Genomic DNA, 142,825 nt, shown 5'->3' with positions numbered 1-142,825 from the left:
AGTGGGTTAAGCATCTGCCTTCAGCTCAGGTCATGATCTCAAAGTCCTGGGATAGAGCCCCCCCAACGGGCTTCCTGCTCAGCAGAGAGCCTGCATCTCCCTCTTTCTCTGCTGCTCCCCCCTGCTTGTGTGCTCTCTTTCTCTCTGTCAAATAAATAAATAAAATCTTAAAATAAATAAATAAATACTATAATAAAACATTCCATGTTTGCAAAAGAAAATGATTATACATATATGGCATAAATAATAATAAAATGAAAACCATGTTCTTACTGCCTAGTTTAAAAATTGTGGTGGAGATAGCAAGAGGGTCCTCCAATATCCATTTTCCTGCTTTTCAGTAGTAAGAGAAATTATTTAGCGGGGCAAATGGTTGGCCAGCTAAAAACTACACGTCCAGCCTTTCTTGCGGCTCTGTATAGTCATGTGACCAGGTTCTGGCCAATAGAATGAGAGCAGAAGTGACGTGTCCACTTTAGGCTACGCCCCAACAAGGAAACGAAGGCAGCCTCGCTTTTTCTTTTTTCCCATTCCAATTGATTGGAACTTGTGGTTAGTCATTTTTGACCACAAGGGCAAGGAGCAACATCTTAAGGGTGGTGGCGGACTAATAAAATGGAAGAAATCTGTGTCCCTGACATTTTGGCGTCATACCAGCCCAGAATTGCCTGACACTAGGTGAGAGAAAAATACACTTGTATCATATTTAGGCCGTTTTGGGTTTTGTATCCTAATATAATTATCAATACTTGGAAGCCATCAATGTGCGCCTCTACAGTCCCATTTCTGGAATTTTATGTATCATTTATTTCCCTTTCTTCATAGTTTTGTCACATATGTACATATTCCTAAATGCAAAGTCATGCATGTTTTCGACCTTTGTATGAATGAAATCATACTGCGTGCATTTTTTCTATAACCTGCTTTTTTTCCTTTCTCAATATTATACTCGTGCAATCCATCTGTGTTAATAAGTGTAGCTATGGTTTATCAATTTTCCACTGCTATATTAAACTTGCTGTGTAATATTAAACTATTTGAAAATACCTCAGTGTATCCATTCAGTGTTATTGGACATTTAGGATATTTATAGTTGTTGATTATTGTACAAAGATGCTATGAATATTCTTACACCTGTCTCCTAGGACACATGTGCAACAATTTCTCTAGGATATACCCCTGGGTCAGAATTGTTGTGTGAGAGTATGTGCATCTTTAACTTTACCAGATAATGCCAGATTGTATTTCAAAATGGTTGTCCCCATCTATTCCTCTTGCTAACACTTGCACTCAGGTAGGCCGCATGATTAAGTTCTGGCCAGTGGGATGTATGTAGAAGTGTCATTTGGAAAATCTAGAAAAGCTTCTTACTTTGCTGCCTCAGCTGAGTGGTATCCAACTTTTTTTTTTTTTCCACCCTCTTTCTCTTTCTGGCTACTTGAGGTGCAAATAGGATGGCCGGAGCTCTAATAGCCATTCAGAACCAAGAGATGACCTACCTTACAGGTACAAGTCAGAGAGAGGATATTGGAGCTGGAGGACAGAAGAGGGTGAGTTCCTGGGGATCATGAAGCCGCTGTAATTCTAGACCTATGCAAGAAAAAAATAAACTTTTATTTTGTTTAAGTCACCAGATTTTGGGGATTTTTGTTACAGGTATCTGAACATAAGCCCAGTTGAGTGTTTTTGTTTCTCATTGATTTTTAGGAATTCTTTATATAATCTGGGTACTAGTCAATGTGGATTTTATTTGAGGGAAATACATTTTCCTGGTTTGTGGCTTGTCTTTTCATTCTCCTTTTGATGTTTTGATGTACACTAAAAATTATTTGTAATATAGTTAAATTTATTAATGTGGAAAAGGATTTCTCCTTGCATTATTCATGGCGTTGATAAATTAAACAGCAGATGTCCCCAAGTTTACTGTACATAAAACCGGCGTAGTTAAAAGTGGATCTGTCATTCGGATTCCTTTCCTGCATCTTTCTCTTTTTTTCACATTAAAGATTAGGAGATGTGTATTCAGTGGATGGTTGGGTATGTAGGAATCCTCATATTGCTCTAAGGCAGGGATTGCCAAACTTTTTTCTGTGAAGGGCCAGACTGTAACTATTCCAGTGTTTGCAGGCCTGTGTCTGTCACAAGCACTGAACTCTGCTTTTGGAGTGATAAAATAGTGTAAACAATATGTAAGGCATAAACATGGCTTTATCCATGGCACTGAAGTTAGAATTTCATATAACTTCGCATCAAAAAAATTCTTTTTTTTTCAGCCCCTTAGCTCGTAGGCTATGTTAAAACAAGTGGCGGGCTGGGTAGTAGTTTGCTGACTCCAAGGTGTCGTAATGAATCCTGTGGGACAAACTCCATCTGCTGATGGACGTTGCTTAACACACTATCTCGAAGGCAGTTTCTGAGCTTGTTCTATTAGAAAATTGCATAAAGATCAGAATCAGGAAGTGAAAAAAAGGCAAGTGGCAGGCTTATCTCAGGCTGTGCAATATGTTTATGACCCCTGCCTAAATGGCTGCATTGTGAGGTAAGGGGCTGCTGAACTACCATTGTGTGGCAAGTGTGCTTTGTCCACTTTGCAGCGGGAGGACATTGCCTGGATCTGTGTCCTCTATCCCCAGAGAAGGCTCCGTGTACAAATATCCACTGTTACTGGTATTGGATGCTCTGGAAAAAAGGGGGGGGCATTTGGGTTTCAACCATTCAGTCCCCTTGTCAGCATGTTTCCAAGTCCTGATTTTTCGTTTCAACACCTCGGTCTCTGAACCCTGAACCTTGAACCCCCAATGAGCGTTCTCTAGAGCTAATTAATGCCAGGGCCCCTGCCCTCAGGGTTGGAAGAAGAATTGTTTCTGCTGTGTGTTTATCAAGCAGGACCTCTTTTTGGGCAGACGGAGGGGGCCATCAGGCCAGCGACTCAGGACGTGCAAAGTCATGTTCTCACAAAACCCCCTCCCCCTCCTGCCCAGGCTCCGCACGCAGCGTCGTCCTGCAGTGGTTAGCCAAAAGCCAGAGCACAGCCACACTAGGAGAACAGACGTTAGAGGAACCAGCCTCTAACTGCCCAGCCTGGGACGAGTCTTTAATCACGGGAGCGCTGCCAGACGTCCCAGGAGAAGAATCGAACCTTAGAGGCAGGTGCATCAGCCCCTTGGGGAAGTCGGGTCCCTGGCACACCAACCAGAAAGTTACTGTCTGCGGGACCCTAGTGGTGACCTGCTGGCTTGCGAGAGCCGGTCCAACCCTCCCTGACACCTCGCCCGACTCCACCCAACCCCTCCCCTAGGTCCCCTCCGCGGAAGCTCCGCCCTCACCCCCACCCTCCCGGCCGCGGTCGCACCCGCGGCCCGGCCGCTCTGGGGGCGGGGGCCCCGGGACCTGGGGCAGCCCGGCCTGACCTCGACCTCGCCCGAGCCGGCCCGACCGGCTAGTCCCACCCGGTCAGCGCAGGCCCGGGCCCTCGAGCCCCTCCCTCCACCTTCTCCCCGCCCTGGCGCCCGGCACGGGCCGCGCTCCCTCGCAGCGGCGCGGCCCGCAGGCGGCCATGGCGGCGGGCGCCGGGGGCAGGCCGGCGCCGCGCTGGCTGAAGGCGCTGGCCGAGCCGCTGAGCGCGGCGCAGCTGCGGCGGCTGGAGGAGCACCGCTACAGCGCGGCAGGCGTCTCGCTGCTCGAGCCGCCGCTGCAGATCTACTGGACCTGGCTGCTCCAGTGGATCCCGCTGTGGATGGCCCCCAACTCCATCACCCTCCTGGGCCTGGCCGTCAACCTGCTCACCACGCTCGTGCTCATCTCCTACTGCCCCACCGCCACCGAGGAGGTAGGGCCCGCCGCCCGCCTGCGGCCCGCGCCTCGGCCGCGGAGTAGGGACCCCCAACTGCTGTCCCGGGAACCCCGCGTCCCCCACCCCAACCCCGCCCCAGTGCGCGGCTGTCTCGCCGCTGGAGGCGCCCGGGGAGCGGGGCTACCCCCGCGCGGCTGACCCTCCCGGGGCGGACACAGCCATGCCCCGCGCCGCGTCCGCCCCGAGACTCCCCCGGGCCACCTGGAGGCTGTCGCGCCGCTACCCCAGCCCCGGGTCCACCCCGAGCCTCCCCGGGCGGGGGAGGGGTCGTCAAGGTCATTGCCTAAGCCCCGGGTCCACTCCAGCCTCCCCCCGGCCACTGAGAGCCGGGGCCTGCCTGCCCGGCCTCCACCCCGTCCCGTGCCAAGCTGTGGGATGGACAAGCCGTCGGTTACTTTGCACACTGGGGACTGAACGCCCGCATCTCTGTCCGGCCCGGCACCAGGACTTGCGGTAGGGTTGGCCAAGCCCGAGCTACCCTTTGGACATTTTTATAATCGTCTGTTTCTCAAGGTTGTGCTAGTGATCCTGAAATTACTGGTAGCACTGATGAAAGATAAGTTACTTCCAAGAGGTAACTTCCTCTTTGCTTCGTTGACATGCAAAACAAAGGTATTAGCAAGGAGATAATCCTTATTATCACGACCCAGGGATCACAAAAGCCGACAGATTTTATTAGCAATGCTAATGTCTGAAATAAGAGTTTGTGTCTGAAATAAGAGTAAATACCGTGGGCTTTGGACAACTGTTAATCAGAAGCACCGCACCCCGTGGGCTCAGTGGGGACAGGATAGGAGACAGAGGGGTTCACTCGCATTTACAGCTTTAATGTGGAGTACATGAGATAAATACCACATTGCACATTCTATGACAGTGCTTTGTTATCTTTGCCCTCCAAATAGTGAAATCCCTTTTATAATCATTTGAGTATAGGTTCTGTGGGGAACTAACTCAAATTAAGATTGGATAGCAGGAATACAATGGAAATAATTTATGCCTTTTATACTATGCGTCCATTAAAAAAATATTTAATGGAGCCTGCGTCTTAAACATATCTTGGCAATCGATGGTTATGTTTATTACCTATGAGTTATTGGCAGATGTTTCCATTGTTACTCATTTACATATTGTTTGCAAAAAAGTAAGTTTCTTTAGTTTTTGGTTTTTGCAGCCGGTTTGCAGAATTTCCTCGAGGCCTAGAGGTGGTGCGCTAGAACGGAAGTAGCACTGAGTTTAGAAGTGGAAGGCTTGGGTTTTCCCTGCGGATCAGTTTTCCCATGTGTGAAATAGAAAATCATACCTGCCAAACCAATTTCACAAGGATGCAGTGAGGAGCAAATACTTACCTGAAGATAAATGTAGAAAATGGCGATTGCCCCACAAATTTAAAATATTACTCAACACACTAAAAACATCACTGTTAATAAAAATGTCCTGACAATGTATAATAAAATTTAGTTTTTATTGGGCCTAAATTTGGCTAACAGCACTTGGGCATTTCTGATAATTGCCAGTGGAACTGTGAACTCGATACCATTAATTTCAGAACCATTTGTTGAGCACTCAGAAAAACCAGGGCAAACAAACAAGTCCAAGAGATTCTGTTTAGTTGCGTCAAGAGGGGCCTGATGGAAGAGGTAAAATTATGATTAATTTATAGGCTCAGCCTCATTAAAAAAAAAAAGGTGGGGGGGCAGGAATCTCAGACACTTAAAAAAAAAAAGTGAAAAAATCAGAATGGCCCCAAAAGGTGGAAAAAGAGTTAAAATAATAAGATGAAACTGAGAAGAATTTCTGAAATGTATGTCATTAGACCCGCCTGCATGTGCTTCTAAGAAGCTGAAGCAGTGCAGGGACCAGCCATTATAGGATTCATAGTGCCTGTTTGATAAAATCCCAGCAACTGCAGGAAAGAAGTGTGGCAGTTGAAGCTACTTTGCTTTCAGGTCACAGAGCTAGTAAATGACAGGACCTGACAGGACTCAGATCTAAGTCGGTCTGACCCCAAAGCCTGTGTGTGTGTGTGTACACAGCACATCACCACCTTCTGGTCCAGAGTTCCCGCCTTTGTCTGTGTTGTATGCAGGAAAAATTCCTTGTGTTTTAAAAGATTTATGGGGTATGTAAAGTGCTTTCACATCCATTGTTGCCTTTGTGTTTTATATCCACGCAAGGAGGTTGGCAGGTTTTTTCCCTTCCTAGAATGGCCTTTCTGCTATTTTAGTATTTCTTCTATCCATCCGTCCTGAAGTAATAGTAGTATATATGTTTTTATTAAAAGGAAATTGGGGCACGGAGGTTAAGTGACTTTAACCTGGATTGGAATGTGTTTTCTGATTCTTAGACTTAAGAATTCTTAGTGCTTTTTCAAACTTGACAGATTGCTTCCAGAAAGGGTTAGGAAAAATACATAAGATTGCATAAGGTTTTTGAATTTAGATGTTGAGGCTTGGGTACCCATATAGGATGTAATCCTACCCATATAAGATTACATATATGCAATGCTGACTATATATCTATATGAATAATAACACGATCTATTTTTTTTGACTACTGTGTTAACTTCTAGGATATAAATGGGGATGATGGGAAGTTAATAGAAAAAAATCAAATGATTTATATTAAGTTCTACAATGGGTGCGTTCCTTTTTTTTTTTTTTTCTTTTTTCTTTTTTTCTGCAATGGTGTTCTGAACTGCATGTCATGCTACCGTTTCCGTTAGGGAAATTTCCACTCCAGCCAAATTGAACTACTTGCTATAGCAAGGATTTCTTTTTGTCCCTCTCTTTTCTCCTTCCCCTTCCTTTGTCCTGTCCTGCTTCCATCTCTCAATGCCCAGTTCTAACACGACTTCCTTATAGAATTTTTCTTCCTTCTCCAGTGTCAGTCCTCTAAACTCCAGTAAAAAATAACAATATCAACCAACATTTACTGGGTATTAACTATGTACCAGGCATTATTTCAAGGTGCTTTAGCCTATTGTCACATTTAATCTTCTCAACAACTTTATGAGGTGGTACTATTATTATCCCCTTTTATAGATTAGGAAGCTGAAGAGAAATTAACCTCTTCCAGGGTCCATAGCTTTAAATGGAGACCAGGATTCCAAGCCAGGACACTATGCTTCAGGCATGGGCTTTGTAGGTCTCCTGTGGAACTCCTCCATTTTATTTTGGTTACGTGTGTCCTTACTGAGCAGGACAACCTACCAACTCTTCAGTTCAGACAGAGATTGCCCATTTGTACATTCTGGTACTGCGCAGTGCCTTGCATAACACAGACTTAGTAAATATACTGAATTATTGCCTGCATGAATGAAATGTCATCTTGGGAGATGATGTTTTTCCACCCTTACTCAGTTTAAGCTGGTCTTGGATTAAATATTTATCGGTTGTTTGGCCTGGGAATTTTAACAAGAATAAGCAAGAGTTAGGGCTACTAGAGAAAAGAGGAACTGAGTTGCCCTCCTCCTCCCCTGGAAGAAGCGGTTCTCTCTGAATGCTACTCCCTATGGCGTCGTAGGCGCCGCATTCCCTGCTGCCTAATGGTGAAGTAGAATCACAGACTTCTACAGTTTGAAGGACTTTAGAGCTTATTTAACGCAATTCCTAAATCTGTGTACGAGAAAACCCAGTGATTCGATTCTAATTCTTTAGGCTCCAGCCTAAAGACATCCTCAATGACACATCAGTGTCATTGATTATAGCAAATAGGCGCCTAGCATAGGGTCAGGTCAGAGGGCATTAACATATTTATTTTAATGATGATAGAAAGTTGAACCAAAAAGGAGGTTTTTCTGAGGAACTCAGAAAGACCTTAAGAAATGGTTTGTTCCCTGTGGAAATAATTCAGATTATAGTTGCCTTTGCACTATGAAGTAAAGGGTTATTTGTTGGGAAATAATAAGAAAAGGCAATAATCTTTAGATTCCTACTCAGATTGTTTTCCTTCGGATGGTTTCTTCAAAATATTGTATTTCCGTTTTTATTACCCATCTCCGTCTTTTTTTTCTTTTAACCAGCTCAGTAATTTATCAAGCATCATTTATTAAGGTAGGACTCTTGTAAGGGAGTAGCCTCTCTTAATGAAACAAAATATAAACTCCCAACTCCATTCCAGAGGTGAAAATTCTAGAAAGCAGGGCAGGGAACGCACTAAAGTGAGGCAAGCAGGCACTCAGCCCTCAGGACTTGAGGCACATGCAGGACGCTGACCCTGAGGGTAAATGCAGCCTCAGCTTCTTTTTTTTTTTTTTAATTATGTTATGTCAGTCACCGTACAGTACATCATTAGTTTTTGATGTAGTGTTTCATGATTCACTGTTTGTGTATGACACCCAGTGCTTCATGGAATACGTGCCCTCCTTAATACCCATCACTGGCCTAGCCCATCCCCCCACCCCCCTCCCCTCTGAAACTGTCAGTTTGTTTCCCAGAGTCCATAGTCTCTCGTGGTTCATTTCCCCTTCTGTTCACTCCCCCTTCATTTTTCCCTTCCTTCTATGGATCTCCCTGCTATTCCTTATGTTCCACAAATGAGTGAAACCATATGATAATTGTCTTTCTTGGCTTGACTTATTTTACTTAGCATAATCTCCAGTTCCATCCATGTTGATGCAAATGTTGGGTAATCGTTCTTTCTGATGGCTGAGTAATATTCCATTGTGTATATATAGACCACATCTTCTTTATCTATTCGTCTGTTGAAGGGTGCCTCTTCCACAGTTTAGCTATTGTGGATAATGCTGTTATGAACATTGGGGTGCATATGGTCCTTCTCTTCACTACGTCTGTATCTTTGGAGTAAATACCCAGTAGTGCAATTGCTGGGTCATAGGGTAGCTCTATTTTTAACTTTTTTTTTTTTTTAAGATTTTATTTTATTTATTTGACAGAGAGACAGCCAGCGAGAGAGGGAACACAAGCAGAGGGAGTGGGAGAGGAAGAAGCAGGCTCCCAGTGGAGAAGCCTGATATGGGGCTGGATCCCAGAACGCCGGGATCACGCCCTGAGCCGAAGGCAGACGCTTAATGACTGAGCTACCCAGGCGCCCCTATTTTTAACTTTTTGAGGGACCTCTGCACTGTTTTCCAAAGTGGCTCTACCAACTTGCACTCCCACCAACAGTGTAAGAGGGATCCTCTTTCTCCACATCCTCTCCAGCATTCGTTGTTGCAGCTTCAGCTTCTGAAGCCGAGGTGGCTCACTGGCCTCACCACAGTCCCAGGCCTGTCTGGAAGGAGCTTCTGCACTAATCACTGTGGGGCTTGTCCCTTTGATTTCTATGGTTTTTCTATACTTGATTGTACAGGCTGTTCCTCCTTAGACTTTTGACCAGGCCTAGGCTCTGACCACTTGGGGTTTGCAACATTAAAGAGCAGAGCAGATGTGAAAGCACCCGGTACAGTTGACGCTGATGATGGAACTGGCCCAGGGATTCTCTTAGTAGCCCTCTCCCTTTTTGTTCCCTTGAGCACAGTGAGAGACTGGCATTTTCAACAAGAAATCTTAGTAAGTACTAAAAAAGGTTTGGGGGGGAAGGACTGTTCCCCAAAATATAAAAAGAAAGAAAATCACCTTTCAAAGTACAGATTTCTAAAGTCAGGAGAGAGCCCGTTGGTCCTGAATTGCTGGTCAAACTGCATTTGTATACACTGCGTGCTCTCCTTCCCCCAGGGCTTCTAACCTGCTTCAGTTCGTGAAAATGGGTTTGCTCTTCTCAAATGCTGGCCGGTAACCAGAGCTGAAGCCTGAAGGTCCTAGTTGAAACCAGTAAGCCCGTAGGCCCCTTCCTGATGGGTGACTGAGAATGACCTTACCCTTCCTGACCACCAGCTGCTCTTGGAGCCTTCCAGGCCTCTGGTGGGAACCCTCCCTCTGCAAACAAGGAAGTGCCCCATCAGCCACAGGCGCACAACCTCTTAATCATACCGTAGGGCTAGACCAGTGTCAGATTTGTTGGATTAAAAACGCCGTGAATTTTCTTTTAAAAATCCACTTTTTAACACCACATAGCATTACAGTTTTTCACATAGGCATGATCCATCTTCTAATTTTCTTTCTTCCTACTTCTTGTAAATGCACTTTCTGTTTTTAGGGAGAGAGAAGTCAATTGCTGTTTCGGTAATTGAAATCTCCCTGTTAGCAGCTGACCCAGTTGTTACTGGTTATATAATACCTTTTGCATATGTGTCAGCTCACACTTAAGGCCATTTAAAGCAGAGGTAATTTTTTTAAGTTTAAAAATTTATATAAATAGGCATTATACAGTTCCAGTATTTCCTAGATTTTAATTTGGGGAGATTTTTTTTTTTTAAAGATTTAATTTATTTATTTAACAGAGACAGCCAGCGAGAGAGGGAACACAAGCAGGGGGACTGGGAAAGGAAGAAGCAGGCTCCCAGTGGAAGAGCTTGATACGGGGCTCGATCCCAGAACGCTGGGATCACGCCCTGAGCGGAAGGCAGACCCTTAACGACTGCGCCACCCAGGCGCCCCTGGGGAGATTTTTACTTTTGTGTATTACCTATATATACACACTATTTTTTATTTACTATTTTTCTTTATATTAGCTTTAAATCTCTTCCTTTTTAAGGATGTGGACTCAGGGACCCCTGGGTGGCGTCTGCCTTGAGCTCAGTTCATGATCTCAGGACCCTGGGATTGAGTCCCATATCTGGCTCCTTGCTCAGCGGGGAGCCTGCTTCTCCCTCTGCCTGCCACTCCCCCTGCTTGTGCTCTTTCTCTCTGACAAATAAATAAATAAAATCTTAAAAAAAAAAAGATGTGGACTCTTTCTCAGCCTTAATATCTATAAAGTCATAGATGTGATAGCTATGCTAGCTTTTTTTATGCTAGCTCTTTTGTAAATATGTTAAAATATTTCCAAAATATATTAAAATAAAGACCTAATTATTAAAATGAAAAGTTGACCCATGAATCATCTAAAATTGTCCTTGTGGTTTCAGTAATAACAATAAGTAAAACTAACTGAGCTCCTTCCACATGCTGGGCACTTTTCTCAACACTTTCTGTGTAATACTTTGATTTTCACAGTGAGACAGGAGCAGTGATTATTTTCATGCTTGGTAAAGGGAGACTGTGGCACTGGGAGGGTAAGTAACTCATCCATACTCAGCTAGTGAAGAAAGCAAGGATCCAAGGATCTGGGAGCAGGTAGAGTCCAGATGGCACATTTTTTTTTTTTTTTAAGATTTTATTTATTTATTCATGAGAGACAGAGAAGCAGAGGGAGCCCAATGCAGGACTCAATCCCAGGACCTTGAGATCACAACCTGAGCTGAAGGCAGACCCTTAACCAGCTGAGTCACCCAGGCGTCCCAGACTGCACAATTCTAACCTCTCTGCAGGAACTACCCAGGGCATGAATTCTTCCCTTTGGAAACCATTTTACCTGATAAGGAACAATTAGATCATCTAGTAATTTAGCTTCTGTGGTATGTACATTTTAAAAACAGACAACATGCCTCATACCCTTGAGAGAATTACATTCTAATATGAAAGATGGGACCTTGGAGACTATCTAGTCTAGTGTTTTCATTTACAGAAGACTTAAGTATGTGTTCCAGAAAATCGAGTATTTTAAGGTCCAAGCTTGTAAATGAAGTTTGTCCAGTGAGCAGAAATGTGCTCACTGATCATTTTCTAAGTCTTTTCTTCCTTTTCCTGATGCATGTGTGCTCATTCAGACCCACGTATAAAGAAGAGGATAAATAATTTGTTTATATGTAAGTGTTCTCTCTGACCCAGAGTTACTTTTAATCAGAACAATTGCTATATGGCCTGGTTCAGAACTCTGGTTACCTATAATTCAAGTAACCGAAAAAGAAAAATTTCCACAAAACTTACTTTTATACGGCTCTTTTTTAATGGTGTAACTGAAAAGCGATTTAAATTTATTCGTGTTTTTTTAAACGACTAGGGGTTATGATTGATTCTTAGTAATAATTTTGTTTTCTAGAATAAACTTACATAATAACTTTTCAAGAAGAAATGCAAGATTCATCATTAGTGAAGTTACTACTTAATTGTGATACAGCCACATAATTGAATACTGTGTCATCATTTAAAAGATTGATGGTTGTCCTGGAAAGCTTCCTATGACATATTGTTAAATTCTGATTCTAAAAGATACAGTAGATACTACGAAGATTATATGAATTAAAACTTTAACTGTTAGGAGTCTGATATTACATGGAGAAGTTCTACTTTTCGGATTAGGTTCCTTCTATAGTAGTATTTTGATAAATTGCTTATGACTTTGTAATGCATAATCCAAGCCTGACTGTTCCATGCTTATGTTTACGATTTTTGAAAATAAGTTCACATGAAAAGATGAAATGGGTTGGGGTGGCTTTTGTAGATCCTCCTTCAACCCGGAGTCTCTTCTGTAATTACCCCTGTTTTGAGAAGACTCCTGGAAGGAAGGCTCCTGTGGTTCCTGGCCAGTGGATCTCCAACCTGGAGCCGGTTTTGCAGATATGTAGGTTAGAAAAAGAAGATGACAGTTTTCAGGCTACTGAATAGCTTTCAGGAGGGGGTAGAGGTGATGACAGCAGGGAAAAGAAAAGATAGGTTTGGCCCCTGTGGCCTTGGGAAGACTGGGAAGGAGTGAACTGGGTGCCGGGGACCAGTGGGCCTTCCTGGGTGTAAAAGGAAGCAAGCATCACGTGGCTCACGGCCATTTCCTCAGGCTCACTACACTTGAAATTGGATTGTGTGAGCAGGAGAGGGCTTCTCAGCAGGTTTGAAGGAAAAGCAGTCTGTGAAGTAAGAATCCAGGTCTCTGCAGCCTGTGGCATGATGGACCCCTTCTCCTAGGGCAGGGCAGAAGACCTGGGTCTGCTTACCTTGCCCGGTCTAGCCACTAGTCTCAGTGGGATGTCATCACCCCTTCTTTACGTTTTACTTTCAACTTTAATAAAAAGAACATGATAACTGCCCTGTCTCTGTGGATTGCCATAACAAATAAAATAATGCTGAAAAATGCCCTTTGTTGTACTGTTTAGGATAATGTTATTACCTTTCCAGTCTGATCTCTGTAATTGCCTGTTAATCTTCAGGTCCTGAAACAGGGATCTGGTCACTGACTCATGAGTAAACCTTGCATTTTCCAGGCCTCAACCTTCATTTTGGCCGAGACCTCCTCTCTGTTTTTCTCGTTCAAATTCCCTGCACTCTTTACCTATTTAAGCTCTAAATCTTAGCTCCTCTAGTATCCTGATGAAGTAGTTTTAAACTAGTGAACCAGTCTTCCTTTCCTTTTTCCAAACCCGCAACGGTGGTGTCCACGAGTGACCTGATTTATTTCAGTATGGATTTCCATTAACACCTTGACCTTTCAACTTGCCTGCAGCCAGTCTCCCAAATCAGAGGTCAGAATTAAGCTTTTAACTTGGCCCTTGGCTCCAGTGTCTCAGTGTAAGAAGGTTCTGTGCATGGAAAGGAGAAACGGAATACCTGTCAGGTAGATGTAGTTTTAGAAGTCTGTCATGTAGAGGGAAGATACTTGATGGAAAGTAGATAAGAAAAGTGACTTTATGACATTCCAGAAATTTTAATAACTTCGATTTCCAATTTTACATAGTTTGAAATACAGCTTTGCTCTTCTTTGGTTATCAAAATTAAAACAATATGGTTTTTTCATAGTAGGAACCAAACGGGTAAGAACTTACTAGTTTGAAAAGAGTCAAGGGGATTGTTCTCTGCAAAACACTTTGGTATTCTTTCAAAAAAGATTTGTTTTGTTTTGCTTTTTTGACTTTTGTACTGTCATAATAATTTTCAATTATGTTTTTAGTCCCCTCTTAATTGTTTCATAGTTTGCAGATAAGCCTTTAAAAACATGCTAATCAGATTTGAATGTGACATTTAAGTTTTTCATTTTTTATTAAGTTGTTTATTTTAATTCCAACATACAGTCTTATATTAGTTTCAGGTGTACAATATAATGATTCAGCCATTCTACACCTTACCCAGTGCTCATCACAAGTGCACTCCTTCATCCCTATCACCTATTTCACCCATCCCCCCAACACCCTCCCCTCTGGTAACCCTCTGTTTGTTCTCCACAGTTAAGAGTCCATTTTTGGGGTTGTCTCTTTCCCCCCCTTGTTCATTTATTTTGATTCTTAAATTCCACATATGAGTGAAATCATATGGTATTTGTCTTTCTCAGATTATTTCACTTAGCATTATACTCTCTAGCTCCATCCATGTTGTTGCAAATGGCAAGATTTCATTCTTTTTATGGCTGAATAATATTCCCTTGTATATGTGCCACATCTTCATTCATTCATTCATCTACCAGTGGACTCTTGAGCTGCTTCCATAATTTGGCTATTGTAAATAATGCTGCAAGAAACATACAGGTGCATATATATTTTAAAATTAGTGTTTTCATATTCTTTGGGTAAATACCCATAGTGTGTTTACTGGATCGTGTAGGGTAGTTCTATTTTTACTTTTCTGAGGAACCTCTGGACTGTTTTTCACAGCGGCTGCACCATTTTGCATTCCTACCCACAGTGCACGAGTCTTCCTTCTTCCCCACATCCTCACCAACACTTATTGTTTCTTTGACTATGTGCATATTCATAACTCAGGTTGCTTCTGTTCTTCAGTCGTTTCTAACTTACACTGCTTGTCTTTTAACTGGAAGAGACTCAATAAGTCCTTTTAAGCAATTAGTAGCCTAATCATTAATACTGGGCATCTAGTAGTAACAAATGATGAAACTTTTATTAAAGTTAGTTCAGAGTAAACGTCTATTTACTTAGAAAAATTGAGGAACAAGATAGCAGGTTGATTGGATATTTGTAGAATTCCCCCATAAACCATACATAGATTGGTATTTTAAAAATATTTGCCTGAAAGTATACAAAACAATTTAGTGAGAATAGCTAGCTTTTACTGAGCACTTACTGTGTGCCAGGCTCTGTATAAAGAACTGTCTAAGAATCTTTTCATCTGATAGAACTGTAAGTATTCATATCTTACAGGTGAGTAACCACAGTTTAGAGAGGTTAAGTGACTTGCCCAAGGTCCCTTGGCTATTAAATGACAGAGCCAAGGACTCGAACACAGATCTAATTTCAAAACCCTACTTCTTAATAATTTTGCTGTACTTCCTCTCTATGACATAGAAATCTGGGTTGACCATTCCTATTATCACATAGGTGAGGAAGAAGAGTATATATACAAAGTGCTTAAAGAAAAGAATGATCATTTTAAATCTTTTTCTCTCTCTTGTTCAAATTGCATCATTTCTATTCACCTGTCTTCAAGTTTACAGACTCTTTCCTCTGTCAGTTTTATCTACACTTCTGTATATAATGTTTCTCTTTTCTTCTGGCTTCTGATTATGATGTGCCTTGGTGGGTTTTTAAAAAATATTTATTCTGTTTGGTGTTTGTTGAGCTTCTTGGATATGTGAGTTTATAAATTTCATCAAATTTGGAAATCTTTCAGCTATTATTTCTAATATTTTTCTCTTCTCTCCCCTGAGACTCCAATAAAAATGTTAGACTGCTTCAGCTGTCCCACCAGTCGCCGATACCCAGATCAATTATCGGTAGTCTTTTTTCTTTCTGTGCAGCATTTTAGTTTCCATCAGTAGTCTGCATGTTTGTTGATCTTTTCTTCTGCATTGTCTAATTTCATCTAGCATATTTTACATTTCAAGTACTGTTTTTTAATATCTGTGGGTTTCACTTTAGTCTTATGTTTTCCTTCACCTTCTTGAACATGTGAAGCATATTTATAATAACTTTGAAGGGCCTCATCTAATTCCATCTAATTCCATTTTTTCCTGTCATTCCTGGGTCTGATTGTATTGATTGATTTTACTTCTAGTTGTAGATCATATTCTGCCTCTTTGCATGACTGGTAATTTTTTATTAGATGCCAAACATTGTGAATTTTATATCTTTGGGTACTAGATTTTTTTTTTTTAATCCCTTTAGGATATCATACTTTGTGTTGGCTATAGTTGAGTTAAATAGGATCAGTTGGGTTCTTTTGAGGCTGGACTTTATGTCTGTTAGGACTCTTTCAGGAGGGCTTTAGTCTCAGGCTATTTTCTCCCCACTGCTAAGGCAATAATTTCTGAGAACTCTACCCAGTGTCCTAGGTATTACAAAGTCTTTCTGCTGTGCCTAGTGGGAACATGAAAAATTCCTAGCTTTGTGTGGCCTTCAAGAATTACGTGGCCTTGTGCTGTTCAGTGTTTCTTTCCCTGGCCTTGGTTAATAGTTTTAGCTCATTCAGGCACAGGTCACTTCTCAGTCAAAGACTCAAAGGTAGCCTTCCATAAATCTTGTGTCCTCTTTTCTCTTGTCCTGTGCTCCACGAATTCTAGGTGCTTTGACCTTCCTGAATTCTGCTACGTTTCTCCTCAACATAGGAAGATGACTGGGCTCTGCTCAGGTTCCCCATTCCTGTACTGTGGTCTGAAAACTGCCTGTAGGTATGAAGCTGTAGTAGTTATAGGGCTCACCTCATTTGTTTCCCTCTGTCAGGGATCACAGTGCTGCACTGCCTGCAATGTCTGAAAACCTGTTTCATTTATTTTATTGCTTTTCTGGTTATATAAGGTGGGAAAATAGAGCCAGTCCCCTGATACTCCATCATGAATGGAAGCAGAGGTCTGTGATTTGTCTTTAAGATCTTTTTTTATTGCAAATTCTTACTGAATAATTTCAAAGCTGGTGCCATATGTAAATAATATATTGAAAGAGCTGTGGATTAGGAATTAAAATCATGATCCTAATCCTTGCTCATTTAATTTTGTGCTTCTCACAATATGGACCTCTTTGTCCCTCTACCCAGATGACTTAGAATGGTTCGTTTGATTTCTCAGTTTCGTTCTCATCTGTACAAGGAGGGTTAGGTGTAACACTCTGAGGGGATACAAGGTGAGAACACAAGAAAATATGTCAATTGGCTTAGGTTGATATTTTTCTTTTTTTTTTAAGATTTATTTATTTATTTATTTATTCGACAGAGATAGAGACAGCCAGCGAGAGAGGGAACACAGGCAGGGGGAGTGGGAGAGGAAGAAGCAGGCTCATAGTGGAGGAGCCTGATGTGGGGCTCGATCCCAGAACGCCGGGATCACGCCCTGAGCCGAAGGCAGACACTTAACCGCTATGCCACCCAGGCGCCCCTTTTTTTTTTTTTTTTTTAAAGATTTATTTATTTATTTATTCGACAGAGATAGAGACAGCCAGCGAGAGAGGGAACACAGGCAGGGGGAGTGGGAGAGGAAGAAGCAGGCTCATAGTGGAGGAGCCTGATGTAGGTTGATATTTTTCAAACAAGCTAGTTGTTGTCATTTAACAGTATTTATTATTCACATTTATTTTTAGGCACCATACTGGACATACCTTTTATGTGCACTGGGACTCTTTATCTACCAGTCACTGGATGCTATTGATGGGAAACAAGCCAGAAGAACAAATTCTTGCTCTCCTTTAGGGGAACTTTTTGACCATGGTTGTGACTCTCTTTCAACAGGTAAGTTAGTGAAAGTTTTTTTTCTTTCTGTCTTTTTTTTTTCTGATGGCTCAAAAACTAAAATGAACCGAGCTGTTTGAATGGTCAATGTTTTGGGTAGGTGTACATTTGGGAGCAAATTTGCATGGTATGTTTTGAAAGTATGTTCAAAAATTAATTTTGTTTAGTGTACTTTGTTGTAATCCCAAGATTATGTACTTTAAAACTATATTTCTAAACAGTACATGGCAATTATTTCATTAATTATTTTTAATTCTTAATGGCTCTTAAACCTGGTTTCTTTCAGTATTTATGGCAGTTGGAGCTTCAGTTGCTGTGCGCTTAGGAACTCATCCTGACTGGTTGTTCTTCTGCTCTTTTATTGGGATGTTCATGTTTTATTGTGCTCATTGGCAGACTTATGTTTCAGGCGTGTTGAGGTTTGGAAAGTAAGTATGTTTTTTAAGTTGTACATTTTAAAATATAATTCAGTTTATTTTCATAATCTTTTGTATTTTATTTCTCCCTAAGGAGGACAAAGCTTCAATCAGGAATTTAAATTATCTTTTAATTTACTGTAGCATCCATAAATGCTACACCTTAAGTCTTACAGGTATTGCGTATGTTATAAATAGCTACATATTTGATAATAATTTTTTCTCCCTTTCTCCACTTTCTAATAGCTTACTAACCCAGGCTTACATTATACGGGAGAAAGAGAAATAAGGGACCTGAATAATATAGAAAAAGAATATGCAGTACTTAAGTAAACAGCATTTGACTTATATAATAAAATAATGAAATACGGAATCTAAAGGTGCTTTTTGGTCAAATCTTCATGTGCCCAAAAAGGGGTACCCATTACATCAGTCACCAAAAATAGGTAATTGTGAGACTCTTCAGTTGTGGTAGGCAATTGGTGAGATAATGTAAAAGCACCTTGAAAATGTTAAAGCTAAACATTAGATGATATATATCTTAAATTCAACGTATGAGTGAAACTGTATGGTATTTGTCTTTCTCTGACTCCCCTCTTTCACTTAGCATTTTACCCTCTAGCTCTATCCATGTTGTTGCAAATGTCAAGATTTTGTTCTTTTTTATGGCTGAGTAATATTCCCGTGTGTGTGTGTCTCTCATATCTTCTTTATTTGTTCATCTGTCGAGAGGCTTAATTTTTATAGTATTTATATTATTGGAATACAGAAGAGAAATAGAAATACTATTCTCTTTTACTTGTGGATATTTTCATTGTTATATGTTTTATCTTTTGAAAATATGTGGATTTCAGTGCAAATATGAATTTATTACCTTGAATTAGATTATTTAAACTATAAAATATTAATAAGTATTTTTAACTACAATTTTCAACTGTTAAAGATTTTTTTTAGTAAATCAGTGACACATTAATTAATATTTTCCTTAGCACGGTATAGGATTACAGTTAAAATCTGTCTCTATATTAATGTTTGCCATGTGAGATAAGGCATATCTTATTTATAGCATGTTTGTTCTCCTGTAGCAAGTACCTTGTGCAGTTCTATAAAGCAGTGCTTAAAGCTTAATTTTAAAACCTAAACCAAGGCCAATGTTTACTTGTATCATATGCTATTTTGTTACTTACGTGTGAACATTTAGACTTGGTGTTAATTTTCTTTTATTTCAAAAGCATGAGAATTTCCATATGGTATTAGGTTCATTTCTCAAAAAACATTATGGTAAAGGACTAGTTTCTGCCCCTACCCTCAATCCATGGTGGACTAATAATTTGCAGTTTAAAAATAAAAAACAAAAACCAACTGACAAAATGCAGTCCTCAGTATTGAATACAACAAATACAAAATTACTCTGTCACGTTACCATAAAAGTTTTGAAATGCTTACTCTCAGTTTCTGTACCTATCTCATTGCAAACTGGTTACGAACCTTGTGCCACATTTTGAACAACACTGTTGTAGATTGTCCTCCGTGATACCAGTTTGGGGATTAAGGATATCCTTTAAAATCTTTTTTGGATCCAAACTTTAAAAACTTGGACCCATTATTGAGTTCTCTAAGTTTGTAAATTGTTATACAGAATATTCTTTTATTTGTCTAATATATTTTTCAAGCTTCAGCTGTTCCTTCGCAGTTCAGATGTTTAAGTATTTGGTGAGTGATTGTATTCTTTTTTTTTTTTATCATATCTGAACTTTCAGCTTTTTTTTTTTCCAGACTCAAGAATTGTCATTTATTTGGTTTATCCTTAAAAGGCAGAGAGGGAGAATGAAGCTTTGAGTTAATTTAAAATCTGTGGTATGAATGACGCATATGTGAAACCAAGGTTCCTAGCTCAGTCCTCATTTGGATCATTCATTGAGAGGGAGCTTGTTCTGTAATCCCTACCAGCTTTCCTAGTTGCTTCTGGTCACTAGTCATAACCTAGGAAAATTATGGATAATTTAATGTCGTTCTACTCCTGTTACTGTAAAAAGAGCACAGAACTTTGATAATGACTCATAAGTGTAGTAGGAAGAGTGCTGGCTCTGAGTCATTTTCCTGTGGCAATATTCAGCTGTTCCACTATAGGCATGGAAAAATCATTTCAGTTTCCCTCTCCAAAAAATAATTTATTGGGATAATGTATAGCTGATAAGACTCATAATAGATGCTCAGTAAATGTTAGTACCTTTCTTCCTTTTTCTGTACAAAGTATTACATGTTATTTTATTGTATTTACCTTTTTCAACTAACTTGCAGCCTGGAGGCCTTGGTTTGCCTGCCACTGATCTTACAAATACTGGATATCATTTTTTGTATTTTCCTTCTATTTGTGGGTTAATATTCAGTTCACCTTCTCCTACTAACTGCCCCCAAAGTAACTTAGTCTGTAAGTCTTTTCTTCCCTGTCTGGTTTTATTTTGTCACATAATTGCTACATATCTTACATTTGCAGAGCAGTAAGTATTCCTCTAGCATCTGAAGACTCCAGGGCATCCAAGCAGAGATGTCAAATAGATGGATGTAAAAATCTGGAGCTCAGCAGAAAAAAAAGATGTGGATTTGGAGATAGGGATTTTGAGGTCCTTAGCCTGTAGATGGTAATCTAAGTACGGATATAGTTGTTCAGAAAATCTAAAAGAAAAAATGGAGTTCTGGAAATAGCATTTAAGATGTGGAAGAAGCAGCAGTCTAGGAAGGAGCCTGAGAAAAGCTTCCAGCAAGGTAGAAGCAGGAGAGAGCATGGAATAAATAAGAACATAGCAAAACATTTTACAAAAGAGGGAATGATCAGCATTTTAAATATTGCAGAGAAGTTACCTGAGGTATTAACTGAAATGTATCCCTTAGATTTGACAAGTTGAAAGTCATAGTTTACCTTAAACAATTTTAGTAGAATGGGGCCAAAGACCAGACTTCAGTGGATTAAGTAGCAAACATGAGAGGAGGAAATTACAAATATAGACGGCTTTTCAGTTAGCCTGTCTATGGAGCAAAGGAGAAGAAGAGTCTATAGCTTCAGGGAATGCAGACTAGAGACTGATGTTGGTTGGTTTAGTGGGTTTTTTTAAAAAGAAACTTAAGCATGTTCATATATTAGGGGAAAAATGTCTGTGGAAACCAAAAAACTGTAGTGACCGTTAGTAACCTGATAAGGAAAGCTGCTTGAATTTTCCCTACTTTTTAAGTGAAATTCACTTGGGAGTATTTAAGAATTTGTCTTAAGTCATCTGGTTGTTTTTATATTATTATAATTTCTCCTCATCACAGGAGTAATACATGATTATTATTTAAAAATTCAAACTTTAAAGAAGTACATAAAGTAGAAAGTAAAATCCTTCTGTAATCTCAATGATAACTGCTCTCAGCAATTTTATACATGCTATACAAGCTTTTCCCCCCTGTGCATATCCGAATGTCTACCTACGTGTGAGCACATGTTGTTCGGTGGGCTTTTCACTTAATGTGTAAATTGATAATTCAGTGATGGAACTAAAGGTCAATATAAGCTAAGCCTATAAAGATTCTTACATCTTTGATATTTAACATATGGTTAACTGACTTTCACATTCAGGAATTTTATTTACAGATACCTTTTCTATTCTTCGCCCTTTCTCTTTAGAGTGGATGTAACTGAAATCCAGTTAGCTTTAGTCACGGTCTTTGTGCTGTCTACATTTGGAGGAGCAGCGATGTGGGACTCTACGGTAAAGCCGCGTATTTAAATTTATATTTACGTACTGTACCAATATTCAGAATTGGCATTGTATTTAGTAGTCATACCACTTCTTAACCTTTTTTCTTCATTTTAAAATTTTACTATCCTATGTACCTTATTTTGGCATTTTCCCCTATGCATGAATGTATTACTACATAGAAGAAAATGACCCCATTACCCTAATACAAAATTTTAACACACTAGTTGAACTACCTTTTCCAGACTAAAATTTATCTCATAAAATAGATATATAAAATAGTAAATTCAGTAAAATATTTTATGTTTAAAACTTGTCCCTCAATATAGGAAAGAAAAGTTAATAATTTGTATTTTTTATAATCTGTGAGGTAAAGTTTCCCATATTAGGGAGTTTTTATTTTCTGCTTGATTGGCCTCAGTATTCTGAAAAAAGTTAACTCTCAGGAGGCCACTGTCACAAATCCATGCTTTGCACAGAAAGAGAATTTATGAAGAAATAAATTATTCTGTCTCTACAACCCAAGTCCATAACACTGGCTGACTCACAACCTTATGCCCATAGAGTTAAGAATAATAAGGATAATATCAACAGCCAACAACTAACATTTATTGAACACCTTATGTTCCCACAATTTACTATCACTGTTTTATCTGACCCTCAGACCCTATGAAATAGATACTATCATTATTCTGTTTTATAAGTAAGTCTTAGAATAATTAAGTAATTTGTCCAAGGACACATAGCTAGTAAGTACTGGAATTAAGAAGACTGATTCCAAACTCTATGTTTTTAATCACTCAGATATATACCTCCAGTAAAAATAGTAAGAGATACAAAACTAAACATACTCTTACCATAGGATCCAGCGACCGTGCTCCTTGATATTTACCCAAATAAGCGGAAAACTTATGTCCACACAAAAACCTGAACTCGGATGTTTACAGCGGCTTTATTCATAATTGCCAAAACTTGGAAGCAACCAAGATGTCCTTCAGTAGGTGAATGGATAAATTATGGTACATGCAGGCAATGGAATATTATTCAGTGTTAAAAAGAAAGCACTATCAAGACATGAAAAGACATGGAGGGACCTTAAATGCATATTACTTAGTGAAAGAAACCAATTTGAAAAGGCGGCTACATATTGTATGATTCCAACTATACGACATTCTAGAAAAGGCAAAATAATGGAGACAGTGAAAAGATCAGCAGTGCCAGAGGTTACGGGGGAAGGGGATAATAGAGAAAGCCCAGGGGATTTTTAGGGCAGTGAATCTATTCTGTATGATCCTACAATGGATATTTGTCATTATGCATTTGTCCAAACTCATAGAATGTATATATCACCAAGAGTAAACTGTAATGTAAACTATGGCTTTCTGGTGATAATGATGTATTAGTGTAGGTTCATGTATTATAACAAATATAACTCTCTGGTGGGAAATGTGGATAGTGGGGGAGACACTGAGGGGAAGAGGCAGGGAGTATATGGGGACTTTATGTATTTTCCATATAATTTTGTCATGAATCTAAAATTGCTCTAAAAATTATATCTATTAAAAATAGTAAAATTTCTCTGTGGCATTAGTTTCAGAATTGCCAATTACAGCCCATATCACTGGCTCAGACTTGGAGTATATTTTTAAGTAGTGGTACATTTCTTGAGCCATTCATATTCCTTCTCATCCTGGAAGAATAACAGAATCAAAGATACGCTACTGCGGGCCTCTAAAATGTACTAGAGAGATGTGATGTGTCTTCTATGTTAGCTGCTCAGCTGGTTCCCATAAAAAGGCGAATGTTGACCTAGAGGCAGTTAGGTTATTAAGTCAGATGTGGTGGTCTTAAATTTAATTGATTTAGTTATAATGGGGAAGAATTTAATTTAATCTTAAAATCATTTCATTCAGTGTTTTGGCAATACCATAGGAAGAAAGCACACCTGCTTATTCTTACCAACAAGAATACTTATTTTAGATGTAGATTTTCTAAATTTGTTAATCTGTAGTTTCCACAAATGTTGGTACAATATTTCAAAGTCTATTTTCAAAACACATTAGCCTATAGCTTTTGGCAATTTATTGTTACTGTTTTTTAACTCCTTTGCTGCCTTTGGAAGTTTTCTTGAACAGCAAATTGACCAACAGGTAAATATACTGCTAGAGATTTAATCCTGGATATTAACTACACAAAATTCTTGCATGCACACACATTGTGATACTTGTCACATTCATGATGCAGATCATGGTGTCTGACTTTTCCTGTGATGCTGCCTTTTAGAGGTACTAAATTCAAGTGAACTATCCTTTTTCATGTTTAAGTCAGATGAAGGCTTGTGAGATTAAATATTTCATCCCAGTTATGTAAGTAGACTTCACTGAATTTGGTGGATTCATTTTTCACTTAATGAATAAAACCATTAAAAGAAAAATTACCACTATAGGCTATATCCAGGAGTTAAGGTTTGATTATAAGAAAAAGGATAGCTTATCATATAGGGCCATATCATAATGTTTCTTTACTATTTAATAGGAAAAGAAATTCTATTTTCTTAATGATTTGTTTCTTTCCTCTACCCCTAAAGATACCCATTCTAGAAATAAAATTGAAGATCTTTCCAGTTCTCGGAGTAGTAGGTGGAGCAATATTTTCCTGTTCAAATTATTTCCATGTTATCCTCCATGGTGGTGTTGGCAAGAATGGATCCACTATAGCAGTAAGATATTAATTTCTTCATCATTTAGTATTAATATTATTATAAGTTTTATTATTATTAGATACAGAGATACTAAAAATATGCCAATGTTCCAAGAATGGGGAAGGGAACCAAATACCTTTCTTTTTAGGCACGTAATACAAGAAGTATTTTAAAAAGTTGTTACTGGGGGTGCCTGGGTGGCTCAGTTGGTTAAGCGGCTGCCTTCAGCTCAGGTCATGATCCCGGGGTCCTGGGATTGAGCCCCATATTAGGCTCTCTGCTCACTAGGGAGTCTCCTTCTCCCTCTTCCTCTGCTGTTCCCCCTGCTTGTGCTCTCTCCCTTGCACACTCTCAAATAAATAAAATCTTAAAAAAAAAAAAAAAAGTTTTGACTGATAAAGCATTTTTCCTCTTTCTATAGCCTTTTTCTTAGTAGACTTTTCTGACATCCTATTTAATAATCCACTGTCTTATTACTGTAAATAATTGAGTTGCCATTTGTTTTCTTGCATATTATGCCTTACACTAATGGGGGAGAGGAGAAGAAGGAAATGAGTTCCTGATTTAATAGCAGGAAAGTTTGCCAAAGGTCATGGTTTCGCATACAGGGCAATTTATTACTCATGAAGTAAATTTTATTGAAATTTCACTGGAATATATTTTTAAAATTATTCTTACAATTTTAAAAGGTAAAATTTTAAACCTTAATTCTTAGTTGAATAGGTACACCTTGTGTTTTTGGGTTTTTTTACTGTGCTCATGCTGTAATTTTTTTTTGTATTTATTCATATTTATTTTTTTAAAACTTCTTCAATACTTCTATGTGGGAAAGGGTCATAATTCCTTCCAACTTTTAAACAAATATCTATGTTTTTAAAAACCGTATTGCCATCTTTAAGATGAACATAAGAAGATAAGTACTTAGTCCAGTGATGTCATTTCTTATCAAAACACTATTGGGGGTGCCTGGGTGGCTCAGCTGGTTGAGCATCTCAGCTCAGGTCTTGATCTCAGGGTGGTGAGATCAAGCCCCGTGTTGGGCTCCATGCCCCGGAGCCCACTTACAAAGAAAAACAAAATTTAAAACATCGTTGGAATGTCTTTTTAAAATTATCTGGGCTATAGCTTACTCTCTTGATTTCTTTGGTGCTGTGGTTCAAAATTTCTGTCCTTTAAGAGTAGATTTGATTTTGAGAAAAAGCCAAAGTCATATGGAGCCAGGTTGAATAAAAGTAATAAACATGAAATATGGCATTTTTAGTTAAAAAAAAAAAAAGCCTCGTTCTTTTAAATGACATAAATTGGCTCTCAAGATAGTTTCAAAGGAATCCACATAATTCATAAATTATCAGTCCTTATGAATACATTTTTTATAATTCTAAAGCAAAGTGTAAAACTTATTTAGATACAGAAGCCCTGATATATTTGGAAAAATTAGTCGTTTTCTGAGGTGTTTTGTCAGTTGACCTCGGTATAGTACTATGCATGAGGTACTTAGGAATACTTCTTGCTTGACCATGGATGATAAACCAGAGTACCGGGAACATAAATTTTACTAAAGAAAATAAGATTTAGTGAGGATCAGTATCCATTTTAGAGAATATTTTATTTTATTTTATTTTTTTTTTTAAAGATTTTATTTATTTATTTGACAGAGATAGAGACAGCCAGCGAGAGAGGGAACACAAGCAGGGGGAGCGGGAGAGGAAGAAGCAGGCTCATAGCGGAGGAGCCTGATGTGGGGCTCGATCCCATAACGCCGGGATCACGCCCTGAGCTGAAGGCAGACGCTTAACTGCTGTGCCACCCAGGCGCCCCAGAGAATATTTTATTAAGAAATAATGGATAAATGTTTGAAGGAAGACAAAAAAATCAAACACTATGGTTAAGAAGTAGTTTATTTCTACTCTTAAACTGGTGATTTTCCAATGATTTTAGCAGCAGATTTTTTAAAAAGATTTTATTTACTTGAGAGAGAGAGCAAGTGAGAGAGAGAGGGCACGAGCAGGGGAGAGGGACAAAGTGAGGGAGAAGCAGATTCCCTGCTGAGCAGGGAGCCCGATGTGGGGCTGGATCCCAGGACCCTAGGACCATGACCTGAGCCAAAGGCAGATGCTTAGCCGACTGAGCAACCCAGGCACCCCAGCTTGAATAAAATCTGCAGAACGATAATACCAATAAAAGCACTATCTTATTAGTCTAAATTTTTATAACTTATTAATAAATATTATACATATTTTATAATATACATAACACGTACATTTATTATGTATATTTATTATGCATACAGTATGTATAATAGTATTTATAATATTGTAATTTTATAGTAAATTCTAACTTAAAACATATAAACAATAAACAGGAATAATGCTGTTTTAATGAATATATTAAAATTGGTAGTTATAGATTTAGTAAACCTTAATACCAAATTTATTTCAATATTTTGTTTAGGATAAGCACTACTGAGAGAATCCTGATTCACATAGATAAAAATGTAATGAATTGGATTTAGTGAGAGCATCTGCAGTCTAAACTCAAAAAAAGGCAGGGGTGGATGGTGTTGGTATATAGAGAGACCAGGGCAGAATTAAACTTTTCCTGATCAGTGGTTAAGCTATTTTATAAAATTGGCAGTTTGGGGTGCCTGGCTGGCTTAGTTGATAGAGCATGCGACTCTTGATTTTGGGGGTTATAAATTCAAGCCCCATGTTGGGTGTAGAGATTAAAAATAAAATTTTAAAAAATAAGTAGAAAATAAAATAAAATTGGCAGGTTAAGCTTTATCTGCACAAAAATATGTTAACTTGGCAATTGAATGTTGATGGCCTTTAGCATAGTAAAATTCAGTGTAGAATAAATCATATTTTTTAGTGGTAGTTTGAAATGTGTTTATTTATAAAATTGAAATCACACATCTGTGGCACTGTATTACCTCTGTGTAGCCCTAGGGATCTGTGGAAATTTGAAGGCATGGTTAAGGTCTACATACTCCTTTAGGCCATATACTACATTATATTCTTCTTTAGGTGTCTAGTTCCTAACACAAAATAGATGTTCAGAAAATGTTTGCACTGTGATAAATGCAATGTTAAAATATGATGCTGATTTTCTGATTTATCCCTTAGGGCACTAGTGTCTTGTCACCTGGACTCCACATAGGAATAATTATTATATTGGCAATAATGATCTATAAAAAGTCAGCAACTAATGTGTTTGAAAAGCATCCTTGTCTTTATACCCTTATGTTTGGATGTGTCTTTGCTAAAGTTTCACAAAAATTGGTGGTAAGAAATTCTTTTACTTATTTTTCATGGTATAAATAATGTACTTGGTCCTCAAATACAAGGCTGGAAATTATTTCATACAATGGGTAGGTTTTTAATGGTGTTATCATGATAATAAATAGTTAGCTATTTGTGCTCCAAGTAAAACTGTGAATGGGTTAATGTTATATTCAGGGAGATAGTTTCCTTTCTATATGCTAAGTTCTTTTAATTACCTGTTTAGCTATAGTTATCAACTTTCTGATATCAAGGATTTTAAATATCAGGAACTTTAATGAGCTACCTGTCATGAATTTGAGAAGTTTTAGAATTAGTATTTCCATATTAAATGTGAGGTAAATGGTCTCTTTGTGTTAGTAGTGAATTAAAGTTGTAATTCTTTCCTGAAAAATAAAAGCTAAAATATTTAAAATTTAATAGTGAAATTATTTTGTTTACTTTTTTATAGATAGCTCACATGACCAAAAGTGAACTGTATCTTCAAGACACTGTCTTTTTTGGCCCAGGTCTTTTATTTTTAGACCAGTACTTTAATAATTTTGTAGACGAATATATTGTTCTCTGGATAGCAATGGTAAGTTCTTTTCTGCTAAGATTTTTATTTATTTTTAATAGATGTCAGATAACCCTATGCTGAAGAGTCATTTCAGTGAGACAGCAGATAGTCTTACTATCTAGTCTACACTGTAAATGTTTCTGAATATTTAAAATTAACTTCTTTTAAGCTGTGAATCGTGTTTTGTGTGTGTTGTGTGTGTGTATAGAAATGGCCCAGATTATCTGCAGATCTGGCTTCCAACAACTTAAATCCTTAAAACCCAGTTGTGCACCTTAAAAATATAGCTTTCTCCCCACCAAAAACAATACAAAGATCTCAAAAATCACTTCACTCTGCCCAGAAAACTGCAAATACTTATTAGAAGTCTTTTACTTAATCAAGCTTGTTAGAATTATTCCGAGCTGATAGCAGGTAACAGGTAAATTAGGTGGAATTAATGTTAGAACATGTGGGCACTTACTGCATCAAGAACCGTCAGCTAATATTGAAGAAATGAAACAAAAGATAGTACAACCAAGTACAGGATTCTGGGACCATTTTGTGCTAGAAGCAAGCAACATATAATGTATCTGTTTGGCTCTTGAGGACAGTGCATAACTTACATCAATAATGATGACTCATCAAGCAAAGATTAAATTCTCATTAACTATGTCCTACTTAAGAAAGTGGTATAGAAAATACATGTATTAGTTTCTATTCAAAATGATAATAAAACAAAATTATGTGCTTAAGAGAGCTCTAGCCATCTGAGGAAAAAAAAATCACTGTTAGTAACAGATGAATCACAAATATGGATAAAGGGAGCATTATTCAGTTTTTATTTTATTGAGACATTATCTTTATGGTCTTCAATTAATGGTGGTTCGGAACAGCTTTGCTCTGTTTTCCCCTACCTTTAGACCTCAGTGGCTTTCACCTATTTGTTAGTGATATATAAACACATACTAAAGTTGCTAAAAGAAATCCTTCAGTGAATCTCTTGATAATTTGAATAATCTACCCTATTTGTTAGACTTAGGCATTAAAATATATCTGTTTGATGTACAGACTACAGGAGTACATCTGATGATTCCTTATTCTAGGTTCTATATTATTGTTCTTTTTCTGGAGTAAATAGCTTACTATCCATTTGTCACCTATTCAAAAGTCTGCCATTCTTCAAATGGTGGTGAGATGTAAATCTTAATCCCTGGAAGTTTTTCAGACAATAGTCTACAAATTAGTGTTTGAAAATGAGAATAATTTCCTTTAATTTGCTATCCAGTATACATATTTTTAGGGTTCCAAAACAGTCTAAGAAATAGGGGGTGATTATTCAAAATACCTAAAAATTCAATGTAGGGTTTCTTTTACTAAGCTTGCATCTATATTACCAAATGGAATTGCTTAACATCATTAAAACACCAGGTGTTAAAAATTCAAGCACCTATTTTGTAGTGCGTGAGTTGGCCTGGTTTATGCCAGCAGTAGAGATTATGGTGAAGGCAAACTGAATTTTTCTCTAAAACACTATATGGACAATTTAAAACAACAGAAAACACTTATGTGGACCACAGTACATATGTGCCCTTTAGCATTCTTAAGAAAAGCTTCTTACTTCAGAGAGAAAAGGGTCAGATAGAGCTTTTCGAGTAAATGATATGGGAGATTTTCCCCTCATGGGTGAGAATTTCCTCTCCACTGGCAGAGCTGTGAGCCTCCCTCTCTGAAAGGACGCATTTGCTCCTGGTCTTTGGTAAACTTTTTAGAGTGTGCCTTCCTCCTCAATTTTGTATTCAACACAATTTTGTATATGCCTCCCCTCAACTAAGGTGTCTTTTCCAGGCCTTCACTTTCTTAAAACCATCTCAAAGGAAAAAGAAATGTATATGATGGAATGATTTTATTAATAGTGACTGTTAGCCCTTCTAATAGAAAATTTATGGCTTTGTTGCATAGCAAAAATTGAAAGAATATGGAGTCAGAAGACAAATTGTTAACTTCCAGCTTTTGTATTTTTGTCTAGGACTTTTACCACTCTGAGCCTCAGTTCTTGTAACTGTGAAATACCTTGCATGTTCCAGAGGATTATAGTGAGGTCCAAATATGAAATGTATGAAAATACTCTAAAATGTAGTATTTTCATTGAAGAATTTTAGGTTAAGGTTTGAGATGTAGGGGGAGGGGGAGGGAAGGAGGAGAGAAAAATATCTGCTGCTTCAGAAAAGGCAGACCGTAATTCATTTTATTTTTTGCTTCCAAAGGTCATTTCTTCATTTGATATGATGATGTACTTTAGTGCTTTGTGCCTGCAAATTTCAAGACACCTTCATCTAAATATCTTCAAGACTTCATATCATGAAGCACCTGAACAGGTTCACAAGCATATTGACTAATAGCCCAAGGAAAAGAGGAGAAGCAGTTAGGGGAACCTATGAGTGAAGGAAATTCCCCTTTGCAGGAGGCTAGTATACAATAAGGTTATATTTGAATATAAAACATTAAGTCCTGTAGATTCCATTGTTTATTTCAGTTGTGAAGCCCTCATTGTGTATCAACATTTTGATCACAGGTATTATCAGAGTATTACAATCTATACATTAGTTAGAAACAAAATGAAAGAAAGAAATTTCAATTTTTTGAGGACAAGAAAGTAAACTACTGTAGTTCCAAAGGTCAGTCTCTTTGTCTTAAGTCTTTATCAGGTACTCGGGGTTTTCCTTTACATAAAAACTCAGGGCTTAAAGGATTTTAGCCATCATAAGGGTGATGCTTACTTCAATTGCAAAAAATTGACAAATGAGTTCATAATACTGCATAAGTGCATGGATTGTAATACTGTAATTACTGAGTTAAATGATGTCGTAAGAAATTATATTTTTTAATTAGCCATTTTTCAAGAGTTATGTTAACTGTCGTATAAAAGGAAATACTTGCTTGCAACTAGAATTTAAAAGGGCTACCAGAATTGTCTATTATTTATGTTTAGTAAAAGGAATTTGTCTTACCAATTCAGAAAAACAAATGAATCTTTATATATCATTCCTTGATATTCTGAGTTAAAATTTCATTGTCACAAAAAAAGTGGACATTAAAGATCCCCTTTTAGAAACATAAAAAAGTAGCTAAAGCAAGGTTGATGTAAGAAAATTAGTAATTTATTGGGCCCCTGGGTGGGTCAGTTGGGCATAGGCCTTCGGCTCAGGTCAGGATCCCAGAGTCCTGGGATCAGCCCCATGTTCCCTGCTCAGCATGGAGCCTGCTTCTCCCTCTCCCTCTTATCCCACCCCACCCCCACCACCTCATGCTCTCTCTCTCGCCCACTCTCTCAAATAAAATCTTTAAAAAAATCTTTTAAAAATCTTTAAAAAAAAAAGGAAATTAGTAATTTATGACAACATGGCGAAAATATCTTCCCTTTAGAATATCAGCCAAAGTTAAATAGACAACTCATAAGGGGGATAAATATAAATATCAGTCATCTCATCACCAAATACATTATGTACGGTTTCTTCACTTAAAAGTATTTATGTTGCTCATTATGCGTATTAGAACTATTATAAGGATCGGACTCCCTGTCTTACCTTATTTTTAATTTTGTCCAACAGTTCTGTAGACCATAAGCCATATGATGAAATAATCAAAAAATAAAGGAGTAATGAACACATACTACAGCTTAAGCAATAAAAAGGCATATTGAAAAAATAGTGAAAGTTGATATTCCTTGAAAGGAAAAAATGTGTGTATTAAGTACACAGAAACCACTCTGGAGTACTTATTTTGCTTCCAACTATTAATAAACTCAATAGGACTTTTTTGGGTGTTTGAATAGTACTTAAGATTTATATTACAACGTAAACTTTGGCTTAAAAGAAGTCCTTTACAAAATTTAGTTACTGGCTCCTTAATGTTAGATAATTGTTAATTTCTTCCTGTATATGTTATCATAGTTAAAAAAAAAATCAGTATGGACTTGCTTTTTAAAACTTGGAAAATATTAAAACTAAGGTAAAGGTGGGTTATAGGGGCAAAAATTAGAATCTAAAACATGAAAAAACAGGAGAAAATCAGTCCTCTCCTCCTAATAGGGATATTTTGGTTTTGAATGATTCCATGAAAGCAATTTCAGCAAAAAATAGTAAGTTTAGCTGACATATTTCAAACAAATGCTGAAACAATTTAATATTTATTAAGTCTACTGTTTCATATGTTATTGTGTATTTAAAAATGCAAATTTTTAGTGACAAGGTATAAAGTTAACTGTTCAAGTTTGGAAATGAATGTAATCAAACTTCCATATGTTTACTGAATATTAAAACTGAAAAAATATTTTCTAGGTAATTTAAAGACAGATGTGAAGTATTTAAACTATAAGTAATTAGGTATGTTAATGATATGCTTTTAATCATCACTAAGGGCATGTGTCATTTAATGTGGACCAAGCCCAATTAAATGGCATTTTGATGTCTTTGTGGAAATGACATATTCACAAATCCATATCTTAAAACTGATATTTATATATCTTGTTTGGTTTTCTTAATAGTTTTTAGCAGTTTAATTTATTTCAGAACACAAACTTGGGTGGCTTTTAATAAATTATAGAAGTCAATAGAATAATTTTCTTTTGAAATCTTATTTTCATTAGAATTGGCTGTGTAACAAGTATATACAGTAGCATATACATATAACATAGAGTTTGTATATTTTTTCTTAAAGAAGAACATGACCTTCTATACTTGTGCTTTCTACCTTTTGGGACTAATACAAATACACAGAAGCCAAAACCTGAAATTAAATAATCTTTATTGCTAAAAGTTAATTGAGAAGTGTTAAAGAGAAAAATTCACTATTACTATGAAAGAACTGGAAGCTTGGTATATATAATTTAGGAATTGCTACTACTCACATAACTGTTCAGCTTTATGTGAAGGTTAACAGAAGGAGGGTTCTTGCACTTAAGCTAACTTAATAACACGATGTATTATTTTAAACTAGAATTTTTAAACCACTCTTAAAGAATTACGTGCCTCTTAGCTAATATTATAATTGTATCATATTACTTAGGTTCAAGTTCTTCCTTCAAAGAGTCATCAGAATAACATGGATTGAAGAGACTTTCGAACACTTGCCATCTCTTGCTGCTGCTGTTACATGAAAGGAAACATTAAACATTTGTTTAATTTTTAGATAAGTGTTTTACATATTTCAGCAAATAAAATATTTCAATGCTTGCATTACTTATTTTTTTCAATTTAAAATAAAATGACTTACAGTTTCCATCATAATTTTTTTTTGCAACATCGCCATTTCTTTTCTAAGTTCATTTTGTGCACCAGTAAGTAGGTTATCATGATTCTTCTCCAAGTCCTCCATACTCTAAAACACAAAAGGCCAGTTGTTACCAACTACCACTTTTCATCTCAGATTCTAAGCTTGTAGAATTAATTTTCAAAAGTAGGAACTTTTTAGTATTCAAATAATGTGCATTATTTATTCCAAATGAAAATATTCTAAGTAACGGTGGAAACCAAAGTACCCACTAAAGGAATAAAAGCTTCAGACATGGATCAAATATTATTATAGGAGGTATATGAGTAGTGTGTTTTGCTCAAAATAATGGGTTAATGAGCTGCTAAGGTCAAAATAGGACAAAAAAAAGAATACCATAATTTTTAAAATTTCTAGCAAGCTTTCTAAATATCATGTAGTTATTATGTTATTATGACTGATAGTCAATGTGATGTGAATTCATAAGAAGGAATAAAATGATCTATAATATGCCTCTTTTTTCAATTTATGAAAAACAAATTACAATATAAACCTTTATTTTTCATCTAAAAAATAGTGATCCTAACTCCTACTATATAAAAAGTATTTTATTAAGTGTTGTGGAGAAATTAAAAAATATTAATACATGATCACTCCCTTATTCCAGTAAGAAGAAACATATAAACAGAAATAATGCAAAATTTTATAGTAGGAATGGAAATGCAACTTGTGGCAACGAAGTAGAAAATAGGGATTAATTCTGATTTAGTTGGCAAAAGAGTAAAATTTCAATAGAGAAAGAAAAAGTAATTAAAAGTATTTTAGAGCAAGAGCATAAATAAAAGCAGGGAAGTACACAATCAGTGAGTTTAGAGAAAGCAATTATCTGGGAGGGGTGGGAGTTACCGGACAAATCTAACAACTGAAGCATAAAGAGAGAAAGAATCACATTATGGGAGGGAACTTGAATACCTAAGAACTGAAAATGAGAAACTACTGACTTTTTCAGAGGGAAGAGATGTTTCGGGAAAATAATAATGACAGACCTATGAAGGGTAGTTTGGAGAACAGAAAAGAATCAGTTGAGGTTTAATAGTATAAGCAAAGAAGGATGCGGTTGTAAACTAGAATAATAGCTCTGGGAATTAAAAAAAGGAACCCACTGCAGGAGTAAAAATTACAGGACCTACTGGATATGAAGAATAAGGGAGATGGACAAGTCAAATATACTAAAGTTCCCAGCCTAAGTGGTAACATTTAGTGATCAGATTTAGAAGAAATCTTTTTTAGTACTTTTATCAATCTTCACACCAATTAAATGGTTTTTAGGGAGCATTAGAGCAAGCTGATTGGAAACACTTTTAAAACTAACTTTGGAATACATATTAAAGTTCTTTAAAAATCTACTAGTTTACTCAGAGCATCCCGATTCCTTTAAAAGGGTGACATTTTAACATTTGAACAAGTTTATCTAAAAGAATCCCCACATCAAAAAAAAAAGTATGTGTAGGATTCCAATGAACTCCTATGAACAGTTACTAAAAGAGGTCAATGCCACAAACCACAATTTGCTAATATGCGTATGTGTCAGATAATTCTCAATCCACAAGTTTTTAATCATCTGGCTTTTTCATTCTATTGTATGTCTGGGCCATCTCTTATGATTATAAGATGGCATAAAAAGCCATTTTTAATCACTAACAATCCTAAAAGGAAATATGCCATAAAATACGTACATAGTACATTAGAAAATACAAAATATTCCTCATTTTCAATTGGGTACTTTCTATTTAGCAAACACTGGAGATACAAAGACAAGTAAAAGACTACTTACAAATGACCTATGGACTATTTTCAGTTAAGATAGAACTATTAAAAGTATGAATTTTATGCACATTATGTACATTTAGGTAAAATTCCCAATTACCATTTCCTGTTTTAAAGAATCCCCACAAAAACATTAGAATCATAAAGTAAAAATATATTTAACAAATTAAAATGGAAGGTAGTTAAGAATTTAAAATATATAAGTAAATGTTTTTTCCCTTAAACTTAGAAGGAAAAAATTATCTTCTACTTCCAAATATAATGTTATATAAGAATCTATTAATAACCAAAAACAACAGACCTTTATGAACTGCTCATATAACTGTCTAATTGTTTTCAGTCTCTGGCTCTGAACAATTCTAGATTGTTGAAAAACCTTTTGTTGCTGTCGAAACATGTTCTACAAATGTAAAAGAAAAGAATTATAACAATTTGGGCAAAATTTAAAATTTAGCAAAAAATAATTCTACATTAAACTTAAAAGGAATGGTTGTTTTTAAATCAACAGTTTTAACTATTATGACCAAGTTCACCACTAATATACAACAATAATAATCCTACCAGTCATTGGAACATTTAGCAATACTCAAAATATGTTCTGTTTTTGTTTTTGAATGTAGGCTTCATGCCCAATGTGGAGCCCAATGCAGGGCTTGAACTCACAACCCTGAAATCAATAACTGAATGCCTAGAGACGCCTCAGTGGCTCAGTTGGTTACACGTCTGCCTTCAGCTCAGGCCATGATCCCAGGGTGCTGGGATCGAGTCCCATATCGGGCTCCTTGCTCAGCGGGGAGCCTGCTTCTCCCTCTGCCTGCCTCTCCCCCTGCTTGTGCGTGCTCTCTCTCAGAAGTAAATAAATAAAATTTAAAAAAAAAAGAGATGCTTACCTGACTGAGCCACCCTGGCACCCCCCAAATACTCAAAATATGTTTTAATTGGTGCTTTCCATATCAACACATATGATCCTTCCAATAATGTTGATCTTTCAGTTCCTTGGGCTACTTTCCACCAATGGTTTTTGTCCCCCACCCTGCTTTAGCCATTCACGTACATGCTCATATCTTAGATTTTGTCATTGCCAATAACTACAACTTCTACATAGTATTAACAATAGAAAATCATACTAAGACAATAGAAAGTCATACTCTGTGTAGATTGCAAACTTTTTAAATAAACATTTTTAAATAAACATGTATGAACTCATTTAATCCTCAAACAACTCTATGAGATAGGTATTATTACTCCCCTTTCATAGATAAGGAAACCAAGGCATAAAGATAATTTTTCCAGTTTCACAGCTAGCATTTGGTCATAACAGGATGTGATTCCAAAGAGTATGTTTCCAGAATCCAGGTCTAACCATTCATTATTCATGCTGTTTCTCCATATAGCCCACTATTCAACTACTACCTGCCTACCATTCTAGCTCACTCTTAGTACTACAACTCAATCTCTACCAATACCTAAAATCCACTCATCCTATACCTAGTTTTCACTGTCCCCTATCCCTATCCCCATATTCTCACTTTCCTCCTTCCCTACTTAAATTCTATGATCAATCATAGTTACTCCTTTCATATATATCCTGCCCAATTTTTACTCTGTCACACTTCTTTAGCTAAACCCCAATCCTGGAAAATTCAACTCTCTAGCTACTCTGCCTACATCCCTGCAGCTGGGCAGACTGGAGAAAACCCCACAATTATGCTGAGAGGTCTCACTTTAAACTATGATCACTGTGATCACAAGCTTAAATTTGATCCTTAATGCTGCTTGGAAATTATATTTCCCTAGTCTATTCACTGATCCACTCATGAAAGATCCACTCATTTGACCTCAAAAGGCAACATGTTTTCTATCATCCAAGGACCTTAATTACTTCACTAAAGAAACACAAGTAATCCAAAAAGAATTTTGAGTCTCCACCACAGTTTCTATCTACACATCTACATCTGTGCTCACATACTCTACCTTCTTCCCTGTTTTTAAGGATCACATACTCTAACTTCTTCCCTGTTTTTAAGGACAACTATCCTTGTTCTCTGCTACCACCAATTTCTTTACATGTTCCAACCATTCTTAAGAATTCAACAACTGTCCTCCTCTTCCCATTACTTTTTATTTTTCCCTCAAGATTATTCTTGTCAGCACAAAAACATGTTGCTCTTTCGCCATTCTTAAACAAAAACCACACACTATTTCTACTCAGACCACCACCCTATTTCTGTCTTTCCTATTCTCTCTTATATTCATTCTAATCAAGTTTTTGCACTCCCTTTTCTACCAAAATCATTCTGTTCAAGAATACCAACAACCTTCAGATTGCCAAATCCACCCTATTTCATCCTTAAGCAGCATATGACAAAGTTAATCCTCTCTCCCTTTTAAAAGGCTTTCTTGACTTCACTTGCAAGTCATTTTTTCCCTACCTATTAGGTCACTCATTCTTAGTCTCTTTTACCGGTTCTCTCTCCTTCTTGAACTCTAAACACTGAAGTATTTATTCCAGAGCTCAGTCCTTAGACCTCCCTTTTACATTTACAATCACTCCATTGGTGATCTCATCCAATCTCATGGCTTAAATGCTGTCTTCATGTTGAAAATTCCCAACTTTGTATGTTCAACTCATATCTCTTTCCAGAACTCCAGACTCCTATACCGATGGCCTACTCAACACATCCCCTTAGATGTTTCATATTAACATTTACAAAACTGACCTGATCAACCAATGCCTAAAATTATTTAATATTAATAGTACCTAAGCTCTTAAATAAGAAATGTGTGATAATTTTATAAATGAAAGAATGAAATAAAAGGATAGTTAATGTAGTTATGTAATATACGGGTGGGGCTCACTTCCACCTCCCATAGAGATGAGCATGTAACCCAAGTCTGGCCATTAAGAGTAAACCATGTTTTGACCATAATGCCTGGTTCAGGAATGGGCAAATGATCCAAACTAGATCAGTGATATTCCTCCAGAGGACTTTCTTTCTGCTAGTTATTGAGAAAAACCCAGTCCACTGGGGTTACTAAACTTGTAGTAAGTTTAAATTGCAAGAAGCTATCTTGCTTACTACATTGAAAGAGCCTATTAAGAATTGGAGACAGAGCCCAAATGACACTATAAGCAATCCTTCCTTACACCCATCCAGCTATGCCTAAAGCTAAACTACCCCCGGACTTCTTTTATATAAACTAATCCTTCTTTTGTACTTTGACAATTTCTGTCACTTGGAACTGCAAGAATCACAACCAATATAGGAAGCAAAGGCCAACAGCTTTTATAAGCATGGTATGTGCCTGTAATTATCTGGTTTACCATTCAGCAGGACCAAAACACATAGCCGGCGTGGGAAATGGAATCCAGCTGAGTGTCATAGATCTACTACACAGCTAGGCTCTCCATTCCTACTTGACACTTGGTTATAATTGATTATAAAATTAAGCGTGATACTAACAGCTAGTTTTTCTTCTTGTTCCTCGGCTTTCTGCACATCTATATCCCACTGCTGAAACAAAGTCAGAAACTGCTGAGAATATTCTTGGTTAAGCTTCTGCCTGTAAAACATAACAATGAATATTTTCATATTTTATACCAAAATATTCAAAACAAAATTTGACATACGTTATAAATACTAAAGAAGGAACTAATGGCATCTTAAATTTTCAAATATGAAACCAAAAAGTAAAATTATGATTTATGCTGATTTTGGAAGTACTTCTTTTCCTAACCAGCTAACAGAAAAGCCTTCTCACATGCTTTAGTTTTTAAAAACTATAGAAGTTTTATTATATATATAAATTTTCCAGAAAAGTCCATTTCATCTCCAAGTAGTTTTTTATTTTCTCCAAACAAATATAGGTTCTGATATGATAGATTCAGCGAAGTTATTATGTTTATCATGTAAGATTTCCAAATAGAAATATTCCACTTAATTTTTCCCCATTTTGGTACAACAGTGATTTTGTAAAAAAGAACAATTAAGTCAATTTAGCTAAAACACACAGATGTAATATTTACAATAAGACTGATCTTTTTCTGCATTGTTAAACAGGTAACTATCAGAAGGCTAATAATTTATGACATTTAATTTTTATTCAGTTGGTATATTTCTAGAATGAATATGAATAACCCTTAGAGTAAAAAACTCAATTGTTATTTAAATGGAGAAAAAGATAATCTGCATTGATTTTTAAGAAATATATCTCAAGTCTATGAAGAAGTAAGGTTACAGGACTAATGGACTTAAAGAAAAATCAAGCCAAATATACACTTTACTAGAGACCCTGATAAACAGAAAATGATAGTATTTTTCATAATTAGCAGCAATGAATACTAAGAAATGATACAGATGTCATAGCTGTGAAAAAACCAACAACCTTACCTTTGCTCTTGCTGGGTTTTCCAAACATGTTCAATTTTCTGGTTACTAGTTTTGAGAGAAGCCTTGGTATATAATTCTAGTCTTTTTCTCTTGGCAAGAAGAGCCTTGTTAATGTCAGCTTTATTGAAAATAAATATTCATTAAAACTTATTGTTGAAAATTATTTTGTTCCCACATATTCAAATTAAATAGGGATATAACTGGTTCAAGAGTTTTGGAAAGACATTTAAAAATAAATCTTGGGGACGCCTGGGTGGCTCTGTCGGTTAAACCTCTGCCTTCGGCTCAGGTCATGATCCTGGGAACAAGTCCAGCATCTGGGCACCTTGCTCAGTGGGGAGCCTGTTTCTCCCTCCGCCTGCTGCTCCCCCAGCTTGTGCTCTCTCTCTCAATCTCTTTCTCTGACAAATAAATAAAATCTTTCAAAAATTAAATTAAATCTTAAAGTAGGTATAATATTAGAAAGGAAGATTATTTGCTTTTTCTTCTAAGAAAGATTTCAGCTATTAGTATCCCTACTTTGATTTTCCTAACTAGAGTTAATTTTTTAATTTAGAGATGATTGAAAAAGCTAAACATGAAAAAAGGGGAGTTTCAAAGACAGACCCTTTAACTCCCTTGTGAGAAAACACTAATAAAGGCTAAGTTTTTCTAAATTTGGAAAATACTCCCCAACAGAAAGAACTCACTTATATGAGTTTTTGCTAGAAAGCATCATATGAAACACACAAAATTATTTTTAAAAAGAACCCAAAGCGGCAGTGGCTCAGTCGCTTAAGTGTCTGCCTTGGGCTTAGGTCATGATCCCAGTCTCCTGGGATGGAGTCCTGCATCAGAGCTCCCTGCTCAGCGGGAAGTCTGCTTCTCCCTCTGCCTGCCACCCTCCCCTCCCCTCCTGCTCTCTCTCTCTCTCACAAAAATAAATAATCTAAAAAGAATCCAAAAGGGAGAAAAATAGTTAAATAAGAAAATTATTTTTAAAAAATACAGTCTGTGATACTTTTAAATATAATTTTTACCAGAAGAGATAAAAAACAAGCATAGAAAAGTCTTAATTTAAGTAAGTATCTTGATATATTCATTCAAGAACCCTTCTAAATATTTTTATGGAACTTTTTTTTCTTGGACTTATTAAAAGAAAAATTTTTTCTTACTGAAGTATAGTTGATACACAATGTTATACATTAGCTTCAGGTGTACAGCAATGATTTCTGGAGCTTTTTATAGGACATGTTTACCCATAAGTACTGTATTTCATAAAACTTTAAATACCTCGAAAATGCTGTGTTAAACACATGCATATGAATCTACCATCAATAATTATTTTTCAGTAATCATGATGGATCTGTATTACTATACAAATATTTTATATTTCCAATATCCACCTACAATAAATTTAGAAGACAGAGTACAAAACAAACATTCTTCCACTACCAAATAAAGCTTTCAAAAAAGACTTGACTGAATAAATAATCCATAGAGAGGAACCAAATACTGACTCTTTTTAAAGAATACTATCCCCTGAGGCACCTGGGTGGCTCAGCTGGTTAAGTGTCCCCCTTTCGCTCAGGTCAAGATCCTCAGGTCGTGGGATCTAGGCCCACATTGTGTTGGGCTCCCTGCTCGGCGGGGAGTCTGCTGCTCGGCGGGGAGTCTGCTTCTCTCTCTCCCTCTCCCTCTGCCCCTCCCCTGGCTCATGCATGCTCTCTCTCTCTCAAATAAATAAATAAAATCTTAAAAAAAAAAAGAATACTATCCCCTAACAATTAATGTAACTAATATTAAATATACCATTTAAGGTTTATAAACTTTTTATCTGATTGTGTATTTCTTACCAGCTAGTAGGGTTTCCTTTCTAAAATACATAGTTTAATAACGTAAAAAATAACAATAGAGAGGTATTTTAAAGGTTTCAATTTATACTGCCCCTAAGAAAAGAACACAGGAATGTCCTAGAAAATAACTAAATTGAGAAAATGAAAAGCTGACATATATACAGATACGTGTTTTTAACACTTGATCTGTGAGTTCGTGAAAAGTTCATACAAACAGGGGTAGAGACTTTCCCCTTCCATTTTTGTTCTAAAATTGCACAATCCATTAAATTCACACATATATAAAATAAAAATACTATTCTTACCTCACCATTGTTAATACCATTCTTACTCTTCACATCGACAACTGAAGAAGATTAAGTAAGGAAATCTATGCAGTTGAATCACACATACTTAGACAAAATCTTATATATGAGGACAAGGCACTGATTAACTGATTAACAGTTCCTATTACACAGGTTATGTGTTACACGGTTTTAAATAATTATCTTAAAAGACAAATATCTCCTAAAACATACCTCCAAATCTTTCCAGCATATTTTGTACTTCACCCCTGTGAAATTACATTAAAAAAATTTTAATTAAGGATTGAAATATCACACATACAATGTATTTTACATACAATACTCATTGGACAAACAAAGTAGATTTTTCTTATAGTACTTTATGTAACAGGCAAAAATTATTTTGAGCACATCACCCCACATCTTCAAATATTGCTGCAGAAGTCCTTTTCTTCCCATGCTTCTCAATTACTGGAGTCTTCCCTACATTGACAATAAAAAAGAAAAATATTTTTGAAACTAAGTATTCCATTTTGGTAATTTTTAATGGTACAATATCTTAATTTTGAGGCCCTGTAGGCTTTTTTGCCAACATTAACTTTTTAAAGCAGACACATAAATACAGTACTTGCTCTGCAGTTAAATGGAATTAAATCAGGATCCGGGACCATTTTATAGGAACAATTTTGCAAGCCTTTGTGTGTTAATGTCATAGTAACCCAGGTTTTTATTTATCTTTATATATTATATATATTTACTCTATATATTTTATTTATTTATTTATTTATTTATTTATTTATTTATTTATTTATTTATGTAATGAAGCAGACATCTGGAGAATAATGACTGTAAAGGTAACATGCTGTGTAAACGTTTTGAATGCCAAATGAGAAACACGAAGTACATGAAAATGCTTTACAAATAAAGTTTTATTAGAGTCTAAAAATATAATGCATCCCAAACGAATGAACTACAGGACATGGTCACCGCCCAAAAATATTAGATCCACCGTACCTTCAGTAACATCCTCCTCTGAACCACTCAGACCTTTTTTATCTTCTTTCTCAAAGTCATAGGCTCTTATAACCTGTTCCTCCATTGATGTCTTCCCAGATTTCCCTGTATGTTTTCTTCCAGAGGGCACCATATTTAGATGTCTTCTGACTTTCAAAAAATAAATCTCTGAAATCTTCTGAATCCAAAGACACCATTTAAGTAAACTGGTAAATTTCAAAATTAGCGATATCAAATAAAGATTATCTTAGTTGAATAACAACTTATTTTGTCGGCCCAAAATTAACAAAGAAGATAATGACAGCATCGACCCTGATTCCAGGTCGGCGATGGAGAGCTGGGATCTGAGAGCTATGAGATCTGAATCTTAGTTCCGCTTGTGTCAGAATCTGGCTAAACTCGGGCTAGATTCTAGTTTGCGCATTTCCGTCACAAAATGAAACTGTAGTTGTTGACAGGTTCGATCCTGTGAGCATGCCCCAAAATAAGCTTACAGCAAAATAAATATAAAACAAAACGTTCCGCAATGTGGGCCTCTAGAAATAACGATTCCGCGTAAGATTTTCACAACACAGGCATCGAGGACAAAGGAAGGGAAGCCCTTAGTTCATCCTGTTTCTGACAGGTTTGGGGCGCGCACGAGGCAGAGACGCGCAGACGGACGAAGGCCCACCCTGCTCCCCGGGATATGAACTTGCCCAGCCAGTCGCGACCCTTCAGACCCCTGTTCAGCCCGCTGCTTTCCACCCGCCCCTCGCCTGGCCCTGCCCTCAGAGAAGTTCACCGACTTCATTTTCCTGTCGGAGGCCCCAAGTAAATCGGAAAGATTTACCTCACAGATCACGAGTAGCCTCTGGCTCGGTCTCCCGCGCTAGAAAAAGTGCTCCCCTCCTCACGCCTGAAAAAAACCCAAAGGTCAAAGACCACAGGTATAGGTCTCCAGACAGGTGCCCGGCCACTTCAGCCTAGACTGCCCCAGACGCTCACCCGAGGCGTCCGCTTGGCTAGCGCGACGATCCTCTGAGAGAACTCAGAATTCACGCGGGAGAAAAGCCAGGATCGCCTCGCCTGAGGGCGTCGCTGATTGGCTGGTGGCTGCGCGCGTGCGTATAGAAGGCCACAGGCTCCGCCCCCACAGGCAACTGACCACGAGACTGCTGACCCAGAATGTCTTACGGGCCGCGGCCTGTCGAGACTAGCGTTGTTGGGGTATGTTCCTGTCTAGTTTTCTTTTTCAACTTAAGTTTAAGTTTTTTATAATATTTGAAAATTGCAGAATATATAAGTTACAAAACATGAACACGTGACCTAATTTGTGAAGTAGAATTTTACCAGAACCCTTGGGGTTTCCTCAGGAAAGACCTTCCATCCCATCCCCGCCCCTAATTCGCCTTTCAGAGGTATTTTTTTAATTACCCTGAATTCTGTGTAAATGTCTTCCCTCCCATTTTCCAGGTTTTGTTACCACACATAAATGCCCTTAACCTTGCTTGGTTTTGTGTTTGAGTGGTACCAAAAAAAAAAAAAAAAAAAAAGTACCATATTCTTTGTAATATTCCACCACTCACTTTCTACTTGACATTACGTCATTAAGAATCTTTATTATTAGGTGTAGCCATGGTTCTTTCATTTTCACTGCTGTATAATATTGTGACTCACTTCCACAATTTATTCATTGATTTTCTTGGCCGTGCACATGTGGACTGCTTTCAGAGCATAACCTATATAAACAATGCCACTATGAAATTCTGATCTCATGCATATATGCTAAAGTTTTTGCAGAGAATCTAGGTGTGAAGTCGCTGGGTCATAAACTGGATGATATTCAGTAATGCTGAAATGGTTTCCAATTTATGACCCCACCAGCAGAGTGAGTTCCCATTGTTCAGTATACTCACCACTTGGTATAGTCAGATTTCTTAATTTTGCCATTCTAGCAGGTATAAAATGATACTACTTTGAGGTCTGCTTTATATTTCTCCAGTGACTCATAAGATTAAACTCTTGTTATGCTTATTGGCTATTTGGATTTCCTTTTCCTCAAAATATCTATTTGGGTTTTTTTGTTGATTTTTAATTAAGCCTTTATATATGCTGGATATTAATCTTTATGACTTTTTCTGAATCTTTTCAAAGAAACATCTTTATCCTGAAGTCATAAAAATATAAATGTTTTAAGGTTTTATTTTTTAGTTGTTAAGTCTTTGGTCGTCTAGAATCGATTTTTGTGCCTGGTGTCAAGGTAGGATCCAATTACTTTTTTTGCCCCACGTGGAACCCAATTTATTGAATACTGCATGCTTTCCCTATAACAGCTATGTTCCTTCGTATGATAAGTTTCTACATGTTTTTGAGTTTGTTGCTTTAACCTGTTCCACTGGCCAGTCTGTCTATCCCTGTGCCAAAACCACAGTTTTCATCATTCTAGCCTTATTATATTTTTGGTATCTTTTTTTTTTTTTTTTTGGTGTGCAGCAAAGCAAGGTTTATTGAGCTATAGCGAAGTGATCATACAAAACTCCCAAAGACGGAGGGGACCCAAAGGGGTTGCCCTATCTTTGGTATCTAATAGGGCAAGTCTTGTACCTTATTTTCTTCAGGAGTATTCTGTGTGTTCTTGAGCTTTTGCTTTTCATGTGAATTTTAGAATCCACTTTCCAAGTTCCATGAAAAAAAAAAAACCTGTTGGATTTTGATTGGAATTGCATTGAATCTAGAGCTCATTTTGAGGAAATGGAGTCTTCCTATTCTTGCATATAGCATATTTTCCATTTATTTAGAATTTCTTTAATATCAATCAATAAAGTTAGTCCTTTTTTTTCTCTGTACAGGGTTTGCACTTATTAGATTTATTTATAAGTTATAATGTTATTTTATTGATTTCTGATATTGATCTTATTCTTATATCCAGCTGGATATAATAATTTGTAGAGGCTGAGATTATATAATCATATCATCTGTGAATAATGACATTTTTGTTTCTAATTCTTCGGCTTCTTTTTTTTCTTTCTTTTCTGACTGTACTCGCTAGAATGTTTAGTATAAAGATGAATAGAAGCATTAATACTGAACATTCTTCCTATTTTAAAGGTCACGTTTCTAAGGTTTCTACTAACAATAATGATGCTGTATGTAGGTAGTTGCTCTTTTTGCAAGTGTAGTTTCTATTTGTGGTTCAGTAAATTTTTTGTTTGCTTGTTTTGTCATTCTGTTTTAAATCATGAATGAGTGCTGCGTTTTATTTATTTTTATATCTATTGAAATGATCTTTTCTCTTTATTTTGTTAATGTGGTGAATAAGATTTATATGTTTTTCTAATGTTAAACCAAGCCTACATTCCTATGATAAACCCAGGTTGATCATGATATATTAACTTTTTAAGCACGTTGCTATGTTTGTTTTATACAGCATTTTGTGTACATTTCCATGACTGAGGTTGGCTTGTAATTTTCTGTTCTTACCTAATTTGGAATGAAGTCTATGTACATGGCTTGCTCCGTTTTAACAAGTCTTTGTTCAAATGCTAGTATTCATATCATTGAGGCCTTTTCTGCCCCTACTTTTAGATATTCTAAATGCAAACTCTGCACTTTATTTCTTCTCTTTCCCTATTCCCTTTCCCCATATACCTTTCTCCTAGCACTTACCATTTTTTATTATAAATATAGTTTATTTACTTTTTTGTCTCCCCCAACCCCCTTTAGAATGTAAACTCTGAAGGGCAGATGGAATTGTATATAGTGTGAGGAACAAATCTGATTTCATCTTTTTCCAAATATCTATCCAATTATCCCAACATCATTTACTAAAACGTCAACCTTTGCCCCCCAGCCCTGATTCGAAATACTACCTTTATTATACACTAGATTTCCATAAGGAAATGGGTCATAAGGAGTTGGGTCAACATCTGGTTTTTTACACTCCACTGACATTCATGTACCAGTACCGCACTGAATTATAGACACTTAGGAGTGTGTGTGCGCGCATGTGTGTATAAAAGATTTACTTATTTTAGAGAGAGAAAGCACGCGTGAGTGAGCAAGTGCACAGAGCAGAAGGGGCACAGAGAGAGAGAGAATCTCATTGTAGGGTTTTGTGGGATTTTTAAAAGATTTTATTTGAGCATGAGCTGGGGTGGGGGCGGCTCGCAGATCTTCCAACCCACGAGCACGGAATGTTTTTCTGTTTCTTTGTGTTGTCTTCAATTTCTTTCATCAGTGTTGTATAGTTTTCAGAGTGTACAGGTCTTTCACCTCGTTGATTAGGTATATTCCTAGGTATCTTACTGTTTTGATGCAATTGTAAATGGGATTCCTTAATTTCTCTTTCTACTGCTTCATTATTGGTGTGTAGAAATGCAATAGATACCTTTTTTGGAGATTTTATTTATTTATTTTGAGAGAGATTCTTTTAATGTATTGTTGGATTAAGTTTGCTAGTATTTTATTGAGAATTCTTGCATCCATGCTCATCAGGGATTTGGCCTGTAGTTCTCTTTTTTCACGGAGTCTTTATCTGGTTTTGGTATGGGGTAATGCTGGCCTCAGAGAATGAATTTGGAAGTTTTTCTCCCTTTTCTATTTTTTGAAATAGTTTGAGAAGAATTTACCCTTCTTTAAATGTATGGTAGAATTCACCTGTGAATGGTCACCAGACATCTGGCGCTGGGCTTTTGTTGGGACTTTTTTGATTGCTGATTCAGTTTCTTTCCTTCTTATTGGTCTGTTCAAGTTTTCTATTCCTGTTTCAGAAAAACCTTGACTTTTTATTGGGATCTCATTAAATTTATAAATTTACTTAGGAAAAAATGACAATGATGTTAAAATGTTCCAACAAAGAACAAGGGGTATCTTTCCACTAGTTCCAGCATATTTTTGTGTCTTTTTTTAAAGATTTTTTTTTTTTTTTAATTAGAGTGAGAGAGCGTGAGTGCGTGCGAGAGCACGACTAGGGGGAGGGGCAGAGGGAGAGGGAGAAACAGACTCCCTGCTGAGCAGGAAGTCCAGCACGAGTCTTGATCCCAGGACCTGGAGATCATGACCTGAGCTGTAGGTAGGTGCTTAACCCACTGAGCCACCCAGGTGCCCCTAAAATGCTTCTTAACGACACAAAAGTGGGGCGCCTGGGTGGTGCGAGCCTGTGGGTGCAGCGATGGCACGAACTCTGTTGGAATTTGTTGTTTCTCTTAGAGGAGTTCATTGTATTCTCTGTCTCCTGGTAATGCTGAAGGTATGGGTTATGTATGATTTTATTTTCGCTTTTGTTATTTTATTGTTCTTAGAATGTGTGGAGAGATTCAGATTCAGGGGGATCACCGTTAACCTCCATATGCCAGATTTCCCCCCAAGTCTTGTTTTTTAAACATCACCAGAGGTGTATCTTTGCTATTAGGCTTCTTTAAAAATAACTTTTATAATTTACTGATCTTTTCTATTAAATCTTAGTTTTCTCTTCCATTAATTTTTGCTATTTATTATTTCCTTCCATTCACTTTTGTTGTTCTTTTTCTAACTTTTTATGTTGGATCATTAACTTGCTTATTTTCAGTCTTTTTTCTTTTCCAGGATATTAATTTGAGATGATAAATTTCTGTGTACCCTTTAACTGAATCCCACAAGTTGTGATATGCAATGTTTTCATTACCATCAAGTTCTAAGTATTTTAAATTTCCATTATGAGTTCTTCTTTGACTCCTGAGTTAATGTTTTTAGACTTTAAAACAAATGTAGTTCTTCAATTTGATCTTTTTAATTAAAATATTCTAATTTGATACCCTGTAATCTGGATCATACCTGTGATATTAAATGTTATTACTTGCTTTATGATTTAGCACAAGGGCCATTTTAAAAAATTATTCTATGTGTGCTTAATAAGAATGTGTAAGCTCTGATTGGGAGGTGTTCAGTTCTAGATATGTCCGTCTAATTAAGTTTTCTAATTGTATCATCAGATCTTTTCAGACTTTGCTGATATCTTTGTCTCCTTGGCCTGGGAATAACTGAGGAGTTATTGGTTATGTGTTAAAGTCTTCTACTCTGATAGTGGATTTTTAAGTGTTCCCCTATAGTGCTATCAGTTTTTTATTTTTGTATTTTGAGACTAGTTAGGTACATGCAAGTTTAGAATTTATTCATCTTTCTGTCAGTTGAGAACTCTAATCATTATGTACTGACCTTAATAATGCTTTTTGTCTTAAATTCTATTTTTTTATGGTAATAACACTATCCTGTGTTTCTTTTGTTTAGTATTAATCTGGGATATCTTTTCTCATGTGTTTACTTTTAAACTTCCTACATCCTTTTATATTTCATGTGTATCCCGTGGTGTATATCCAGTTTTGTTTTATGTTATATTTGGGGGCACGTGGGCTGTTAGCTGGGGTGTTTCAGTTTTCCTCAAAGTGGGTTCTCCAGGAAGCTACTTAAAGCCATCCACATCATGGTTTCTGGGTTCCAGCTGAAGCCAAAAGAGAACAAGCCCCAAAGCACATTTTCAAACCTCTGCATTTGTCCCATGTGCCAAAGTTATTCAAATGGCGAAGCCAGCTTGAGAGAGTGAAGAAAGAAATTCTACCTTTTTTTTTTTTTTTAAGATTTTATTCATTTTTAGAGAGAGAAAGCACGAACAGGAGGAGGGGCAGAGGAAGAAGCAGGGAGCCCGATGTGGGGCTTGATCCCAGGACTCTGGGATCAAGACCTGACCAAAGGCCGATGCTTAACAGACTGAGTCACCCAGGTGCCCCAAATTCTACCTCCCGATGGGCGGAGCAGCATAAGTCTGTACATACAGAGACAGGGGAATTATTGTAGCTCTCTGCAAATAAGTTATCTCAAACCTCTTTTATATTTTGCACCTCCTTGTATCTCTGCTACAGTGTGGGCAATTATATTCAGTTAAGTTACTGTGTGAAATGCAACCAAATACAATTGTGAATGATACAGAAGTGCATAACTGAAATTTTTCTTACCCAGTTTGCCTTAGCTAGGGTAGACTATTACTGCAACAAATAAAACCAAGCATGTATAATGACTCAAAAAAAAAAAAGAGTTTATTTCTCCTATAACAGTACTGAGAAAGTAAATAGGTCCTCAGGGAACTTTTGGTGTGCAGTCATTTAGGGACCCAAGCGAATGGAAACTCTGCCACCTTCACCTTGTGGATTCCAGAGTTGCCAAAGAAGTGGTCTCTGTCCCAGCCAGCTAGATGGGAAAAGAATATGGAGGAGCATTGGGTAGGAGGTTTAATGGGCTAGACCTGGAAGGGACGCACATTATTTCTGCTCACATTTTACCACCTAGCAGCTCAGTCATGTGTTGACACCTAACAGCAAGTACAGTGTTATTCAAGGAGAAGCCCATAAAAATGATTTAAAACATGACCTGAAAATTTAGAACAAAATTAAATTAGGCTCTGCCATCAATTAACTGTGAGACCTTGGGCAAATTATTTGACCTTTCTAAGCCTCTGTTTCTTTCTTCACTAATGCAAGGGGGATAATAGTATTTCTCTCATAGAAATTTGGATTTTAAAAAGTGAAATATGGCATAAAAACTCCTAGTGGGCACTCAGTAGTATATAGCAAGTACTCAGTAAACATAAGTTATCAACATTACTAATATTATAATGGGTATTTGTTGAGTGACTGGTATACCGTTTCCTGAATATCAAACATGAATGCTACCAGTGCCAGACATATTAAATAATATAGAAATTTTAAATTTTATAGTAAAAATTAGAGTTAATATTTTATTAACAAATGCAGATTTAGGGATGGAAAATATGTTTTTTCAAAAATAAGAGTTACTCAGAAGATATAAAATGTCACGAAGCATTTTTGAGTCTTTAAGGAAGTATTTTTCAAAAAGGATATAAGAAGTCCACAGCTATTTAATCAAAAGGAAGACTGCTTGCATAGACTGGTTTAGAAAGGCGCTGTGGTAGTCACTGCTCTCAGTCTTGAGTTTGGTCTCATCCAGTTCTGCCTGTAATAGGCCCATGATATGATTTTATTGAGTTTAGTGAGGTGACACACTTTGCACATCAAACAGAACAACTTCACAGACATCCCTTTAACGGGGAGCTCTTTCCTTCCAAGTCCCCATAAGAGAGCCTCATGGCAGCTGCCGGTTCTCTCCCACTACCTCTCTTGCTTGCTTCCCCAGTACACCTCTTCCCTATTTTTCCTTTTTCCTGTTGCCCTGGATCTTCCCTTTTGGGTCACTTTATTACTTTCTTTTGTAAACAACACAACTTTCTCATGCTTCTGTTGTATCCACCCTGTAATTCCACTCACCAAAACAAAGAAGCTTCCTTAGGAGGTTTGAAAGGGACAGGATTATACATGACTAGTTGATATTTTTGCAATCACAGTTAGGAAAAAAAAAAAAAAGCATAATCTAGAAAGTTAATTTTCTAGGCAGATGTCCTTAACATCTCCTTCTTGGTCTCCCCTGTTCATTTACTGAACACAATGGAATTTGGCACAGTCTTCTCACCCCAACTCTTGCCCTCATCTTTTGACCTCTCAGTTTTTTAAGGTCCTCATCTAAAATGACCTGCTTGTGCACTCCATTTAAAGTCCCCCACCTCTTATGGCCACACCTGAAGCTGCTCCACCCTCACAATTCCCCTGTCAGATATCCTACCCAAATCAATACGTCCCCACCTTTCCATCCCACTTAGTCTCTGTTCACACTATAACCACATGCCAACCTCATTCAGACTTTCAATCCATTACCATTTTACTTTTCCTTGTTCCATGAGCCCCTCGCTTGTCTTTGATGCAAATTCCATCATTTCAGTCAGTCTCATGCTAATAACAACCTGTACTTTCTCTGCATTTGTCTGGCAAAATGTTATTTCTGCAAACACTCAGCTATCTTGGTCTGTGCTATCTACCCTCGCTCTGGTGTATCTGGAGAAAACTACCCAAAGGAACAAATTTGTAGCACTTTTATTTTCGAGGCCCAGCCTCAGTTGGGCCCTCAACTTTGCCCTAAATTCTCTCCATTTTTCCCTGTGGCAACTCATTGTCCCCAGCCTTTTCTACTCTATTCAACCTTGAACACTTAGTAAGGGAAGTAACACTTCCCTTTCACACTTAGTATTTAACAGTCCTATTTTTTTTTCCTGAGGGAGTAGTTCACACTGAAACCCCCCAAACTTCTGCCATCAGAGCTACAGTCTTCCTGAATCTGAGTCCATTCTTTCCTCCTCTTCGACTAGGGAAGATGTTCCTCCTCCTGTGTTCTGAGTTCCACAGCCTCTTGTCTTCTAAGAATCTTATATTATCCCTGGGGCGCCTGGGTGGCACAGCGGTTAAGCGTCTGCCTTCGGCTCAGGGCGTGATCCTGGCGTTATGGGATCGAGCCCCACATCAGGCTCCTCTGCTATGAGCCTGCTTCTTCCTCTCCCACTCCCCCTGCTTGTGTTCCCTCTCTCGCTGGCTATCTCTATCTCTGTCAAATAAATAAAATCTTAAAAAAAAAAAAAGAATCTTATATTATCCATTCTTTCTCTGCTCTATCCCACCCATTAACATTTACAAATATTCTAATATCACATAACTTAAAAAATTCTGGGCCTTAATTCCAAACAAACTATTACTCCCCTATGTCTTCCTCTTAGCCATCAAAATTCTAGAAATAATTATCTAAGCTTGTTGCCTCGAATTCCTTTGCTTCCATATACTCTTGACACCACCCTAAATCACCTTTGGTCCTTTCTACTTTAAAATGGTGCTCACTCTGAAGTGACCAGTGACCTCCAAGTTGCTAAATCAGATAAATGCATGTTCTCTGCTCCTCATCTCATTCGACTCTCATTAAATCAAAACTGTTAAACCATTTTTTCCCCTCCCTCATTCTGTCTTCCCTTAGCTTCTATAGCTACACATTCTCTTGCTATCCTCTTATTCTGGCAGTTTCTCAGTATCTTTGTTAACTCTTCCTTCTTCAGTGGACCCTCAGATGTTGGAGTTCCCCAGGACTTGGTTTTACTTAGTTCTCAATTTGTACTTTCTCTAAATGTTTTCACATATACACAGCTTCAAATACAAGAGTTTCTCAAAGTGTGGTTCATGAGCCAGTCTGAAGATGAGCCGGAGCAGATGATAAAGTGGGGAAATGTGGTGGTTGAGGGTAGGGGAAAGGGGTGTTAAAATGCAGACTCCTAGGCCCCATGTTAGGCCTACCAAATTAATTCTGTGGGTGCGAACTGGGAATCTGCATTTTTTTAAATAACAGTTTTCTTGCTATTTGGTATATGCTTTTCTTTTTTTTTATTTTAATGTTTTTTTTATTATGTTAGTCACCATACAGTACATCCCTGGTTTCTGATGTAAAGTTCGATGATTCATTAGTTGCATATAACACCGTGTGCACCATGCAATACGTGCCCTCCTCCTTACTACCCATCACCAGCCTATCCCATTCCCCTGCCCCCCTCCCCTCTGAAGCCCTCAGTTTGTTTCTCATAGTCCATAGTCTGTCATGCTTTATTCCCCCTTCTGATTACCCCCCCTTTCTTTATCCCTTTCTTCCCCTACCAATCTTCCTAGTTCTTATGTTCCATAGATGAGAGAAATCATATGATAATTGTCTTTCTCTGCTTGACTTATTTCACTTAGCATTATCTCCTCCAGTGCCGTCCATGTTGCAGCAAATGTTGAGAACTCGTTCTTTCTGCATTTTAAATAATTCTCGGCGTCATGCTCATACTGACTGACGTTTGGAACCGCTAACTTGATTTGCTCCATTAACAACAACAGCTCAACATCTCCATCTGGTGACATACTAACATCAATGCCTTATTTTCTCAAATGTTAGGAAACTTAAAAATGTGAAAAGCAGAAAGGAAATAAAAGATATGAATGAATGATCTGCCCCATGAATAGTCAAGATTAGATTATGTCACCTTTTGGCTTTTCTAGCTCCAGATGAGAACTCATCTTTATTCATAAGTTTCAAATTTTAATTCTTACCCAAGTAAATAAAAACACAAGAATTGAAATGACTATTTCATCACATGATGTCTCTTAAAATGGAACCAAAGACATTTAATGGATTTTCAGAGTTAGCTTTCCCTTGGTTAGCTAATAAAAAGCATTCTACTTTCCACTAAAAATTTAATATGGGACATTATAATTTTACCTAAAATTTATTGTTAAATTGTTATCTTAGTTAAAGTAATAAATATTCATTGTAAAACAATTTGTAGAAGATAAATAATTTATGAAGGAAATTACTCATAATCTCACTACCAAGAGATAATACAGTTAAATTTGAGGTATTATTTCATTTTTTTCCATCCATGAATGGATTTTCCACTGGATAATTTGAAAATACTGTTTGACTTTGTACCTGCCTTAATTTGTTACCAGCTCTGGAATTCTTTTCCTTTTCCTTTTTTTTTTTTTTTTTAAAGAGAGAACAGGTGGGGATGTGTGTGCCAGAGGGGACAGAGGGAGAGAGGAGTCTTAAGCAGGCTCCATGCCCAGCATGGACCCCAGTGCAGGGCTCAATCTCATGACCCTGAGATCATTACCTGAGCCAAAATCAAGAGTCAGATGCTTACCCGACTGAGCTACCCAGGTGCCCCAATTTTTTTCGTATTTTTAATCATATGTTTTACTACTTGTATCTAAGGTTTAGCAAACAAAGGCCTCAGGGTTTTATTTACTTTGATCACACTTTGATTGCTTAAAGTCTCAGATAAAATTGGTATATAATGTTAGTTTCAGATGTATGACATAATTTGATATTTACATATACTACAAAGTGGTCGACACAATAAGTCTAGTTACTGTCACCATATAATTGATTCCTTTCACCCTTTTCAAGCACCCAACCCACTTCCTCTCTGATAACCACCAGTCTGTTCTCTGTACCTATGAGGGCTTTTTTCCACATTCAACATATAAATAACATATGGTATTTGTCTTTCTCTGACTTATCTCACTTAGCCTAATACTTGTGAGGTCCGTCCATGCTCTCACGAATGCCAAGATTTCCTTCTTTTTATGGCTGAGTAGTATTCCATTGTATAAATATACCACACCATCAAAACAGTATGGAGATTCCTCAAAAAGTTAAAAATAGAACTACCCTATGACCCAGCAATTGCACTAAGTATTTATACAAAAATACAGATTCAAAGGAATGCATGCACCTTGATGTTTACAGCAGCCTTATCAACAATAGCCAAACTGTGGAAAGAGCCCAAGTGTCCATTGACTAATGAATGGATAAAGATGTGTGTTTGTGTGTGTAATGGAATATTAAGCCATCAAAAAGAATGAATTCTTGCCATATGCAACGACATGGATGGAACTAGAGTGTATTATGTGAAGTGAAATAAATCAGAGAAAGTCAAATACCATATGATTTCTCTGTGGAATTTAAGAAACAAAACAGATGAACATAGGGGAAAAGAAGGAAAAATAAAATAAGATAAAAACAGAGAGGAAGGCAAACCATGAGTTGCTTACCTATAGAGAACAAACTGAGGGTTGCTGAAGGGGAGGTGTTTGGGAGGATGGGCTAAGTGGGTGATGGGCATTAAGGCAGGCACTTGTGATGAGCACTGGGCATTACATTTAAGTGATCAATGACTAAATTCTACTCCTGAAACCAGTGTGACACTATATGTTAACTAACTTGAATTTAAATAAAAAATTGGAAGAAAATTACAAAATATATATATACCACGTCATCTTTATCCATCCATCCATCAATGGACAGTCAGGTTTCCATATCTTGGCTTTTATAAATAATGCTGCAATGAACTCAGTCCTAATTCTTAGAAGGCCACATTAATATTCCTCTGTATTTGCCCATTTATTTTATCTAATTACCTGGATTCCTCTCATTTTCAGTAAGCAGTGGTAGAGAATCTTGTCAAGGTCATTTGAAAGCCTTGTTTCCTTATTCGTTGTTTCAAAGAACTAAGGTGATACAGTCAGTCTTAGAAAACTTACCAGTACATGAATTAATGATGGACTCATACCTTGAGGTATGAGTAGGAGTTTAATGGATAGATAAGCAAGGAAAAGACAGGTCAGCCAAGAAGAATAGCATCTGCAAGGATACAGAGGGTAGAAGTGTGTAACATGTTTGGAAAAATGCAATGTGGCTGGCAGTGTGTGGCCACAGATGAGACTGGCAGGGGAGGAAAAGCAGAAGATCAGAAAGACAAGTTGGGACCAATTGTGAACCAAATAACCATAACTGTGAACCATTTATGGAGCATTTATTCTGTGACAGGTACTGTACTGATGCTTTGCAAACATTTCTTTGAACCTTTTCAATAATGAAAAATTTGTAAGGTTCACTGTATTCTGATCAACAAATTTGATTTTTCTAATTTTTTTCAAGTATGGCAGCTTGCCTTAAGTATTTAACCCAGGAACTTGGTCTTCCACATTAACCCAAACTTTATTCTGTGAAGTTAGTGTTTTTATCAGGCCAGCACCCCTCCCCTCTTTCTTTTGGTAAAAGTCTCTATCTCCCTGCTATAGAACTCCCTGGCTACAGAAGTGGGCTTCTGCTTCCTGCTTCTCTGGGAGATGTGAGCCAGGAGCTGCCACAACCCCACTGTGGGGAGAAAAGCTGACATATGGAGGCAGGGATGGGCTGTGTTGAGCAGCAGTCCTGGCAAGGTATCTGTCTTCTCTACCCTTTTTTTTTTTTTTTGGTCCCTTGCAATCCAAGTGTATCTTGGTGGCTAAGAGTTAATTTTGGAGATACTTGGGTCAAAAGCTGGCATTGACACTTAACAGTTACAGACCTTGGGCAAGCCACTTAAACTAGTTAGGCCCCAGTGGTAAAATGAGAATGTGGTGAAGATGAAATGGGATTATGAGCATAATGCATTTAGCACACACAATGTGTTCACTAAGATGTAGCTGCTATTAGTTAAAATGTCCATGCTACCCAGAGCAATCTACACTTTCAATGCTATCCCGATCAAAATACCGATGACATTTTTCAAAGAACTGGAACAAATAGTCCTTAAATTTGTATGGAACCAGAAAAGGCCCCGAATCGCCAAGGAACTGTTGAAAAGGAAAAACAAAGCTGGGGGCATCACAATGCCAGATTTCAAGCTGTACTACAAAGCTGTGATCACAAAGACAGCATGGTACTGGCACAAAAACAGACACATAGACCAATGGAACAGAATAGAGAACCCAGAAATGGACCCTCGGCTCTTTGGGCAACTAATATTTGATAAAGCAGGAAAAAACATCCGGTGGGAAAAAGACAGTCTCTTCAATAAATGGTGCTGGGAAAATTGGACAGCTACATGCAAAAGAATGAAACTTGACCATTCTCTCACACCATACACAAAGATAAACTCCAAGTGGATGAAAGACCTTGATGTGAGACAGGAATCCATCAAAATCCTAGAGGAGAACATAGGCAGCAACCTCTACGACATCGGCCAAAGCAACCTTTTTCATGACACATCTCCAAAGGCAAGAGAAACAAAAGATAAAATGAACTTGTGGGACTTCATCAAGATAAAAAGCTTTTGCACAGCCAAGGAAACAGTCAAAAAAACTAAGAGGCAGCCCACGGAATGGGAGAATATATTTGCAAATGATGCTACAGATAAAAGACTGGTATCCAAGATCTACAAAGAACTTCTCAAACTCAATACGCGAGAAACAAATTAACAAATCATAAAATGGGCAGAAGATATGAACACTTTTCCAATGATGACATACAAATGGCTAACAGACACATGAAAAAATGTTCAAAATCATTAGCCATCAGGTAAATTCAAATCAAAACCACACTAAGATACCACCTTACGCGTTAGAATGGCAAAAATTGACATGGCAAGAAACAATTGCTGGAGAGGATGTGGAGAAAGGGGATCCCTCCTACATTGTTGGTGGGAATGCAAGTTGGTACAGCCACTCTGGAAAACAGTGTGGAGGTCCCTTAAAAAGTTAAAAATTGAGCTACCCTATGACCCAGCCATTGCACTACTGGGTATTTACCCCAAAGATACAGACGTAGTGAAGAGAAGGGCCATATGCACCCCAATGTTCATAGCAGCATTGTCCACAATAGCTAAATCGTGGAAGGAACCGAGATGCCCTTCAACAGATGACTAGATTAAAAAGTTGTGGTCCATATATACAATGGAATATTACTCAGCTATCAGAAAGAATAAGTTCTCAACATTTGCTGCAACATGGACGGCACTGGAGGAGATAATGCTAAGTGAAATAAGTCAAGCAGAGAAAGACAATTATCATATGATTTCTCTCATCTATGGAACATAAGACCTAGGAAGATCGGTAGGGGAAGAAAGGGATAAAGAAAGGGGGGGTAATCAGAAGGGGGAATGAAGCATGAGAGACTATGGACTCTGAGAAACAAACTGAGGGCTTCAGAGGGGAGGGGGGTGGGGGAATGGGATGGACTGGTGATGGGTAGTAAGGAGGGCATGTATTGCATGGTGCACTGGGTGTTATACGCAACTAATGAATCATCGAACTCATCAGAAACCAGGGATGTACTGTATGGTGACTAACATAATATAATTAAAAAAAAAAAGATATAGCTGCTATTAGGGTAAGTGGAAGAAGGAGCAGTTAGACTGACAAGAAACCTATTCACCTCCCCTCAATAACAATTGAAACTTTGTACTCCTGTCTCCATGAAATTGGGATTTACTTTAAAATACACAACAAAGAGAAATAAAGAATAGAGCAAACAAATGTGCCAAAATCTTGATAACTGTTGAACAGATGGAAGTCGTTGTGTTAGACTCTTAAATTTTTTATAATCTTTTTTGAAGAAAGGTTCACTGAGATTATCATGCAGGTTCTCTTTTCAGTCCGGCTGATGTAAACTGCATTGATTTTCAAATGTCGGGTCAACCTTGCATTCCTGGAGTAGACTCAGTTTGATCAATAAAGAGTTGTTCCTTTGAAAAAGATACCGGAATCTGGCTTGTTAGTTTTCGTATAGGATTCTTGAGATAGTTGGCCTATGGTTTTCCTCTCTTATGGTAACTGTGCCAACCTCTGGTATGGGGCTGTGTTTACCTCAACGGATGAGTTAGATGGTGTTTTCCTGTTTTCTACACTCTGGAGGAATTTTTGTGTGATTGGTGCTGTTTCTTAAGTGATTTGACCTCAGTTATAATTGCACTTTCCTTTTAAATCCTTGAGCTGTTATTCATTAGGCTTTGTATACTTTTTTGTATATGTAGGAATAATTTTAAAAATAAATACTTTCAAAGAGCTAAAGTAGGCAAAAAGCCATTTTTTTAAAAAAAATGAGACTATGTGTAACTTTCTTAGCTAAGGGCAATGTAATCATTTCATCCTAATGACTACACTAAAACCCTCACCCCTGGTCTGGATAGCAATCCTTTACATACAGACTTTCTTTCTTCACTACGTCATCATCACCACTGACATTACCAGGCAGGAATAACTACCCAGGCACTGTGCTAAATGTATTACATATGTCATTTCCTTTAATCACCATAAGCCTATTGCCTCTCACATTTTAGGAGAAAGCCAAATTGTAGCAAACAATGTCCAGGATCCTGGACTCAAACCCCAGAAGTCCGACTGCAGAGAGTATGCTCTTCACCTGCTCGTGCCTGTAAGTCATGGAGAGGCAGCACGGCCTGGTGGGGATGGGAAAAGAGACATAATCAGGGCTCCAACCTACCTCTGCGTCTAACTGGCTGTGAGACCTTGGACAAATCACGTAATTTTCCTGGCCCAGGTGTTCTTGATAAAATGCAGGGCATAGTCTAGGGAGTTATTTTGAAACTCCGCCTGTCAGGCCTGGGAGTTTGGAGGCATCCTCTGGGGTCAAGCAGGACAAGGAGCATTCCTTCTTTTATATTACATACTGGCCTTTGATAGGATTTCATTTGAACTAATGGTTCTGAGGCTTCTGAAACCATCTGACTAACTTCTCAGAGTCTTCCGTTCCAGTGAATTCTACAGAATCACTATAGAATCATTTAGATGAATGATTCTATAAATATTCTATGATTCTATTTTCTATCCTATTACCTATTAAGCTCTACATTAGATATGGACTATATTCATTTAACCAAACAAATGTCCAACACACCCAAATGTTAATTTCTCTATAACTTTTCTGTAATAAATTCTTCACATTTAGAATGATACTCAGATACCTCAATTTCTACCATATGATAAATCCCATTTAGAACTTATTTCCCCCCTATAATATGACATCCTCCAGTATGTTATAGGACTACCCTCTCCTTACATTACTTTCCATTTATGTGCAGTTGTGTTCAGCACAGATGCTGAGACACTGTACAAGCCCTCAAGTGATTGCGGAATATGGATAACAATAAACTCATTCCTCAAAGATTTAAAAATCAAAGCATCAGACAAAATGTAAGTTTTTATGAGACTTCACATTTTGAAATACATAACTCTTATAGCACAAACACAGTATTTACATTACAAGTTCTTTTTACAAAATATGTGTTAAAAGAATACTGTTGAGATCATGATCTTAAAATACCCGTTAGAGTTCAAAAAGGACTTACAGAAACTAATCTAAACAATCCACCATATAATGATATAAATAAAACATAGCTGAACATCAGGGCTTACTCATACATAAAAATACGAATTCTCTATCCCAGTGGTCAGCAAACAGTGGCATGTGGGCCAAATCCAGTTGGTGGCCTGTTTTTGTACAGCTGCAAGCTAAACATGGTTTTTGACATTTTTAAAGGTTAAAAAAAAAAAAAACACTAAAACTAACAATAAGGAATATGCAACAGAGACACATGTAGCCTGCAAATATTTACTATGTGGCTTTTTACAGAAAGTTTGCCTATCCCTGCATTATATGAAACCCGTTGAAAGAGCTAGCTACTAGAATATACTGAGTATTTAAAAAGACACCACTGTAATGTGCCAGTACCATCAGCACTACTCATTTCTAAAATGAGGCACTTCTGTTTGAATATGTACATTTCCAAAACATAATTACATCTGGAAGGTAGCTCTGCTACTTAACTCTAGCCCTTTGTAATTAGGCCTCTACATGAAATCACATTCTTAGGTGCTGAAGTAAATAAGCACAAAGTACTTCCGATGTCAGTCATTGATCTCATCAGTAGTTTGACCACTTATGGTCTTAAATGTTAATAAAATCCATAATTTAGGTATTGCCAATAGGAGGTGATATTGTTGCATTATTTAAATAACATGTATAAAAACATATTTAGATATCCCAATTCATTATTTTCAGAAGTAAGGGTAACTAGTTAACTTAGTAGCTACTTATTTTAAAAATGGGAAATGGAAAAAACAAAAACAAAAAAACCAAAAATGTACAACCGCAGCAAATGGCTTTGGAATGCAAAGACTGGGGTCTCTTAGCAGTGGCTCCCAAGGTGCCTAGGCTTCTCATGTGAAAGTTAGTTGGCAATGGTTGCTATGGGAACTTGGCAGCTCTCTCTTGTCAGATTTTTCATTTAAAGAATGATGGGTCCATAAGCAAATACTTTAAAAGTAAAACCAGGTCAGAGCTGCTCAACACACAAGTTTTCCATGCCTTGGTGAAACAATTCCTGGCCAGTAGGCTATATTCACACCACAAAACAAGTATTGTACTGGATGCTTTTCCTTCTTCAGGCCAGGCTGGCTAAGCATCACATCATGAAGACATCTCTATGATGCCAAGTTTTAAAATGCTCAGTGAATGCTGAGGTAGATGATTTTCAAATGAAGATCTTCTATACCCTGATTCGATCGGGACTAGCTTCTTTCTGTATCCTCCTCCTGGGAAATATCTTCCGTTTAAGTGCAATTAACTAGATAATGAAAAAAAATAAATTTTAATTCTCCATACTGACAAACTTTACACTTTGAGTCCTATGACTTTAATCACTTCCACAGCAATCAAGTCTCCCTCATTCCGCCCCAAAACAAAACCAACCACTACTTTTGTAATAGGGTCAATATGCCTAGATATTTGCCCACAAATATTTAAACCCATAAGGATTAAAATTATTTTCACCCATGCTTCACTTTTTTAAAGACCTTAAAGACCTATAACTACAGATTTTTACGCAGTGATTACCAAGCATATTTATTTTCAAGATACCTATTTGTCAGGTCTTTCTTTTGAATGAAACTGGCTTTGTTTAGCTATTAAAATACTGCCCTCAATTTGAAAATGACTACATATGTAAGACAGAACTTTAAAAAAACACCCTGTATTAACATCCTGTCACCACTTTTCCCCTATATTTAAACATAGCAGTAAATCATTTGAAAATACAGATAATACCTAGTTTATGAAATGGGTTGTCAGGCAAAAAATTCATAATTACTAGCTTAGAACCTGGACAAACACTTCTTTCTCATAGAAAGGGTTTATCCATGACACATCTGAAATAGGAAACATGACTGCCATTATAATAAAGCGTCAGTAAGAAAAACAAATGTGTTCTTTATGGTTTCAATTTGGGATCATACTGTCTATCCATCACAGGGTGAAGGCAGGGCTTTGCCCAAGTACAGGCCACCATGGTTTGAGTGATGAGTTGGGACTCTGGGGCAGAGGAAGAGGCAGTGTTGGCTGGTTTGTTGCAAGAATGGTAGAGGTTAAGGAATTTGATTCAAATATGTTAAGAGCAACGGGACAGAGAGAAGAGAGAATTTATTCTTTCCTTCTTTTCTCCCTCCTTGCCTTTCTGGTTCCCTGTTCTCTACTGGTATAAATGACACAGAGGAAAGACTGGCCCTCCCGTTCCTTCCCACTGCCACCAGATGCTCCTTTCAGCCAGTGTGCCTTTTCTCCCCATTGCAGGCCAGCACACAGCTGACTCCTAGTTCCTCAGTGGAACCTCTGTTCTAGGGCAGGGACAGTTTTAACTGCCAGGAATAAAGGCAACAAGAACAAGACTGATACTCTCTGGGAAGTGGATGAAGATTAAATTGCAGTCCTGCCCACCTGCCCATTCTCCCATTTTCTTTCCTTTCATTTATGGCAGGAACTTTAGTCTAAAGTTCTCAATACTTCAGCCTCTTACTCCTTCTCAGTTTAAGTAAACTCACTGCAAGTTTCCCATACTGACAACTAGAAAGGCTCCACTCAACAGTCACCTCAGATGGAGGCTGAGGTGAAGTTTGCTTGCCCCAGCAGGTCAGATCAGACACGGTTCCCTTTCTTCTTTAATCCTTTCTCTTCAGACCATTTCATGCCTACACCAAATAAGGATTCTCTAACCCTTTTCTTTTTATCTCACAAACCTTCCTTCTACTTCTGGGACTTCACTTGAAGGAGGTTGTGTATATGTGCCTGCATGGAGAGAAATTCCAGCAGTTCAAAGGAAATGTAATGGGGAGAAATGTGAGCACAACAGGCACTGTCCACAGAAGAGTAGGAGGTCTGAAGATAAGCCACTGCAGTCACTTTTAGAAAGGTTACAGGAGAAGAAAAATTGGAAACCCATACAAAATCAGTATCAGATAAGGATTCTAATGGGTTTTCTGTTTAGAAATACGTAGAGGTTTTCAGTTTTAGTTTGATGTCTACAAGTTAATCTACTGAATTCTAGGTAGAAAGGATACTAGTAGTGCATGTAAAAGATTAATGAATAAAAGGCTATTATGTTTGCTGCCTGAATATTATGAAATATGTTTGACATATTGACACCCGAGTTAGAAGCCAAAAGAAGAAATTAAAATTTTCTTGTGAATTTATATCACTTTCTGAAAGAGTGAGATACTCTTATACTAAAAAATAATGTTTGATCCCCACATAAAATATTTAAGGCTTACCTGTTCAGCAAAAAATGAGAATATAGTAAACATAATCAATGTTGCCAGTACACAGTGAGTCCAAAACTTCAATTTGTCTCGATATGCTCTCCTGTTCAGAAAAAGAAGCAAATATGTAGTTCTGTGCATAGTTCCACTATATTAGAATTCTTTATATACTAGTTTAGCAAAAAAGTCACGAAATACAAAACCACTGTCTGGAGGCAATTTGAAAATGTTAATACACTGTACATTTCCAACATGAGATCAGATTTTTCATTATGTCCTAGTAAATATTATATTTGAATTGTAAAAGTTACCCAGGCAGAGGAGAGGACTTCAAAAGAAAATCACTTTTAGCATTTAAACAAAAGTACACTTTCATTCATATCCATTTCTTCACAGTCACTTAATCAACACTTTCTGTGGATACAGACAGATGAACAAGAAGTTCTTGCTCTAAAGTGTTTATAAGCCTGGGGAATCACTGACATGCACATGACTAGCCATCACACAAGATGGACCAAAAAATGTACTATCAAAAGCAAAGTCTTGTGGAAAAACAGAGAAATAAGGAAAGCATCTCAGATTTGGTGACATTTCATTTAAGTGCTGAAGTAGGTGGGGGACCTTAAATGAAAGCATTTAGCTGAGTAAGGCAGTGAGCATCATCGAAGAGTCAGAGGAGCAAGCTGAGTCCTGCAGAACTGAATGAAGTCTGGCCTAGGGGCATCAGGGAGAGAGCTAAAGCCATGGCAAGGCAGGTGGGCATCAACTGCAGGTATTCTGGGAAAATATGCAGTGGGGTTTGAACACAATACTGTAGTGGGAAAGTGTATGAAAGTGGGTATGTGTGTGGCAGCGGGGTAAAAATGGTGGCCATCTGAAGGATGCATGTCAGGTGAACAGAAGTGACCAGGCAGGCAGTCATGTTAGTCTGGGTATGAAAACATAATGAAGGCCAGTGAAAATGAAAGAAAACAAGCAACAGAAGAGATCATCTAAGAGTAGATCAACTGGATTTGAAGTTAGGATATTGGGGTTAGAGGCAGTAGAGCAGTTTCCTCATCTGTAATGTGTAAATAATTTATTATGAAGACTACATGCTTAACATGAGGCTTGGAAGATATTTTAATAACTATCAATTCAGGCCTCTGTGCTGACTTCCAGATTCTCATTTACAGCTTGTCTTGTAGTGGATGTCTCTACTTCAAGTCCCATATTGATGGTACCTCTGTTTTCCCTCCTGAATTTCCTATGTCTCTTAATAGGATCACAACCAGCGCAGTTAATTCTAATTTCTATGGTGTCATTCAGAATCGATATGTAATTTGAAGAGCTAAGAAGCCACAGACTGTAATACAGCTAAGTTGTCCCAGGACCCAGAGAAACTTAAAATAGCTGGAGGTTTCCTCAGTCATTCATTCATCCACTGAGCACCTACTATGTGCTAGAAAGGCACTGCGGACTCAGAGAAAAGTAAGACACCATCTCTGATGTTGAAGAGGGCTTTACAGTCTGTCAGGAGAGACAAGCACACCAGACAGACTGCTGTACAGTGTAGAAAGTGTTACACCTAAGGAAGGGGAACAGGAAGAAAGCCTATTGGGAAATTAGAGAAAGGTGACAGGGGACTTGAGCACAATGTCATGAAAGGAAAGAGAAAAAGTAACGTTTCTAGAAGGTAGGGTGGTGGTGGTGGCTCAGCAGTGAGAGAGGACACAGAAGCTGAGCAGGATGAAGAAAATGAAGCGCCCCAGCTCAGGGAATTACACCTGATTCATCTTATTTGTATAACACAGAGATCAAAGTCCTCTCAAACTACTCTTAAGCCCACTCCTTTCTTATTCAATTGGGCCCTTGAAGATAAATTTAGTCACAAACTGGATGTGGGGAGTTAGTTAACACTTGAAACTATCCAGAGATCTTTTCCTCTGAGCTAAAGGAAAGTGAAAATGATAAGAAACCATTCCTAGAAGACAAGGCCCACAATTTAGTAATAACTTCTGAAAATAAAAATACATAGCTATTAGCAATATACATACTAATTGGCTCACTTACCCAACTCCAAGACACCAAAGAGTTCTAGTTGCCAGGGTTGCTAATTTCCTCTCTACAATCTCTCCCAGTGCTGTCCACTGCTTTCCCTTTATTCCCTGAGCTGTGTCCTTGGTTCACACCCTGTTTCAGAGCTACTGAAATGCTTAGTACTTGTCTCCGTGCCTCCAGTTTCCAGACAACACTGCCTCACCAGTCCAACTCCATACTGTTAGTTATCTTTCCAAATCATGAAGTCTGATCACTACAAACATCTAAAAAAAATTTCTCTTGGGGAGCCCCATTCTCTAAAGAAAAAAGTCTAATTCAGATATAGCCCTTCACAATCTCTCCTTTCTCTTTCCACGCACTCTCTTTTACACCCCTGTGCCTTGTACATGCCATTTCTTCTACCAGGAATGCTCTTTCCCACCTGGAAAAGTCTTTTTCATAATTCAAAACCAAGTCCAAATGTTGCCCTCCAGTAACAGAATTAGCTGTTCCCTCATTCATAGTCCGGTAGCACTGAACCCTCCCTGCCAGAGCGCTTGATATCACAACTGTCTGCCTGCAGCCTGTCTCCCTGAAGGGACTGTGAGCACCTCAGAGCCTGGTACCATACTCCTTTCATCTGTGTATTCCCAGTACCTGGCACGGGGTAAATAGTAGTAAAATAAGACATAAAGGAAATTTTATAAGGCAGCTTTGGATTACAGTGGAACATATGGAAGGCTGGAAATCAGGCTGGATTTACCACTTATCAGCTACTTCACCTTAAGCAAATCATGTAGCTTCTGTTACCATATTCTCCTGCCATAAATATAGCAGGTACTCAAGAATCAAGGTAGCTATTGTGGTGGCAGTGAATGAGATTCAATGGATGTGCTTAGCGAATAAGCTCAACAAAAATTTTTAAGTGTATTTTTACAAAGTAATTATAGATCAGATAACACATTAAAGGAATTTCATCACTTTTAAACACATACACACATGCATGAACATGAGACCTTACCACTCCTGCAGTTCATGCATGTGAAGGAACCGGTTTCGATATTCTCTTGGCAGCTCAAACTGGGATGGTATGGGGAACATGGATTCATAGAAATCCCTGAGAACAGCTTTCACTGTCTGGGCATCTTTATGATTATGGTCTATGTTGTCATTCAGGCAAACAAACTTCCTAGAAATAATAGAGATCCAGGGTTATTCGTTATCGTGAGAATGATCTTGACACAATAAAGCAAGAAATGTAGATTCCAAATACATTTTAAATGGGCTCATGTTCCAAGTTGTTACATGTGCTGAAACGCTTCTCTGGGGGAAGAATGTTCTATAAAATTTTTCTTTGGATATTCTTCACCTATAAAACAAAGAGAACTAGGGAAGATAATCTTAAAAGTGCCTTCTAGCTGTTGGAATAAATTAATGATTTCTGTTTAGCGTGTCCCCAATTAAGTGTTTAGTAAATACAGTTTACTGACTAGAGCATTTTGTTGGCAGCCAGGGGAGAAACTGGTAAACACCAAAACCAAGTTCTACTATAGTTATATTACTGAGAGTAGTGACGTAGATAATTGAGATAAAGATGGTGCCTTACAGCTATAGATTATACGAGTTCGATGACTTTTTCTTAATATGTCTACAACCAAGATGCTAGAGTTCTGGCAAAAAGCAGATGACAGTCATGCTTCCCTATTGTCTCAAGTTCCCTTAAAGGCAAAGTCACTAAACTGAGGGCCCGTTAAAACAGTAGGCAAGGGTAATACCACCTTTGAAGTACATGTGCTAAAATTTAAAACAGACAAAAAAAACCCTCACCAAACTTAAATCTAATAAAGCCCTCAGATCTAACTATCAATTTATCGGAAATAGACATGGGAACATGTTAAACAACTGAGACACAAAGTAATCCAGAGTATAGGGAATATAGAGAATATATATTGAATTTCTTCATATACACATACAATATTATATGGTAAAAAAGGGAGATTGTGGGAAAAACCTATAGACAGACTTAATTTCAGTGAATTTACCTGATACCACTTCAAACCAATAAACTTAAACAACATAAATGCTTAGAAAAGACAACTGGGGAAATGTGTACACTGGCCGGAGGGTTTATCATATAAATAATGATATGGTGGTGATTTTGAAAGAATTGTTATAATTTAGAGAAATATATTTTAAAAATCTAGAGATAAAATAATATAATGTCTGAGGTTTACATAAAAATAATCAGGAAGTGGTAGTAAAGGAGTGGATGTGTTTAGATGAAAGAAGAATAACCATAAATCACTTCTTATTGAAGATGAGTGACAGGTGAAAATTCATTATCCTATCTACTCTAAACTTGGGGACTGCTTTAAATTAAAGGATACTAAAGAGATATATCAACCAAATACAATGCACGAGTCTTGACTGTATCCTGCATTAAAAACAAAACAAAACAAAACAAAACTCTAAAGGGCATTTGGAGGCAACTAGGGAAATTTGAACATAAATTATCTATTAGGTGGTATTAGTTAGTTAAGGTTCTCAGATATGTGTTAATTGTCTTTAGTGTAAAGGAGAATGATTTGTTTTAGAAGATATATATGAGAATAATTAGGGGTAAAATGTATGGATGTCTGAAACTAATTTTCAAATGGTTCAGCAAACAAGAACAAAATAACAAAAACAAAACTGTGTGTGTGTAGATAAAAAGAGATCAAGCAAATATGATAAAATGCTGACATTTTAAAATATGGGTTAAATATTTATAGGATTTATTGTACTATTTTTTCAATTTTTTATCTTCAAAATTTTTCATAATGTTGGGAAAAATTAAAGAAGAAAGTATATGCATGAGACAAAGGGTGTGTGTGGACAATAGCTAAATTAGACCCTGCTGGATACCTAACATCGTCCCCTTTCTTCCAAAGAGAATTTGCATTTTGCTCAGTACTTCTCTCCCCATGAGCTGACTCAATGGAAGGCAAGCCCACTCCACCCCAGAGACAGCTCCTGACTGTGTATGTGAATCCTCTTCACAGTGACTGATGTAAGAATGGGGGGAGTGGGGCACCTGGGTGGCTCAGTTGATTAAGTGTCCGCCTCTTGATTTCTGCTCAGGTCATGATCTCAGGGTCATGGGATGAAGCCCTGCATCGCGTTGTGGGGGGGGTCCGTGCTCAGTGGGGAGTCTACTTGTCCCTCTGCACCCCCCACCCCCGCTCATGCGTGCTCTTTCTGTCTCTCAGATAAATAAAATCTTAAAAAAAAGAAAGAGAATGAAAGAAAGAAAAAGAAAGAAAGAAAGAAAGAAAGAAAAGAAAGAAAGAAAGAAAAGAAAGAAAGAAAGAAAGAAAGAAAGAAAGAAAGAAAGAGAAAAAGAAAGAAAGAGGGACAGCACACCATATATACAAAGGGGAGATCCTTCTGTGTCAGAACATTGCTCCGTCTGCAGGGGCATCTAGAACTGCTGTGGCTGCCCTATCTCTAGCCTGAAGATGAAGCCAACAAAAGCAGGAGGGGAGCAGAGAGGAACAAGCCTGAGGGAAAAGCAAAGCCTGGATTCTGCCTAGCCCAGACTCCTTGTTAATGGGGGCAAACCTGTCCTTAAAGCTTCAGTTATTTAGAACACTGATTTAAAATGAGGACCCATAAATGTAAAACAATTAAGAGTTAAAAATAAGATCTGTTCAAGGAAGTATCTGGGCCTGGCAAGCCTGGCTTTTGGTAGATCCTTGTCCGTTTAAGTACCATGAAGGTCTATGAATTCTCTCACCCCAAAACTTTCAAACTGGCACAAAGACATAAAGGTATAAGGTACAACTGAAAACTACAAATTCTCACATGATATTCCTAAATATAACAAAATGACTGGGAGGGCACATTACCAAAATGGGGGAAGCAAAAAGCAAGTATTGAAATTGGTCTTTAAAGTTATTTTAAAAAATTAGGGCAGGGCATTCCAGTCAGAGGAACAGCAGGTACAGAGAGCTACAAGCTGAGTGATTATTAATCATAATGGCTGGGATGCCTGGGTAGCTCAATCGGTTAAGCATCTGCCTTCAGCTCAGGTCATGATCCCAGGGTCCTGGGATGGAGTCCCAACATTGGGCTCCTTGCCCAGCAGGGAGGCTGCTTCTCCCTCTGTCTGCTCTGCCTGCCACTCCCCCTGCTTGTGCATGTGCTCTCTCTCTCTGACAAATAAATAAATAAAATCTTAAAAAAAAAAAGTTAATCATAATGGCTTATTGTTTACTTGGCTTGTGGGAAATACTTGTTATTTTATATTAAATAAAGTGGTTTTGGTTTTTTTTTTTGGAAATAAAGTGTTTTACCGAATACACTTAATAAGCATTAAAGATGTTTCCATTTATCTTAAATTTCTTATTTCTGTCTCTTCCCCTCCCCAAAACAGGAATGAGATTTTTAGAAAAAAATACCATGGCTTTACCTGTCTAGAAATTTTACATCTCTGATCATTTATAATTAAAATCATAATTTAAATGAGGTGAAACTGAAGACTTACAAAAGCATTTAAAAGACTCAAATGAGGGGCACTTAGGTGGCTCAGTCGGTTAAGCATCAGCCTTCGGCTCAGGTCATGATCCCAGAGTCCCGGGAATAGAGCCCCACATTGCGTTCCCTGCTCAGCAGGGAGTCTGCTTCTCCCTCTGGCCCTCATCCTGCCATGCTCAATCTCTCTCTCTCAAATAAAAAAAAAAGTCTTTAAAAGACTGATGAAAAACATTCAATTTTTAGATGCCAGGGTGTTTTTTTCCAGGAAACTGATATCTATTTCCCACTAAAGTTCAAAACTCAAAAATGAAGATTTTAACTAATTTTATCAAACTATCCAAGGCAACTGTTAGGGGACCAGGCTGGAAATTTTCAAGGCTTATGTAAACCTGAACATTTATTCAGCTCCAAGGAATGGCTATAGTTTGCTGGATTAATTTTCACATTTATGAGAGCATTTCTTTTTCCTCAGAAGCTAATCTGAACTTTATTTTATTTATTTATTTTTTTAAAGATTTTATTTATTTATTTGACAGAGAGGAGACAGCCAGCGAGAGAGGGAACACAAGCAGGGGGAGTGGGAGAGGAAGAAGCAGGCTTCCCAGTGGAGCAGGGAGCCTGATGCGGGGCTCGATCCCAGGACTCTGGGATCACACCTTGAGCCAAAGGCAGACACTTAACGACTGAGCCACTGAACTTTATTTTAAATTGCAAAGACTAACCACCAAAACTTTTCTGGAAGTATCTTCTTAGCAATGCTATGACAGTCCCAGCTGTCTGGCCCCACTCCCCATGATGGAGTCCACCCCTGGGCCTCACTGAACAGCTCATGTCACCAGGTTCTTAGAAGTCTGTGCTAGTCCCTGTTCATAGGGGAACCCTATCTGAACTCACAACTCCTATCTCTAGCTCAAGTACTACCTCACCATTAGGCATTTCACCTGCTCCAAACAAAATAAGCCACTTCCTTGAGTCCTACTGCCTTTTTTCATGTTTATTTGCATGATTAAAGATCATTTTTTGGGGTGCCTGGGTGGCTCAGTCGGTTAAGTGTCAGCCTTTAGCTCAGGTCATGATCCTGGGGCCTTGGGATCAAGTGGCATCTCGGGCTCCCTGCTCAGCAGGGAGTCAGCCTCTCCCCCCTCCCCCACTGGCTTGTGCACTCTCTCTCAAATAAATAAATAAAATCTTAAAAAAAAAAGATCATTTTTTAAACTTATAGGAATTTTCTGTTCAATTTTGCTGTGAACCTAAAAGTACTCAAAAAAGTAAAGTTTATTGGTTAAGAAAAAAGTACCTGGGGTTTTTTCTTATATCATCCAACTGGCCAACCACATGAGAAACATTGGTACGAATCATTTTAAAAGCAATTTCTTCTTCTCCCATGATTTCAAACCTAATTATCAAAACATATTTAAAGAGTGTAAATATTTATGTGGAAATAAAAACAGAATTTCAATAAGAAAAGTATTTTATAAAACTTTAACAGTTAATATCCTGAGAATGGCTTACTCTTTTGGTATTACTAAAGAAAACAATCACACATAAATTTTAAAAGAAGGCTTAAGAGAGAAACTACTGTAAAATTATGACAATGCCAGATTCCCACAATTATTCTTAAACAGAGAAAATGTATGTACTACTTACCTATATTTGTTTTTGTCCTTATATGCTTTGTGGATTTTATCAGTTACTGGTTTACAGTTGGTAACTAGACTCTTAGTGACTGGTGGCTATGAGAAAATACAAACATTGCATCAGGCCAAGACTAAGGTGGCAAAGGTGAAGCACTGACCTCCATGTAAAATTTAAGGGGGGGCCAAAGACTCCGTAATCAAAACAAATACTTTAATGCAGTTATTTGAAAAAAATCAAATTGGCATGGTATAGCCTACAGGCTAATTGCCTGTTTTTGTAAATTTTATTTTAATCACACATTACTATACACTGTTAAAACAGTCTTGTAAGTTACTGGTAGAATTTTTTTCAGAAATAAAATAAATTTCTAACATAAATTGTAATGAACTGGTCTATGTCATACTCCTAAGCTAACTTTTCATTCTTAATTCTTAATCTAATTAGGAAATGCTTTATCCTAGGTGTAATCACAGTTAATTACAGTAACGTAGCCAACACGTTGCTAAGAGTTCACTCAAGTAATGTTAACTAATGTTGTTAGTATAACTAGTACTCATGCTCCAAGTAGTTTATTTGCATGAGCCTTAAGAATAACTTATTACCATTAGCAAAGCAGCCTTTACTTACTTAATTTTTTTTAAAAGATTTTATTTATTTATTTGAGAGAGAGAGACAGCCGGAGAGAGAGGGAACACAAGCAGGGGGAGTGGGAGAGGAAGAAGCAGGCTCCTGCTTCAGGGAGAGGAAGAAGCAGGCTCCTGCTTCAGGAAGAAGCCTGATGTGGGGCTCGATCCCAGAATGCTGGGATCACGCCCTGAGCCAAAGGCAGACGTTTAACGACTGTGCCACCCAGGCGCCCCTACTTACTTAATTCTTAACAAAGGATATTTGCTGATTCTAAATCTCATGCCAGAAAGCTGGCAATACTAAAATACTCTGCTAATGAAGGAAAATGTATGCATTTCAAAAGAAAACTAAAATTTCAATCTTTCATCATGCCTATAACAGGGGAAGAAGAATAACTTTTCTATGTGTAAATCACCTTCCTTAGGAAAGAACACACTTCTGCAAGTTCTATGTAAATGGAGGGGCTTGGTAACTGTAAAGTCTTACTAAGAACCCAAAGTTTGTAAGAGAAAGATAGAAAGGGAGAGGAGAAAAGACAGTGAAGGACAGATATGGAAGTACAGGTGGGAGAAAGAGAAGTCTTGAGTGAGAGTGAACACAGGCTGTGCCACCATCACAACTCTCTGAAGTATTCTCATTGGCTATCCTCTGTGATCCTTAGTGAACAGATGTCTAGTTATAGAATATTAGCAACTAATATCAATATTAGCTTAACAGCTACTAGATAGGAGAAAAGAAATTTTATATCAATCATTTATTGATTCTGGATTATCTGGAATTCTGCTGTCTACCAAAGATAAAATATAGAGCATGTTTCTACTGACTGAAGTGCTATACAAAACTGGTATAAATAACACCTGATAAGGATATACTTCCTTTTTACACAAAGGAACTCATGCCACTTACCAGATTAGGATCATAGTATGCCTCCTGAGTTGGTGGAACACTGTTTAGCTGAGTGATATTAGTAGGGAGCATTTTCGAGCAATTTATTAGCATGTGTTCCAGACCTGTTAAATCCTAACAAAGCAAAATTAAAGGATAGACCTTATATGTACAAGTAATAACTGTGGTTTTAAAAACAGAAGTTATATAAAAGTCTCCAAAATTTCTTTAAATACTGTTTTCAAAGGGAGTTTGAGTATATGATTCTTAAGATAAAAACACCCCAAAAAGAACAGAATGAGATAATACAAACACAAATATTTCATATTCATCTCAAAGTAGAACATACTGGACTATGAGGCACTATTTTACACAAGATGGTCAGGGGGATCCCCAGATGGTAGGTCCTGCAGTTAAATTCACCTTGGCACTCTCCATTAACGAGTCTCCTACTCCTGGGACTAGAGGTTGCTGTGACCGAGGGGACTGTGCAACAATCCAGGCCTGGCTGAGACACAGCTCCAGTGGGCCACGCCTAAGCTCCTGAATGAACTTGTCACGAGAATCTTACAGGCAGGGATTGTCTGGCTCTTCTCCAGAAAATATAATAGCAATGCATGCTTAAAGCCTAAAAATGTAATCTCATAAAATATGAACCTCAAATTCGGTTTTAATTCTGGCACTAAAAATGGACTAGTTGTGAATACCTCCATTAGGTATTAAGAATTACTTTTACTTGTGTTACAGTCAAATATGTGAAAGAAAATAGAAGGTTTAGGAGAAAAAAAATACAACACCTGCAAACTTAAAGGCAGGTCGTGAATTCTGGTAGCCAGTGTTCGGATTTCTCTGTCAGATAAGACACCAGATTGGTCTGTATCAACTTCATCAAAAACTTGAGATATATTCAGTGGCTGAACGGCACTCATGAGATAATAAAAATATGAAAAGGCAAACTGCATATCCTCAGAATGGCGCACTTTGTGAAATGACGTCTTGTCAAATTCTTCAGGGAACCTGTCCAAACATAACATATAGTGAGCTCTGAATATTTAAAAAATATATATAGACATTAATCTACACTGAAATATATTCCAACATTTGTGGAGTTAGAATCTTTTCGTTTCCCACTGATTTAGCTGATACCTTCAACATATCAGTTGTCAAGTGTTAAGAGCCATACATCAAGCACAGCAAAGATGTCGATTTTAAGCAGACTTAGCATGCAGGCAACTCAAACAATAAGCCAGACTTACATATCTTGAAGTTCTTGCATAACAATTCGGTCAATCATGTGAGGCATGTGTGCAGGGACTTTCCGAGATGTGAATCCAAACTTGCTGTTTAGAATTTTATTTACATATCGAAGGGAATCTGCAAATGTATCTTTCAGTTGCCTTCCAGTGTGTTTGCTATCGGTGTAGTATGCCAGCTGTGTCTTCAATGACTCTTCTTCCTGGAAAGAGAATTCCATGTAACACAGCATTATGTTTAGTGCTCAAGTGTATTTTGTTAACAAGAGATAAGCACTATTGTATATGACCAGCCACTAACTGTGGCAAATTCAATGAGCACTAACAGGTCACTTTAAGAATCCTAAGAGCAGGACTAAACTGGATACTGAAAGTATCACCAATATTGGCTTGTGAACAACAATTGTGTGATGGAGGTCTATTTATAGGGTATTCTTCAAGGACTAGTCACCGAGCATGAAATTTCATAGCCAATTCAATGCAATATTTAGAAAATTTATTTAAAAATAAGTTTGATAGAGGGGCGCCTGGGTGGCTCAGTTGGTTGAACATCTGACTCTTGATCTTGGCTCAGGTCTTGATCTCAGGGTTGTTAAGTTCAGGCCCCACACACACAAAAATAATTAATTAATTTGACAGCACTTTCAATATCAAGTTATTTCTACAGGTGACATCAAAGGAGTAAGCACTTGAGTTCTGAACAGAAGGACCAAAAAAAAAAAGGACTGTTTCACCATGTGATAGTGTTAATATTATAAAATGTAAAGAGCCCTGTCAAACGAGTAAGAGGCAAAACTGGATGGGCAAAGAATATTAGCAGAATATATGAACACATTTTACAAAGATGAAATATTTTTGCTTCTCAATCTGGTGAAAAAATGCAGATTGATACTAACTATTGTTGGTTAGTCTGTGGAGAAACAAGCACTCGTGTACACTGTGGAAGTATGAAGTGGTACGGCATTCTAGGACAGAGTTAAGTTTAACTTTAACCTAGCAATTCTACCTACAGAAGTAAAAACTTCCTCAAGAGTAAGCTATATGTACAAGAATATTTATTGCAACACTATCTAATTGCAAAACAAACACAGCTCTTACAAAACACAGCGATACTAGCATGGGCTTGCTCTCATACTGCTAGACCAAGCGGCAACTGCAGAGCAGTATGTATTTCACTGTTGCAAAACACATATTTATGTAATTTGTATGTTCACATATCTATATAAAAATACTGGAAAACACCCACCAAACTATTCATAGTGATTATATCAAGTAGGAATATGAAGGAAGGAGGGAGAGCTTTCCCTTTTTTACCGTATATTTTTTGTATTACTTGCAATTTTTACCACTAGTCTATAATACTGTCATAATTTAAAGTAAGTAATGAAAGGAGGAAGCGAGGAAATCATCACAGGCAAGAGCTTTGCAGTCCCTCACTCAACAATCAGTAAACAACTACTGTATCAAGGATAAGATATTTTCTGAAGACAATGAGGTACGTAAGTTCCCCTCTTCAGCCTCTTTTTTCCCAGCCTGACACCTGTTCATGGCTGTGCTCTGTTCATGATCCAGCCTTGACCACAGGGTTTTTCTTGGTCTGTCAACTCCCACACACCCTTCAAAAGTCAGCTCACAGGATACTTCCTCATGGATGCCTTCCCCAATACCTCTAGGCAAAGTTGAGGAATTTTCCTTTTGGACTCCTTGCCCATACCTCAGGAGACACCTGTCATGTTGCTACAGTTATTTACCCACAAGTCTGTCCTCCCAGCTTGCCCTTTTGAATCTCCATGAGCTGTGTTCTAATAGTCTTGCATTCCCCTGTAGTGAACACAGTGATAGCACTTGGTAGATGTACAGATGACACCACGGCACCATGGAGACTGCGGTACAGGAGGGTGAGCACTTGAACCTTGAGGCTGGCTCACACTGGAAGCTAATTAATTTATTTGCACCTTAGGGTTTTTTTCATCAGTAAAATTGGAAAAATAATCCGATCTGACTTGTACAGCATATGCAGAAGCATTTTTTGAAATCACCATATGCCAAGTAAAGATAAGATACCATCCCTGTTCTACTGCTTACTCGGGGCATGCCTCTGGCTAACTCCCCTACTCATTCACACTAAGGCTGTTTCTTAAACTGTGACATGGGGATCATGACAGTAGATAACCTGATAAGGTATTTTGATTGTTAGGGGTACTGGAACAATAAAACCATGTAAGAAAAAGCATTTAGTTTAATGATTGACACAGGCAGTCCTGAATAAATGGTACCTGATTATAATTATCACTTACAAGGTTATCTATTTTTCCGGCGCACGGGAAGGAATAAAGCTGGATGTAACTTACATCAAGAAGATCCTGGAAATACTTATTTTTCTCCCATGGCAAAAAGCCCAGGTAACTGTCTGTATAATGCTGCAGTTTTCTGGCAGGTAGTACTTCATTAACATTTATGTAGTTGTTCGCATTTTCTTCCATTCTGTTTTTTTCTTGTTCTCTCCCTGTGATTTTCTTTTCTTTTATAATCTGCTTTTCCAGTGGAACAATCCGAGATGAGAGTTTTTCTACGGACACACTTTCATCTCTTACTTTTTGTGTCAGAATTTCAGATTTAAATTTTCCTTCGATTTCTAAGTCCGGGGGTGGATTCTGACTCTGGTAGTGACCATTCACTTTCATTGTCACTGCTGGAAAAGTCGACCTCTGAAATCTTTCAGATGTTCCCAAGCTATTCGGCAAGATGCTTTTCTGAACCTGTTTTTCCAGTGGGGCCTCTACACTGTCATTTCTTTCATCTGGTACTAGAGCTTGATTTATTTTTACTTCAGCATCTGGTAAGTTCCTCAGAAATGATCTCAGCAAGGCTGACTTAGAAAGGTTGTATCCTTTCACAGTGATGTCTCCACGTTCTAGTTGCAAATCCAAGTTACTGAGACTCAACTGGGCCTCCTTGGGAAGGAGTGAAATATTTACCAGGGGAATTTTCACCTCCACTTGGAATCTTCCTGTCGTGTTAACATCATGTCTCTTGACCTTTGGAAAGCGTTTTTCTTCAGGAATATCCTCAAACAGTATTTCCGCCTCTGGAAGAAGTGTTGTGGGGCTAACCAAATTTTGGTAAGACTTCTGGGTCGTAGAATTCACTTTGGGTTCCTCTCTTGTGTCAACTTCTACTGTTATGTGGATTTTGAACTCTTCATCATTTGTATTTTGAAATGTGAGATTAAAATGTATTGTGGTCGCATTCATGCCATTGTGCATTATGAGGTGGATGGTTTTCCACTTATTGGCAATAGAAGCATGTCGAATTATTGGGTTGTCACTATAGGCGCCTTCGATTCCTCTTTTGGCTATTTCTGCAAAGCTGAAATAAGGCAGGCATTCACCTTTTGGAATAATATAGTGAGTCTGGTTTGGAAGAAGAGTTACTTTATACAATTCATGAAAATGATCTAGAGGAAAAAACACAAACATGACTTTAAAAATGAGGCATTTCCCCCCCCCCCTTTCATTTAATTCTTAGGGTTTGAGTTTTCACTTTCTAAGAATGACTTGAAATTGACTTCAGAATAATCAAACATTCTAACACAAGAGCTGCTGGTATGGGGCTGATTTTATTATCTGAAGCAATCACTGTTATCAACATGGAATGCTGAATCTAACTCACTACAGAGATATGGCAGATTCCACTGATCAACTCTCATCTTTGTGTCCGTTTGAAAAAAATACAGCCTTCTGCCAAAATGACCTCCAGGGAGAAGCTATCAACAAGATCCAGCATTCAAACCATTCTTACTTAGTGTATTATTGGTCTCTTTTTGTTGTTTCTAAATTAAACCTTTGCACATATTTTTAGGAAGGTATATCTGCTCAGTACAAAATAAGTCAGACTGGAGCAATAACTGGAGCAGAAAAGATGCAGCCCTAGTGTCTACTGTTTTTTAATGATTTGTGTCCTCTCTTTTCACTTACAGCTAGTCTGGATGCAAGGATGGGCGATGGATTCATAGAGAATAATTACTTTAAGTAACAATACAAACCTCCCTCTACTTATCAAGGATTTTGATCCCCTTATTCTAAACATCTTTTTACATGATAAGTATACCTTGCCCACAGTCACCAGCATCAAATCCACAGGACAAGACATTGCAGGCTTGGTCACAGAACTTATCAGCAAGCCAGGAATTCGCACATCCTTGATTACAGTAAGAGACACTATTTAGTCCTCCGCCAAACTGCCAGGGCTGTCCAATTCCAATACTGCCAGTACCCCCACCAACTGCAGCATAGCGACTCCCACCACTGTTACCTGTAGAGGGAAGAGGAAGACAGAATCTTGCTGTGCTTATCGTCTTAGAAAAAGGACAGTTCCTTCTTTCTCAGTAGTGCTGTCAAGATTGATGCCTGCATTCTAGTCAGAAAAGGTTTACCCCATTCTTTAGCAGAAAATTTCATGTACCTTAAGAAGAAAACAAAACTGAAAAGGGAACATCACTTGACAGGGGACTGGGCATGGGATGACCAGGCCTTAGCACTTATTAGCTGTGCAAGCCTGAAGTACAAACTTGCCCACAGGGGCATGTGGCAGTGTGTGTGGAGGAGCAGGGAAACAGGAAGAGATTATTCTGAAGACGGACTGTTAGAACTGCCAAAACATGTCCTAATGTGGGGTGCCAACCTCATCATCAAATGTTAATGTTCTATTAGAGGCTGAGGTCGCTGGACTGCATGGATCTTCTTGGCATGTGTGTTCTCTCACTGCGGCTTACACTTTTCAAAAGTGCATCAGACAGAACATAACTTAAGCTTTGTTTCTTCTAATACTCTGCACTTTTTCAAATCTGTTTCTGTATATGGAAAATGGGGATGATTATATCTCTGCACATACTGTCTCCTCCTTAGGTGACTAAGAAATTCAAGTGGATAATGCTTTATAAATTTAAATGCTTTATAAACTGAAAGGCAATCAAAAAATGTAAAAACATGCTATTATCAACAAATGCAGCTATAACCATGTATGTAAGAGAGGAGATGCTGAAGAGATAAGATCTTTATTTCTCTTTACTCATTGACAGCAAGCTGCTGCTGAAAGCTACCAGCCGTAAGCTCCTAGAAGAACTGGTTAGAGTGATTCTTGCTCTTGAGTTTGCATAATTAAAGATATTCCTGATTTTCATATTTTAAATAATAAAAGGCATTTTCAAGTGCAGGGCCAGCCTGGGAATATGCCCTCAACAAGGGAGAATATGAAAGAACTGAGCTACATGGGGACGCTAGTCATTACCTCCAGAATCTATGGATTACTCTATGTATTGTCTTCATACATGAAGAATGTTTAAGTCAGTGTACATATTCAGTGATGATTAAGAATGGGAAAAAAAGTCCATAAATATGAATAAATTACTTGTGAGCACATCCTTACCAGTGCAGTCACCGCCATCCCAATCACAGGCTGAATTATTACAAGCCTTGTCACAGTAGCCGTCTTTAATCCAGGAACCTGGGCAGCCCTCAGCACAGTTGGGCACAGGCCATGTCAGATAAACCTATGACAGAGCCAGAAAGAAAATAAAATGGACACTTTTTAATCTCAAATTAGGATTCCTTCTAAAAAAAGAAAGAAACTGAGCCTCCAGTAAAGGTTACAATTCTCCTCGGGCTGGCTGCATTCACGTGGCATATTTTACATGGCTTGCTACAGCAGTTTACAGAGTCCTGATCTGTCAATAATTCTTACTGAGCACATTTACTCTTTTTCTTGACTGAAGGAAAGCAGACAAGGACTCAACCCACAGATTAGTTTATAATCTATTTTGAAAAAGAACAGCAACACATCAGACTTAAAGGTAAGTACAAAAGCGTGCCAAAGCAGGTAGAAAGTATACCACACATTCACTGCTTTTCTGTGACAACTGTCATTAATTCCTGAATGTATTTACCCATAATCTTGTCTCGCAGCTGAGAAAAACAGCAGATGAACTCTCAAAATCCTTATCTCTGTGCATAAGGTCCTGTGATAAATTATTAGCACAGCGTTCTAAGTTGTGAACTCGCCTGCTTTCAAAATGAGTGACATAGTACATGGTAACTTTTTAAATTAAATTCATTAAAAAAAAAATACACTCCATGCCTCTCCATGCTCCATCTATTTGGAATGTCTTTCTTCATCTAGTTAAATCTTACTTGTTCTTCAAGGTTCACTTCGATTCAGATGGGAATTCTTTTCTAGCCCTGTCTAATTTTAACTTCCTGGGCCCCCATGCCTTCCCACCGAGGGCACACCTGCTGGCACAGAAATCACTGTCCCTAGTTACTGATTTGTGTGCCTCCCCTGTCAAGCCAAAGCTCACCCTGGCAGCCCTACAAACACAGAGGAGGCAACTGAACAGGGGAAGGAGAGAATGAACACACTGCGGTGGCATAAACAGCAAGAGGAAAAGTAGCTTTGTGCGATTAGCATTTCCAGTTGCAGGGTTCTGTAACTTAAAAGTTTATGGTGGTAATTCTCCAACTTTTCACTGAATCCTTTTAACAAGGCCACAGGGATATTCATAGTTTCCCCAGTATGCAGACAGGAAACACATATCAAATCACTGCCCAGGACCATCCTCAACCGTTGGCTGCTAGGTCTGTGCTCATAACCACTTCTCCGTCATGCTTCTCAAAGCCACAGTGAGACTGCTGCCTTCCATGAAATTTCATCCATGTCTGTAAGCAGAAAGTTCAGCTCACTTTTTATCTTGGCCATTTTGCCAGTGTTCTAACCATGATTTTGTATCTCCTAGTGATTTTGCTTTCTCTGCTACTGTCGTAGTAGAAAATATAGAAGGTGGGTTCTGGGTGTCTGACAATGTAGGGAAGCAAAAAACTAAGGAGCAGTTTTCGTCCTCCTAAATTGTTAACTCTCCTGCGTTTAGCACTCAAAAATGCTTATTTGACCAAAACTGTATATATAGTAGTATGTATACTGTTTTCCTGATCTAACTTCTAAGTGACTTCTAAGCTAGGCATCCCTTCCTCTTAGGCACTCACCTTCTGACCTTTGGAGTGACTATAAAAATCATCTGGCCAGACATCCTTCCCAAACATGACATCATCGTTCAGGTAAATAAACTTCTGGGACAGCCCTTCAATGCGATGAATGTGACTTTCAATAGCAGGTGAACTAAATGTAGGCAAGTGGCTCAAATTTCGAAAAACGTCCTTTTAAGGGAACAACAAAGGCAAGAGAGAAAGAGGGTGGATGAGAATTATTTCACATTGTTTCTGTAAGGAAGGAAGGAAGGAAGATGAGTAGAAGAATCAAATCAAAGTGGGTGGAGGTGGCGAGGGGTGAGGGAAAGGGGAGTGAAATGAAGGATAGATGAAGGACAGAAAAGGAAACCACAGCCTTGTGATACATGGAAAGTCATGGACCTGGTGTGTGACTATTGTCACTCGAGGATTATCAAGGTTCAGCCAAGATGGAATCTGCCCATTGGTGACAATGAAAATATTCCGAACCCATGGAGCATGCCTCTCAATGGATCGTAGTGAATATCTCAGTTCTTCATTATCTTCAAAACGGCTGGCGGAAACATCTTCGTCCTGCTTAGACTGGGAAGAACATTTCACACATGAAAATGTAAAATACCACTTAAGTCACACCTTTCCTCCTGGCTGTCCCCTCTGTCCGATCTGCTCTCAGGGTGCTCTGGAAGACATCTAAAGACCAAGTCCTACATTTGAACATTACAAAAAATGCAAAACACTCAGCATATTTAAAACAACATAAATACCCAACATTTCTTTTGTACTTTTTTAAAGAGAAGGTTCCTGGTCACTTCAGTTAATATTAACCAGTGGCAATGACTGGAAAATTAGAAAAGTTCTAATCAACTCATCTTTCTGTAAGTCCTCTTCCGTCTAATATGATGACTTATAAATCCTTAAAAATCTAAACCCTTGATCCGGGTTTAGAAAGAATCTCTGCATCTCTTACCTGGCTAATGGCACTCAGGTCCCATAATAAATATGCAGGACTTATAGTCAGTTCTTTTCCATCAATGGTCATGTTCTTCTTAGTCTGCTTATTCAGTTCTTGGAAATCTTTGGGGTTATTCAGTTTTAGAAGTGCTACACTGGCCTCTGAATGTAACTGTAACTGTAAAATAACAAAAGGGTTACATATAGAAAAATTGAGCCTCAAAGAAGAGACATCTCTAAATTCCCAGTCTGATCATTAATCTTTAAATGTGTATAATGTATAATACATACTTAAATATTATGTATGTTTAAAGATTAATTCTCGCTCTCTATGTAGATTATGAACTGGTAAGCCTATGATCACCAAAAGAAGATGTAAACAGTTCAGACACACTTCCCAAACGAATGGAAGAACCCAGGTATATGACAGAGGGAATGGGGAGCTGTGGCAAATGGGACATTTCAGGCCTCATCCAAAAGCCACTACTCAGTATCAACAACTGCAGCCAGATCTCCTAAGAGGCCAGAACCCCAGGTGCTCTGTGAAATCTCCCTCTTTTCAGTGCTGGCTCAAATGTTTTCAGTTGTCCTGCTTTCAAACAAAACACAACTGGTCACCAATTGTGACCTTTGTTCTACAGTATTACCAAGTTGCTTATACTGGGGGAAACCCCGCAATATAACATTGGTGGGACTGGTAAAGAGCAAGCCTGATAGCAGGGCCTCCAAACAGCTTTTGTGCCCCGCATCTAACGGAGTGTCTTTGACAGGGCTGCTTGAACAGCTTCCATAGGAAAAGCACCTTTTGGGGCAAAGTTTTCAAAGAAATCATCAGTCTAAGATGATCACAAACCTCAACATTTTTACAAACCTTCCCACCACTACCAGATCTGTTTCATGTTCTAACGCTGTATCATTCAATTTCTTATGAAAAGAGGCTTTCATAGCTTAAAAGGGTGGGGGAGAGGACTGAAAACTCCTAATCTAGGACAGCGAACCCCTTCTGCCGAACTGACTCTCCTAACAGGGCCAGTTTCTTAACTTATAATGCAGAGCAAACGCAAATTATCATGGGCTCATTCTAAGCTCTCGTATATGCTACCTGACTATATTTAGCGCATCTTTCAAAGTTTCCTGAGTTTGTCTATGCCAAAAATTAGAGGTTCAAGCTAGAGTTTCATATATATTTTTCCCCTTCTTACCACAAACTGCATCTGGGTGTATGGGTGCATACATGCACAGGTGTGTACTGTCTTCCTGACTGATTATTTCACCCTGACAGCGCCTGGCATATACTGAGCATGAGCACTCACCGAAGGTCAGACCTCACTACTGTTGTCATCCTGCCTCAGTATGTGGGGAGACAGGTGGGAGGTAGGGCCGATATTCTTCTATCTGGCTATCTACTGAGTCTCGCTGCACACCCCAGCCTCCCCGACTCCATCCCTCCCTCCCATACTGGGTCCCACAGCATCTCTGAGGGCTCCCTGAAATAAAAAAATCACTAAATTTTTATCAATATAGTACTTTAATACTCTAATTTAAATTTTACTGGGCAAGGGTTCCTGGGTGGCTCATTCGTTAAGCGTCTGCCTCAGCTCAGGTCATGATCCCAGGGTCCTAGGATTGAGTCCCACAACGGGCTCCCTGCTCAGTGGGAAGCGTGATTCTCTCTCTCCCACTCCCCCTGCTTGTGTTCGCTCTCTTGCTGTCTCTCTCTCTGTCAAATAAATAAAATCTTAAATAAGATAAATTCTATTGGGCAAATACCCTTATCTTAATCTCTTCTATCAAACTGCTTTTCGTCAGGAAAACTATTTTGAAATTTCACAGACATTTTCCTGACTAGAGAGATGAAAAGTAAAGAGCTTAAGGGAATCTTTATACATTGAAAACGCTTTTCTGCCACCATAATCAACCAAGTTTTGAGCGGTGAATGGGTGGGGAGAAGTATCTTCTGCTAGCCACTAGGTGGCACCCTAATCCTGGACACCTGCAGGATGAGAGCCAGGAGGTGGTAAGGAAAAGTGGGCGTAGTAAGCGCGGAAGGCTGGATTAGCTTGGGCAGCTGCTTCCATACATAGCTTCTTACATGAAATTCTAAGTTTAACTAAATTTTAAGTTTCTCAAAGACAGAACAACTTCTACACCCACCCACTGCAGGCCCACAACAGACAGGTAACATGACTGAGAAATACAGGTATGCTACTTTAAAGCCAGAGATTTTGGGGTATTTGTTACGAAAGCATTATCTAGAATAATGGATTGATACACCTATACGTGGTAGCATACGGTTAGGGAAAAAACCTGCCCACTAATACAACTGAAAAACTCATTAGTAATCTGACAACTCAAGAAAACTTCAGTTTTCTAAAACTTCAATCAGTTCCAGAATTGCTTTAATCTACAGAAGTGTCTATTTTAGGAATAAAACCAAAACAAAGGGTACATACTTTAAAAGAGCAGGTGCATAAGATAGTTTCAGGGAAGTCACTAAAAGGGGCATCAATACAGTTATTACTACAATTTACTGTTACCTTGAATGTGCTCTAAACAGAGGTTTGAGGTGACAAAGTTCAGGTAGGACACTATGCTGTTCCCATCCCACTCGCACTGTCCCTGCTGGAGCAAACACCCTGCTCAGCCTTCCAAGATCTGTGCAGTCTCTTTCTCTTTGGAAAGTTCCCCCATATCTCTGATCCACACAGACCTTTCCTGCCTCTAAATGCCAACTTGGAGGTCTGTACTCTCCTTGATAACTCATACTATCTTATTTTGCTACTTGAATACTTTACATGACACATAATGCCTCCAAAACGTGATTCTAAGAAGCTTGAGGACAAGCCCATGTCCTCTCTTTCTTTTGCACAGCCACTGAGCAACCAGTCGTATTGAATTAAACCAAATGTGAGAATGTACTTGAGGGCTTTGGGAAGATTTTTCCACGTGCTCTAACATATGTTAAAGAAGTAAACAAAAACAAACAAACAAAAAAATGAAAACCCCATTATGAATGAAAATGTCTGAAAATACAGAATGATTTAGATTGAGCTAAAAATAAAGACCAATGGATAATGTGATTTCCCAAAAGGTGAATTCTGTGTCCATCACGCACAGCAATTCTGTAAATTAAAGGGTTATTAATCAGATCAAACTAGAAAGCTTTCAACAGAAGACTGTTTGATTTGTAAGACTATAGTCCACAGAAAAGTTTTTATGAATTCAAATCTATTATTTTACAAATGAAACTATTTTCAATCCCCCACTTCCCCTTCTGGAGGGTGAGGGGATTCTAGTTTTGCCCTAAACAGAATGATAAATGTACAGTTGTAGTATATATGTGACCATGGTACCAAAAACCAAAATGACTTCTTAGAATAATCACTCAAACACTGCTTTTATATTCCAGGACACGGTACATAGCAGGTATGTTCAGTCACAGCCTTTCTTCTTGCTCATGCCTTCCATAAGCATTTGTTGAGTGGCCCCCTAAGTGCCAGGCCCTGCAGTAATCACTAGGGGTACACAGGTGACAGGCAGTATCTGTCCTGGGTTGCTCGTATCCAGGCAGGGTCTCCAGAGCAGAATTGAGCAGTGGGTGGCTCGGAGGCCACAGGCCTAGGCCAAGGCCTCCTGGAGGACCCTGAGAGGGCAAAACAGTCTAGCCTGTTCAGTCCCTGAAGCCCAGTGTCTAATAACCCTTTTCTCCTAGATGCCACAAAGCACCTCTAACAACACACCCCAAACTGACCTCTGAGTTTCCTTCCCAAAAAACTTGCTTCTCCTACTGAGGCTCCAAATGTAGTTAAAACCATCGCTTCCATCTTCGCTAGTAACATCCACTTCCCCTTTCATTTTTCCTTCCTTCTCCCCAAGAGCTAATAAGTCACAGGGTCATGCTGACTATTTCTTGCAGATGTTTCTGGAACCATTCTCATTACTGGCACCATTGCCAAGACAGTTGTTGAACCTGAACATCTTGCTGGACTATGGCTGCAGTGGCTGAACTGGTTTTACGCCCAGCCTCCTCTTGCTTCATCTCTACCACCATACCTTCACCTACTATGTTCCCTAGAAACAGATCAAGTGCTCCTCCTAAGGACGCCTCTTGCCTCCAGGATAAAGTCCAGGCTTCTTACCAGATCTTTCTCAATCTGGCCTCAGTCTCTCTTCCCAATCAGCACCAGCAAAATCCCTGCCTGGTTGCTGTCTTCCAGGAAGAGCTGCCTGGGTTTTCTGGAAACCATTGACTTGCAACCCTCCAGCCCTTTCCTCAGGCTGTTCCCTCTTGTTGGAATGGTCTTTCCCACTCCCTTCTCTGCTGGGGGGATGGCTGCTCTGTTCCGGGCCCAGCTCAAATGCCTTCTATTCTCCAAAACCTTTCTTGAGCCAGTACACCTAAAGCCCAGGTGTTCTTACAACACTTTGTATAAACACTTACTTGGAAGAGATCATGCCCAAAACTTATTAGATGCTTCATTCACTCAGTGATCTTTAGCACAGTCCCTGGCACACAGCAGACATTTACTAAAAGCTCACACTCTAAATTGACTGGGAATCCAGTAACAGGAAACTTCATTCTCAAGGTATTCATAATAAAACCAGGAAGAGGAACCTACAGAAAGACAGTCACTTGAAGAATTAGCTTCAAATGCTGATCCCCCCCTTCCCTTCTTCCCTTTTCTCATTTTCTCTATAACCTCCAAAAACCAGAAGTTCTAATCCCTGAAGTTGACTGCACATGTTGGCATCATGGAAATGACCTGTAATGAATGTTATGGATAATTAGTTTGACCCTCTGAGGAGGTGCTAGCCTCCACGAAGACAAGTCTGGGAATCCAAGTCAATCTCCAGCCAGCTGAATGAACAGTAGAAGGGAGTATCATTCTGCACAGAGCCTGTTGGTGCTCCTTGTCCAAATCAAGTTATCGCCCCACCCTACGTCTACCTGCATATACCACACTCCATACCACCCAAAAATAGTTTGCTGAAGGGTCAACCACTACATGGATTGGCATTCTTTGGCAGCACACACCCACCCACCAACAGATGCACCAAAAGCAATCAGCATTGGCGAGCAGCTGCAGCAGGCAAAGAACAAACCTGACTGGAGAACAGAGATGTGTCATGAACCTTCTTTCCTTTAAAAACATTATAGCTGGAATCATATAAGTAGATTCAAGAATGTCATTCTTGGGGCACCTGGGGAGCTCAGAGAAGCGGCTGCCTTTGGCTCGGGTTATGATCCCAGAGTCCTGGGATCAAATCCCGCATCGGGCTCCCTGCTCAGTGGGGGGGCCTGCTTCTCCCTCTGCCTGCTGCTCCCCCTGCTTGTGTGCTCTGACAAATAAATAAAAATCTTAAAAAAAAAAAAAGAATGTTATTCTTCCTGCATAAGAATTTCAGCTAACAAAGTTCAGACACACATGTCTAATTCTAGAACCAACAGCTTGGAAGCCAAGAAGCTAAATAAACATTGGCTGTAGAAAAAAATGGAACCCTTGTACAATACTGGTGGGGATGTAAATTGGTCCAACCACTATGGAAAACAATAAGAGGTTCCTCAAAAAATTACAAATAAATCTACCATACATTCCAGCAATTCTACTTCTGGGTATATACCCAAAGGAAATGAAAACAGGATTTTGACGTGATATCTGCACTCCCATGTTTACTACAGCATTATTCCTGATAGCCAAGATATGGTAACAACCTAAATGCCCATCAACAGATAAACAGATAAAAAAGATGTCGTATATATATATACACAATGGAATATTATTCAGCCATGAGAAAGGAGGATATCCTATCATTTGCTACAACATAGATCGATCTTTTGCTTAGCACATCACACTAAGTAAGATAAGTCAGACACAGAAAGACAAATACTGTATATCACTCACATGTGGAATCCAAAAAAGTCAAACTTATAAGAAACAAAGTAAAATGGTATTTACCAGGGGATGGGAGTTGGGGAATAAGACTGAGGTTTTAAAAACACGAACTTTGCAATGAGTACTAAGTAAGCCAGAGAGATCTAATGCACAGTATAATGAATATAAATAATACTGTACTATATTATGTAATATGATAAATACTGCTATAATGACAATCATATTACAATACATAAATGTATTTAAAGTAACACACTGTAAACCTTAAATTTACAGTGTTGTATGTCAAATTTTTTCAATTCCTCTTCCTTAGAGAAAGGAGGAATATCTATTTTTAAATAACCAAAGATAAGAAATAATTCAACCCTAATCTAGCTGCGCACTACTATATTTCCAAGTACCATAAAAAAACTTAGGAAAATATGAAAAAAAAAAGAAATGTCATTCATATTACCATCATACTTAATGAAGGTCATGCAGTGTATCTTAAAACAGTGAAACATTTATGGAAAGAAACGAGTGAAAAGGAATGATGGGGGTGGGGCAGGGTATTAAAAAACATGGTCAAGACAGGAACTAAATAAGAACTCCCCAAACACTGCTCTCCCCCACCACTGCCTCCCCATCTCCATTCCTTCACCTCCAAATTGTTAAATGACACCAACAGAAGGAAGGAAGAGTCAGGAACCTAAACACTGTGGCAGAACTTAAAGAACATTACCTTATAAAATCAAGAAAACCAGACCCTAAAAAATTCTGAGCCCAGAACTTTATGCCTTCTGTTCTGAGAGAAAAGTATTCATGTTTTATAACCTGGAATGTTTCTGACAGAACCACAGGTATCTTGACATAATGTCAAAAGGAGAGAACACTCATAATAAGGTAAGTGGGTCTGAAAACAATAAATGTTAAGGAAAAGGCATGTCTCAGGGCAGCTTCCAAAGTCAACTCTAACAAATGGCATCAAAGCGTGAAGAGTTAATAGGTATAAATCCCCAAATCCATCACTGGCTCAATTAGCTATTTATGAATAAAAGTTCACATCATCAACCATTCCAAATATCTGAAGCATACTCCCTTTATGAGTGAAGGCTCTTAATAAATATGCAGGCTGCAGTCTGTGTTTACTTACTATATGTATGACTTCCCCACTCCCTCCTTCTGTGCTTCCATTTCCTCTCACTGTAAGTACCATTCAGGGCTTTTGTCTGTTTTGTCCACTGCTATATTCTCAGCAGGTAGAACAGCACCCGACACACAGTAGGAGCTCATTTGTTAAAGAAATGAACCATGTTTCTGTCTGGGAAACCAGCAAACCAAATAAGACTCTTAAATTTTTGCCCAAATAAAAAGTAAAGAGCAAGGATCTTCTGTAAAGAAAGAGCCACCTTCATGACAACACTATGGCAGAACAGAGACCCTCTTTGCTTATGACTGTCAGCTCTACTATAATGAAATGGACCACAAGAGAAGAGTCATGCATTAAACGAAATGTGCTATACTCATTGCCGTTTCCTATGCTCTTACCAGTTTTATTTTAGAAGAAAGATTTTCTGGCAGTTTTGTTTTTAGTTGATTTGTTTCCTTGAATGTCAGTGGAAATCCACTCAGGAAAGCCAAATCTTGCATTAGCACTAACCCAGGGACTTCTTTATCTGTGGTCTAAGATAAGAGCGGGAAAAACATAACTCACTTTCCACATCATAAGGCTGGTGAAAACTTACAGCTTCAAAATCAGAATGTTAAGATTACTTAAGTCAGCATTCATTAATACTTGTAAGCTAGGCTTAGAGAAAAAGTATACATTAAAAAGCCTCTCAAGGTAAAACAGCTTTATTACCTATATTTTTATACTAGTCTACTGAATAAATACAATTAATTTAAAATAACATACCAAATAGCCCCTCCAAATTGTCTGTTTGCTGTTTCCTTTAAACATTCCACTCTGAGCATCTTCAACTACAATAAAGAATACAATAAACAAGCATGTTTTTAATGAATACTTAACTATGATATCTGCCAAAACACTACAAAGCATTTTGAGAGCTGTTATAGCAGTATAATACATGGTCTCAAAAACAAGTAGTTGGGGGAAACAAATTTAACCCATCCAACAAAAGGGGGATGATGTAATGCCAGTGTACGATTAAATGTAATTTGCAGTACTGAAGGACAGATTCATACAGGCTGCAGAAACATGAAAATGACAGACTGACAGAATCACAGATGTCAGAGCAAACGTCAACATATTTAATACAAAAAAAACTGTTTGGCTAGAGTAAAACATTTGGGAGCGGTGGGTACAAGAAGGGTACCAGAAGGGGGCCCTTGACAGCTAGGCCAATGGCATCTAGATTAACAGCAGGGAGCCGCTGTGGATCCTAGGGTTCCCCAAGGGTCACAGTGAATTCCTAAAATTCATCAGGTAAATCTGAATAGAGCCGATTAAGTTAGGGGTGGAGAGGGGCGATGACACAGCCCAACTGGGAGAGAGTTCTAAAGTGAGGGGGACAAATGAAATCAGCAACTTGATCTCGACACCTGGGGATCCCAGGACCATGGAAAACAGGAGACAGGTCAGAAGGCTGAAATCTGCAAAATGGTCACAGAAAGCAGGGTCCAGCCTGGCAAGATGGCTGTCAGTTCTAGGCAAGAGTCTCAGATGTACCATAAAAACAGCATTGGTGAGCAATGAAAAAATGAAAGCCTTTGTGGTATACTGTTAATCTTTAAAGGAAGCACTGAGCACTAAGAGTAAAAGTTCATTATGAATAAATTTATCAGATATGCACCTCTGTCTGTCTGTCTGTCTTCTTCCCTTTGACACAGGAGGTTCTACACTGGGAGATCAAAAACTCTAATAGATGTGGTGTAGCTATTTGTACATAATCTCAACAACGGTAACGAAAGACATCTCATGTCATCTTTATGGATATAACAGAGACTGAGCCTAGATCTCAAGTTTGGTGGAGTATAACCAATTCTGACTAAAGAATGAAATTATAAAGCTACTGTCAATCTAAAGAGAGGTTTAAGAGGTCTTCCATAGGTTCTGTCTTGTTCAACAATCCATTAAGGTTTTGCTTGCAGAATGTGTGGATTTACACAAAGCAGACAGAAAAGTGATTATCCTGAATAACATACTAGGGGTTCCCCAAAGTTCTTACTATTTGGAGCAATGAGTCAAACCTAGCAAAATGAAATCTCCTACAAACAAAGGTTAAGATCTTTAACTTGGCACCAAAAACCAACTATGCAAGCATAAATTAAGAAGTATTTGAGCATTAGCATGTATTCCTTTTTTTTTTTTTTTTTTTTTAAGTAGGTCTCCTTGCCCATCGTGGGGCTTGAACTCACCACTTCAGGACTGAGAGTTGCATGGTCTACCAACTGAGCCAACCAGGCACCTCTATACTGAGTTTCTTTAAAAAGACTTAGGAGTTTTAGTCCAGGGCGAGTTCAGTATGTCAACTATGTGCTGTGGCCATACTGAATTTCCACCGTAATTCTGTGCTTTTAAACAGGTGTACTTAGGATAAGAAAATAGATATTCCCCAACACCAACCCATCAGTAAATCCTGTTGGGTTGACCTTCAACATGTCCAGAATCGAACCTCTCCTCACCACTGCTCTGATCCAAGCCACCTTCCCCCTTGCCTGAATTGTTACAACCTTCGCTCCTCCTCAGTTTATTCCCACCACAGTAGCCAGACGGATCCTTTTGGAACATTAGTCAAATCACATCACTCCTGTACTCAAAACCCTCCAATAAGGGCGCCTGGGTGGCTCAGTCGTTGAGCGTCTGCCTTCGGCTCAGGGCGTGATCCTGGCTTTCTGGGATCGAGCCCCACATCAGGCTCCTCCGCTGGGAGCCTGCTTCTTCCTCTCCCACTCCCCCTGCTTGTGTTCCCTCTCTCACTGGCTGTCTCTCTCTTTATCAAATAAATAAATAAAATCTTAAAAAAAAAAAAACCCTTCAATAACTGCTTACTGCATTTTAAAAAAAGATTGTATTTATTTATTTGACAGAGAGAGAAGAGAGAGAGAGAGCACAGAAGCAGGGGGAGCAGCAGAGGGAAAGAGAGAAGCAGACTCTCTGCTGAACAGGGAGCCCTATGTGGGGCTTGATTCCAGATCATGACCTGAGCTGAAGGCAGACGCTTAACTGACTGAGCCACCCAGGGGCCCCTGCTCATTGCATTCTGAGTTAAAGCCAAAGTCCTTGTCATGGCTGCCAGGGCCGACCCCATCCGTTCCCCCATTACTTCTCTAGGCTCATCTCTTGCCCCCTCCCTTGTTCACTCTATTCCAACCACACCGGCCTCCCTGCTCTTCTTCAAATATGCCAGACACACTCCTGCCTCAGGGTCTTTGCACTTAGGGTCCACTTAACTGAATCACTCCCTTCCCATATATTCATGTTGTTGGCCCTCTTACCTTCTTGAAATATTCAGTCAGAAGTCACCTTATTGGTGAGTCTGCCTTTGTCATCCAATTTCCCCTGCTCAATTTTTCTCTACACCACTTGTCTTCTACAAACTATATCATTTACCTGTATGCTGTATTTATTGTCTGTCTCCCTCTGCCAAGATGTAAACTCAATGAGGGCAAAGATTTTTGTCCATCTCTTCACTACCGCACCTTCAGCACTGAGAACAGTACCTGGCACATAGTATACACTCAATAAATACTTATAGTCCTGCTCTCTTTGCAAATGAACCACCTGAAAAAAATGTTCTGTTCTAGCTGACACACTTTCAAAGTAACAGAAACCACGGGGCGCCTGGGTGGTGCAGCTGGTTGAGCGTCTGACTCTTGGTTTCGGCTTAGGTTGTGATCTCAGGGTCCTGACATGGAGCCCCGCATCAGGTTCCTTGCTCGGTGTGGAGTCTGCTTGAGACTCTCTCTCTCCCTGTGCCCCTCCCCTGTGCTCACTCTCTCTCCTTCTCTAAAACAAATCTTTTAAAATAAAAAATAAAAGCAACAGAAACCAAAGCTCATTCTGAGAAGAACAAACTAGGACACAGACAAGCCCCTAAGAGACAGCTTAAAGAACAGGAATGAAAAGAAACATCACATAGGAAAGAGATTATATTATATTAGTTCTGGAAGATCCCAACGGGTACAAATTTAACCAGCGCGAGAAAGCTGTAAGGAAGCACTTCATAATTCCTTATAAAGGTCAATGTAGACCAGAGGTAAAATGAATTATCACAGGAGAAAATTCATTTCCTATAGAGCAAAGGGGATAAGCTTGACTGGAAAAACCACTCTGCTGAACAATCCAGGCCCAGGCCACAGGGCCGGACTGAGCGACTGCTGAAGTACTGTCCACTCACAGAGCCTAGACTACAAGTGCAGCAGCAGAGCGTTAGGGGCAGAAATGACACATTTCAGAAGGAGAAACAAGTCAACAGCTCTTGATGATGAACTTGAAAGAGGTTAAATGAGATAAATGGAACAGCAAATGTGGATACAAATTTTTTATCTAGATCAGGGGTTGGCATTCTATGGCCAAAATTTAGACACTGCCTGTTTTAGTATGGCCCCAAGTTAAGAACAGTTTTGACATTTTAAAATGGCTAAATGTTACATACTTATATAAAATACCTACATAATATCCTCCATGTTGCCTCTTGGCCCACAAAGCCTAAAATATTTGTTACCCGGTCCTTTAAAGAATTGGGCAACCCCTGATCTAGACAACTGAGGAGGATAAAGAGCGAGTCTGTGGCCCACTAGAAAGGTAAGCCCCATGAAGGCAGGGATGTGTCTTTTTGTTCTCTGCTGTTTCCCGTTACCTGGAACAACAACCAGCACAGAGCAGTGGTTCAACAAACCTTTACTGAACACATGAATAAGGAGGGCAGTCAATAGAACCCCAAATAGGAATTCAAAAACAGTGTTTAGAACACTATAGTTTAATATAAATTTTATTTATGTCAAAACTTACGACCTCTTAAGTTTTTACTGTGTTATAAAATTAGCAGAGGAAAAATCCAAGATTCTCTCCATAGATGTTATCACTGACTTACAATTCCTAACATAATGTCATTCCTTTTTCTCTTCAGGTAAAACAACATCACAGTACCTTAACTAAATTAAAAAACAAAGCTAAATTTAGCAAAACAAGAAATCAAGATAATTTGTTGTAATTTGTCAAAGGTTATCCCTTTACTTTTCCTATGTATTTAAACTATAACAAATACAAAAATGTTATTTACACAAAATAATTCAGAAACAAATCTATAGTGTAAAGGTGGCGATATCTATACTTAGGAAAGTTACAATTTTCTTTCAAATTACAAATAACTTAAGTGCCAGGAAGATAGCACGATGTTAGGCACTGTTCAGGACACAAACTGGTGAGTGATAAGGGCTCTGCTCTATTAAGAAATTAGATGAGGACACCATAAACCCCCGCAAAATCAAAAACTAAGTTGTGGGGCGCGTGTCTGGCATAGTCAGTTAAGCATCCGACTCTTGGTTTTGCCTCAGGTCATGATCTCAGGCTCATGAGGTCAAGAGCCCCACATCGGGCTCCGCACTTAGCATGGAGTCTGCTTGGACTCTCTCTCTGTCCGTCCCCCTCTAAAAAAATAAATTAAAAAAAAAAAAAACCCGAAAAAAACTAAGTTGTGAGTCAGATTACAAATACTACACGGATACAGAAAAGTAAAAATAATTAGAATCACTGTGAATGTACTGTCCTGGATCTTCACGGAGACAGAGGTAGGGCTGGAAAGAACAGGAGGCAGGCTGGGAGAGGAAGAGGGCCAGGAGAGCAGCACCGCACGTGTGAAGACACTAGCAGCCTCGAGGAGATGCAGGAGGGCAGGGATGTGAGGAACAGAGGGCAGAATCAAGGCTGAGTCCTGAACACCGGGAAGAGGAATTTTTACCCATGTGGAAAACAAATCCATACTATTGTATTATTGTCTTCAAAAAGGAAGCAAACCAATAAAATCAGAGACTGTGTGTCAGACAGACTGGAGAGGAACTTCACAGGCAGACAGAGTAGCTAGGCAGCTCTCACCAGAACCTGTGTGAAGGAATTCAGTCTGGTGCAGAGGAAGTGAGCTGAGTAAGAAAGGGGAGAATCATTTGCAAAAAACCAAAACAAGTAATAGGGTGAGGCTGATCTATTAGTGACGGAGGTAAAAAGTAAGAACACATCAAAGATGTTTCCAAAGATTTAAGCTGGGAGGTATGACACTGAAAGAATGGGAACTTGAGAAAAGGACTCAATGTTGTAAAGGGAACATGACAGTTTTCATTTTACACAAGTGAAACACAGGCAGCCTCCAAGGAGAGAGGCTCGGTGCAGAGGAAGCATGAGAGACAAGAGGCCAGAGGAGACTCAGGCATGGGGCTTGGCAGCTCAGCTGGCCAAGTGGGAGGATGTGATCTCTAGATGCGGTATTATTCTATTTTAGAAATTACAATTTCAGTTCTATTATCTGGCCAAATCAACTGTATTATCAGATAATTCAGAATGTAAAGTAAGAATGTTCCAGCTATGTTCTGTTCAAACTGTAGAAAACAACCTTGCTGAAGAGTTGTATGACAAAAAAAAATAATAGTAGTACTAAGCCTCCAAAATAACTCAGAGCAAAGAGAGTAAAGGTACATGAAGTATCAAACTTAAGGTCCCGCCCACAGCACAGAAAGGCAGGTGTATTACAAGGAGTAAGATCTCTGCAATCCCTTTCTGAAGTTAGGGCTGAAATACAGTGGCAGGTCTTTTGCTTTTCTTTTTATGTTTCTAGTTTATCAGGTACTTCTTTAAAACTGAATCATGTCTGTCCATTCAAAATTTTGTTATTCAAACACCAATGATAACATGATTTTAAAATACCCATAAGGAGATCTTACCATTCTTAGCATTGTCGAAAACAACAACTGAGACATTAGTGGAAGGGTTTTTTGGTTTTGCAACGTTGAATATGTCACTGGCAGAATGAAACGACGGGTAAAGCGATGGCAGGTCCTTCAGTGTGATGCTGGCCGGCAGGGCTGGGTCCAGGATGAGCATCGGCACCTTGATGCAATGTGTCAGCAAACACTCCAGCTGCTTCTCACTGGAAACAGACACCAACATGCTCAAAAACATTCTTGAAAAATTAATCAACACTGAAAACCTTATTGGTACTACTAAATTTTCTACATATTTTTCTGTATCTTATAAAAATCATATTTAATAAACAAGGAATCTTATCTCAAGAATATAAAAAGATAGCAAGTATGATATAAAATTATTTTAAACAAGTACAGCTCTAAAGAAAGCACTTTCAAAATCCTATTAATACGACTGCCATCAAAATCTACTCACTCAAAGGTGTACAAGAATTTAAGCATTTCATTACTACCATTTTAAAGATTTTTTTCATAATTCCAATGAAGTCTATCATTAGGCAGATTAGGAAGTAGATAAATTCTGTTTACAGAGCATCAGCCTACCAGATTCAATTTACCAATTCACATTTAAATACACTGGAAAGACACACACCGACGTAAATAAAAGCAAATGTGACAAGGTTCTAAGATGAACGTATGAGATATTTCTTTTTAAACATAAGGAATACCTAGAATAAACATATTACCTAAATAAACAATGGACAAAACACGGCTGGAGAACTCACAAAGTGGGAGCTACGACTAGTTAATATATAAAATTGTCCAACCTTACTAATATTTACAGAAATGCAAAAGAAAACAATGAGGTATCACATTTTGTTTACTAAATTAGCATCCCTCAAAAAAGGGGCTCAATGTTAGTGCAAGCACGGTACACCCACTCCTCCCGAACACTGCTCATGTCACTGCAGGTGCGTTTTCCCCACTTCCTCTCTGGAGAAGCAGTTTTATAGCATATGCATGTGTCCTTATTCAGACCCATAAAAACTTATACATATGCTTCTTCCTCAGTAGTTTACTTCCAGGAATCTAGTCCAAGCAGGAGAAGAGAAACAAAACAGGAAAAACAAACCCACACACAGAAAATGTGACAGACCCAAGTATAAGATCACAAAATATTGGGGCGCCGGGGTGGCACAGTTGTTAAGCGTCTGCCTTCGGCTCAGGGCGTGATCCCGGCGTTCTGGGATCGAGCCCCACATCAGGCTCCTCTGCTATGAGCCTGCTTCTTCCTCTCCCACTCCCCCTGCTTGTGTTCCCTCTCTCTCTGGCTGTCTCTATCTCTGTCAAATAAATAAAATAAAATCTTAAAAAAAAAAAATCACAAAATATTTACAACACTGAAAATACAGAAGTGCCCAACATTTAGTAAATTATAGTACAGTTACTTTATGGGTATTACACCACTATTAAACCTGAGAAGTAGGAAGCATGAAGATAATTTATCAACACAGATGTGTAGATTATATAAAATTTTAAAAGGATACAAAAGTGTACATAGACTATAAATTACAAAAAAATTATAAACTACAACTATAAATACATGCATGAAAAGGGAATAATAAAATGATCACAGTTGTTGAATGAGGCCCATAGAATTATGTGAGCCTGTTCTTTCCATTGTCCTCTCAACATTTCTCTTTCTATAACATGGCATCATTACTTTAAATAATTTAAACATGTATTTATGTTACTTAAAAATAATAGTATTAAAAAAATATTAACACTGGTATTAACAATAGTATATTTATATTAGTATTGAGAAGTATTAACAGTAGTATTAACAGTAGTATATTTATAAATAAATATACATAACATAAAGTGATTCAGAGGGCACTTCTAGATCTCAAAATTCCTCAGGATCATTTCTATAAAATAACTCTTTTAAGTCTAATGGTGAAGTAGAGGAGTGCAATTAACAGAGACTTCCGATGGTCAGTGACGTAGTCTTGTTTTAAGGGCCTATCAGTCAGTTATGATTTAAATCACGACAGGCACATCTGATTCTTGGAATTGGGTTAAATTCCTTCCCAAGTCCTTAAATATAAGACATAGAACTATGACAGCTTTTTAAAGGAAATATATTATGAACACACAATTGAATGATGGATATAAATTCTAAAAATGAAAACGCTGGGTATAAGTCATACTTTAAGTGGAGAACAGAACACCAAAACAGATTAATGAAAACGACAGAGAAGAAAAAAACCTTACCATCCAGAAACCTAAAGCTTTGGTTAGGTACGACCTGAGTAAGAGTTCTCAACTATGCCTTTGGCACAGCAAGATTTTCCATTTCATGGAGGCACTTAATTTGGGGGTCAAAAACTAGCAGATGAGGGATTGAAGAGGAACAATAAATACAAAATACTGTGTATCCAACAAAAACAAGTGAGAACCTGGAAGTTTCACTTCAATACTTCAACTTGTATTCCTGAGAGGAGAATCAAAACACTTACCTCTTCTTAGTTGGTTCTGTTGTGTTCTTCCCAAGGATTTCTCTAAAGAAAGCAAATATATTTCATTACATATGCATGGGCTACTACTAGCCCTAAATGTGAACAAGAGGTAACTGACAACACTGATTTTCTTGGTTACTCCCCTGGAACTAACCAGTAGGTTAAGAAATATAATGCCTCCAACATTTAAGATGCATAATAAATTTTAAGTTTCAATGAAATATGCTCAAGTTATTATCATCACATACCTCCCACAGTAACCAAAAAAGTTGACTTAAAATCTAAGCTTTTACATTTTACTAGTAAAACATGGTACCAGGCTGCCAAGTCATTTTCATGTACTGGGAAGATAAAATCTCTAACACAAAGAGAAAGAGACAATTTGTTGCAGTATAACTTGGCCAGAGACCTGCAACTGGGGAGCACCCATTAACATTTACAAAGAAATGAATGGAGAAATTCTCAACAAATACTGCTAAGGAATCAGACAGGAAGTTAGCCAGATCCCTAGCTCTAAAGGCTCTCCATTCAAGGGCATTGTACCTTTCTCAGATAAAAGAAATAAAATGATCAAAATTCCATATATAAAAAAATTAGCAAAGTTTCTAATTCCATATTGTATGATTTGATATTAAAAAGGATAAAAGGAATATACTTTGACTGTCTTTATCAAATGGAAAAAAGTTAAGCCTGTAGGCCTGCTTTGTTTTTCAAGGGAATAACGGGTCTTACCATGAAGCTATGTTGAATAACAAACACCTTATTTCACGAAGACATCACACCTGGAACTCAGCATGAGTAAGCAGGCAGTCTAGGGCTTTCTTGGGAGGCTCCTGTCCCTTTAGGGCCATTGGAGAGCAAGGCATCACTAGAGTGGCACAGTCATAAAATGGCTGTCTTACAAAGTGAGGCCAGGATGTCACTAAAGTGTCTGAGTTCTCCTTGGGCACCAAGAAACAAGGGTTGGACACATGACGGACAGCATCTTCTAATGGTACCAATTTGAGATGCAGATTGTTTGGACAGCATTGTGAACATCACCCTCCCCTTCTGAAATGCATTGTTACTTGTACTCATTGAACTGTGTGTATTTTGTTTTTAAAGAATTAGTTTTACCTCATTGCTTTCTGCTCCTCCTCCATCTGTTCTCGGACTTGCTGCAGTTCCTTCAGTAGTTCAAGATCTGTGCCATTCACCCAGGTATAAACCACGTCGATCGGCATGGGCAGGCAGAGCCTAGGGCAAACCCACAGGTCTTCCGGCTTACATGCATTTTTCCAATACATTTGGGAATAAGAGTATAACAGGATTCAAACTCAAAGGTTATGAAAAAAACCAATGAAAAGGAATCCAACCAGCCAACCACATCACAGAATTGCATGTTTTCGAACTGGTGCTGGGAGACTATTTGTTGAGAACTTTCTCTGCAAGATGCATGCAGATCTTTATGCAGTTCTGCACCACTTACTCCTCACAACCACCCTGTAAAGAGGCTGCCATCACTCCACTTTTGAGATTGTCAGGAGGTCTTGGAAGCTCAGTTTACACTCCTACATGCTCAGTTTAGCAAACAGGGGTGCTGTGACGCAAATGTAGCCAAACATAGAAAAGAAATTAGAAGCTAAACAAAATTACCAAAAAGGAGTTATCCAACAGTCCCTCATGAAGACTCAGGCCTATTTAATGTTGCAGCCTTCCTTATTCCCTGCAGCCCCAAGTCCAGCCCCTCCCAACCCTCCTTCCCCTGCCCTGCTTTTTCCTGTCTCCATCGCACTTACCACCTCTCTAACATATTAAATAATTAATTAGTTATCTACATTGGTAACTGTATATGTCCCTCCCCCAGAATGTAAGCTCCAAGAAGGCAGGAAGCTTTCCTGTTTTGTTCCCTAAAGTACCCAACCAATTAGAAATGTGCCCAGTGCACAGGAGCTCAGTATTTGTTAAATGAGTCGATGAAAATGCTCGATTTTTTCCTTATTATCTTTTCCTCAAAATAAGGAATCAGGCAGGCATCTAATTCTTGAGTTTCTTGCCTAAGTCTCATGTTAGTGTTTCAGGTTTTATCCCTGCTGAAAGCTCTCTTCCCCTTTCTTTTACCAACTTAACCAAAATCCACCCCACCCCCCACCCCTGCCAATCTTTCAGGTCTACTTTGGACCTATGATGTACGAGTTCATCATGACTCACAGGCAAGTGGCATTTCAGCGAAGACGTGAAGAAGTGAGGAAGCAAGCCATGTGGGTAACTGGGGGAAGAATGGTTCAGAGAATGGGAACACCACATGCAAATGCTCTGAAGCAGACACCTAACTGGCATGGTCAGGAGCTAGAGGCCAGTGTGGCAGAGACAAGGGAAGAAAAGGGAAGAGCATGAGAAGAAGAAGGTCAAAGAGGAACCAGGGACCCAGACCTTCATGGGGAAAATGAGGAATCACCTAATACTCAGACATATGTGAAAGCTGAACATCTACCAACCCTCTTGACAATGTTCACCACTGTCTGCAGAATAACATCTAAACCGTGTCATAATCTGCACCTTCTAGACACACTGGTCGCTTACCCCAACAGAGTAAGACTTGCAAGCTTTTGTGCTTTTGAACATGCCTCTCCCTCTGCCTAAAATATCCTTTTTTCCATGCTTGTTGAACCACTTCCTCCTTCCCCCATTGCCCTCCTCCCTCACCTCCCACGAAGAGAATGTACTGCTTACCATGCAGCTTCCATTGTACTCTGTACTCGAAGGAATCCTTAGCACACTATGTTGCACTAGTTTTATGCATGTCTGTCTTCCACTAGCTGGACTATCTCTAGGGCAGATGTGGGACCATACATTCTGTGCCCTGCTGCATTAATGACTTCCTCTCTTTCCCGTATCTTCAGGTTCTCTCTCCTCACCATAACAGTATGTGAAAGCTTCCCCAGCTAGGTCTTTTATGCATTTATTATACCAATGGCTCTCAAACATTAGCAGGCATCAGAATCACCTTATGACTTGTAAAATAGATTGTTGGGCTCCATCCGCAGCGTTTCTGACTCATTAGGTCTGGAGTGGGGCCCCAGAACTTATATTTCTAAGAAGTTCCCAGGTATGGCAATGCTGCCGGTCCAGAAATCCACACTGAGAACTAATGATGTATATACAGGTTGTAGTTCACATGCTTAAGTTAAAAAAAAAAAAAAAAAAAAAGCTTCCCCCACTAAAATGTCAATTCTGTATGAGGTCAATGAGTTATTCTTGGTCATCACAAGGTGCCTAGGAATAGGGCCTGGTACCTGAGTAGGTTTTAACATATACTTGGCTAAATTAACTCTAAGTTCATTCCCACAACATATATATCAGTCTTTTCCATTAAAAAGAAATGTCTTGCATTGCCCACACCTAAATTATCCAAGATCATCTCACTCCTAATAGCTCAGACCAAAAAATAATTTAAAAAAACTGCTGAGGTGACATATTTAAAAATTTTTTTTAAGATTTAAAAAAAGAAGAACTGCACATTCCAAAGCTATCCTGTACAAGTAATTACCTGCTATTAGAAATGTTTTACTAGAATGAGGAGTTATCTATACACGTTTAATTGGGGAAAATATTAAATATATAATGGATTTATGTACTGGCTCTTCTAATAAGGTTGTGTTATGTGATCAATTTAATTCTCTGGTGTTAAACTAACAAATTAAGGAGATCATGTGATCTGCCCCAGGTCAGTGAGTCAGTTGTTTTTCTATTAGACATGGCCACAGTGTGTTTGAGTCTTTCTTTCTAACCACGAGACCACTATATCTTAGTTTCCAGATGAGAAGAAAGCCTTTCTCTTAGCGCTGAAGACTAAATAAGTCACCTATGACTCAGAACCAAAGCCACAGTGGCAGTAACACAGCTTTTATTTTAATCAGTTTAGTTTAAGTGAATATACAGGCACTATGACATATAAAGGACACTATGAATGTAGTCCCTTGTTTCTACATTCTATCAAATAAGTAAGAAAACTTAAATGGTATCTTAGATTCAAAGAGTTGGAAGAGATTTTACACTTAATTAATTTAATACCTACATTTTAGAGATAAGACTAGTCCCCAGAGTGACTTAATGCCTCACAATTAGTAGCAGTAGATAATTTACATATTCACTTAATGACATACAGAACTTTGTTTTAAACATTTCAAATAACATTAAAAAGACTTGCAGAGAAACAAGCAAAATAATGAAAACTTCCTATAAATATTATGGTATTATAAAACATATCAGAACATGTGATATTAAATATGATCCATTTACTGGTCATCTTCAAAATCAGGCAATTTTGAAATATCTCTATATAAACATCGAACTATATTTTAATGCAATCTAAAATTAGGAGAAGAAATATTTCACACACATACACAAAATTTTTCAGAAAGAGAACAGGAATGTTTGATTAAAACTGCTGACCTCCATATCTGGATTTCTAAAGCTACTTTTCCTCCTAAAGTTTTGAAGCTCCTTCGGGCAGGGATTTCTGCCAGCGTGCACCGTCAGCACGACACCGCAGAAGGCACAGCAGGCTGAGTAGGTGCTTGATAAATACTTGATTAAAAAAAGACACTCCATTTTGAGCTTTCCTTAGGAACACTGGCTATAGTGAAAATGAAGTAGGAAAACTATTATTTCATTAAGAATCCGTGAATGAATTATTCTCAAAGTATAGTCACTGGACCGGCAGCTTCAGTGTCACCCAGTGAACTTGTTAGAAATGAAAATTCTGTGAGCCCCTCTGAGACATCAAGACTCAGAAACTCTGGGGGAGGGGATGCATTTTCTCAAGGCTTCCATGGGATTCTGCAGCACAATAAGGTTTTGAGAACTGCTGTGTTAAAGAAATGGTTCTCACCAACTTTATACTCCAGACCCTTCACACTTAATAATTATTAAGGACCCCAAAAAGCTTTTATTTATAGGTTATAACCATTCACATTTGCCATATTTGAAAATAAAACACGTTAAAAATATTATAATTTTCATTTTAAACAAAAACTTCTTCACATGTTAACATGAATAACTTTTTAAAAATAACAATATTTTCCAAAACGACAAAATAATTTAGTGAGAAGAGAGGCATTGTTTGACATTTCTGCCAATCTTTTTAATGACTTAGTAGAAGAGAGCAACCACCTTAGATCTTCGTGTTCAATCTATTCCCACGTGTTGTTTTGGTTGAACTATATATAAAGAAAACCCAGGTTCCTCAATATTCAGTTGGAAAGGAGAGTTGCATTTTAATAGCCTTTTCAGGGGGCCCCTTGGGTGGCTCAGTTGGTTAAGCGTCTGCCTTTGGCTCAGGTCATGATCTCGGGGTCCTGGGATTAAGCCCCACGTGGGGCTCCCTGCTAAGTGGGGAGCCTGCTTCTCCCTCTCCCTCTGCCCCTTCCCCCCCCACTCGTGGTCTCTTTTCTCTCAAATAAATAAAATCTTTAAAAAAATGATGGTAGCCTTTTCAGGTAATAGGGGGTTTTCCTCTCTGATCCCACACCAAAGTAACTGGTAGTTGCTTAAAGATTAGTTGGAGTGTGGAATATAAAGCCCCATTAATGAACTTTTCGTGCTTTTCCACTGAAATCCATTGGTCCTTCTTGCATTTTGGCTTTTTTACCCCCACAAGATTCTGTAACATCTGTAACAATGATCCTGTAACAATGCATTGGTTATCTGGAAAATAATAGCTTACTGAGTTAACGCAGCTCTGCCAAATGGTGCCACATGTCTTTCATTTTCTTATATAATATTAACGAATGTTGATTTTTTGGACAATGCCACAGATCTAAACAGAGAAGTCTTTAGGTACTGTGGACCTGTTAAGCCCACAGTTGATAGAAACAAGGTTTCCCAAACTCTTATTTTCACCTGAAAGCTCAAATTTTATCACTGGCAATGAATACTATTATCTTTTTTCCCTTCAAGAAATAGAATTGCTTTGTTTGCTGTCAAGAGACATCTGCCAAATGACCAAGTCTGAGTAATAATACTGTCATCTGTCCTTTCAAGTTATGACAATGGTGTTCCATGAAACGGAAGGGCTAATCTAGGTTGCAACTCAAACAATTACCCAGGGCTTTTCCTCAAGACAATCACCATATAGGCAGGTGCATTTCATCGCACAGAACATTAAAAAGATGTGTGGTCAAAGGGTCAAGATATAATCAAATTAATAACTTTTACTGCTTCATCATGAACATTTTTAAGTGAAAACTACCTTTTATCTTACCCCTGCAAATATGGGGTAGTGAAGAATACAATGACTCATGCTAAGGTGTGGCAGTTTTACCCATGTTTTTACACCATCAATGCAAATGTCAACACAGTAAAAAAGGCAAATAACACCTTAGTATTGTTATAAAAAATAGTTTTGATTTCATAGATCCCTAAAGTCTTTGAAAACTGTTTTTAAGAGATCCTAAGAGGGTTTCCTGGGTGGCTCCAATGGTTAAGCATCTGCCTTCGGCTCAGGTCATGATCTCCAGGTCCTGGGGTCAAGCCCTGCGTCAGACTCCCTACTCAGTGGGGAGTCTGCTTCTCCCTCTCCCTCTGCCTCTCCCCCCTCCCCCGCCATGCTTTCTCTCTCAAGTGAATACATAAAATCTTTTAAAAAAAAAAAGAGAGATAGAGAGAGAGATCCTAAGAGGAAAGCCTAGAGTTTTCCTACTTCACGAATTATTTGCTTACATGTTATTCTCCCTACTAGACTACACAATTCTTTACCACAGAGTTATATCTCAGTGTCTAAAACAGATAAAGACTCAAAGATTCATTCTCTGTTGAAGAAGCAAAGTCAGGGATGTCATTCACACATAAGGCACGAAGCAAAGAGTAAAGCTTTACGTCAAAGAATCCCTTAGCCCTTCCTCCTTAAGACGTTCCTGACTGTTACAGTGCATACATCCAATTAGCAGAGCAATTTAAGAAACTGCTTATTTGATAGAAACCACATAGGCACTCATAAAAAGTGAACAGAGGGACAAGGAAGTGCCTCTAAGCAGGGAGCAAGGGCTCCAGAGCACTTAGTGATGTAGTCAAGAGGTTCTCAGGAAACTGTCAAGTGTGCCAACTGACACCAACTATAGTTACTTGTAGTTTCATTATGTTTTTTGGTTCAGTGAGAGCAGAGGGAAAGATTTATGAGAACTATCCTCAGGGGGAAACAGGATCAAGGGAGGGTTTTGGTTATGGCCTCTAACATTCAGACTTTTGTGGGGTTAACTACCCTTGTTAGCTGCCCCACATTTGTTCTCGTCACCTACTGCTCCGTGCCCTGTAATGATTCACTGTGCACTGTTAGAATGGAAAAGTGTCAAAAAATACTGCATAAAATGAATAAATAAAAAGGTGCGAACTCCATTTATTTTTTGAAGTTAGAATGATGATTACCAGAAGAATCTAAAACAAAAACTCATTAATAATGCTTCCTCTAGATGAGGGGAAATTCAAAATGGTACAGATAGAGGCATAATTTTTTATTTTTTCTGAATAATTTGACCTGTTTTCAACCACAGACATAAACTGCTTTTATGATATAAAACAATATAATAATTTTATAGACAAAAATAGAGACTGCAGTTCATTTTAGCTGCAGGAAGAAAAGGAGGATGTGGGAAAAGATTGATTCCACTCTGAGGTCCATCTTATGAGGGGGGAAAAAATCTCCAAGGAAAAGAAAGGTTGAAGGTAGTATCCCAGAGTGGCTGCACCAAGAAGTTCGGCCTTAAAGAGAAAAAGACCCAACCTGTGAGGTTGTTTGCTCCTCCTCACAGTGAGGCAGAAAGATGTGGTGACCACGGGGGGGGGGGGGGGTCAGTCTGGTGGCTTCTATGGGACTGGCCCTGGTTAACAGAGTGATGTCAACAGAAGAATATGGGCCAGGGCTTAGAAAACAATACTGGCCAGTGTAGCCACCCAGGTTCGTCATCCTACAGGGGGATGGAATTACCTTTACCTCACACAACTGGGACACTGAGAAAATGAGATCATGTGACTCTGCAAGGCAGGATTACTCTTTGGGAATCAGATTTTTCAATCATACAATGTGAGGAGGGACTACAGATTCCTTCAGATAGGAGTGGTCTTGAATAGGTAAACCTTATCTACACTTGGAAAAATCCCTTCAACTTCAAATGTTACATCGAGGGTGATCTCATGACTCATCATTTAAGTCCAAATAAGCTACTCTCGGAAACTGATCTCTTCTTACCGATTCTGAAAGGACTTTCCAGCAATATTATCTCTGTAGGAATCAAACAAAACGTGGTATTGATCCCGGCTCCATTCCAGAACCACCTAGGAAAAAAAGAAAAAAAAAAAAAGGCAAAAAAATGTTTACCCTGTGTCAAATACTAAGGGTATAGAACTTTCATTTAATTTTTTAAAATTTCATTAAGAATCACTAAAGGAACAGGAAAAGAAATCAAAATTCATCCATTCACCCAGTGCCTACCATATATATACCCAACACTGTGCTCAGTCCAGATTAAAAAAAAACTACAACAGGATATACAAATAAAATCTATAGTTACTGGCCTGTGGATGGAGGGGAAGCAAAGAGATTTAAAAGGAAGCAATGAGAATTAGGTCTTAGAGAATGAGCTCACAAGGTAGGGAACCACAAGGGCATGTTCAAAGGCTGAGAAGCAGCAAGGGTGAGTGGTTTCAGGGCAACAGTAGAGTTGACTTTGGTGGGAGCACAGCTAGAAAGTGGAGAGAATGGGGCTGGGAAGGGAAGCTGGGTCTTGACTGTTGTGCCGTGTACCACGGGAAGCAGAGGCACTAAGGGACTTTCAGGCAGCTACATGAACCATCCATGAGGAGAGTTGGGAGACTCTCCTCACAGCACAGAACAAAGCTTTAACAGAAGAGACTGATAAGATACGGGGGTGATGGCCTTACTATCTATGAAGTTTCAGGTGATGACCTTGCTAAATATTTCAGGAGAGAATGGAAAACTTCAGATAGGAGCTCCCTCATGTCTGCACCCCAAATCTATAAACCCACCCACACATGTGCCCCATTTTCTTCTTCACTCCCTTCACCATAGAGGAAATGTCTTTCTTCCTTGAAAACACCCCCTCTCTGTCCACTTGCTCTGGATCTCATCAACTTGTCTCAAGACCTGGTCTGTTCTCTCTTTCCTCTCAATAGGATTATTTCCATCAGCCTATTCCAGTAATCTCAGGAAACCCTTCCTTCACACCACACCCTCTGCCAGTTGGTCCCTCCATTCCAAATTCTCCCTTTCAAGGGCAAATATCTTTAGAGAGTCCTCTTCTATGCTCTATTTACCCTTCAGCCACTCTAATACCACTTCTGCCCTTACCATATCAGTGGTCTTACCAAGGCCTCCATGCTGTGGAATCCAGTAACATTTTCCCCATCTCTATCTTACTCAACTGGTAGCAGCTACCCAGTTCCTCCTCACTGAACCACTTTCCTAGCTTTCCTCCCACCACTCTGGTGACTCCTTTTCAGTCTCCTTTGACAGGTCATCTTCTTCTATCTGACCTTCAAATATGTCCTTTCATTTCATTCCTCTTCCTGGAATGCCCTCCTTCCTGCCAAGGCTGCTTCTAGCTTCCTACTGTGCAATCCCTAGGATGCGTGGCCCTGCTACATTCAGATGACCATGGGAGCCCCCATCATTTAGGTTTCATTCCAGCCAGCAGAAAGAAGAGATAGGGAATGATATGCCCCTCCATTAAGGAAACTTCTTGGAAGGGGCACCTACCACTTCTGTTTTTGCTGGGCAGAATGCAGTCACATGATGACATGTGGCTACAGGGGAGGCTGTGTGGACCCATGTGTCCAGCTATAACTGCTCATTTATTTACACGGCATTCAGGTTTTCAATATCTGACCTCTGCCTATCTTGACAATCTTACTTCATTGGGATGCTTCATAAACACCACAAATTCAACTAATAATCCTCCCATCACTCAATGTACTGATTAAAAAACTGAGGGTCTAATGTACCTTGTACTGGATTGACAAAGAGAAATAAGGTAAGTTCCCTGACTTGAAGGAACTATATAGCCAATGATTAATAGAGAAGTTTATTGCCAGCTACAACTGCACCGAGGAAGGAGCACCTCTTTCTAGGAAGACACTTAAAGACTTCCCTGAAGAAGCAATGTTAGCAGTCTTAAAGGATGAACAGGAGTCTGTTCGCAGTAAAGCTGGGGTACAGAGGGTGTGTTAGAGGGATCTGCTACCAGACTGGATGAGGGAGTGAAGAAGGGGAAGACAAGCAAGGTGATTGCTAGGTTTCCAGTATTTCTAGTATGAGTGACTGAAGAGACAGTGGGGCCACTGAATGACATAGGAGGAACAGGTGTAGTAGGGATGAGCGCTGGTAAGATTCCCAGTTTAGTCATGGTAGATCTGAGGCTGTATATGCATACGACTCACCTCTCCAACTGGGCTGGAAATTCCAAAAGGAGGGGGAATGAGCTCTAAAATAGTTATCACACGCAACACCAAACCCAATGGCAAGCATATAGCTATAAAATACTATTGCTGCTAAATACAGAACATATATGTTTAATAACATAATTGTATTGATTTGGATCAACTAGTTGAGCTCAAACAGAAGTGATTCTCCATCAATATCCCTATGTAGCTGCAAAAGGACAACTAGTACATTATTTTTATAAAACAAGCCACAAAAAATAAAGCTCAATATCATTGTTCTTGGCTCGTACTGCTACCCAGAAGATGGGAAGATAATATCAGAGGGGGCATACTTCACGAATAGCTGAGAAATGCTGACGTGCTGTATGTTGACACAACGTGCCTTCCTTCATCAGATAAATTAATCTCACCATCTCCGAATCACTTTGCTGTATTAAAAAGAACAGCAGCAGCAAAGGGTCTTTATCTATCACATTTAGGAACGTTCTCCTCTCCTATCCGGCGAGAGTTCTGCATGCTTCAGGGAAGGTAGTAGGAATGCAGTTTCATTCCAGCTCTGTCACTTTTATGAGACCTTATGCAAGTTGTCTTTTTAGGCTGTTTCTCCATCTGTTTTACATTTTATGAAGGGGGTATGACCAAATTGTCCTTGAAATCCCTTCCAGCCCTAAGAGTGTATGACAGAAGGAGGTACAGAGCTGTGCGGCTGGCACCATCCACGGTTTCTTCCCTGCACCCACATGTCAACTCCATTGAGACACCATGTCTCTTCTCTTCCTGTCTTCAGCCTCCTAAGGGATCTCTTATCCCTGGTCCTAACCCATCATCACTGAAACATGATCCTCTTCTGTCATAACCATTTCCCTTTTCTGCTTACTCCCAACTGTCAACTACACCCTATTATGGAAATCTTGCCAAACTCTTTAAGTAAATGAGTAATATGCTATACCACGGATCAAAAAGGAACCTTGCAAATCAAATAAAAAATCATCTGAGCACTGATGTTAGATCATTTTCTTACACTATCAAGGATAGTGTAGAAAAGAGTAGAAATTTGAATGGGCAATTATGAAATTATTTATTCTGGGGTAAACTATACATATAAACACCTTTCAAACAACAACGAAGCCAAAATAGAACTAAGCTTGCAATTAGATCTTGTTTTCAGCCATTATTAGCAATAAACAAAAGACCAGAGGAAAAGGTTAGAGAAACACTAACTACTATAAAATCAAGTCCCTTTTCATCCACAAAGCCTTTCCATATTCTTCAGCCTGACCTGAACATTTCCTCCTCAGAACTTAACTTTCATCTCTACTGCTTATTTGGAAATCAACTACTCACGGCCGTCTAACATTTCTTGCCTTGCATCCCTTAGTTTTTGTTTTTTTTTTAAAGATTTTATTTATTGGACAGAGAGAGACACAGCAAGAGAGGGAACACAAGCAGAGGGAGAGGGAGAGGGAGAAGCGGGCTTCCCGCTGAGCAGGGAGCCCACGCGGGGCTCGATCCCAGGACCCTGGGGTCATGACCTGAGCCAAAGGCAGACGCTTAATGACTGAACCACCCAGGCGCCCCTCTCGCTTAGTTTTTTTAAATCATTATTTACCTTCCCCCTCATGGAAGCATCTTGTCAGACCAATTAAGTTATAAACTGCTTGTGGGTACAGAACTACTTCCAATTCTACTTATCATCAACTCATACCCAGCACGATTCATTATATACCATCTTCTTGTTCATAAATATTATCTGGTTACGGCAGGAGTAGCTTAAGACTAGATTTGGGGTGGGGGGCTCCTGGGTGGCTCAGTTGGTTAAGCATCTGCCTTTGGCTTAGGTCATGATCCCAGGGTCCTGGAATTGAGCCGGCATCCTCTGGGCTCCCTTGCTCAGCAGGGAATCTGCGTCTCCCTTTCCCTCTGCCCCTCTCCCTGTTCATGCATGCACTTTCTCTCTCTCCTCCAAATAAATAAACAAAATCTTAAAAAACGACTGGGTTTGGGGACTTGGGATATGGGACACCTCCAGGGGGAGAACCTCCCAATTCTTCTATTTAGTAGCTGTGTAACCATGGGTACTCAATTTCCTCAACTATGAACTAAGTACAAAATGTATGTCATCGGTGTGTTGTGTTGCTGCAGTAGGACAGTGATTCTCACTTGACATGCATAAATACAAGGTCTGAGGAAGGCACCAGGCATGTTAGAAGTCATGGGTAAACAAAGCATATCTTCCTGAACCATCATTTATAATGGAAAGACATTTAAAATATTATATTGATAGTAATGCAAAATTTTTATGGAGAAAAACAGAAAACTGATGTGATTTTTATAGACACAACGCTGGCCTTTAAAAAATTTCCTACTTGCCATTTTGTGCTCTCCCCCACCCCTTCACACACATACCTCTCTACACTATTCTCTTTATTTACTTTTTTCTGCCATTAAAAGTAGTTTGTTGGTAAAATTTAAGACACAATGAACTAAAATACTATTTATTAAAATACTGTATGAGCTCTGAAATACCACATGAGCAATGTATTATTAATAAAGAATTGTAAAAATCATCTAGGGGCGCCTGGGTGGCTCAGTCGGTTAAGCATCTGCCTTCAGCTCAGGTCATGATCCCAGGCACCTTGCTCAGCAGGAAGACTGTGTCTCCCTCTGCTTGTGCTCACGCTCTCTCTCTCTCTGACAAATAAGTATAAATCATCTAAAGGTAGTTTATTCTACTAGCTTAAAATATTTATCACTTTTAAGACTCCATTTTAATAATCATGGCATTCAAAGTACTCAAGATCAATTGTCAGTCATTTTTCACAAATTGCAGCCAGTCAGTCTTAATGTGTCGATCACAGAGAAGGGGCACGTTCCCACATTCACCAAGCACCACCATGCCAGGTATTCCTCTCCTCCCCACTGAATCTCTGCGACAAGGTACTAGCTGTGAGGCAGGCATTTCACTGGGTCATTGCCCAAAAAGAAGCCTCAGGCCACACAGCCGTGTGTAATGGGGCTGAGATGTGAATCAAACTAACTCCAGAGCCCTTGTTCCTGTTTAGCTTCGCCCAGGCTCTCTCAGCCTCAGCAGGCCGTGTCCCCCAATGCTTACTTACACAGAGCCAGCTTTGTCAAACATACATTTATAAATGTGGTCATTCAACCAATTCCACAACTGGTTATGTTTATCATTCTTAATTCAACGACCCAGATCTGTTTTCCTAGCATGTTTATAAATGACCACAGTCCATAATAAATTTGTTTTACCCCCAGTATTTAGTCCTTTAACTGGCTTGTGCACACAAATACTAAAATTTTTGAACGATAATCTTTTTAAAGTTATAACACTGGTATGTGCCTCGGTTGAAGATTTTTATAATCCTAGAACAAGTTCAAATGCATGCCTGTAGAAGAATAATAGTTATTGAGACACAAGCTTTATAATCCTTTTATCAGAAGAATTCCCCAGTTAAGGAAAAGAGGAAGGTAATTATCCAGAAGAGAACTGGTGAACAGTGCAATGATCTTAAGATTTACAATCAGAAGACATGAGTTTCAATCCGACACTGATCAATAAATGATCTAGGGCATTTGCCTATTCTCAATTTCTTCTCTTGTAGAATGAAGGTATGAATGCCACCTATTTCACACGATTGTTCTGATGAGTAAATGAGATGTGCAAATCATACGGGGCTGTACAATACTTCCATGCAAGCTGTTCACATGTTCATCCTGCAATATGTTTACCTGTTTAAAAATCTGTCTAAACCTCTGTGAGCAACTCAAAGCCAAGAACTTGATCTCTTTTTAATTTTTATTCTCAAACCTTGCACAGTCTCTAGCACAAAACCAATAAACATTCTAGAATGAATAAATATGGCTACTAGTTTTACGATGCAAACATTTTGGAACAGCTTACACAACATGGTTTCCCTCCAGGACTTTCTGCTTTCCGATTCATTCCAGGATACTCAAGGTAAAAGCTAAAGGCCAGAGTTAATAAACGGACAACGGCAGGCTAGGCACACAAGGGTATAAAACTCTGTAAAAGCAAACGTCCCTTTCTCAATTTTTCAAGCATAGAAATGTGACATGCAGGACACCTGGGTGGCTCAGTTGGTTAAGTGACTGACTCCATCTCAGCTCAGGTCTTGATCTCAAGGTTGTGAGTTCAAGCCCCCACGGTGGGCTCCACGCTAAGCGTGGAGCTTACTTAAAAAAAAAAAAAAAATCAGGGGCGCCTGGGTGGCACAGCGGTTAGGCGTCTACCTTCGGCTCAGGGCATGATCCCGGCATTATGGGATCGATCCCCACATCAGGCTCCTCCGCTATGCGCCTGCTTCTTCCTCTCCCACTGCCCCTGCTTGTGTTCCCTCTCTCGCTGGCTGTCTCTATCTCTGTCGAATAAATAAATAAAATCTTAAAAAAAAAAAAATCAGATAAAAAAAAAAAAGAAGTGTGACATGAGTACCCTGTACTGTTTTACAGGGTACTGTAAAACTTAAGATGTTGGGGCTCTCCAGCCTCAAGCAGTAAGAACCCTAAGTAGCAATGACAGAGCTTTTTCACACACTGATAATGATATTTGAAGTTTATAATATTCCAAAAAAAAAGTTTAAAATATTCCTAGATTACAACATGTTCTTCACAGTTTCTGAAAACAAAATTTATTTTTCATCAAGAGGCATTACAAGAGAGACCAAGATATCTTTAAGATATCCTAAGCTTTATCTTTTCTACTAACTCTCCTCTTCCTTGATACCAATCAGGAAGTCAATGTGCTCGTTACCATTCGGGCTGCTCTGACAAAGTATCACAGACTGGGTAGCTTGTAAACAACAGAAATGTATTTCTCACAATTCTGGAGACTGGAAAGACTAAGGTCAAGGCACCAGCGGACTGGGTGTCTGCTGAGAGCCTACTTTCCCGTTCAGACTGCCTTCTTCTGCCACCTTACGTGGCAGGAGGGGTGAGGAAGCTCTCTGGGTCTCTTTATAAGGGCATTTATTTCCACCCTCAAGACCTAATCCCCCGCCAAAGGCCCCACCTGCTAACACCATCACATTGGAGACAAGGTTTCAACGTAAAAATTTTGAGAGGACACAACCATTCCGTTTACATGTTCCAATGCAAAGTGACTAAAATAAAAGATCAACCCATTTCTTATTAGGAGCTGAATGGTTATTAAAACTGGGTAATTTCCCCCATTTCACATAAAGGAAATGATCCAAATCCAAGATGCATGACCACTATTTACTCAAACATTAAACTCAAAAACACTTTTCTAGACCATTTCTACTTTCTTTGAATCCTTCACAGAATTAGACACATATCATGTATTTGTTGAACATTTTAAGGAGCACAAAATGGAAATCAGGCCTCTGTCCTCAAGGAGCTAACACCCTGTTAAGGACTACTTACTAGCATAAAATGATTAAGGAATATTTACTGTTCAGCTTTTAAATGAGTACAGATTGAAACAGAATACTGACAGGAAAAATAATAATCAAGAATGGGGTTAATCATGACAGCTTAACAAAATCTCTCTCCTTTTCCCAGGACAGAAAACTGAGATTTTTGAGGAAATAAGGAGGAGAGAGGGGGAGGACTGTTTGCCATAGGGATGGAGGTGTGGGAGCAAAATAATGAGGGAAATCATATTAAAAAGTGGAATTAAAAACGTTAAACCTTTGACAGTTCATTGTAAAAAAATTATATTTAAAGGGGGAAAAAAAACCCCGCCTGCAACCACACTTAAATAAAAAGAAAAGTATAAAAAAAAACCTATCAAAGATATTTTCAAAATATATTCAAACGGACTTTCTGGGTATACGCAGATTTACTTGTTTTACTGGTCAGAGTTTATAGAATCACAGAATTATATAGGATGGACTTTAAACCCAGTGCTCTACTCTGCAAGCCAATGTCTGAGTCTCTGCTATAATGTCCTGGCAAACAGTTACTCTCTACCTATGCGTTAGACCTGCACTGTCTAAAATGGTATACACTAGGCACATAAGGTTATCTAAATTAAGACTAAATAAAATTAAATAAAAAGCTCAGTACCTTAGTCACACCAGCCACATTTCAAGCCCTCATAGGCTTAGTGGCTACTGTATGGGACAGCTCAGAATTACAGGATACTTTCATCACTGCACAAACTTCCACTGGACAGTGTTGTGGTCACTCAATCCTTAAAGTTAAGCAAGAGTCACACAAGGAAGCCCCAGTTTTGTGATTTTAGACAAGTCACTTAAACCTAATGCCCACTGTAAAATTTAAGTAAATACTTTATCCTACAAGGGGTTGTTACAAAAAACAAGTGATATATATACTGACAACTACAAAGTACAATATCAAATATAAGATATTAAGACTATGAAAACACACTGAACTTATTTAGCCCCTCAAGGGGCTCACAGTCTGCTGGGGAAACAAATATGAGACAAATAATTACAATATTATCATGTGAAAAATATAACTGTAATATGAATGAAAATGTAGTTGAACCTGCTAAATATTTCCATTATAACTATTAAACCAGGAACCAAAACTAGTCAAATTAAGATTTCTTTTTTTTTTACTTTATTTTGGCAAAACTTAATTAAACAAAAATTTAATTTAAATAAAAAAGTTTAGTGAAATGAGATAAAGTTTTACAAAATATCTGCTTGTGATACTGCACTCACTTCCATCAACAAACAAATTTTATCTCATACTATTTGCTAGTTAAAAACATTTTTTTAGGGGCGCCTGGGTGGCGCAGTCGTTGGGCGTCTGCCTTCAGCTCAGGGCGTGATCCCGGCGTTGCGGGATCGAGCCCCACATTGGGCTCCTCCGCTGGAGGCCTGCTTCTTCCTCTCCCACTCCCCCTGCTTGTGTTCTCCCTCGCTGGCTGTCTGTCTCTGTCAAATAAATAAATAAAATCTTAAAAACAACAACAACAACAAAACACATTTTTTAAAAATACACCAAGAAGAGATCCCTTTTTATGAGTCGCAAGTGCATAAAAATCATAAATTAGTTGAAAAGTATGTTATAGATTTTTAAATAGCTGCAAGGCCATTTTAAAAAATCACCCCTTTCCTGAAAGGCAATTAGCATTATGTATCAAAGGACCAAACAAAATACCTTTTGTTCTGACTAACTCTACTTCTAGATATATACATGCCAAGGAAATGATCACAGATGTAACCCAAGACCTGCATAAATATGATAATAGCTATTATTACTTATAAAACCTGAAAACAGTATCTAATAATTAAACAATAGGTGATCAGGAAAATAGATTACAGTCAAACGAAGTATTATGAAGCTATTAAAAAAAAAAAATCCTATTTTCAGGGCGCCTGGGTGGCTCAGTCGGTTAAGCGTCTTTCTTCAGTTCAGGCATGGATCCCAGGGTCCTGGGGATTAAGCCCCACATCAGGCTCCTTGCTCAGCAGGCAGCCTACTTATACCTCTCCCGCTCCCTTTGCCTGCTGCTTCCCGTGCCTGTGCTCTCTCTCTTTGTCCAATAAATAAATAAGATCTTTTAAAAAAAATCTTATTTTCAAATAATTATTAAAAATTAGTAACTTGATTCAGTCACTCAATAAGTACTACGTGATACCATTCTAGACTCTGAGGACATAGCAATGGCCAAAACAAAGTATCTTCCTTTGTGGAGCATACAAAATAGTCAAAGGATAAAGTGTTTGATAAAATATTATGTGAAAAAAGCAATAATCAAAACTTATCAGTCTGAAGCAAAATGGCAGCAAAATGACAGAGTAAGCAACTCCAATCTCTCATCCCCCCACCTGCTCCAGAAACACTGAAAAACATGAAGAATAACTGCCAGAACAAGTAAAGAAATATATGAAACGTCCATGATATAAAATATTCAGAATGGGCAATCTGTACAGACAGAAATTAGAGGTTACCGGGTCCCGAGGGGTGAATGGAGGTATTGCTTAATGGTTACAGAGTTTCTGTTTAGGGTGATAAAGAAGTTTTGGAAATAGACAGTGGTAATGGTTGCACAACAATGAAAATGTAATTAATGCCACTGAGTTGTACACTTAAAAATTCTTAAAATGGTAAATTTTATGTTATTTGTGTTTTGCAACAATAACTCAAAAGAGGAGTAAGTCACTACAATACTCCTCCCAAAAGAGTAATAAAGGAACATTATGAACAACTCTAAGACTACAGATCTGACAGCTTAAATGAAATGGACCAATTCCCTGGGAGACACAATCTACCAAAGCTCAAATGAGAAACAGATAACCTGAATAGGTATATACCCATTAAGAATGTGGCTCGATAATTAATTACTTTCCAAACAGAAAGCACCAGCCCCAGGTGGGTTCACTCATGATTTCTACCAAACATCTGAGGAAGAAATAATACCAATTCTCTATAATCTCTTCCAGAAAACAGACTTCCTCATTCATTTTATGAAGAAAAGTATTACAAACAATATTTCTCATCAACATAGATGTAGAAGTCCTCAATAAAATGCTATTAAATCAAATCCAACAATGTATAGAAGAATCATATACCACAACCAAGTGGGAGATATTCTAGATACGAATTTCTGAATCCTGGTTCAACATTCCAAAATCAGTTAATGTAACCCATCACATCAATAGGCAAAAAATCAATCAATCAATCATGTGATTATAATAGGTGCATAAAAAAAGCATCTGACAAAATCCAACACCCATTTCTGATTTAAAAAAAAAACTGTCAGCAAACTAGGAATACAAAGAAACTTCCTCAACCTAAAAATAATATTTACAAAAAACCTATAGTTAACATTATACTTGATGGTGAGAAACTCAAAGCTTTCCCACTAAGCTCAGAAAAAGGCAAGGATATTGCCTCTCACTCCTGCTTTTCAACAACATATTGAAGTCCTAATTAATGTAATAACACAAAAAAAGGAAATAAGAGGTATATAGATTGGTAAGGAAGAAGTAAAACTATCTCTGTTGACAGATGACATGACTATGGAGAAAATTCCACAGAATCGACCAAAAAAGCAAAAAACAAAACAAAACAAAAAAACAAAACTAAGAAACAATTAGTTGCAGGATACAAGATTGCAGGATACAAGACTGCAGCACACAAAAGTAATATACAAAAGTTAACTGCTTTCCTATATACCAGCAATGAACTATATAACATTTTGGAAAAGGCATAACTAAATACAGTTTAAAAAAAAAAAAAATCAAGGGCACGTGGGTGGCTCAGTCAGTTAAGTGTCCGACTCTTTTTTTTTTTTTTTAAATGCTATGGTTATAGAGGCCACTATTTTTTTTTTAAGATTTTTTATTTATTTATTTGACAGAGATAGAGACAGCCAGCGAGAGAGGGAACACAAGCAGGGGGAGTGGGAGAGGAAGAAGCAGGCTCATAGAGGAGGAGCCTGACGTGGGGCTCGAACCCGGAACGCCGGGATCACGCCCTGAGCCGAAGGCAGACGCTTTAACCGCTGTGCCACCCAGGCGCCCCAAGTGTCCGACTCTTAGCTAAGGTCTTTGATCTCAGGGTCATGAGTTCAAGCCCCGCACTGGGCTCCACACTGAGCGTGGAACCTACTTAATAAAAAAATAAAAATACCCCAAATCACTGACTGCCAGTGGGGAGGAAAGCAAGCATGAGGCGTAGCGCAGGGCAAGGGTTTTTATGAGGGCAATGAAACTATTCTGTGTGATAGTGTAATGGCAGATACATGATATAACAGTATGCATTTGTCAAATTTCATAGCACTGTATAGCACAAAAAATGAATCCTAATGGTCAATATATTCTTAGTTAATAAAAATGTATCAATATTAGTTCATCAGTTATAAAAATGTACCACACTGATGCAAAACGTTAAAAATAGGGGAAAGTATGCTGGCAGAGAGGAGGTATATGCAAAATCTATGTACTTTCCATGCAATTTTTTCCATAAACTTAAAGTTGCTATAAAATAAAACCTACTAAATTTTTATGATGGTTAATTTTATGTGTCAAACTGACTAAGCCAGGGGGGTGTCCAGATATTTGATCAAACATTATTTTGGGTGTGTCATTGAGGGTGTTTCTGGATAAATTAACATTTGAATAAGCAGACTGAGTAAAGCGTTTGTCCTTCTATCGTGGATGGGCCTCAATGCATCAGTTGAAGGCCTAAATAAAATTAAAAGGCTGAGGAAGAGAGAACTGCTTCTCACCTGACTGCCTTGAGCTGGAACATCAGTCTTTCCTCCCTTTGGATTCCAACTGAAACATCAGCTCTTCCTGGCTCTCAAGTCTGCCAATTTTAAGACAGGCCTATACTAAGCTTTTCTGAGTTTCTGGCCTTTAGACTTAGATTAGAACTACACCACGGGCTCTCCTAGGTCTCTAGCCTTGTTAATGAAATCTTGGAGACCTGTAAGCCTCCATCATCACGTCAGCCAATTCTATGTAATAAATATATTTCCACACACACAGATACACATCCTATTGCTTCCGTTTCTCTGAAGAACCCTAATATAATTACATATGTATATCAACTAAACCGATCTACTTTCTATTAAGGTTGAATTTAGAAACTGATCACTGCAGGTGACCTTTCTCTATTTAGATACTAGAACAAAGTATGTCTGCACTCAACTTCTTGGTGCCAGGCTCTATTCTAGGAGCTGAGGATACAGTGGTGAATAAGACAGAAAGGCTGGATAAGACAGAAATCCTGTTCCCAGAGCTTACATTGTGGTGGAGAGAGAAGACATTAAAAATATACACACACACAGATTTTCAGACTAAGTACTATTAAAAAAAGAAGAAAAAGAGGACTATAATAAGGAATGGCCTGATGAAAGAGGCTACTTTAGGTTGGGTGGTGGGGAAAGCCCATCTGAAAAGGAGTTACTGAGCTGAGACCAATAAGACAAGGAGCCCATCACATGATGGTCTGGAGGCAGCAGTCTCTAGGCTGATGGGACTGATAATGCAAAGCTCCTAAGGCAGAAACAAATTTGATGGCTCAGGGAATACAAAAACAGTGAATACACCAGTTCTAAGTATAAACCTCAGAACCTGGTTCTTTGAGCCTTTACCACTGTCTTGAGAAGAACATGCATAGGCTGGCCCACTGGTCCCAGGAGGATGAAAGACAAGTGTAGCAGAGCCAACCAAATCCACCCAGATGAGTGAGCTCCCATGTGTCCTGCACATCAAGGAAATAAAGGTCATTTTTAAAAAGATTTTATTTATTTATTTGAAAGAGAGAGAGAGAGCATCAGCAAGGGGAGGGGCAAAGGGAGAGGGAGAAGCTAGTCCAACGCAAGGCTCAATCCCAGGACCCTGGGATCATGACCTGAGCCGAGGCAGACACTGAACTGAGCCACCCAGGTGCCCCAGAATAAATGTAATTTTAAGCCAGGGGATCGACAAATTCTATTCTATAAAGGCCCCAAAATAGTAATCATCTGAACGGTCTCTATTTTCTTCAGGATGAATCCAAATTCTTTCATATTATTCAACAGCCAAGACCTAAACTGGCTACTACGTGGCTCTCCAGCTTCAATCCCCAGTGTGCTGCAGCCCTTCAGAAACACTTTTGTTCCTGAAAAGTGGTAATGCCTCTCAAACCCATGCCTTTACACCTACGGCATCCTTCCCTATTGAAAAGGGGGGGGGGTTCCCCTTCCTTCCCTTGGGCCATCTCTCCTATCGCCTTCAAGATCAAGTTCAAATGTCACTCTTATGTCTGAGAAGCACCCATGCCTAGTCCTTCAACTTAATTTATCACAATGCATTTTGTCTATTTGCTTGTTCATCTCCCTGTCTAGAGTAAGCTCCTCAAGAGCAGAAAGAAACTGAACCATCTGTGTGTCTCCAGTAGGCAGCAGAGTACCTGGTCCAGAGCAAGCACCTCTGTAACAAATAAACAGCTTCTGAAAATTTGGTAAAGAAGCTTTATCCAATTTTGAATTAATCAGAGACAGAAATGAAGCTAATGGGGGCGCCTGGGTGGCTCAGCTGGTTGACCTAAGCCTTCAGCTTAGGTCACGCTCTCAAGTTCCTGGGATCGAGCGCCACGTCAGGCTCTCTGCTCAGCAGGTAGTCTGCTTCTCCCTCTCACTCACCCTCTGTGTTTGCTCTCTCTCTCTCAAATAAATAAAATCTTTAAAGAAAAAAAAAAAGAAAGGTAGCTAATGGAATAAGGTAGTGAAGGGGGAATAAAAGGTATACAGGGAGGAGGGGAGAGATAAACTAGAACCTAAATGAAGAAACAATTTTAGGAAGCAATTTTAAAGTGGGCAATATGGTTTTTAGTCTGATGGTAGAATGCAATTGGCTCTCGCTGCACAAGTGTGACTTAGTCTGTAACATTTTTCAAAACGATCACTTTTTTTTTTCTCTGCTTAATTTAGTGCAAGCATGACTCACACACAAGCTGACTAATCACCTGCTAAAGATACTGCATGTGGATCACAAGACTGGAACAATCAATCTAAAGGACAGTAAGAGATACTACAAGATATATTGTGAAATATGCAGAACTTATTACAGCTACACTTGTTACATTTTAGAAGGAACTAGAATAACATACATTATTGTAAAGCACAGCCTGTATTAAATTAATGCACTTACTGCCTCTGTTTTCATATCGACCATAATAAAGCACACTCAGGCAAAGAAATCATTGCAAACCTTTCAGCTGTCTCTAAGGAAAGATTAATACACTCTTCAATGTGACCTTGGACACCAGACCAGAAGGCTGGTCTCCTGCTGCTCTCTTCATTGCGCATCCTGGCCAAGGGAAGAACAGTCCTGGGACGGGACACGTGGCATTTATTTAGCATTTACTGAACACCTTGCACCAGGCACTAGCAAGGTGCCTTGCACACATTAGGCATGTCATTTAAACCATCTTTCCTCACTAAGGCTTGATCACAGTGAATAAAAATAATTTTTTGTAAGTATTCATTCAACAAAGCACCTATTCATCACTTAACGTCTATAGTTAGCAGCTGGCAGAGCAAATGAACTTGTCTATCTTGCTCACTCTTGTATCCCAAGATGTCAGCGGAGTGTCTGGCACATAATGGAACATAAAGACCAGATGATTTTGCCTCCTAAATCTCTCAGATCTGTCCACTTCTCTTAACATTCCCTTCCACCAGCCTAGTCCAAGGCTCCTAAGTGCCAGCAGACATTCTTGCTCTCCCTCTACTTCAGGTTTTTCCACTTTGGCACTACTGACATTTAATACCTGAAAACACGTTGTTGTGGGGACTGTCCTGTGCACTATAGAAAGTTCATCAGCATCCCTGGCCTCCACTCACTAAAAGACAGCACATAATAACCTTGAATGGCATCCCGTTGTTCTCAGGACAAACACCCAAATCCTGAACACCTAACTACCAAGTGCTGAGAAGCGGGTACCACCAGCTGCACCAGTCTCCCCTAGATCCTCACTTTCTCTTGCTCTCCAGCCTCCAGCCACATGGGCCTGTGTTCACCTTCTCAAATGTAGCCTAACTTCAAAACCTTCACACTGGTTACAGAGTCTGAGCACTATTGATATTTGGGGCTGGACAATCTTTGCTATGGAGCCTGTCCTGTGCATTGTGGGATGTTTAGCAGATCTCTGGCCTCCACCCACTAAATGCCAGTAGCACTGACCCCACCCCGTGCCCCAGCTGTGACAACCTAAAATGTCTCCAGACATTGCCAAATGCCTCTGGGCGCAAAACTGCCCCTGGCTGAGAACCAATGGCCTAAACTGCCCCTGGTTGAGAACCAATGGCCTAGAGAGCACACCTGCCCTGTTCTGTCCTCTGCCTCAGCAATTCTGACCCTTCAAAGTTGAGCTCCAGTTACATCAAGAAAGCCTTTCCTGACCCAGGCACCAGACAGGACACTGCTGGTCTCTCCCACGACACCTTCTCCTTCTTTGTAGCATTTCTCACAACTGTGATTAAGAAGCATTTAATGTCTGACTGTCCAAGCAAAATATAAACCCCTCCTCCACAGGAACGGCCTGCTTTGCTCTCTGCTCTCTGCCCAGGGGCCTGGCACTGTGCTCAAAGAATGTGCTGTCAGAAGATTGATTCTGGTGTTCTGCTGGGCGCAGGGACCCCAAGATAAGAAAGCAATGTCTTTGTGCCCAGGATGCTGAGTACAGAAATGGCAAATGGGTTTCGTCTCCTGGGCAAACTCAATTAACTGCACCGAGAAAACGTGCATGTAGAAGTAAGTTTCTTCTGAGGCACCAAAGACCAGATATCACATTCCAAAGTGAAGAGTTGAAACAAGAGGCAAAGTTTCCTCAGGAGATGGCTAAAAACTCATCCAAATCATGGTAGGAAGGTTCAGGGGAGGGTTTAGGAAGCTGCTGGCATTTTGCAAATCCACTTGACCTCATCCAAAGGGGAGGGTGGAAATCTCTTTCCATTCTCCTCAAGCCAGGAAAGGGGCTCAGTGGGACCACCAGGACAGCCCACTATAGGTCCGTGAAGCTGGGTGGATGCCACCTCTGTCTCACACCCAAGAAACAGAAGGGCGGGCTGGCTAACTGCTCTGAGGACAAAGAAGACGTTGTTGCTGTGCTGGAATCAGCCCACGCTCCCCCACTTTGAGCTGAAAGGATTCAGGATATGCTACTCCAAAATATAGCACCTTGGCTTACTGAGTATCTTGGCTTACTGAGTATTTCAAGCTGAAGAAAGTTGAGAAACAGCAGCTGCAGGAAGAATTTCCTGACCTTCCCCTGAAGCAGGTCATCAGACTCTCTGTGAGAGGTGCCTTCCCTACACCAGGAAGAAAGGAGCATCTTTATCTCCAAAGACCAAGTATTGTCAAAGGAATCTGAATGAACAGGCCTTGTGTTTCCCCAGCTTAACACTTAGCTCATTGTCTTTTTTACCTATCACAATTTTCCTGAACTCTCCACTCTTCACCAAACCTTCAATAAAAATACTCAGGTTTAACTACTTTTTTGGGTATTTCCTTATGAAGGCTCCCACATCATGTAAAACTTATATTAAATAAATATGTACGCTTTTCTCATATCAATCTGTCTTTTGTTACAGGGGCCCTAGCCAAGAACTTAGAAAAGTAGAAGAAAAAGATAAACTTCCTCTCCTACAAAGCAAAGCACGTCAGTCTCCCATGTGCCAGATGTGTGCCATGCACAAGAGAATACCTACAGAGGGTCATCCTGGATCAGGTCCAGGGCCCCCCAAAAGAAAAGCAAAGAGACTGACATGAGAGGCTCATGGTATCATCAGATTCCCGGGGACCAACGAAGGAGCAAGCAACCAGCCTAAATGAAGAGGCATGTGCTCTCATCAGAGCTAAAGCAAGTCATGGCTCTCAGGGTGTGGTCTCTGAAGGAGGCCCTTTGAAAGCACTCAAGAGAGAACAAGCTTTGACACCTGCAAATTCCAGAGAGCTCCAGCACCTGTTTTGGAAGGACTTTCCTGCCCTCATTTCCTTCCTTCTTCTACGTGCTCCAACCTCCTAGGGTGCTGGCCCCTAGAAAGGGCCAGAAACAGGCTATGGAGGAGAAGGAGAAGCAACAGATGAAGAAAGAGAAAAGAAGCCCACTGTCCCCAACCTTCCTTCCTCGATTGCAGGCTTTCTGCTGAGGGCAGGCCTGAGCTGGGGAGGTAAGAGGCTTCAAATTCAACAGGCTTGAAGTTGCTGATATGACATTATGTTTTATAATTTGAAGAGACCACAAGACTTTTTATTACCAGGATGTCTGGTTGGCTCAGTCTGTTACGCGTCTGCCTTCGGCTGGGGTCATGATCCCAAGGTCCTGGGATCGAGTCCCATATCGGGCTCCTTGCTCAGTGAGAAGCCTGCTTCTCCCTCTGCCTGCTGCTGCCCCTGGCTGTGCACTCGCACTCTCTCTGACAAATAAATAAATAAAATCTTAAAAAAAAAAAAAAGACTTTTTATTACCTAGGAGTGACAAGGCTTAAGCCCCCTTGAGTTTTCACCTAGAGGGAGAGGTAGAACTAACCCTACAAGTTGATATAAGTGGGCCAGTGGGAGATAAAGACACTTCCTACACATCAGTTGTGCTTATTTAACGTGACAGTTGCTACACATCCCACCAGCTGCGCTTACTGAACATGACACTTATGGCCACGACCTACCCAGCACCAACTACCTATTCTTTCCTAATAGAACTCTGTACCCAAATGTTCAGGAGATAGGCCCTAAGTTCAGGAATGGATCAGACTGGTCAAAAAGCAACCTCTTCCTCCTTTCAAGGGGTATTTTTAGGAATGGCTCTATGATCCAGCTGCGGCCAATTCCAGGAAAGGTTTGCTGAGGTCTTGGGTCAAATTCCTACACTTTCTGGGAGAGCTCTCAGAAGCCAGAGGAATCCCACACTGTTAAAGAATTAATCTGAAGTTATGTCTGGGTGTAGTGAAGAAAAAGCACCATGGTGAATAAGCACTGTCTGTCAAAGGGAGGCAGAGTGGTAAGGTCTGCACCGTAGGGAGGTGGAAGAAGTGTGGAACTAGATCTCGTCGTCAAAGCAGCTGGAGACAGGGGAGTCACAAACATCTGAATAGAGGTCTGAAATAGGACATCCCCTGTAAGAGGAGATGGCCAAGGAGCAAAGCCTGGGGAATCTCGACATTCCAGACGGAGAGAGAACAGTGGATGGGCAAGGAAAACAGGGAGGGCAGTCTCCGTGAAGAAAGAGGGAGTGAGAGTATCCAAACACGTGGCATGCCAGCTGCTGCAAAAACGTTAAGTTTTTTCTCTAACGTGCTAAATTTCATTAACAAAATTAACAATATTTAGACCTCATTGCTAAAAAGTCACTATCAAGTCAACATATTAAAGATACATAATGAATCATTGCTGAAAGATGTAAGGGCACATCAACTGCGTAGTAACACCGCCAACTAAGCAAACAAACAAACAAACAAAACAACACCCAACTAAGAATACAAGTTTCACAGAATAATTCATAAGATATCCAAAATGGAAATAACTTTTCCATCTTTCAGAAGAAGGTAAAGGGCTAACAGCTATCACAGTCACAATGTCAACATTAAGGCCTAGGAAAGGAAATGGGTTTTGGCTCAAGGCACTTGTCTGGGCCATCTGTTGCTCTGGCCCTTCTCTTGATAACAGCCTCGTGATTTCCCTCTGGGGAACCCCCCAGTTCGTGTGGTTGAGACTGACAGCACCACCCACAATCCTAGCTCTGGGGATGGTCCAGGCAGTTAACGAGGGCACAGCAAGGGCACTCATTCCGTGGCTGGGCAGGCCACCCTGGGTCTAGCTGGCACTAATGAGAAAGAAACTCTTTTTGCTAGAGTTACTCAACTGACAAAACTAGAAGCTGGAGTTACTGGCAGCAATCTCCTCCCATATGGGCAGCACTTGCCTGAGTACTAAACCAACAGAGCTGGAGAACAGGGACAAAAAGAGATTCCTGATGACATCATCTGAGCACCTCTATCCAACCCTGTGAGAAGCTTCACCCTGTTTTTCAACTACATGAGTCAAAAAACTACCTTTTTCTTAAGGCAGGTCTGAGTTGGATTCTGTCACTTGCAACAAAGTGCTGCTGATACCAGCAGCAGTTTTAAACCTCTAACAGTTCAAAAGCAAAAGTTCCTGCCTCTGTGTAAAAATCTCAACTTCCTCTAGGATGTTTCAACCCATAATATTCTTCCTTTCCTCTGATCTTTTTTTTTTTTTTTAAGATTTTATTTATTTATTTGACAGACAGTGACAGCCAGAGAGAGAGGGAACACAAGCAGGGGGAGTGGGAGAGGAAGAAGCAGGCTCCCAGTAGAGGAGCCCGATGTGGGGCTCGATCCCATAACGCCAGGATCACGCCCTGAGCCGAAGGCAGACGCTTAACTGCTGTGCCACCCAGGCGCCCCTCCTCTGATCTTCTAAGCAATTACTGTGTACCCACTCATTCCATTACTTACTTCCTTGTATTGTTACTCATATATATAGCATGGTCTCACCTCAACTACACAAAGATGGCCAAAGATGAGCTGTAATTCTTCGTATATCTGCTAACACTTTTTTCACCATACAAAGTACAATCAGACCAATAGTGTCTGAGAAATCAAACGTAGCTAGAGACGGGTCTGCATCTGGGTAGAAATCTTAGCTTTTTTTGGGAAAATGAGCTTGAAGGGATGTTTATTAAGATCACCCCAATTAACTAATGCACTCACCTATCCATATCAAGTATTATTTGGCACCAATTGCGTACCAGGCACTTCCTAGAGGCTAAGAACACAGCGGGGATTAAGACAAGGTCCCTACTTTGACAGTTAGCAGGGCTGTGTATCTTTCCCAAACCCCACAAAAGCAAGAGACCATTTAAAAAGGCTCTGTGTGGTCACTGACGTTTTCTCCCTAGTGTAAATGACATTAAAAGATTGTTCATGCTTTCTTATATGAAGCACTCAAAAAATATATATTCACAGAACATTAAAGCTAAAATGGGGTCTTAGAAATCTCAACTTTTTAAAACATTATTTTTAATAATGAAAGTTTTCCTCACCCCCAAAAGAAATCTACACGAGATAAGAGATAAGAGTGGCTGCCCCAAACCAGGAGGCAGCTGGGAGTAGTAACCCAGCATGGAAAGCACTGAAGGTCATAGTTCATGCTGGAACTAGAACCAGGCCAGAGGCTGTCTCCCAATTCTCAGGCCAGGTCCCTTGGACTCCACCTAATCGTTGCCTTTGACAAAGAACACCCTAAAAAATACCTTGTTTAATGAGTGAACTAATCAAATACACAGTAACTAATTTCTTTCTTCAAACTGAGCCAAGATGAGAAACTGGTCACCAAGGCCGAGCATGACTTTGGCTGAATTCAGTTTTCGACCTTCTTTTTCACTGAACAGTAACATCTCATTAATCCAAAATGGCAGAAGGCAGGCAAGCAAAAGGGAGCAGGGAGGCTGGGGGAAAGTTACTATCCAGTATGGGTAGATTCTACCTAAATCTGCCTTCTCGTGGAAGTTAATTTGGGGTATTTACCTGTTTCCAAACATGCAGAGACACACATATACACCTAGCAGTGATATACAATCCTCTGTTCGCAATCCTGAAACCCAGAAAGTTATCAACACTGAAGACCTTTTTGTACCTTATTTGACAACGAAACCTGACCACCTGAATTCATTTGGTGGCAAAACTTGGCCTACGACTGACTGGAAACTACTTATAGTCTTTATTTTCCTGAGAATACCCCTATATTTCACTGTAAAAGATGCTGATGTTTAATTATAAGGTTAATTCAGTAGAATTTTCATATAAGGGACTGTGGATTTGTATACAAATGGTTCAACTAAGTAATGATGGCCCTGAAGTAATAAAATTTTACTTCAAAAGCACATGTTTTAAAGTCTGTATAATATCAACCAACAGAGGACAAAAATTTAACATCAGAAGTTTCTGAGCTAAAAATGATCTTAGGAGCATAGTAATCTAGTGCCCTCATTTGCAGAGGTGGGAACTGAGGCGCCCAGAGGCCACAGGATTTGTCCAGTCAACTAGTTTACATTAGATAAGCTCCTTTCTGCTACCCTCACCCCAAGGCGGCATACTGGTATAGTTCGGTGGCTATTAGAACCCATCCTGGGGGCACCTGGGTGGCACAGCGGATAAGCGTCTGCCTTCGGCTCAGGGCGTGATCCCGGCGTTATGGGATCGAGCCCCACATCGGGCTCCTCTACTGGGAGCCTGCTTCTTCCTCTCCCACTCCCCCTGCTTGTGTTCCCTCTCTCGCTGGCTGTCTCTAACTCTATCGAATAAATAAAAAAATCTTAAAAAAAAAAAAAAAGAACCCATCCTGAGGGCTTTCCCTGTGGGTTTGGATCCAGCTCTGCTTTTGTTTGATCGCAATTCCCAAGTGTTCTCCAGAAACCACCTCAACTTAAAGGGAAATTTTAAAAAATACTACCTGTTAATACTTCCCTCCCTCAATTACATTTTTCTTCCTCAAAATTTGGATGAGTGTACAAAGGGCTTATCAAAAAGTGGCAGCCAATACTGCTTACATTGAATGGGGGGAAAATATTAATGAATTCACAGTTAACAGGGACCAAAGACCTTTTTAGTCCTTTTATCCACTGCAATTGGTGAAGTTAATAACAAGTTGGTAACATTACCTGTATGATGGGAGTATTCTACTTCAAGGGTTTATTTCAAAAAAAGGACTAAGGACATAAAATAGTTGACGATAATACAGCAGCAGTACCTACGACCATTCAATGAAAGTCTATCGTGTGCCAGGAACCTTGAACGGTGCCTTGCATGAAGAGGTCTTATTTAATCCTAACAGCCCTGCAAAGAAGGTATTCTTATCTCAATTTCAAAGATAAAGAAGCTGGGGTTCAAAAAGGTTAAGTATCTTTTCCAAGATCACATAAAGGACAACCCAGACTGTGTGAGAGACCATGAAAATACGTGCTTAAGAGCAGTACAGCTCTGGAACCATACAGTGCCTTGGTTGAAAGCCCAGCTCTGCTATGAGCTAGCTGGATTAATCTGTGCAAGTGCTCCAGTTTCATCACCTATAAAGTGGCTATAATAATAGTACCCACCTCACAGGGGTGCTGTCATGAAGATTAAATGAGTTAATACATGTAAAAGCAGTTAAGAGAGTGCCTAGTGTCTGGTAAGCCCTATATATTAGCTGTTACCATTAATACTGGCACCAGCAGTCAAACCCCGATCTGCCCAATCCCATCACTCCTCTTTTCCGCTGTGCTGCAGAAACTGTACTAGGGGGGGTGCCTGGCTGCCTCAGTCAGTGGACTGTGCAACTCTCAGACCCCAGGTCATCAGTTCAAGCCCCACGTTGGGTGTGGAGCCAAGAAAAGAAAGAAAGAGAGAAAGAAAGAGAGAAAGAAAAAGAGAAAGAAAGAAAAGAAAGAAAAGAAAGAAAGAAAGAAAGAAAGAAAGAAAGAAAGAAAGAAAGAAAGAAAGAAATGGTACTACAGGCAATATATTAGTGGCACTGAGCCAGCTGTCTCCACCTCCCATGCCACGTGTTGACATTCTTCACCTATTATTTTTGTCTGTTTCAAACTTTAAGATTTATGGTCCATTTCAAAGCTGACAAATGTCTTCCTTGGTAAATAAATCACCAGGCATGGAATATATAAAATGAAAAATTCTAGCAACTGATGCCTTTAAGTCACCTTCACACTGCAGAGGTGTTAGTAAACAGCTACTTAAAATTACTCAGGGCCAAAAAAATCTTCTATCAAGAATAAGACACGTAACTGTGCATAGATACATTCACTGTATTAAATTGCAGTACAAGAAACAAAGATAGAACAGCAGCAGTATAATATTAGGTACATATTCCACACACGTCTGGGGCACTTTCTCACCCTGACTTGTAAGACTTACTTTCATTTGCCTCTAAAACAAGAACTATTAAAAGTGTACACTTGGAAAGCATGCCACATAATTAATTCATTCATGCGTTAAAACAAATATTTAGACTGCCTATGCTGGCAGACCGTGGCACAGTGCTTGGGTCAGGATTACAGTGGTTAAAGACACAGCACCCTCTCTTATGAAGCTTACAATCCAGCATGGGTACAGACTTTAAGCAAATGTAAACTGTGGCATTTCTAAAAACCATTCTCTTAATTTTAAAACCTTCTGCAACCTCCTTCCAAAAAAAAAAAAAAAGGAAATAGTAAAACAAGGAAACAGATGTCTAACAATTTGAAAATACAACTTTTCTGAGTTGCTGTCCTTATTTTTAAATGTGTTCTCTAAAATCTTATACATGTACTCTTCCAGTTCTGACCTATCCAGTTTCTGTAAACTTGTTTATGATAAAGAATACCCTATTAAACTGTCCAATAATAGAATAACTATCCAACCTAAACCAAAGGGTTGTTTCGTTCAAGAAAATGTTTAATCTACTTAACACAGAGAGGCATAAAATCTATTAAACCTGGGTGTCTCCACCTCCCCAAACCTGTTGTGTGGACCCTCTAAAGAGTTTACAGAGTCTAACCACACTGTGACTTTATTGCACGTTAACTGAGAGCAGATCAAGAAAGGCCTGACTCGTATGATCCAGAGTCTAAATTACTAGCACAGCCCATGACCCAAGGGCTTGTACTGACTCCCAAGAGGCTGGGTGCTGGAGTCCACGACAAGGCTTCCTGGTCAGATGAAGGGGCCCCAGCCTCAGCTGATCTCGAGATCAGAAGAATGTCTGGAGCTGCCAAAAGATCTCTCACATCCTTGTATGCACATCTACCGGCAGAGCCTCTACAGGATAACTAGGGTTGTCCCTAATAACAGAGCAAAAGTGCACACACACATACAAAAAAAAAATCCCTTGCACAAGTCAGTCTTTAAATTTGGGGGGAGTACCCTGTCTTCACTGCAAATTCACGTACAAAGAAACACACACCCCTTGGAGAAAGTTTTGAAATCCGGAAAGAAACGAGATTACGAAGACAAAGTGCCTTTGTCAAAAGCGAAAAGATTAGAAGGGTGACAACAGAGGAGAAAACCTGTAGGAGGGGCAAGGAATGAGAATTTTGGAGAATTTAGGAATGGGAAAAGACACCGTCTCTGGGTCCCGGGAGGGGGCTTCGTGGAGGACAGGCCTGAGGGAGAAAATCAAATTACCTGGGGAGCCCGAAGAAAGCACCTGGAGGCAAAGGGAACCGCAGAACGAGCGCCCACCCTCAAACCGTCGGGAGGACGAGATCTGGATCCCAGATGTGAAACCAGAGCTCGGGGAAATCGGAGTTCTAGGAGCCTCCGGGGGAAAAAAGCAGGCTCTGGGACTTGGCCCCGGAGCTGCAGCGAGGATGGGGAGGCAAGAGGCAAGCACGCCGGGGCTCGGCGCGCCGAGGGCAGGGGCTCAGGGCGCCGCGGGGTCGTGCCGGTCCAAGCCGCTCCGGCCGGGGCACCCGCGCCGCTACTCACCTCTCCGAATTGGAAGGCGGAGACGATGGTGACCACGACGCCCACGAAACAGACGTAGAGCCCATACCTGTGGGACAGGCAGGTATAGGTCTGTCTCTGTAAGAGCTTAAGCAGCATCGGGCCGCCGCCACGCCACGCCACGCCCGGAGCAGCCACAGCCGCAGCTGCCTCAGCAAGCCGCCATTCAGCGGCCCCTGCCCGGCAGCCGCGCTCAGGTCACAAGAGGCGGCCGCCACGCATTGCTGCCCCGGGGATCGACGCCCGCTCGGCTCCGCGCCGCGGCCACCGCTTCCGGGAGCCGGGAGCCCACGCCCTCGGCGCGGCGGAGGCGGACCCGCGGCCCGCGAGGCGGCCGGCGCCGCCCCGGTCTGGCCCGGCGAGAGTCGGCGGCGACGGCGGCGGCGGGGCAGCCAGCGCCACCTGGCGGGCGGAGGCGGGGGGAGGGGCGGAGGGCAGGCGAGCGCCCTTCCCATCCGCGCGTGCGCGGCGGCCTTTCGTGTCGGCCGGGATCCGCACAGTGAGTTGGGCGCGCACCGAGAGCGGACCCGACGCTGCAAGGTCGGGGTGCCACAGATGGCGTTTTGGATATTTGTGCGCACAGAACCCTTTATGCATTTACAGTAGTTGGGAGATTATGGTAAATCATTTTTACAGCGCTAAGAGGAGATGCTCTATGAGACTCCTTTCCCTCTGTCTCCTTAACTATGTTGTTTGAAAGAGGAAACCTTTGGGCTAAACGTGCCCAAACCCAAATTCAGTTCATTCCCATAGTCATTGAATGTGTAGTGAGTGCCCAGTGCCTGGCAAGTGCTTGGTGTCGGGTATTAAAAAATGAACTAGACCTGGCTGCTGTTGCCAGAGAGTCTAGCTGGGGAGATAAACACACAAACCACTAAGTACAAAAAAATTAAGATAGAAATCGTGCGAAGGATAGGAGGGGAACCAAGACAGTGGTGTTCAATTAATTCTGCTTTGCCACCAGGTGATTTCCAGAAGGGTCCTCCCTCGGTGCCTCTTACTTAGGAGAGATTTTTATTTTCTCCCAATATACCCTAGTTATTACGATTTTTGTCTTGATCTAGTCACCCTGGAAAACAGTACACATAGCCTATGTTGCCATCATTTATAGCATTTTTAAAATCATCTTCAGAAGCAGCTTAAGGAAATACTCAAAATATGCCCTAATTGAATGGTGAGATCGAATGAACACATCCATCCAAGGTAAGGCATTTACACTTTTTACTCAATTCTTTAGTCTTTCTTTAGGAAAAGCTGATTACAAGCTCTACATACATGACACAAATTATGGCAGTTGTGTGAGAGACACAGTTCTGAGGGCGTTTCAAGCGTGATAACAGATATAGAACCATCTAGCATTCAACAGGACTGTTACAGTGTTTGTTTCCACAATAATGATGGCCAGCATTTACTTAGAATCTCCTGGAGGCGGGGGTTCAGCTAATCCTCACAACAACCTTATGAGGGACATAGCGTTATTATCCCATTCTACAGATGAAGAAATTGAGGTACCGTGAAGTTAAGTGTCTAACATCACACAACCAGTAAATGACGGAGCTGAGATTTGAACAGTATACTTAGGCTCTAAAAGAGGGCTGAGGGTAGGGGAAAGTGAGTCGTCCTGCAAGTGCAAGGTCAAGACAGATTCTTTGTTTAAAATTTTGGTATTTTGTTCTTGGTGGATATTTTGTATTAATTTTGAGCTTTTTAAATAATGGCATTCAAATATTATTCATCTTGTTTAGTGAGTTTTGGGCTTTCCCTTAAATTTTGCACCCATGGCAAGTGCCTCACTACGCTAGCCCTGGCCTAGTCCTGGCCCTACCTAGAAGCTATGTGTCTAAGAAAGTTCGCTTTGTTGCTTGCTTTTTTTTCTCCCACCTCTTTATGCTCCAACCTGAGAGCTTCAAGGGTGTCGGAATTTTTCTCAAAGCCCTTTCTTCTAGAAAACTCACTCTTGCTTGCTCTCTCCCTCCTGAGCCAGTGTCATTGAACTTGAGTAAAATAAACGTGGGTATAAAATGCTACATCTCTAGTAGCTACCTTATAGAGATATTAGGGAGATTAAATAAGATAATGCATGAAAGCGCTTAAGTGCCTGGGTTATTTTAAGTTAAGAAAAGAAATAAAAGTTAAATAGTTAAGAAAAAGTTATAAAGTAAGAAAAGCTAAGAATATTTAGCTTTGTTCTAATAAGCAATGAGGCTTTTCACCATGAGAATGAGCTGATTAAATATCTTCCAGAAGATTAACCTAGCAGTGTGAAATTTGTGGAAATGGTTTTAAACTATCAGATTCTGAACAGTGGGGAAAAAATACACAGTGGCATCTCATTTATCTCAAAATCTTTTATCTGGCAACCTAAAAAAGCTAGAAAAAATAAGAAAGCAAAAAGACTGCCAGGAACCCACGGCAGTCCATGAGTTTTGCTTTTAAGCAAACCCCTCCGTCCTCTCAAAATCTAATAAATACAATTCTGAGAAACTTTATTGTCTGGGTTCTCAGTCCCTGGCAGATCAGGGAAAGAAAAAAATTAAGAGTTCCATTTCCTGTTCTTCTCCAAAGCAAGAAGTGACTTTAACAGATGATATTATGGAAAAATGAGAGAAAAGAATATTTTTTTTTAAAGATTTTATTTATTTATTTAACAGAGATAGAGACAGCCAGCGAGAGAGGGAACACAAGCAGGGGGAGTGGGAGAGGAAGAAGCAGGCTCATAGTGGAAGAGCCTGATGTGGGGCTCGAACCCAGAACGCTGGGATCACGCCCTGAGCCGAAGGCAGACGCTTAACCGCTGTGCCACCCAGGCGCCCCGAAAAGAATATTTTTTTAAAAAGAAGTCAAACTGATTCAAAAAATATAACCATCTTGGGGCCAATAATGTAAATAGAGGCAAGAATAGAGACATATAATGGAGGCACCAGTATCTCCCAGTACAGTAGGTAATCGGTGAGATAGTGGCAAACCCAATCTTTGTGAAAAGTTCGAGAAATGTTTAGTGTTTATTCATCATTTATCAATGAACACTCTGTGCTAGACATTTTACCAGGCCCTGAGGGTACCTAGTAGAGACTCCTGGAATTTACACTCAAGAAGGACAAACAGGTGTTAAGTTAGTAGTGTGAGGGGAGCTAACTTAGCCTAGAAGATCAGGAAAGGCTTCCTGGAGGAGATGCTGACACCAAGGCTTGAGGACTAAAGATGAGAGGGTAGGAAGGGAAGTGCATTCCAGGTAGGACTGGCAGTATGAAGGCTCTAATCTAAAGCTGGAGAGGGTGGAGGTGCAATGAGATGGAGTCCGAGAGGTTGGCAGGGACTTGAGGGCTATATTAAGAACAAAGGACTTGGGCCACCCAGCTGGCTGGCAGAAAAGTATGCAATGCTTGATCTCAGGGTTGGGAGTTTGAGCCCCACGTTGGGTATAGAGATTACTTAAAAATAAAATCATTTAAAAAAACAAAGACTTGGGGTGCCTGGGTGGCTCAGTCGGTTAAGCCTCTGCCTTCAGCTCAGGTCATGATCCTGGGTCCTAGGATCTAGTCCCTTGCTCAGCAGAGAGCCCTCTGCCTGCCACTCCCCCTGCTTGCGTGTGCTCTTCCTCTCTCTCTGGCAAATAAATAAAATCTTAAAAAATGAAATAGATAAAAAAAATTAAAAAACAAAGACTTAATCTTAAAGATCACAAGGAATTTTAATAAAACCCAAAAAGCGACATGATTAGGTGGGAATTTTAAGAATCATAACCGTGGTGTGGAGAATGCATTGGAGGTGACCCAAGCAGTTAAAGTGAGACCAGTTGTCAGATAAAATACAGAACACCTAGTTAACTTTGATTTCAGATTAACAATGAATACTTCTTTAGCTGTAAGTATATCCTGTTCAATGTCTGGGACTGAATCATACTAAAAAATTGTTGATTGTTTATCTGAAATTCAAATTAACTGGGCATCCTGTATTTTTATCTGTCAAGTCTGGCAACCCTAGGTGTGAAACTACTGGAGTGTCCAGGCAAGGGGCACTAGGGGCTTGGAGGAGGGTCAGAACAATGACAAGGGAGAGAATCCCAGGTATATTTAGTAAATGAAACTGTCAGGACTTGGTGATGAAGGATAGTTGGAAGGCAGGCAGGCAGGGACAAGGGCCCCCTGCCCTAAGAGGAAACCACTTTTAAAAAAGACTTTACACCACCCTGGAAGGAGCCCTCCACCCTTTCCCATGTGACAGATAGGTGACAAAAACTTGATTGGATGACAGGCACAGGGAGGGTTAATCAGATTAAAACAGCCTGCCAACAAGCCCATAAAACCCCCTAGACTTAGAAACTCCAGTGGCAACCCTCTTGGGTCCCCCCCTCCTTGGAGCTTTGTACTATCAATCACTTTATTATCACTCAATAAACCTTGCTTTGCTGCCCACCACTCTGTTTGGTCTACCTCTTCATTCTTCTGAGCGCCAATAGAGTAAAAATCCTGTAACATTCATGGATTGATTGGATGTGGTAGGGACCCCTGAGTGATGGTCTCCAGATTGGGGACACCAGAGGAAGAGTGGGCATGTAATACATATTTTAAATATATTGCCAAAATGGAACAATTACTGATAATGGGAAAAATTGGGGGGTTAATATTTTTGGTTCTAGTAAACTATGAAGTTTACAGAAATGGATCACTTTATTCCCAAAATACTAGATAAATCATTACTGTTCTTTTCACTGGTGCACTTTTCTAATTTTCTAATGACAAGATCCATCACAAAATCAACATTTTGTGATGTTTTCACTTAAAAAAAAGATTTTTCCTTTTTTTAAAAAATATTTTATGTATTTATTTATTAGAGAGAGCGAGTACGCATGAATGCGCAAGCTGGGCGGGGAGGCAAGAGCAGAGTAGGGAGAGAAAGGGAGAAAATCTCCAGTAGACTGAGCTGAGCCGGAACCCGACAGGGGGTTCCATCTCATGACCCTGAGATCTTGACCAGAGCTGAAACCAAGAGTCAGTGTTTAACAAACTGAGCCACTCAGCCACCCCTATTTTTTCTTTTCAATATGTTCTTTTCCCAATAGTTTTTTTGAACACTAAAATGAAAACTTCAAACATCATAAAGCCCGCTCTGAATTAAAAAAAAAAAAAAAGCTAGCTAATCTTTTGCTAGGGCATAAGAAAGAGTAAACACATCACACGTGATCAACCTATGGCATGCAGATAATTTTTATTTGAGAAGCAACTTTTTAAAAATATTTTCAAGTTGTGAGAGTTCACTGGAAAATCCTAATCCTAATTTCTAGTTTATTTTGAATAAATGAAAAAATCTGGCCACACCATGGCCACATTTTTGCACGACAACGATCAGCTATGGCTAAGTAGGGACTACCTGCCCCCTTTGTTCCGAGCATGTGCTCACCACGGTCCACGTGTCCCTTTCATTTCCCCAGCCCTGAGGCTCAGAGTCCAGTGACATTTATAATAGCACTTGCACTATAGTTTATCTTACAGGTGAGAAGAATTTCTCTGCACACACATCTTTATCAAATGTGGTAAACAGAAGGTAGAGCCACATGATTCATATAAAAGGGGGAGAAGGTTTTGTGTGTGTGTGTAGAAATAAAGGTATTAGCCTGAGTTACCTGGTTATATTAGCTGCCTCAATGACACTACCTGCCTAGTACTTGAGTATGAGATGCCCAAATTAGAGCAACAGTCAGACTGTTCACTAACAGTGTGGATTTTGTTAAGATTAAAACCAAGGCAAGATCGGTTATGCAAGGTTTATTCTCTCCTCCCCCTATCCCTGTGTGCTTCTAAGTGCCTTGCTCCTAAAGGATAAATCCTGGGATGGCAGAATCTTATCAAAATCAGTTAGAATGCCACAAGAGATCATCAGTGCTAATTGTTCACTTGAGATAAAGATTAAACTGTGATGTGTCTTCAGCGTTTTTTTTAGAAAAGGGGGTTTGGACGGTACCATACGATAGAATAAAACCAGAGAGCTTATGTCTCAAGGCGTTGGCAATAACTGTCTTTCATTTCAACACACGCTTTTTTTTTTCCTCCAACATTTTATTAATACTCCTGGTCTTCCTTCCCTCCCCCACCCCAGGAGCGGAGGAATGCACCTGACTGGTGAGGCTGAAAGGAATTGAACTGATCTGCCAGAGACAAGAGTTCTGATCCACTATCTCCCAAGCATGGGAGTATCTGTGCCAGGGCCTGAGCAAGGACCTGGAAACTCTGTCTCCTTCAGGGATGAAATATTGGCTGCACACTTGTCCACAGAGGTAAAGCAACATTGTCCAATTAACTTTATCAAGTACTAAAGCTAACACTTTGATCTCTCGCTGTCTGATTCTTTTTTTTTTTTTTAAGATTTTATCTATTTGAGAGAGAGCCAGAGAGAGAGCATGTGCGCCTGCATGCACATGAGTGGGGGGAGGGACAGGGGGAGAGGAAGAAGCAGACTTCCCACTGAGCAGGGAGCCTGATGTGGGACTCGATGCCAGGACCCTGGGATCATGACCTGAGCTGAAGGCAGACACTTAACTGACCGAGCCACCCAGGCGCCCCTCTAGCTGTCTGATTCTTACACGGCTTTCTCATTTGGTTCAAAACTCAAGAGACAAGGAGAATGCTTTTACATATTGGGCCCTAAAACATCAGCCATCCTTGCTTGAGTCTCCGTTGGCTTGGCCTTGATGAAAAATAAACAATAAAAGTAAATGGTCATGCACAGAGAGGAAGCTCTTGCCCTGGGCCTACAAAACATTCATGTTGTGTATAAAGATGGTGTACTTGGAAGGCCTCACCTTGAGAATATTGAACCTAAACAAAGAGCTTTAACTAGCAGATTAAGCCAAGTTAAAAGAACTCCTGATAAATCTGTATTTAGCTAAGTCCTTGCCTTATTCAAGGTGAAAAAGATAAAATGTTCACATTGTGAAATGCTTTTACTTTTAAGCTTCAGACTTGAAAAACTTGCTTCTTGCCAGGAAACATATTTTGATTTTTGTCCCCTTCCTCTTTTCAGGATATATTGTGTTCATAAAACATAGGCCAGTTGTAAGTGACCTCTTCCGTTTCTTTATTCTAAAAGAGAAATCCAGGACAGTTTTTGATTTTTTGAAAAATAGGAAATAAAATGAAATTATTAAGAAATTTAATTGTTTCTAATAGAATTTCAAGAGCCAAAACAAAACATGGACCACTGTTTATTTTCTTGTTCATCTATATATAAACAAATATAATTTTCACATGTGTGACCGTACTTTATTCTATTTATTTAGTATTTACTTGTGGGGTTTTTTTGGTATGTTTCATCCACGAAATATAGGCATCATAAAGGCAAGAGACTTTCCTATCTTGTTCATAACTATATCCCCTCCCATAGCATTATGCCTTGGAGATAGGAGCCAAGTGATAAAAATTTATCAAGTGAGTCAATGTATTTTGCACTGATAAAAGTACCAAATATAGAGTTGGCATCTATTAAAGTTTTGATGAATTGGGTGTGCCTGGCTGGCTCAGTCAGTGGAGCATGTGACTCTTGATCCCAGGATGGTGAGTTTAAGCCCCTCATAGAGCTTAAAGTTTTGAGGAATTGAATTGAAGGAAACTAGAATGTTATGGAGAACAAACCTAAATTTTGAGATAGAACTCACTTTGGAAACTATTTGGACCTGGATAATTTTGGTATGGGCCATTTCCAGAAATGTATTCAAATCATCTAGGTTTTAAAATCTCTGTTCATGTTTACTGTGATTTACTTTGTTTCATCTTATATATTACTTCTTTGTGTTTTCTCAGTTTTTTCCTAATTTTTTCACTACTCCTTGGCTCATCCTATTTTTCTGTGGTTTTCTATTTTATTGATTTATGCCTTTATCTTTGCATTTTCCTTTCCTCTTGTTCTCTGAATTTGCTCTGTTGCTCTTGAGATAGTTTCTCAACTTTAATACTTAGCTCAATTTTTTTCAGTCTTTATTGCTTTTTATTAATGTTTCAAAACTATAAACTTCCCTTTAGGTACTAATTTTATTGCATCCCATAAATGTTGGCACAGAGTACAGGTGCACACTGGGAGCTGGGGCTCCTTTGTGGGTGCAGGCCTGGACACAGTGTCCACATCAGCAAAACCACGATAAGGCGGCTCCAGCCTGGGCCTAGGCAGTAACTGTGCTCTCTGGGCGTGCACGGCTGGGCAGAGCATCACTGATGTCCTCGCAAATTCGGAGGCTAACGCACAGCGCAGCAGGCCCAAGAAAAAGCAAGAGCCCTCTTATTCCTGCAAAATCTGTCCGACGCCCTCTGCTGGCCAAGGTTGACATCATCATTAACTACAAAAGAGAAAGCCTGAGTCCAGGCAGGTATCAGAGAGTTGGTGATGAAGGGTGGATTTAGAACTGAGAAGCAACAAGTGATACCTGGCACATCCCTGAAATCAGGGCTCCCGATGTGATTTAGATCATCCGGATCAGATGAATTCACAGAAGGTTTTAGTCTGGGAGGGACATGGGGGAGAGAGCAAGGCAAAGGCATCCATTTTTGCTAATGAGCTGATGGGGACATTGTGTGGTTCTGAAGCCAGCACAGCTGAAAGTGACTTCATGCCTCAGCAAAAGATGTCCTGCCCCTGTTCTTCCTGATGTGGAAGAGTTGGCAGCCCGCGTGGCAGCTCAGTTGGGCTGAGGTTTGGGGAGCTCTTCCTACAAATTCAACCTAAAATCTCTTTGTTCAGCTTTTCTAGCAGATGATGGGTGAACCAACTGAATCCCTTTCTGCTTAAAACAGTGAGTGGATTCTTTAGTCTATAAATAATCTGACCAAAACAAGGTAAGAGAAGGGACTTTGTATGATACTGACTCTTTGGAATTCATTGAGGCTTCCTTCTTTGCCTAATATGTGATCAATTTTTACAAAAGTTTCAGGTTTGCTCGAAAAGAATATATCCCCCCTCCTTCCCCTGGCTCCTAGTTACTACCCTATTTAAGTTCTCACAAGCCATCCACTTAACAATAGGTTCCAAATGTTTCCCAGGATCCATATCAAGCCAACCACGATATATTGTGCAGAGTCTACCTATTTGCAAAAGCCAAATCTTATCTGGATGATTGAAAGTTGGATCAATCTCCTGATCTCCAAGCTGCTGGGATTTTCTGATCTCCATGATTTTTCTTACTGGTTTTTCATTTTCTCTCTCTTTTTTTTTTAAGATTTTATTTATTTATTTGAGAGAGAGATAGAGAGAGAGGAGTGGGAGGAGGGGCAGAGGGAGAAACAGACCCCTCGCTGAGCAGGGAGCCCTATGTGGGACTTGACCCCAGTACCCTGGGATCATGATCTGAGCTGAAGGCAGATACTTAACCAACTGAGTCACCCAGGCGCCCCTGGTTTTTATTTTCTGCTCCTCAGAACCAACGTAGTGAGCACTCAACAGTTATATTTCATTATCTGTAAACACTGATTATCTAACTCATTACAATGTTAATTGCAGATTTAGATAGGAAGATTTTTGCATCTTACACCATACGCCTTCTAGAAGACTGCCAGGGGTACCCTGATATTTTGCTACAGTGCTTTGGCAATACTCTAAGTTTATTATGGTCACTGTAAACCGTCTTAAGGAAGCTGTATGAATCTGAGTGATGTCAACTATTATAGTTAAGGGCACCAAGTTCCAGAGTTTACCTGAAGTGCAAATGTCACAGAAGACCAGTTAATTGATGCCTCTGACACATCAGGCTAAACAAGGCAATGGCCTTAGTATGAATCTCTAGGGGATACCAAGGTAAAGGGTTAATAATTATTAAGTAGGGTGAACAGAAGGAAGCTCAAGGAAGAGAAAAATAGATTTTCTTTTGTCTTCATTCATCAAGTACAAACTAGCTGCAGGTGTCTCTTAATTGCTGCACTGTGAGGTGCTCATGAAACGAAACAAACTCTAAAAGCTACGTTGGAAGTTCCCTGGCAATGTGGACAGTGCTCTTTTTCTCTAGGGCTGATAGAATTCTTTGAGTTCTTAATTCAAAGTAATGGCATCAGGAATGCCTAGCTGGCTCAGTTGGTAGAGCATGCGACTCTTGATCTTGGGGTCATGAGTTGGGGCCCCATGTTGGGCAGGGAGCCTACTTTAAAATGATTACATAAAATGTCTAAAGCAATGGCACTAAAATTGCAGTTCAGATGAGGTAGACTAGTTTTACTCATGTTTCCCATCTCACTTTATATTGATCTGGATTCTATAGGTAAAACCATTCCTGTAGCTTTCTTTTCACTATACAATGTGCAGATTCACTGCTACTTAATTTTGAGAATTTTCCTCCAGTTAAGCTAGAGACATGCTTTCATATTAAGACAAATTTATATCAAACAAAAAGTCATGGTCAAAGCCTCAGTGTCTGTTGAGCAATCGTGGAATAATGTTTTTGTTTCTATTTCCATTCACTGACTTACTTCTTTTTCCTCAATTTTCTTGCATCTTCCCTATTTAACTTTTTAAAGAAACCAAATTGATCAAGGTATAATTTACATACCATAAAATTGACCTGTTTTAGGTCCACCGATGATTTTAGTAAGTTTGTAGGGTGAGTCAACCATCACCATAATACAGAGCTAGAATTTAGAATATTTCTGGGATGCCTCAATGGCTCAGTCAGTTAAGCGTCTGCCTTCAGCTCAGGTCATGATCCCAGGGTCAAGCCCCACATGGGGCTCCTTGCTCAGCACGGAGTCTGCTTCTCCTTCTGCCTGCCACTCCCCTGCTTGTGCT

General features: G+C 39.2%; 3 protein-coding genes across 6 annotated transcripts; 1 reads left to right on the top strand and 2 right to left on the bottom strand.

Annotated features, from left to right (window-relative positions):
* The first annotated feature begins 3,421 nt into the window (after positions 1-3,421).
* CHPT1 (choline phosphotransferase 1) lies at positions 3,422-33,341 on the top strand. 2 transcript variants are annotated; one of them, XM_045779652.2, is made up of 9 exons: positions 3,422-3,829; positions 17,241-17,388; positions 17,675-17,816; positions 21,469-21,553; positions 24,129-24,260; positions 27,368-27,526; positions 27,975-28,100; positions 30,329-30,439; positions 33,129-33,341. In XM_045779652.2, the coding sequence occupies exons 1-9, from the start codon at positions 3,557-3,559 to the stop codon at positions 33,171-33,173; spliced, it is 1,221 nt and encodes a 406-aa protein (XP_045635608.1). In that variant the 5' UTR covers positions 3,422-3,556; the 3' UTR covers positions 33,174-33,341. The 2 variants fall into 2 exon arrangements, 1 of the variants encoding a protein (XP_045635608.1); XR_006776468.2 differs by having other exon boundaries at positions 3,426-3,829; positions 30,329-30,528.
* Positions 33,155-43,585, bottom strand: SYCP3 (synaptonemal complex protein 3). The gene is made up of 9 exons (XM_045779653.2): positions 43,516-43,585; positions 42,684-42,861; positions 42,086-42,152; positions 41,904-41,938; positions 39,551-39,668; positions 38,624-38,723; positions 35,461-35,559; positions 33,336-33,440; positions 33,155-33,208 (listed from the first exon to the last, which is right to left on the bottom strand). The coding sequence occupies exons 2-9, from the start codon at positions 42,814-42,816 to the stop codon at positions 33,155-33,157; spliced, it is 711 nt and encodes a 236-aa protein (XP_045635609.1). The 5' UTR covers positions 42,817-42,861; positions 43,516-43,585.
* Positions 43,586-60,083: 16,498 nt separating this feature from the next.
* On the bottom strand, positions 60,084-132,392 carry GNPTAB (N-acetylglucosamine-1-phosphate transferase subunits alpha and beta). 3 transcript variants are annotated; one of them, XM_045780172.2, is made up of 21 exons: positions 132,050-132,392; positions 106,892-106,977; positions 99,784-99,903; positions 98,668-98,709; positions 96,167-96,372; positions 90,186-90,250; positions 89,819-89,953; positions 82,414-82,575; positions 81,849-82,028; positions 81,465-81,635; positions 79,855-79,978; positions 78,538-78,741; positions 76,779-77,884; positions 74,431-74,630; positions 73,972-74,191; positions 73,196-73,309; positions 71,672-71,757; positions 71,322-71,420; positions 66,531-66,698; positions 63,503-63,593; positions 60,084-61,527 (listed from the first exon to the last, which is right to left on the bottom strand). In XM_045780172.2, exons 1-21 carry the CDS (start codon positions 132,164-132,166, stop codon positions 61,450-61,452), a joined length of 3,774 nt encoding a protein of 1,257 aa, XP_045636128.2. In that variant the 5' UTR covers positions 132,167-132,392; the 3' UTR covers positions 60,084-61,449. The 3 variants fall into 3 exon arrangements, with proteins under 3 accessions (XP_045636128.2, XP_045636130.2, XP_045636129.2); XM_045780174.2 differs by lacking the exon at positions 132,050-132,392 and adding an exon at positions 115,168-115,300 and having other exon boundaries at positions 99,784-99,929; XM_045780173.2 differs by lacking the exon at positions 132,050-132,392 and adding an exon at positions 115,168-115,300.
* Between the last annotated feature and the right edge of the window lie 10,433 nt (positions 132,393-142,825).

This window comes from Ursus americanus, chromosome 17 (genome assembly GCF_024610735.1).
Source record: "Ursus americanus isolate L20-20 chromosome 17, mUrsAme1.1.p, whole genome shotgun sequence".
Taxonomy (NCBI): domain Eukaryota; kingdom Metazoa; phylum Chordata; class Mammalia; order Carnivora; family Ursidae; genus Ursus; species Ursus americanus.
The sequence above is the reverse complement of the archived record's forward strand: the minus strand, read 5'-3'. Positions and strand labels throughout refer to the sequence as shown.

What these genes read in the sequence shown, in the direction of transcription:
- CHPT1 (XM_045779652.2), top strand. Translation starts at nt 3,557, where the DNA reads ATGGCGGCGGGCGCCGGGGGCAGGCCGGCGCCGCGCTGGCTGAAGGCG. An exon ending in TTGTTCTCTGGATAGCAATG is followed by an intron (nt 28,101 to 30,328) that starts GTAAGTTCTTTT and finishes TTGCTTCCAAAG; the next exon opens with GTCATTTCTTCATTTGATAT. An exon ending in ATCATGAAGCACCTGAACAG is followed by an intron (nt 30,440 to 33,128) that starts GTTCACAAGCAT and finishes CATATTACTTAG; the next exon opens with GTTCAAGTTCTTCCTTCAAA.
- SYCP3 (XM_045779653.2), bottom strand. Translation starts at nt 42,816, where the DNA reads ATGGTGCCCTCTGGAAGAAAACATACAGGGAAATCTGGGAAGACATCA. An exon ending in GCAATATTTGAAGATGTGGG is followed by an intron (nt 41,939 to 42,085) that starts GTGATGTGCTCA and finishes GTAATTTCACAG; the next exon opens with GGGTGAAGTACAAAATATGC. An exon ending in TATGCTGGAAAGATTTGGAG is followed by an intron (nt 39,669 to 41,903) that starts GTATGTTTTAGG and finishes TTTTCAATAAAG; the next exon opens with CTGACATTAACAAGGCTCTT.
- GNPTAB (XM_045780172.2), bottom strand. Translation starts at nt 132,166, where the DNA reads ATGCTGCTTAAGCTCTTACAGAGACAGACCTATACCTGCCTGTCCCAC. An exon ending in GGATGGCGGTGACTGCACTG is followed by an intron (nt 78,742 to 79,854) that starts GTAAGGATGTGC and finishes TTCCCTCTACAG; the next exon opens with GTAACAGTGGTGGGAGTCGC. An exon ending in ACCTGCCTTTAAGTTTGCAG is followed by an intron (nt 73,310 to 73,971) that starts GTGTTGTATTTT and finishes TTGCTTTGTTAG; the next exon opens with GATTTAACAGGTCTGGAACA.